Genomic DNA, 110847 nt, shown 5'->3' with positions numbered 1-110847 from the left:
GTGACACAGAGGTGTGAGCTCAGATCCAGAACGCCACGTGTGCTGCCAGGCAGCCGGGTAAACACGGACATGTGCTATTGTGTGAATAGGTCTGTACAGCTTCTATAGCCAAATTGGCTGATTTCCTTTCTGCTTGTGGGGAGTGGAGCCAGCTGTGTCCCCCCCAACACTTCAGCAGTCACGTTGGTGAGCAGCACATGCCCCACCCCGAGGCTGCTGCTGGCATCACCCCTGGGTGCTGAGCCGTGGCTTGCCACCCAGAGCCGTGCAGGTCAGAAAAAAAAAAAGTGCAACTCAAGTCAGGAGCAGGAACATCTCCAAATCCTTCCTTGCTCATGAGACAGTCAGCCCACAAAGTTATAATGTAAACAAGTCCTCTAACCTTCCACCAGCCTGGGCTGAACACCACCAGAGTAATGGGCCAGACACCTCACTTTACTTCCAGAGATCTGCACGTCTGCCTGGGGCTCACCTGGCCCTAACTTTTTTCTGCTTTTAATTACCGTTTTCTCATCAGCATTTTCAGAGCAGAACCTAAAATTCACAAATCATTCAAAAATATCTTTCACAAAGAATAGAAAAGTAATCTGAAAACAGCTTTGCCAAACTATTTCAGGAACCTGTATGCTCCCAACACCAACTATAAACCACCCTCTCACTATGTGCTTTATTCTTTATTCAGGTAAGGTTCTTCCCTGTTTCCCACAGTACACTTGGCTTTCAGCCCTAAATCCACTTTTATAAGCATAATGTGGTGGGTCTTAACCACCCACAAAATAATAGGATTAATTCACCTCTACCAACTTTAGCTGTCAAAATTTCTCAGTAGGATTACAGGATTAAGCAGGAATCCTTGATTTAGAGCCTGCTATTCCATACTGTTCTCATGAAAACACAATCCTATGATTGCTACTAATAGGATTTTACAATTGGCCTTACAGCAACTGAGCAGCCACCAAGGAGTCTTCAGCCTTACACCAATTCCAGACTTAGCTGTCTTTGTCTTATGCTTTCTAGAATTTTAACTCCTACCATAACTTTACTTTTAGCTAACAGATGACCTGTGTTGGCTTCAAAACTTGCTGGTAACATATATTTTCACCTTGTTTTGCAGAAAGCAGTACTAAAGCCAGCTTTCACTCCTGTTGCCTATAAAACACAATCCATCAGTTGCCACCCTCTAGGGAGCTGGTATATGCTAGGATCATGGCTGGTATGAGTAGGATAAAAGATGTCCAGCAAGTTCTGTGTGAATTTTGGGTTAGGGTAACCTTAATTCTCAAGTTTATCCCACACTCCTACTTTAATGACACTCTCACATCACCTATTGAGGAGTATCCATAAGTCATCATGATTCTTCCAGTGTCTGTGAGACTTAAGGGGTCTTAAAACTCTTAGGATCCATGCATTTTGTAGAGTCACAGAATGGGTTGTGTGGGAAGGGACCTTAAAGATCATCCATTTCCAATTTCCCTGCCATGGGGAGGGACATTTTCCAGTAGATCAGGTTGCTCACAGCCCCAGCCAACTTGGTCTGGAACACTTCCAGTCATGGGGCATCCGCAGCTTCTCTGGGAAACCCATTCCAGTGCCTCACCACCCTCACAGTAAAGAATGTTTTCCTAATATCTGATCTAAACCCACTGTCTTTCAGTTCAAAGCCATTTCCCTTTGTCCAATCACTACATGCCCTTGCAGAATGTCCCTCTCCAGCTTGTTCTCATTGTGTCCCATAGTCCTCTGTTTGCACCCTAAAGGCTCCAGTTTAGTTTTTGGCCCTCTTACAACCCCTCTTTTTTCAGTGTGCCCCCTCTGTTAGTGGTTGGAACCCACATCTTCAATCCATAGTCTGAAACATAAGCCTAACTCCTAACCTTTGTTAGAGCTGAATAATTAAGGAATGAATTTCAGCTAGAAGGTGGTAATCACTGAATGACCATCAGGAAAAACTTCACTTCCTGAAACTGCTACCAAAGCTCATCTCTGAGGGGTTTTGGTTATGGCTCATGTAAGAATAAAGTGGGAGACCTGACTCCTGGGTACACAGAGCCTTTTTATACACTGGCACCTGTACCAATCACATAAACCTCTCTAATCTGGTTTATAAATCCTGGGTTGTTGGGTTGTGTTTAATGAACAAATTGGAAGTTCTTTACAAGTTGCCTTATGCTTCCAGCAATTGGAGAGGAGAGAACATGAAATTATACAAAGACTAAGAAAAATGATAAAAGGTAACACTACTAGCTTCCTGCATACAGGATACTTGCAAATGTTACTCAATTCAGTTTGCATGCACTGCAAAACTGCTCTGTCCCACCAAGTTAGTGTCAGAGAGAAGGATTTTAAGATAAATTATCATTCATGTGACATCCTGCTGTATATTCAGTTTAGATAAAAATTAAAAGAGTTTCCATATTGCCCATCATGTCTTTACCGTCAGTACTAATTTATAGTCCCAAGATCAGTTCAATTTCTACATTGTGCTATTGTAGCCCCCTTGCTCACATCTGAATACTTAAACTGATTCAGAAATAGCTGCTCCAACTCTTGGCAGTATCTGATATAAAGACTGCTATTCAGCCTTCCTCTTACTCCCAAAATCACCAAGGATAAGGTGTGTTTGTGACCCATTCCCCTCAAGACCAGGTTCCACTCGTGTGCCTGAAGGAGGTCACACAAACCAACTGCCTCTTGGAGACTGGGAAGGCAGGGCATTTCCAACTTTGGATTGCAGTGGGCTGCAAACACATGTACCTGGTTAATCCTGACATGTTAACATATTCCTATAATGACTCCCTCATTTATTGTATGCATATTTCCTTTTTGGGGAAAGAAGCAGGTTGTTTCCTTTTTCAGAGGTAGCTTGAAATTTTTGGTCCCATAGGTGTTGAATGTAAGGTAGATTACAACTTAAGCCAACAAAAAACAGTTAGAAGTTGTTTTATTTCACTCTGTTCCTTTCCTAACTTTATTCTGACCCTCCCTTTGGGGTCATTTATTTCTCACATTAGTTAGTTGTTCTTCCCGTTTGGGGATTTGGTAGTTTTAGTGAAACATTTAAAGGAGTAGACCAAGCAAACTCTATCCTTATTTGGCTAAGAATGTTTGTTCTGCTAATATCTGAATATAAAAACAACCTAATACTTGGGACAAAAGCAGGGACCATCCTCAGGAGACTTTTCAAGCTCCTAGTTTTGTTCAAACTTTTCAGGAGAGACTGTTTAACTCTCTTGGAAAGATTTTTGTGATTGGTTGGGTTTTTTGTTTGATTTTTTTCTTTTTTTTTGGGTAGCATAATCTCAAGATATAGATTTCACCTAGAGGAATGGATGTATGAGACGAGCACAATGGGGTATTTCTTCCCTTCCCTTCCCTTCCCTTCCCTTCCCTTCCCTTCCCTTCCCTTCCCTTCCCTTCCCTTCCCTTCCCTTCCCTTCCCTTCCCTTCCCTTCCCTTCCCTTCCCTTCCCTTCCCTTCCCTTCCCTTCCCTTCCCTTCCCTTCCCTTCCCTTCCCTTCCCTTCCCTTCCCTTCCCTTCCCTTCCCTTCCCTTCCCTTCCCTTCCCTTCCCTTCCCTTCCCTTCCCTTCCCTTCCCTTCCCTTCCCTTCCCTTCCCTTCCTTTTCATGATCTTTTTGTCTTTCTCACTTTCTTGCTTTCTCATATCAAAAAATAGGAAACAAAATTGCAATTTGACTTTTTTTTTTTAAGATGGCACGTGGTGGCACATGAGATTTTTTTTCTTTGGATCTTAACATCCCCAAATAGATTTTCTACTCCCTTCATGTTTGTTTGTTCAAACTAGGTCTCTTGGTATTGTAGCAGCTCAGGACAACTTTCCATATACTGCCCTTCAGTTCCCACAAGAGTTAAATCCCAGGCTTTCAGCTAGATGAGTTGCCAACTACTGAGTGATGCCATTTGAAGCTAAGCCTCAGATGATGAGCCTGGGACCCTTTATTTGGCATGCCTCAGACCTTTGGAGCAATGGGAGGACTGCACACTTCTTTTTGAGTCATGGTCAGAGTCACTATTTGCTCCCTTTCTTACCAAAGGCAAATGGTTGGAGAAGGTAAACTTCTGCTTCTTCAAGAAAGTTCTTCAACAGCCTCAGGGAAATCTGAACAAACCATGGATGTATCTGGAAGAAGAGGATTCTTTCCATCCTCATCTCTGAATGCTGTCATGAGGGAATGACCTTAGTAAGTCGAGAATTTTTTTTCCTCTTTATTTTACTCTCCAGAGAGAAAACTCCTTTCCTACAGTGATACAAATCAAGAACTTGCTTGAACATATTCATACTCTGTCACTCTTCCATACTTGAGTCTTTTAATTCTCTTTTTCCTTTCCTATTTGTTTTAACTCTTTAAGAAAATAGCTTCTCCTCTCCTTTTTTTCTTCTTCCAACAGCACACTGTTTGAGCACCTTCCCTCTGCCGTTTTTGCAGAGCACTGCTTTTGGGAGGCTTGCCACTCGTTCTGGCCACTGCATTTACTTGTTGCATTCACTCTCCTCTACACATCTCCAGCTATGTTGTTTGTTGCCTTCAGCTGTCTCAGGTGGTGGCATGGTCAAGAACATCATTATTGTTTTGTGCACAGGTTTAAATGCCAGCAAGGCCTGAGGCTTCCTAGGCTCTTTACAGAATGCTCATTCTTAGGCTGTGATATCCTGTCTTAAGCAGCTGTTCTAAAACCAGGAAATGCAAGGCTCATGAGAGAAAAACTATGACTGGGGTGAATGGCTCTCTTTAAATAATCATTGAAGAAGTTGCCCCAGTAAAACTTCTTTACCTTGCATTTGATGTTCTTAACTACTTGACTGTACAGGTAAATTTTCATGTTAATGGACAAGGTAACTTATATGGATGAATCAAGTCAGCTAGATAAGCTTATTGTCAACCGTTAGTCCCTGTTAACATCAGTAAATCCAAAAGTGTCCTGAATGTGACTGTGTATCATCACAGGGCAGCTGGGAACTTAACAGGGAATGGTGTGTGAAATATTTATATGAAAATCAGCAGAAGCCAATGCTACCAACTCTTTGTTTTGAGATAAAAGAAGACTTACAAAAGGAGACGTTACCCCATAACTCAGCAAAACAGTTAAAACCATTATAACAATGGCAGGGGACCTGAACAGATTGTGGTGATGATGATGATGATGAACAGATGATGAACATGATGTGACAAACAACATCGCCTTGTGATGGGCTAGATTTATAATGTTTGCAAGATATCTGCAATCATGTTAAGTGTTTAGAGTGTGTGAACATGTTTAAATTATGTTATGCTGTGATAAATGGCACTTAAAGCAGGTAAGAAATTGCTTTCTCAAAACAGTGCCATTTTGCCTTTCCTCCACCTCTGTACTTGGAGGAAATACAATGTTGAATAACTACAAATTATTTTTACTTAATTAAATCCCTTTCTGGAAAACGGATGTTGGTATCAATGTTTTTTTTTAAACCAAAAAAACCTATGAGCCAAGTTCACTTGAAATGCATAAGTTTAACTTAAAATTAATGCCATTAACTTCAATAGGAACTGAAGAGACCTCTCTGGGAACAATTTAGGGCTCTAACAAGAGCTACCAATGCCATTTGTCACAACTATATAATGAAACTGTGCAATATGATGGGAACTATGATTGCTTGTCCAAGAGCTCTTTAAGAGAATCTCTTTAGCTGTGGTTTAGCACTAACAGGCTGAGCCCCTCAGAGAAGGCAGGTCAGGATTTCTGCTAGCATGATGGGCTCAGTGATCTTTAACATTGCCAAGAGCAGTTCCAATTGGATTTTAGCTAGCATCAGTATATCAAAGCTGGTATTCCTTTTTCCAAGGCCTTCATGTATGACCAGAAATTGAGGGTCCACAAAAACAGAAGGAAAAGGGGGAGGGGAGGAGCACACAATGCTCACAGTATATTTTTATACATATTTACAGAAGGAAGAGCTGTGCTATCCAAACTTGAGCTTTCCCCATGGATGAGTCAAACATAACGTTTCATCCCAGCGAAGGCACAGAGAACATCTCAATGCACAGAAACATTTCTACACAGGAAAGGGTCTGGGAGATATTGACCCCACTTTGGGTAATTATGATCATCTCCTTCCTGGGTTTTTGTGAAAATGGAATTGTCCTCTGGTGCCTCTGCTTCCAGATCAAAAGAAACCCATTCACTGCGTACATCACACACTTGTCCATTGCTGATATCTCCTTACTGTTTTGTACTTTTATTCTGTCAATTGAGTACATTGCTGGCTTTGGATTCGCATATGGTTTTTACTATTATGTAACCACCACACTATCTATTGTCTTCCTTCTTGGCTATAATACTGGTCTCTATCTCCTGACAGCCATCAGTATTGAGAGGTGTCTGTCTATTGTTTACCCCATCTGGTACCGATGCCACCGGTCACAGCACCAATCGGCAATTGTGTGTGCGATTCTGTGGACTCTGTCTTTTTTCATGACAGTGGCCGAATATTTAGCATGCAAAGATGATTCAACTAAGGAACAATTCGACAACGGCAACCATTGCCAAGCTCTGCTCATCTTCACATGGATCCTGACTTTCATGATCTTCATTCCTCTAATGATTTTGTCCAGCCTGATCTTGGTTATCAGGATTCACCGTAACTCTCTGAGACCTCATTCGTCAAAGCTCTACATCATCATTGTGGTCACAGTCATTGTCTTCCTCATCTTTGCCATGCCCATGAGGCTGTTGTATCTTCTGAATTACCACCACTGGTCATCGTTGCTCAGCCAGCAGAACCATGTCACCATTGTTCTCTCCACTGTTAACAGTAGCATCAACCCCCTGGTTTACTTCTTTGTAGGAAGCAGCAAGAAGAACAGGTTCAAGGAGAGCCTCAAAGTGGTTCTTAGCAGAGCTCTCACTGATGGATTGCGGCCAAGAAGCCAGGAAGTTGGCATGAGTTTGGATATAGCTGAAACAATTTTCTAAAGCTAAGGGGGGAAACTCTAGGGGCAAATAATGGATGTGGAACGTTTAATAAACCACTGCAAAACTAAAAGCATTTTCCATAGAATGTAAAAAGCAGAGGTGAAATAGTATTGTTTTCTTTGGTGGTTGAGCAGTGGAAAAACATGGACTAGAATAAAGATTACTTTTGTTTTTTTGTTTTTTTTTTTTTAATTTGTATTTTCTTAATTATTCAAACACATGCTACATCCTGATGTGACTATACCAATCAAAGATACCACACTGAAAAACAGATAGGCCAACAGAGAATATAAAAAAAGGACACAGGAATATGTTATAAATAGTGTGACATTTATAAAAGCACCGAGCACCCATAAATGCTATTGAAGTCATCAGGGCCTGTGTGCGTTCACATTTTTAAAAGTCAAACCCACTAAACACAGGATTCACATTACATACTGGGATTTAATTTCAACTGTTTCCAGCTTGCTTAAGTGCGCAAAAGAGCTGCTCCCTGGGGGAAACAGAGGAAGAAATCCATATATGACAGTAAGTCCCCATACATAGCCAAGTATATACGGCGTAACTTCAATCTAGCAAGACATTTAAGTATATGTTAAATGGCCTAATTAATCTGCTATTAAACTTAAGAATTTGTTTTCAAAGTATATGTTGCGTAATTTCCACTGACACCGAGATGTCTCTGGATCCTTGGATAATTCGGTACTTGACACATAGGAGTCTGGCAACACAGCGATGTTGCCAACTCACAGAGGGCTTTTGCCCTAATTATGAAGGGTGGGGCAGCCTTATCCCCAAAAATGTCAGCATTCCTGTAGGTTTAGGTATTCAAGGAGCCTATGAGAAAGCCAGTCCCAATATTTGCTGTCCCAGCCACGTATGTAGTATTTATCTCTTCTTTGGAGAATATATATTCTCTGTGTGGCCTCTCTGTTTTATATCAACCAGTTTGGAAAAGCAGAAAAAATATAGGTGCCTCACACAATGAATGACTGGAGCTACACACCAGTCACACTGTTCCAGCTGCCTGCTTCCCTCTGTTGTATGCCAGGGTACAGGGGCTGGTATTTCGTGGAGTTTAATTCCCAGGGTCACTTGCCCAGCTATAGCTAAGCTGCAGAGTGCAAAGGACAACAGGAAAGAAATTATGGGGCCAGATGAGCTTTACCACACAGAACATGGGAGGTCATGTAAGACAGAGCGCTGTGGCACTTTCAAAGAGACACACATTTGCTTCTGGCCCCCATGGAGTTCCAAATTCAGCAGGAACTGAGACTTCCCCTCACAAACAAAAGCAGCATCTTCATCTTCATCTTCCCGCCAAGTTTCCATTGCCACACTTAATAGCTAACTGGGGAAAGAAAAATACAACCCACCACTCCTTTGTTGAAAGATTGCCAGTCCTGGAACAAGGAAGATTGTAGGTTTAGACAAAGGATTGGATGGGAATTCATGTAGAAAAGAGATCTCAGAAAGATAAATGTTCTTTCTACATGTGTCCCTTCCTCCTTGCATTAAAGCATTGCAATGTGTCATTGTATAAGACTTGGGAGAAGGAAGAGATTACTCCTACATCTTCCTGAGTCCCTCACTCTATCAAAACCTTTATCTATGGCAGCCTCTCCCCCTGTCCCAATTTCTGTCTTTGAAACTCCAGTCCCAGGCTTGTCACCTCTGCTGGTTCAGGCAGTAGATGAGTGGGGTCTGCTTCTCTCTTAGGGCAGAGGTCTACTGTGCTGCTGGAATAACACATCAGCTGAGCTGCACCCCATTGTCAATGGGGAGTGCAGGAAAGGGTGTCTGTGGACACCTTGTGAGGGAGGGTGGGGGGAAAAGTGAGTGTGATATCCACAAACAAGTGTCGTGTATGCAGGCAGCTGCTGAGGGCTGGGGGACTGTTGGGAAATTTGTCAACACTGATGAATGCCATAAACTTAAATACGAGGGTAGATCTAGCCCTCGCTTAAAAAACCCCAGACTTTTCTTTAAAGCTGTTCCCTACCCTTACCTCAAAACCCTTTTCAATAATCACACAGAGAACCAGAGAGAGGGGCAACATTGTGTGAAGCATCTTCAACACATGCTTCTGCCGTAACCACGCATGTAACCCAGTTCTCTCAGAGTGATTCAGGTGAGGTAAGGCATATGGTTTACAGTGCATAAACATATCCAGATTATTACAACAGCCTTGGGTTAAGGATCACTATGCATGCAGCCAAGACAGTAGATGTGAAGAGGCAATAATATGCAGCAGGGCAATCAGGATGCTTGCGAGCTGAATAGGTGCTCTAGGACTTTTTGCTTCTTATTGCTTTTCATCTGGCCATGCCTCCAAATGCTTCAGATTTTGAACAACAATCGCTAGATCAGTTCACAGAGCAACATGAGCATGAAATGAACATCCAGGACAAAGAAAAATTAATATCTAATAGTAGAAAAATTATTCATATTTCCCAGTGGATAGATAAAAATAACTTAGGAATATTCTTTCTTCTTTATCATAGCACCTGGTGACTGTTCTCTGTGCAGACAGGCTGCAGTACAAGGGGAACTAATAAGCACATGATTCCATGATTTAAAAAAACCAAAGAAAAACAAACCCCAAGACGGGGAAAATGTGACGATGTTGCACAACAAGGATGTGATTCTCCAACAGCTGGCATCTTAAAAAATTATTTGCAACTGTGGTAGAGACTGAAATACCACTGTGCAGATCAGATGGTTTAGGCACTCTTTAGTGATCCAGAACAGAAAAGGTTTTTTTGGTAGCAGCTGTGGAGTTTAGAGATGAGAATTCTATTTTCATGCAGTATTGGCATCTAATTTTTCTGTGCCACTCTTTCCTACCTATAAAATGAAAGTTGTATTATTTTGCCTCCAGTGTAGTGCTTTCACATTTGCACTACAGGCATGTCAGAACAGTAACTATCTCGGTTGGCTCTATGTCTGGGGTAATAAGGATGTAATTTTGCTGTGCTGTCAAGACAAGGAATTACTCAGGAAAGTAATGTCCAGTATAGAACTTGCTTTTTTAAAACTCTTTTTACCAGTTTTCTGATCAGCTTGATACTAATGAATATGTAAAAGTGTGACTAGAAATACAAGGAGAGAAGTCACTTCCCTAGGTACAGAAGAGCTTTTGCTCTTGTAGCTACTCCTTGGGTGGAGAGGATGCTATGAGGCAAGCTGCTGTTTCAGGTCCAAAATGATGTGATGAATTTATGTAGCAGCTTTCCTCTATAAGTCACAAACTTTGTGAACAGTCCTTGTGACAACAAGGACAGAGAGGTGAGGAACACAATATTGCCCACTTTATTTCTAGCCTGGAGCATACTCTGGGAAATCCTCTAAGGGAAGCTGAAATGCTTCCCAGTTGTACTGGTTGCTGCAAACAACAAACCTCCCTTTCCCAGCATGAGAACAATCCACAAGTCCACAGCATTTCCTGGTAAAATTCCTCAGGTCACTTTGTGGAGTGAGAGTAGGAAGGACAGTTCCTTTGCAGGGTCCTCCAAAAACCCTAGATAGATTGTTTGGCTCCACATGCACCTCAGAGAGACTCCTTCTCAAGTCCTCCCACTGTGCCAGTCTCAGTGAGAGCATGATCCACACACTGGGTTTTATGAACAGACATTGCAGTGATGGCACTGGCCAGCAGAAGATACTCTCAGATGGCACCAGGTCAAGGGAAAGCAGAAAGTCAGAGTGAGCTTGTGTGTAGCTCACACCATACAATGCTGCCTGCCATTTGTGTGCCTGTTGCTTCTCTTCCCAACTCCATGCAGAAATAATTCATTAAAATTCACTATACAGGGTTTCTGGCAATCCATCCAATGGAAAGCTAGTTTGCTTTCTATTTGGTTGCCCAGGCACTTGTGTGATATCCATACGGAATTATTTTCTTTTCCAGGTGACTCACACAACTAGCCTAAAAGATGAGGCATCAGGATCCACATTCAAACAAAAGTATTATCGGTGCAAAACTTTGAATTCAAAGAAGAGGTGCTGAGATATCCTGCATGGTTCTAATACTTCTTCCTTGCATATAACATTCCATTTTTAATTATATGATTGCAACCTATTTTTTTCCTCCAAACTGGACTGTTGCCTCATTAAATACACAAGACTAGACCTGCTGCTGGTTTAGTTAAGTATTTCTTGAGTCCTTGCTTCAGTTGTTTCAGAAACATGAAGGGTAGGAAAGGGGAGGGAGTGGCTGTGGCTGTATCCATCTGGCCCCAAATCCTGTCTCCAGCAGCGTTCACAAGCAGATGCCAACAGAGGAGAAGGAACAGAGCAAACATGTATCATGCTTCTTTCTCATCCTCTCCAAGCCTTCAACAGTTATCAGCTCAGAAACACTGAGGTCTAGAAGTCTTTACACTTGGTAACTTTCAATGGATTTCTCTTCCACAAAGACATCTGACCTCCATGGAAGCCGTACAAGCTTTCTACATCTTCAACACCTTCACAGAAGTATTCCTGGTTATTCTGAAGGATTGTCTTCAGGAATAGGAGAATGAAATTCTTACCTTGGATTCCATCATTCTAACACCACCAAGCAAGATGCAATACAAAGCAACTAATTTTTTTCTTTTAGAGAGCACTTTTTTTTTCCGTCTGGACACAGAGCATCTCTGGAATTGAAGTAACTTTTAATTATTTATTTTTCCTGTTAAGAATTTGCTTTAGAAAAAATACGGCTCTTGAAAATTGGACATTGTAGCAAATAGATAGCAATTTTAATGATAAAAGTTAACAGATTTATGAGGTAAAGAATAAATTAAAATATTTATAGAATCAGTATTTTTAGGTATAGTCTACAAAGAGATGTAAAACTTAACAGCTACGTGCAGAAGATGGAGTGAACACTTTGGTGTCACTGTTGTATCTTAGAACAAAAACCCCATTTGCTTAAATGCATTAGAGGAGGGTGTTTGATATTTTATGTTGTCTTTGGTCTATCTGGATTTATTTTTTAACTCAAAGAGTGACATCTGTGTTTCAGATATAATTTTTTATATTATTTATAGGAAAAAAGTTCTCTTTGTTACAAGTCAAGTGTTTCAGATGAACACATATGTTAAGCTCAATGACTATACTCAGATGCTACGGCAAAATGTAATTATTTTGTGAAAATAAATATATCATACCAATAATTTTTGTTTTGGCTAATTTTGATTTTTTTTTTCTTTCCCTGGGCTTGGCCTGGAATCGACCTGCCCTTAGCCAGGGCACAGGCTGAGCCTGTCAGACCAGTGTCTGAACAGTAAACAATGTCTCTATTGCTAGCCTCAGCCTGGCTGAGGTCCTTTGTAAATATAGCTCTGCTCAATAATTATATTCTTAATATTATCATCACTCTTCTGGTTCATTTATCTGTTAGCATATATAGCATTTCAGGACAACACTGGCCTCCACTTCTTAGCAGCATTCAGTGTGGAGAAACTTTTCTCTGTACTTTTCTGTGTCTGGACTTGATGTCAACTCCCAAAGCGTCATTCAGCCACTGCATGCGCCAGCCTGTGGGTTCTCCCTTGTTTCATCCCTGTGGCAGGAGACCTCAAGCCTACAGCACAGCTATTTTAACTCCTTGGGCAGACGTGGTGAGATACGTGCCATGCATCTCTCAGCTTTCTATTCATCCTGAGTACTGTGTACTCCACTCAAACGTCCCTCCAGCTTCATCATTCACATAAGGCTTGTAAAATTCTGCAGAGATTTGATGCCTCTTACCCTGTCTACTCAGAGTCACTGCAGATATCACGTTCTTCTCTTGGCTGTGCTCATGACATCATGTCCCTCCTGTAGCACTGGGATAACAAAACACTGCCCAAAGAAGCTTTTAGCATCACTGCCCATCATCAATCAGTGTCAGTCTTTTCATTATTGCTTTTGTGGAGCAGCAAGAAGGAAAAGACACATAAAATTCCTCCAACTAATTTTATTGAAGGCTTCAAAGACAAATTACTCTTAGCTCATGAGAAAGCTCCAACACTTATTTCAGAGAGCAGGCACTGGGGCTCGAGCACACATTAGGACATTGAGAAGGGAAAGTTAAGGCAAATAATACACAGATAAAACTATTTTCTCTCTTGTGTGGGACAAACCTTCTATCCTATTTTGGATGAGAACACACATGGCATTTCCTAATATTACTTTATTTCAGCTGCTAGAAATTTTCCAATGTGGTGTTTATTCAATTCAGTAAGGGTGACCTGAAATATTTTCTTCCCCACTGTAACATCTATCATATCTCTAAATGTCATGTCAGTACACGAAAAAATGCCAGAAAATTCTTCAAGATAGTTGTCATTCTATGCCTTTCTGATGCATATTTCTTAGCACATTCACTATCATATTTGTACACTTTCTGTTAATTTTACTCTGGCTCTGACTGAAAAAAGAAAAGGAAAATCTGGATTACTGCACTGATTCAGATGGCAATATTACAGATTCAAAACTGTGGAGTATGGAGATCTCCTTGTCATGTGATCCACATGTGCAACAGGTTTTCTTGATCTACTGTGAATCTCTAATTGAACCATTTATTCAATGTAATGGTAATGTTTTGTAATGGTTTACCTGGGCCTTGTGTACACTGACACTTATTTTTCTCTATCCTATCTCCTTCAGCAACTTGCGAATATAAACACCCAGGGCAACATGGTATCTATTATTAAAAATACTAGATTATTACTTTTATTCTAAGTAAGTTAATATGTGCACTTCTTTCTTCTACTTCATATACCTTAAAATGTTTTACAGACAAATGTAATGGAAATAAAATGCATGCCTAGAAGAAGTTTATACTGGCCTAAACCTATTTATGAATATGGCTATAAAAACAAATATATATTCATGGACAGAATATATAAATGAATCATCAGAATATATCAATAAATTCTAGCAAGGCAGGGTGATAGAAGAATCACCTGAATAAAGTATACCACATATTTTAGTCCTCCATAAATATCACCTTATGCAAGAAATTTCTTGCTCAGTTCTTTTCCCCTGAGGCAACTAGGAAGAAAGAAAATGTAGGTTGAGCCTTGATGCTTTAAACAAAAGCAATTTGGTAATTTCTCTGTTGTGTATGAAGTTTGTTAATTTTTAAGTGTGATGTTGAAAATATAATTTTGATTTTGGTGCCATTTTGCTACATAGGAAAAAATAATTTCTTTTTCTTTGTAACTTCCCATTACAAAGAACCAGGAAAAATACAGTAAACCAGAAATTTATCAGCTACCTTGTAACAATCAAGAAGGAACAGATGACAACATGTTTCCTTACATAATACTACTGAATTAAGTGAAATAATTACTGAACTAAAAAAAGAAATTTTGGCTATTGGCTTTTAATAAAAATACAACATGACAAAGCAGTAAGACTTCCAGATGATTCATTTTTTTCACTTCAGCTCCGCATGAGATATTTGCAAGTTTTTGCCATGGTAAAAAAGTGGTCTTTACATATCTTGTACCAGCCTGCACTTCTTCCAGACAAGGATCCACAGCTGTTTCCAGCTTTAGACATCGCTCTAGGTTACTGCTGTGGTTTAGACCCAGCTGGCAACCAAGCCTCCTGAGTGATTTGCTCTGTCTTTCAGGTGAGAACTAGAAGGGTGAAAGTGAGAAAACTGAGATAAAGACAATTTAACAGGGAAAGCAGAAGCCATGCCACAAGCAAAGTAAACAAGGCAGGCAGGTGTTCAGCCATCCCCAGGAAAGCTGGGCTTCATCATGTGCAACAGTGACTTGGGAAGACAAACACTGTCACCTCAAACCTCCCCGCCTTCCTCCTTCTTCCCCCAGCTCTACCTGCCAGGATGGTGCTGTGTGGTGTGGGATATCCCTGTGGTCAGTTGGGGTTGGCTGTCCCAGCTGTGTCCCCTCCCAACACCCAGTGCACCCCCAGCCCTCTCGGTGGTGGTAATGGTGGGGGGAGGGATGAGAGAGGCAGAAAAGACCTTGATGCTGGTTATTGCTGCTCAGCAATAACCAAAACATCTCTATATTATCAACACTAACCTTCTAAGCCACAGCACAAAACTGTGCCCTTTTCAGTGCAAACACCGAGTACAGCACGTAAGGACTTTCCCAACAAAGATTTCATATAAAGTCAAAGTGTTCAGACAAAGCTGATGTTCTTTTACAGTATCATTGAACAGAGTAATCTAGATTAGGAAATATCATTAATTATCTCCCTAACTGCATTGGGAAGCCTAAACCTAAGTCTGCAAAACAAGGTCATCAGGGACTGTTTTCCTCAATTGTTATAAAGCAGGATAACTCATCACAACAAATCAGAAGGTACTTCTTATCGAGAGCTGGCCTATAAAAATGCTAAGGAGAATAGATGTAGAACAGAAAGAAGTAGAAAGCATTAGAAACAAGCAGCAAAAAGAATAAGGAGCATTCAGAAGTAATGGCAATGGGAGTAATATTAGGAAGACAGAAGTATAGAATAGCAAGCAAGAGAACAGGAAAGAAAAGGAAACTACCCAGTGAGTGGCAGATCTGTGCTTTCTGAAAAACTGCACAGCTCCGCAGAAAAGCCTTATGAAGTTTCCATGAACTATAAAAGTAATTACTTCAATATAAGCTTACAGAGAGATAGAAACTGTTCAGACCTCACAGGATAAGGAATTTTCCACAATCAAATGTAAAAACAGCTCTGGATGCTGAAATTTTTTTTGTTTCTATTACTGAAAAAAAATAGAGATCAGATGTGAGTGTTAAAGGGAACTGAGATGGTAACAGTAAAAGTGAGCTGCCTCTAAGCCAGCCTGACCTGCACAGCTGATGGTGGCCACATGAAGCAAGACTGTGAGACAGAAGAACAAAAACTGATGCGATATTTGACATCTGGCAAGATGAAAAGAAGAATCCTGGAGGACCTGTGTATCCATCAATCATTCATTACACTGTGCCTACTGAAACCCATCCATAACATGGAAATTGCAGCACGGCTTTCAGGTGTACTGGGATTTACTCCACATAACTAGCAGCCATTGTGCTGAACTTCTCCTGAGGGAAAGGAAAAGGTAAGATTAAGACAATTACATAATTTCAGAATATTTTAACACTTGGCCATGATACATGGCTAGCTGAGATGCCAGTATGATTAAGCACAGGAGGGAAATACTTTATAAATCATACTCAGAATGGCATACTGTTATGGCTACTTGCAAAACATAGTTTAGGATATAAAAATGACTAACACATAACTCCTGACAATCTCTATTGCATGTAGCTAGCTTTAAGCATGGCAGAAAGCCCATCAATCTTGAGGGAACTGCTGCATCCACCAGATTATAAAGGCTAAGGAAAATATGTAGTAAATGGAAACAGCCATATGATTGGAACTTGTAAGCTTTTACTTCATTTTATTTTGAAGATATTTGCACTTATGTTGTGTATTTCAGTATTTCTGCAGCACCCTTGCTGTGTTGCAGCATCGGTTTATTGTTAGGTTTATGCTTATGTATTAGCGCAGCAGATGAAAGAAGAATTCCTGGTTTGTTCCTTTCCTTTCTAATTGGTATTTTTCTTCCAGGTATTTCAATTTCTTTCCTTCTTGCTAGATAGCTGTTCACAAACTTTCCTCTGTATGCAAAGAAACTGCTCTGAAGTCTTGGGCAAATACAAAGGCCTAAGCATTCATAGCAGTACCAAAAGTGAAGAATGCCACTCTAAACTTCTGCATTCTTTTGTCAGTAAACAACTTTGAGTTATCTCTTACCAGACAACTTACATTAACTGTTTCTGCACTGCCAGGCCCTCACACTGCTATAATTATATGTATTCCTAATGTTACCAAGGTGAGCTGTCACATTGTCTTCAGTGGAGTCACTCAGGTACTTAAATCTACACAAAGAAAATTTCAGGGATAAAGTCCTATTTGCAGAAACCTGGGTAGATAATAAGATTAGCAGCTACAGAATGGCTTCCTGCTCTGCTGTGTGCAGTGAATTTCCTGGCTGATACATTTTTAATTGAAGAAGAGACAGGATTTCCACCAAGTCTTTTCTATTAGCACTGCTCTGTGTAAAGTAAGTGATGCCAGTGCTGCCAGCAAAGTTTAAGAAACATAACCATAGAAATAACAGATCTAGTATTCTTTTTGTCAACTGTCTTTGTCTTTTTGAGCCTTTGAGTTGGTGTCATCAAGCTTCTCTTTAAACTATACAGGCTGGAGTCTTAAAGGCAGACAACAGGGTCATCAGATTTGGAACTTTCAGGAATCCACTGAAGGCTAAAACAAAAGACAAAGAATTGACAGTAATCCATTATGTTGTAGTAGAAAAGTGTAGAGGACAATAGTATTTCCTCAGTCCCTTTTATTAATTCTTTTTTCTGAAGTTCCTCTGCCCCTTCTGGAGCTGGTGGTGCTGTTGTGCAGATATGCAGTGAGCCTGGTAAATCAGGTGACAGGTTCAGCTGCAAACTTGCAGGAAACAACCAGAATAGCATGCCAGCTTTCAGCCAGAGCAGCATCTTCAGCCAGCTGACTGCCCTGCTGCGGAGCTAATGCTACCAGAAAGGTGGGCTGTATCTGAGAGAAAAGAGAGGAGAGGAGGTCAGGGCAGCCTGGAATCACGCTGAACTGCCTGAGAGGCACATCTTCAGTAATGTCCTATCTCATGGATGCTAGGGAATGGAGCAAGAAAAACAATTTCCGTTTTAGGCCTTTTTTTGGGTGGTTTTTTTTTTTTTTGTGCAAATGGTTTTGGAAAGTATTCATAATTAGAGAACAGGATTTCTTCACACAAGACAGCTGTCTGTTTAATAAGTGTAACTTTTAGTTTTCTTTCTCTCTCCCACCTTTATGCCTCTTACTACTCTCAAAGGTGCTTTTCGTCTTAGCTGCACTTTCATAAAAATGTACTGCTAATTAATTCCCCCTTTTGAATCTTTATGTTGAAGTAAAAATTGCTAAATCCTGGACATAATTATGCAAGCTCCAGGCTGGATCACTTTTCTCTGTAGGCCAGAAGGCAGTGGAGGTAGGACAGTGTGTGTTTCACTTCCTGCTGTCAAGGCTGCTGCCTTGTGCAAGCCTCCCCTCCTGCCCTCTGTTTGAAATGAGGGTAATTTCTACACACCAGCCTCCCTGCTGCAGGAGTAATTCTTGCAACCAGACAATTAACCACTATAATTGCCTCCTCAGCCTTCATCCCTAATGGGTTTCATTTCCTGATCTCTCACAAGATTTCACTGTACATTTTGAATAACTTATTTAAAACCCCACTTAATGTTTTCCAAACAGCGTTTCTTTGATTCGACCACCAAGCCACAGAATCAGAGAATGGTTCAGGTCAGAAGGGACCACAGTGGGCCATGTGGTTCTAGCCTCCCTGCTCAAGTTGGGTCATGCCAGAGCACATAGCACAGGATTGTGTCCACATCATTCCAGTGAGGGAATCTCCAGTGACAGAGACTCCACACTCTCTCTGGGCAACCCCCTGCAGTGTGTGGCTTCCCACACAGTAAAGAAGTTCTTCCTTATGTTCAGATGGAACTTCCTGAGCATCAGCTTCTGCCCGTTGCCTCTTGTCCTATTGCTGGGCACCACCAAGGAGAGCCTGGAGGCATCCTCCTGACACTGCCCCTTAAGACACTTATCGGCAGTGACGAGGTCTCTTCTCCAGGTCCAGCTCGCTCAACCTGTCCTTGTTAAGAATTGCTCGGGTCCCTTAATTGCTGCCCTCCGCAGGACACTCCAACCCACCGGGAGTGTGCCCCACGGGCCGAGCCCGCCGCACCTCAGCGGCCGGACAGCAGGCACGGCCGCAGCCCCGGGGACAGGGCTGCCGGTGCGGTGGTGTCCCGGTGTGTCAGGGTCCCTGTGTGTCCTGGTGTGTCGGTGTCCCGGTGTGTCAGGGTCCCTGTGTTGGTCTCGGTGTGTCTGTGTCCCGGTGTCCCTGTGTGTCATGGTGTGTCTGTGTCCCAATGTGTCCGGTCTTGGTGTGTCGTTGTCCTGGTGTGTTGGGGTGCCGGTGTCCCTCTGTCCCCGTGTGTCAGTGTCCCTGTGTCCCTCTGTCCCTGTGTGTCTGTGTCCCAGTGTCCCTGTGTGTCTGTGTCCCGGTGTCCCTCTGTCCTAGCGTCCCTGTGTCCCGGTGTGTCTGTGTTCCGGCGTCCCTGTGTCCCGGTGTGTCTGTGTCCGGGTGTGTCGGTGTCCCTGTGTCCCTCTGTCCCTGTGTGTCTGTATCCCTCTGTCCCTGTGTCCCTCTGTCCCCGTGTCCCGGTGTCCCTGTGTCCCTCTGTCCCTGTGTGTCTGTATCCCTCTGTCCCTGTGTCCCTCTGTCCCTGTGTCCCGGTGTCCCTGTGTCCCGGTGTGTCGGTGTCCCTGTGTCCCGGTGTCCCTCTGTCCCTGTGTCCCGGTGTGTCGGTGTCCCTGTGTCCCTCTGTCCCAGTGTCCCTGTGTGTCTGTGTCCCTCTGTCCCAGTGTCCCTGTGTGTCTGTGTCCCTCTGTCCCTGTGTCCCGGTGTGTCGGTGTCCCTGTGTCCCTCTGTCCCTGTGTCCCTGTGTGTCTGTGTCCCTCTGTCCCTGTGTCCCGGTGTGTCGGTGTCCCTGTGTCCCTCTGTCCCTGTGCCCCTGTGTGTCTGTGTCCCTCTGTCCGTGTGTCCGTGTGTCCCTGTGTCCCTCTGTCCCTGTGTGTCTGTGTCCCTCTGTCCCTGTGTCCCGGTGTGTCGGTGTCCCTGTGTCCCTCTGTCCCTGTGTGTCTGTGTCCCTCTGTCCCTGTGTCCCGGTGTGTCGGTGTCCCTGTGTCCCGGTGTGTCTGTGTCCCTCTGTCCCTGTGTCCCTGTGTCCCTCTGTCCCTGTGTCCCGGTGTGTCTATGTCCCTCTGTCCCTGTGTCCCTGTGTCCCTGTGTCCCTGTGTCCCTCTGTCCCTGTGTCCCTCTGTCCCTGTGTGTCTGTGTCCCCCTGTCCCGCCGCCCCAGCGTCACGGCGCGGGCGCGCACCACGTGACGGCCGCGCGCGCGCCCGGCGGCGGTCAGGTGACGCGGCGGGGGCGCGCGGCGGTCACATGAGGGCCGGCGCCGCCGCCTGACGTGCCGGGCAGCCCGGCCCACGGCGCCCATGGCCGCGCTGCTGCTCCGCGCCCTCCTGGCGCTGCTCCCGCCCGCCGCCGCCGCCGCCGCGCTCCCCGCCTCCTACCAGGACCTGTGCAGGTGGGCGGCCGCTGGGCCGCGATGGGGCGGCTGCAGAAGGGGGGAGCGGGGGGTGTGTTGATGGCCGTGCCGCTCCTGCCCTCCGTGGGAGCGCAGCAGCGGGGCCCGGCCGCCCGGGCGGTCGGCCGCTCGTCCCGGGAAGGGCCGGGCCGGGGAGCTCCGGGGCAGCGGCGGCCGTGTCCCCGGGCTGCGGCCGCCGCTGGCCCACGGCGAAGGCGCAGCGGGGCTGGGAGCCTGGCGGGTGCCCTGCGAGATCCCTCTGCGTGGGTCCCCGCAGACACGGGCAAGGACGAGGGGACCTGCGCCATGCAGGGCGCCTGTGGTCCGTCTAGTCTGAAAAACACAAAGTGTTGTTCCTTTGGAAGGGGTGTCATTTGAGAGTTGGCTTCTTGCTAAGGATATCGCCGTGTGCCATTCGGTTACTTACGGATGAGTTAAGAAAGCTTTGGGGAACTTAGCACGTGGAGATGTCACCACTATTTCATGTCTTGACATTTTTTTACTCCAGTTTCAGCCGTGAATTTAATATAGCACCAATATCTTGCCAGTCTTAATTTCTTAATTACTCAGACAGAATATGCAGGTACATACAAGGACACATTATTTCAGTCAGTGTCGCTGTGAAGGCACTGGTGTAGCAGGGTGGGTGTAGCACTAAGGGCAGAGGTTGGATCACTCGAGGCAATGGGCTGTCCACCTTGCAGAATCTAGGATATGGTATTGTTAAATGGTGGAAAAAGGGGGACAAAAGGGTTGGCTTGTAAGAATACTCCATGAGGGTGGCAAAAACTGGTTTTGTGGTTTCGTCAGATGACCACCCTAATTGCAGAATTGAGACAGAAATGAGAAACTATCATGTAGCTTTTAGAGGGAGTTTAGCTACTTTGATGAATGATTTTTGTTGGTGGTGTTTTTTTTTTTTTTTTTTTTTCTTTTTTTCTTGGCTTTGTTGTGTGTCTGTGACTAGAGGAATATTTGAGAGTGCTATGCAGTCTCATTTTGGATGCAAATTACTTAAGCTGGTTTAATTTTGTTACTGGCAAATGGAAATAATTTGCATGTAGATAGCACAATCAGCAGGTTTCTTTTTAAGATGAAGATGGACTGCTTCAAAAATGTGTATTTGTTGTTGTGCCATGGTGGGGAAAAAACTACTTTGAAGGATTTATATCCAGTAATCCATAATGGGTAAAAGCAAAAATAAGAACTTGTGCTCTGATAGGTGGGAAGTCCCCATGGAGTTCAGCGGTGAAGTGTCTTCTTGGGTACAGCTGCCAAAAAACTTTACCAAGTTAGGAATGATATAGGCAATGCAAACACACTACTGGTGGATATTTCGGCCAAAAGTTGCAGTGTTGGTGTGCAGGACAAGTCCCTGATCTACCTGTTTTTGTACTGGCTTAAAGCAAGGTTTTTATTTGTTTTACACCTGTTAAGAAAACAGTGTCTGGGTTTTGTGTGCTGTAATAGAGCTGGTGAAACTGCAGCAGCTGTTGCGTCTGGTGTGTGAATGTCAGAAAGTGGGCAAAGAAAGAAATTGCTGGGGATTAGAAGAGACACTGGCTCTCCTTTAAGTAAGAGTAGGAAAGCTGTTTTGCAGGGAGGAGGAAAGGTGTCAGAACTGTTTTGCGCAATAACTGTGGCATGAGGCTACTTAAGCTTGAGTTGGAGGTTTTCATTGTTTTTTGTAGCCTTGCTGCTGCTATGCTTGGATGGTCTCGGGAAGGAAGACAAGCTTTCATTCTCTGAAACTTTGTCTAATGGCACGGCTTCAGTCACTGATTTTGTTATGCTTTCTCCTTTGTTCTTGTGTGCTCTGACAGCTGACTGTGGCTGTCATGTGACTTGCAGTTGGAATTCTTTTTTTATCTTCTGTGTAGAGGTTTCTCCAGGATTGCTGCAGTATGAATACCTGAGAAAGAGTACAGGGAACTGGGTGGATACAGGAAGTTACCGGCCAGTTTGGTCTGTCCCAGTTTTTCTTCTTCCCCTTATATCTTTCATGTTACAATGCAGGAAAAATTCTGGAATTAGAGTTAATTTTGTGACATGTTATTTAAGTCCATCCACTTAGAAAGAAATCTTGACAGTTTGGGTTCACCTACATAACCCTGCAAGAGTTGCTGTGTAATTTTCAATTTTTTTTTTTTTAATGCAGAATATGTTTTGCGTGTGGCAGTAGAACAACAAATACAAATTGCCTTCTCTGTGGGCTGTTTTGCCTGAAAATCTATACTGGATGAGAGGTGATTTAATGACTGCGGATGTTTTTGCCCCCTTACAAGGATAGGAGCTGGTGCATAACTTCAGTGATTTTTAGACTTATGGATGTAAGGGAATCTCAAACTTCTGTACAACACAAGATTGCTATTACACAGACTTCAAATTTTGGGGTTGTAAATCAATTCTATTTTATGTTAAATGTGTAGTTTTTAATAACAAAACTTTTACAATTGACTGTGCCTAAACTTCTGTTCATTCAAAAGACTGTATTTTTAGCCTTTGTTGTGAAACCACAACTGTGTTCATCTGTGCTGCTTGAAACTCTTGAAACTCCAAGCTTGGCCTTGGTGAAGAAGCACATGCTGAGTACAGAGAGGTGACCTTTGGGTGCATTCATTCAGCTCTATTAAGTGCTTTGACATATTTAAGTGGGAGATGTCATAAATAAGATATTACTAGACTTACATACTGATGTGAATGGTTGTGTTATGTGCCTGGGAAGCTGTCATTGTAACGTCTGAATGTGATTACTCAGCACATGAGCCATCTCCTATAGTCTTATGTACTTAAACTTCAGATTGCTACCCCTTTTCTTAAGCATTCTGTGAAATGGTGTAGTAGATGTGGTTTAGAGTGCAGCAGGAAAGACCAAATTTCTTCTGGCTGTGAAAAGCAGAAGAGCTTGTTGTGTAGCTGTAAGGCCGTCATGCATTATGCACAGGCAAGAAAACTTGTCTGAAGATACACAGTGTGCTTGGTAGCTGGAAGAGGGGATGGGTGAGCTAGAGCAGAATTATGCATGGGTAGGGATGCATTAAAAAGCTCTTGAGGCGTAGCGATGGCTGTACTTTGTGCCATTCAAGCTCTCATTTTCTGTAAGGAGAGCTTGCTTTGACACAGATTTTTTTACTGTACACATTGGAGTGAAAAGGGTAGTCACATCTAATAGTGAGTTATGTGGCAAGTGAGCTGCAAGCTTCAAATTAACAGTGGCCATTCTGGAAATTGTTCCTGATCTTGTCTGCTCGAGATTGTGCTGGTTGAAACTGCTTCTAAAGAGCTTTGGATACTCGTTTAATCTCTGCAGTATTGTGATAGCTCAGAAGCATCTGGGCACAAAATCGTGTGGATGCATAATCACATGTGGATGTGCTTTCCAGCTCTGTGGTCATAGTTTGCCTTGTCTCTCTGCCAGGTCGTCTGTGTGATACCCCCTCAGCAAAATGAACTATTTCGGTGCGTTCCCCTGAGAGGAAACACATGATTCTTTGCGACTGTGCTTTACAGCCATTTGGAGCAGGGTGCACTGTTCTTCCCAGCAGTCATCCCTTGGGTAACATTTTGAGAGCCAAGAAGCTTGAACTATTGTTGGAGATTGGTGGCAGTAGTCTCTCTGGTGCTCTGCTGATTTGAAGTGGTTCCCTAGCGCTCAGGCCTCAAAGTGGCTCTGGCATCGGGATGCACTTGCTGTGACAGGAGTTAGCCTTATGCACCTTGCTTGACTTCAGCACCTCAGCTTCTCATCACAAAGTAAACTAGGCTTGCATTTCCCTTTCTCGTGTTATTTTTTTCATATTGCTTCTTTGATTTGTTAAAAAAAGCAGAGCTCTCATTTGATGTTGCAGGTTGCTGAGAAGTAGATTAATTTTCTTTTTCATGTAATTGCTTCAGTGTCTCAAGAACAATGCTAGGTGGCTGAAAAGGCTGACCTGCAGGCAGCGTTATCCCCAGTAACTCATTTGGACCTTGCTTGCACAACTGCCTTAGACAGTGGTCTGAGCTGGCCCTGCCTCCCTCTGTGTCTCCTGCCCTTGGTGCATGGCCAGAAACCACTGTGAGCCAGACGGGGAACTGGCCAGGCTCAGTCCTCCCTCCACGCACATGCACCTGTTGTTTTTGCTCGAGTTAGTTTTGAGAGAGTACAGTCCCTGGGCCCAGCTTGTGTCAGGTGCTTGGGCCAGCAACACTGGCAGGAGACAGGAGAGCCTGCCCTGGGGGGATTGACATGGGTGTATGTTTCATCCCTTAATTGTGGGACAGTTTGAAATTGGGTTTATCAGAAAACAAGCCTCATGTTGTGGTTTCAGCAAAAAATAACTGTTTGACAGTTTTATTCAGGGCAGACAGCATGTTTGAACCCTGACCTTGAACTGTTCCAGAAATAGCTGTTTGAATGGTTTAATCTGTGAGATGGCATCTGTACTGAGCCCCCTGGATCAGAGGATACATCACGCCCCACCCCACAATCATGGCTGTTGCTTTTTAAAGGTGCTGATATAACAGCTCCCTAAACTAGCTCAACTGCATTGAAGCAGGATACCTTAAGCCCTTCAAACAAGATAACTTCGTCTGGCCCTGGCAAAGGCCTGATTACATCAGGCATCACTACTGGTGGAGGTGAGTGCTGAGGAGGCTGGAGGAAACCAGTCCATGTGACTCACATGGTCGGGATGGGCAGTGTGGTTCCCAACAGATTGTTTCCATTATGGATTGTAGTACAGAGGTCAGCTTGTATTTTACTGGAAAATAGAGCACATGCAACTTGAAACTATTCCCAGGTACTGATTTAATGCCTGGAGTTTTACTTGTGTGAGAAATAATTACTGCTTTTACTGTGAAGGTACTGTGCATCTCTGAGAACAGCTGCTTAGGCTACATCTGGGCTGCTGTTACTTGTAATGAATAAATCCCACCTTGCTCCTCCCACACATTAGAAAAAAACAGAATCTCTGTAACATCCATGAAAGTAATACTCTTCTGAAACTGCACTAGATTTTCACTTCTATGTGCCCCTGAAGTTGTGGTTTGGAATATGATTGAACATTGGACTTCATATTTCTTTTGTGCAGATTGTTTTGAAGGATTCCTCCACCTTCCCTGTCATGGGGCCTGTTACAGGGCAGAGGGAAGGTCTGGCTTCAGTGGCTGCTTTGCTTCTGTTCTGTAAGCTGCACATCTTGTTTCTGGCCTGTGGGTGAACTGACTCGAATTCCTATATTTCATAACATGGAATTCCTATATTTCATAACATGGAACTGGGAAAGCAAAACCTTAATCTCTCAGTGATAATTCTGTTGTGTGAAGGACTTAAATTCTTGTTCCATTCACAAATAGATTTTAACTTTCAAGGTCTCTATAAAAACCTACAATACACTGAAGAATGCCCCAGCTTGATCAAAAACGTTGTGCCTTAGTATTATATGTTACCTTTTTGTCATCTTCCAAAACCAGTCAAAGAAAAGAGTACTGGAGCCCTTAAGAAATTTTTGGCTCTCAATTTGAGAAATGCTAACTTTCTGGGTTTCACTGTGCAGAAATTTGGTTTGGATTGAAATGCATTTTCTCCTGGATGTAGAACCAGCTTTGGTTTTAATCTCTTGCTGTTTTCAGAGCCTTTGAAGATGGTCAGGTTCTTCTAACTTATTTTTTTTGTGTGTTGAGAAGCTTTATTCTGTTGCTGAACTTTGGTTATTCTGTACCATAGCTAAATTCTCATCATTTTCCTGCATTGATATTGCCTTTATCCACTTCAGAAATGCAACAGACTAGCTAAGAGAATGAATCAATATGATTGTAAAAGGTCAGATCTGCCTGCTTATGAGGAAAGAATAATGGCAAGTGTTTGTCTAGAATTGAGACACAGTCCTTGAATACATACTTTTATTGATGTTTTGGGTATGACTCAATACCTGGCAAGTTATTTTTGACCCTTATATTAGGATATAAAGTCTCAAATATAATATTATGCTAATATATAAAGATTTTCTTTGTTTTTTCAGTTCACAGGGAATGCTTTTGTATTTGTTCCTAACTTGTTCCAGCCAGCAGTCTGAATTCTGAATTAAACATGGCTGCTATAGTACAAGGAATCAAAGAGCCCCATAGTCAGTAATTAAAATGGAAAAGTATGTGCTATCTTACTACTTGCTCTTGGTTAGATATGGGATGCACTGGGTTCAAGAGGAATTCTCAGAGGATTTAAAATTTAAAATCAAGTAGCTGAACTGTTGTTGCCCCTTTCTCATCCAAGGGCTGTAGTTCAGAGCTGAGCAGGAATGGTTTCTTCTCCTGGGGGAACCTGGCGTGCAATAATGCTGAGTGGTGCAACACATATGACCTAGACATTAAGGCAAACAAACCTGATGGGTGAAGCTTCTTATCAGCTGAGATTTGTGCATTAAGACAAATGCTTCTGTGGGTCAGATAGGTGCACTAAATTTTATGTGAGTTCTAAATAACAGGAATACTTGAGTCACTGTGGTGTCCTCAGTTTTTTTATGTGTTGATGAATGGGTATTAATCCTACTGAAGCTTCCACTTGTAATAGAAAGGCAGCTGGAGAATCTGTTGCATTGCAAAAAACAAGTGTCCAGAAGATGCTGCCAGTGCCAGGAGAGGGATAGCTGAGCCAAGGTGGCAGCAAACCTTTATTGAGTTGTGCTTTTTTTAACAGAGCTTGACCAGAGGGCCCTGATGGTAAGCCAGGCTGTCTGAAGAGCTCCTGGCTCTAAACTAGATGACCTGGGCCTGCCTCAAAACTGAGCAGTGCTGTGTCATGCAGCTGACCACATTTCACTGCAGTCATACAGCCTGCTGTGAGGGAAGGAATCCTTGCCTCTGAACTGTGCTGCATTTGATTTTTTTCCTGCTGTTACTCGGATTTATTCCCAGTTGTATTTATTTAACCTAAGCTTTGTGTTCCTTACCCAGTTTTTAGATATCTGTTTTTCTGATAGGCCTGTAGCTAGGTAGTGTGATCTTTCACTGAGTGTCTTGAGTATAGCTCTGCTTGGTTTCCAGCTGTGACATATATGTAATGCCTAAAGGTGCAGCTGGGCCCTGATAAGCACTATTAGCATCTTTTGGTCTGAATACTGTAAGACTCTCAACCCTAATTTTGACCCTGAAGCTGGGGGACTTTACTGCTCTATTCCACTTAGACATAGCACTTCTGCCACTGTTGTTGGGCAGAACACTAAGGTGAAGTAGTGTCCAGCCTGCCAAAGTCATCTGAGAAATTTATTGGGCTGTCAAGCTAACATATTACAGGTGATGATCCTTAGTCAGGGTGACCTTCATAGAGATTTGAAGGATGGGGTAGGCGAAGAATGGGTAATTGGGTGTTCAAGGCAGGGAAACATGGACTCGATGTTATGTTCCACAAGTGGTTGAATCTGTTCTGCTCTTAGTCTCAACAAAATAGAAATTATTTCTGGCATTTACAAATATAGAACCTGAATAGGAATTTGAGTTAGTGATGTTCTTAGCCTTTAACTTGGTTATTTCAGGGAGTGGTATCTAGATGGGATGCAATTCAGACAACTTGAATACCAACTGACAGATGTTTTTGTCTTTTCAGTTACACTTGGGAAGCAATTGATGCAGACAAAGAAGTACTTTACAAAATAAATTTCTGTTCTGGTGTTGAAGAGTGTGGAAGAACAAGTGCAGTCTGTGCATATGACAAGAAGAAGAATGTCCATCTATCTGTAGGTAAGTAAATAAGTGTCTTGTAGGTAGTTCAGAGGCATGTTAATGGATGGTCTTATAACTATTGCAAAGTTTGATGTGTTAGGAAGGATTTCCCTCCACTGCCCCCTCCCCTTCCCCCCCAGAACCGTGTAAAACTTTGTTTTGTTGCAGATTTACTAGGGAGATTTGGTAAAACATGATCTGATTGTAGATAATGACTTTATGGGACAGTGAAATGTATCTTACGCTTTAGTTAACTGTAACCTAGTGTGAAAGTATGCAAGGCTACCTCTGGTACAGTAACTCCATCTACCTGTGGCAGGGTATGGACTATGCACAACGTTGTAAATACTGAACACAGGACAGAGATTGAGTTACAGCTCTAAATTATACTCAGCCTAGCCTGATGTAATGTCAGGTCTTTGTTCAGAGGCAGGTCTCTTTGTAATGCAGTCTTGAGAGTATTGCTAAGTGGCTGGGGTGTCATCTTCAAGCTGTTCTATGCAGAAAGGAAACTAACTACATGCAGTTCTCTGGTTGTGGTTACACTTGTGAAATCTGGTGTCAGCTTCAGTAGTTCACAGATGCCCTTGGTATTCTGAGGAGAGGCAGACTTGTGCATGCTGATCTAAATATGAAACTGGCATATTCCTGTACATGTACACGTGATTTCATCAGTCAGAAGCACCTTGTGCTCTGAACAGTATTTTTTCTTGAGTTCATGTGATTTATTTTCATGGATGTTTATCACTTTCAAGGTTGCTTTTGTGTTTTGGCTGATGAGACAATAATACATGGGTACTGTTCAAGAGGCTTTCTCATAGTTTACTGTACTTCTAATAGAATAAAATAATAGCATTCTGAAGAGCAGTATATCTTCAGAATGCTTCATAGTATCTGCAGCTCTGAAGTCTGATTTAACATGCTTGCCAATCTTGCCAGCCATTGGCAGACAGCTCTTAAGAGAAGCTATGATTCTTCATTGAATTGCTTGAGCTGCTAGAATGTGGTGAGGAGGAAAGTGCTTTTCATCTGTATGCACCAGCAGCTAGTCAGCTTCCGTTCTCCTCTCACCTCTCTATTAACAGTAGAGATACTTTGGTTTCAGTCTGTGGTTGATGAGTGCTTTTCAACAAACTGTTAATGTTGGGACTCAGGCTTACAGAATCACTGAATGCATGAATAAAGGTATATTCTTGCTCCAGAGTTCTCTAGGATGACTGGTTAGGTTGCCTTTGTATTCAAATGGCAACTGCATGTAGTGTAGCATCTTCTCTGAGGAGTATGGCATGTTAGAGCACTTGATGCTGTTATTCTTGTTGTACATTTTAGGAATGAAACACATTTTTATTTCCTGCTGAGAGGGGTCTCAGCTCATATGCTGTTGAGGCTTCAGTTACCTGTAGATTAGAAAACAAAACAGCATTTGAGTGTCTGTTTTAACATGCTGCTTTGGGTGAGACTGGAATGTGGCAGGTGGAGTGAGATTGAGGAAGTCTGTTCTCCGAAGGGAAGTGTGAGAACTAGAGGCTTGTGTAGGTTTTATTCCACACTTCTTGTGGAAAGTGGAAGGGCGAACAGAACTGGATGATGAGTGAGCAGTATCAAATATTCCTCTGTATGCAAACCTTGAGTTCATGAGTGCCTCTGTGCTTCTGAGTGGAAAAGCATTTAGTAACAGATGTACTGTGGTCTTGCCGAGGCAGTTTGAAATGACTTTCAGAGGTTAAACTGTGAATCTTGTTCAAGTGGGATATGTTTTTAACTACCCTGCAATCAAGTGCAAAAACAAGGTCAACAGTTAATGTTGTCATTGAATTTTGTTTTTTTCTATTGGTCAAATTGTCCAAGTTTTGTTCTTGCTCATGCCTCTAAATGCCTTGAAGCTTCATCACCATCACACTGAGTTTAGATCATGCTAATGGGTTATCAAACTTGTTTGTTAAAAAATTTAAAAAAAACCAGTCCTAGTGAGAAAAGAAGAAATTCTTTGATCCAGGTTTAGGCAGGTGTAGACTTCTGGTTACCTAAACCAGCTAAACCACATACTTGTCTTCAAGCAATCCAGCTGACATGAGGTTACCTGTATGCCAAAGCTGTGAGTCAATGAAGGACATTTATTTGGGGGAAGAAGGACAGTTTGTCAACTGATAAATTTGCTAAGTAGTAAGCTTTCTTCAAATATGGGCTTAATCAGTTCTCTTCTTCATTCTTTCAGAAAAAAAAAAAAATCAATGCAAACAATTGTTTTGTTTCTGAAATATTAGCTGTGCAAGGGATGACAGCTGTAGTACTGTTTGTTGCTCCCAGCTTTGAGGCGTGTCAAGGCCATATGCTCTGTGGCAGTAATCAGCCTGTATCCCAGGCAAGCCTTGTGGCTAATCTTAACTGTGTCAGTGATGTACCAGGGTTTGCATGGAGGCCCCAAAGGCCTCTCCTCTGCACTTTTATTGATTAATCCTAGATGTTTTCAAGGATAGGCAAATATTTAGTTGATGAACATCAGTGAAGACAGAGACTACATGGTAGTTATATTACTTTTCAGCTTACTATGATACCTAGTGACTCATGTACCATGTACTTGGACTGCTCTTAGAAAATGGAGATGTTACTTTAAGTGTGTGTTTAACCTGATGGTGGAATGTGCACTTTGTCCAGCTGCTGTAGGATGAGTGGACATGAAATGATAGCTGCCACCTAAATGCCCTTTCTTCTGGACAACTTATTAGATATCTTCTGTGATTGCCTTTTTCCTGCTAAGTAGCTAAGCAGATGGAGTCAATGAACAGAAGGTGTTGTGGACAGTGCCTTTGGTACTGATTTAGTACAGCTGTGTAATACGAAGTATTTGGTGCTAATTTTCATGAACAGTACTAGCTGATTTGTAGTGTGTTGCTTTGTGGAAGCAGCATATCTCTGAAGTAATGAAGAAACATGAGTGATGATTGTAGCGGGAGCTTGTTGCTACAGTAAAAGTGGTTGCAGCTGTGGAAGGAAGCTGATCATGTGAGGGGCTGATTTCCCTTGCCCTGTGGGAAAGGGTATGATGAGGCATGTGCCACTGAAGAGACTTACTAAAACTTTTAGCAAGTTCCCAAACTAATTGTAAGCATGCGAGGGGGAAGAGAACATATGTGTTGGCCTGTAGTAAACAAAGTAATATTCAAGAAAAAACAAGTTCAGCCAGTATATCTTAACTGAGAAAATTGGAATGAGCTCAGAAGTGCCTTTAATGCAATGTACTATTTAGCACAGAGAGAAGCTAGTGCTTACAGAGTATGAAATCCTCAGATGGTGCTGCCATAAGTTCCCTGCTAACTGGGGGCTTGTAGCTGTATACATTTATAACTGGAGAGGTTTTAAGTCTTGTGCATATTGTTACTGTATACATTTCTTGCCTAGAAAGTTGTGTTGGCTTCCTTCTGCTAATCTGTGGAAGAAAAGAGGACACCTTGACAGTATCTTCTAAGCAATCATGTGATAAGTAATAATCTTGCTCTCAAAGCAGTATGGAGCTCTTAGGTTTAAGACAGCTGCATGGCACTTTGGCTAGCACCAACGCTAGAAGCTGTAGAACCTGAAGATGGCCTTTTGATAACACAGGAAATAAAAAAGGCACAAACCACATGTATCATCTTTCTGCTCAGTTTTTTGACTTCTGTTCTCTAAGCTGCATTAACATGAGTGCAGTGTAGTTTTGCTTGCCTTAAGTGAGGAGGTAACAGGTTGGGCAAAGTTCCTACGAGTGTGTTTTTTAAAAAAACATTTGACCTAGGTGCAAAGCTGCTATCTGCAATGCTTACAGATTTGGCTTGCTTTCTCCCTACTGTAGACGTAAACTAAAATGGAAAAGGGGAAGCTGATCCATGCTCATATTTTACAGCATTTTCTGTAGTTCAAACCAAACTCATTGCAGAATTAAAATCTACTTTTCAAAAAGAAAAAAAAAAACAAAAAACAAAAAATCAAAAAAAAAAACCCAGGCTGGAGTTAGTATGTAAGGTCTAGAGTGGTCTGTGTTTAATATTAACCAAAATGGGCTTGAGCAGGAGCATTTCAGTGACCTGAGCTGGTGCTCATCATGACTTGAAATGTGCTCCACCTTTCCCTTTCACATCAAGTGCTGGGGAGGAGAACAGGGTGTGGTGACAAAGCACTGCCTCTACTCCTCATGCAGCGTGTGAGCTGTGCTAAAGGGGATGGAGGATGTGGAAGACTTGTACTGAGGCAGTGGATCTGTGCCAGATTTGTCTGCAGAGAGTGCCAGTGCATGGGCACCAGTGTGTTCTTCATTAAGTATATTAAAGATTAAGTGGAACCAGCAATGTGCACCTGCAGCTCAGAAAGCCAGCTGTATCAAAAGCAATGGGGCCAGCAGATCGAGGGAGGTGATTCTGCCCCTCCTTTCTGGTGAGACTGCACCTGGACTACTGCATCCAGTTTTGGGGTGCTCAGCTGAGGAAGGACAGGGACCTATTGGAGCAGGTCCAGAGGAGGGTCACAAAAATGTTCACAGAGCTGGAGCACCTCTCCTGTGAAGACAGAGTGAGAGTTGAGGTTGGTTAGCTTGGAGAAGACACCAGAGAGACCTTACTGCAGCATTCCAGTGCTTATAGGAGGCTTATAAGAAAAATAAGGACTTAGGAGGGCCTGTAGTTACAGGACAAGAGGTAATAATTTTAAACCAAAGGAGTGTAGATTCAGACTAGATATAAGGAATAAATTTATTTGATGATGGTGTTGAGGCAGTGGAACAAGTTGTCCAGAGAGGTTGCAGATGCCCCATCCTGAAAATGTTCAAGGTCAGGCTGAACAGGGTTCTGAGCAAGTGATGGAGTTGAAGATGTCCCTGCTTATTGCAGAGGGGGTCCCTTCTAAGCAAAAACTGTTCTATGATAGATTCTCTCTCATCTTGTGCTGATGTTATTATTATAAATGGTATAAAGGCTGAGAAACTGATAAATAGAAACTTGTAGGAGGAAGGAGTGAATTGTGATTGAAACTAGTTGGTAACAGCTTTCCTTGTTCCTAAGGAGTTGACTGGATTGTAGTAGCACCTATTTTTAAAAAGTGTTTGCTAAAGTCCTTTAGGAAAGTACAAGTGTGATTAGGGAGTCAAATACTATCTTAACTTGGATCTGATCTTCCAAATCAAAAATCCACAAAGATCTTCAGTTGTACTGTCTTCCAGTGAACTGGTATGTCTTGTGTGCTCAGTGGTTGAAACTAGATCCTGTCTTTTGAGTTTCTGTGTTGTATTATAACACCCATTTTTCCCCCACCTTCTCATTTTTTAAATCCTAGGTGATTTAGCCTTGCAAAAAGTTTCTGAAAGTCTTCTGGAGCTGAACACTACACGTAACTGCTTGCAGCAAGGCAGTGAACACCAAATTCAAAGTAATATTAACTTCCTCTGTGGGAAAACACTGGTAAGTCTAAATAATGTGCTGTTATATTCAATGGAAATGACAAGTAGTTCTGACTTGCTTTTTAAAGAGATTTGCTGTACTTTTGGATGTACTGATTATTGAGCTTAAAGAAGAGCCAGTTACATTTTACTGTTAAGTTAAAGTGATAATTTATTGTGGCTTTCAAAATTCAGTCCTTGTAGAAAATTGTTGCAGGTCTGCAGCTTAGCTCTGGTTATAGGGTCTTCTTTGTCTTTAATGTTTTTATATGGTTGGCACTGTAGTATTTTATTAGCTTAATATGGAGGAATGAGTCAACAGTGTGCAGAGTACCATAACAGTGAGAGCTGTTGTTTAATTGTTGGCTGTGCCTTAGCTGGGAATCTGGCAAGACTGTTTAATAGAACAGTATTGAAGAAAATGACTGACCTCTGTCATGGGGCAGCCTAGTTAACAGCAATAAGACTTAGGCTTGGTCCTATTTATACATTATACATTTCTACTTATACATTTATACTTGTATATTGTTGAACTATCAGTGCTTATACAGCCATCTGTGCTTCTGAGGAACTAGTTGTTTGGGAGAATGTGTTTCAAGTGTGATTGGAGATCCCTGAAAAGTTTCTAGTGGCCTGTGTGCATGCAGTTCACTTCAAAGTGCTTTTGGAGTTACACCCTCCACACACTTAACAGATACAGGAACTCAGTGCAGACTGTGATCAGCTCACGTATTTGTGTATGTGGGAGAGGTATTTATTGGTGCTGCTCTTGGCACTGACAATGCTATTCCACACCCCCATCTTGGAAAATCCAGCCAACTCAAACAAAGTGCCAGTGCAGCAGAGACTTAAATGCTTCTTGTTCTTTTTTAGCAGATGACTCTTGAAACTAAATTAAAAATTATTGCTCAACTTCAGCTGTAACACCAGATCATACTGATCATCAGGCTTCTTCTGGTTAGCTCAGTTCTAATACCTGTTCATCTCGTGACATAGTAAAAGGATTTTGTAATAGTGTCTGGAACAACTTGTTTTCTCCCCTTTTATGGCAGGGTTAAATGAGAGAGGTAATCAGTTTGTGTGCTAAACTGCTGAGGTGGTGGAGGGCAAAATGAAAAATTGTTGTTTTCACTGAGAGATGTTCAGTTGAACATCCAGTCCTGAACCATGGTAGAATCCCCATCCTGAAACATACACAAATGTATATAAACGTGAGCCTATAAAAATAGGCAGTGCAGGTCAGGGATATTCTTTCTGTGTAGCAGAAGAGACTGCTAATCAGTTGTTTCTGTAGATTAAAAGGGAACTGATAAACCATGCATTGCCTCACCATGTTAACCTATTTATACGCATTTCTATTGGTGTCTTCCTTTTTAGTAAGCAGATATCACTGGTGCTTCTGTCATTATCAGTTGGCATAGTGAGCACTTCTAAAACATGGAATACAGTTACTGCATATTAGGACTGGATATGTTGATTGTTGGTGCACATGCAAACTATGGATTTGGCATCCTGCGTCTTCCCAAGTTGCCCAACAAAGCTGTTATATAACAATCTTGTTGTTAACAAGTGCCATTAACAAACTGTATGCCCTTGTTCTTTGATGTGCTGTATTCTGTTTTTCTTAATCTCTTGAATAAACTTCATAGTATCTACAGATGTAAAATAAAATCAGTGTGTTTTTTAAAGCACTATTTTTTCTTACTTAAAATAGGGTACCCCTGAATTTGTAACAGCAACAGAGTGTGTGCACTATTTTGAATGGAGGACCTTTGTGGCTTGCAAGAAAGACTTGTTTAAACCTGTGAAAGAGGTAATCTATGTACTATTCATGCAAAAGCTACTCTTCACATACATGACAATTTTGCTCTAATTACCTGCTCCCCTCCCCAAATTAAGCTGAACAACCTCCAGAAACCTATGTTTTTCACAGGTTTGTAAAGCATAAATGTTGGAATTTGGTGGAATTGAGAATTTTCAAGAACTCTTGAACCTTTTCTGTTCATTGGGTGGTAGTTTATAGTAAAGCTTTTTTAAAAGCCGGAGTAAATGAGTCTAACTTTGGATGCCTCATTTTAATCAGCATGTCTAGCTTTGAACTTCCAGAAGTAAAAAACTTTAACACATCCTAACTGGGCTTCATATATGCCTGTTCATCACTTCCCCCTACTTAGGTAGCATGGTTTGAATGTATTTTTTTTGTTGTTGTTGTTCTAGGTCCCTTGCTATGTGTTTGAAGGTCTCAAGAAACATGACTTGAATCCTCTCATCCAAGTTTCAGGACATTACTTGGTGGATGATTCTGATGATGATTCCTTGTTCATAAATGTCTGCAGGGACATAGGTTTGAATGGTTGTTTGTCACCTGTCAGTGTGTAAATTTCTTTTAACATGGTTCTTCTCCAAAGTTGTCCTATGTCCAAAGATCAGTATTTCAAGACTTAGATAATTATTTCAAACTCCCTACTCTCCAAGTATTGATGTGTTCAGAGATCCCTTCTGGATGTGCAAGTGCTGTTAGTACAGTTTAAGTAAATTCTTCTAAGTGGGAGAGGGCAGCTTGTCTTGTATCTGTGTTTGCTGACAAATAGGATCAATATTGTTCACAGGGCTTCATAAGCTCCAAATTTATTCCTTTGGACTCCAGGTTGTTACCCAGTTCCTGATGAATGTCCTGAGGTGCATCTAAGCAATTTTTAGGTGCTTGCCTAAGTACTGGTGCATAGCTAGCACTTCCCTCTCAGTTGAGAGCTATATGTATAAGGAATTAAACCAGCAAAAACACATATTTGAAACTTGCTGAAAAGGTTAGTTTAGCTGTATACTCCCACTGCAGTTTTTACTTAACAGTTAAATATGTGTTTTGTGCCCCTGTTAAGGGTTTAATGCTTCTAGTTTTAGTAAGAGGTCTGTTCTTTTAAACATCTCACTAGTATGAAACTTTTTGCTAACAGCTTTGAATTAGATGGTTAATAAGAAACAAATAAGGGGATAAAACCTTCCCTGTAAGGAAGAGTTACTGCTGACTTGGTTGTGGGAAAAAAAAAAATACTTGTCACACTTTTGGAAGTTTTCAAAGCCCTGTGTATCCAGCAGCAGTACTAGCAATTAGCTGCAGCTATTTTGTCAGGAAGGATGAATTTGCTGTCCCCAACTAGGGCAGCACCAATTACCACAAGCACTGCAGGTTTTGTCTTGTCAGTTTTACATTCTAATGTAGCCTGTTTTTTGGAACTATTTTTAGAAGAACCCACAGATGAAATGGCAAGATACTTCAGGTAGAGCAGGGCTTAGAAACTGAGTCCTATAACGTCTTTTCTATGTGCTATAATCAGGAAGTTCAAGTGGAGAGGCCAGAAAGTGCCCTGCTGGCAGTGCTGCTTGTTTGGTACATGATGGTCTGGCATATGATGTTGGCCGTCCAAAGGAGCAGCTGAAGCTTCAAGACAAAGACAGGTATGCAATTTCTGTGGTAATACTTCTGTGGGCACTTCAGTCATCTGGCCTGGAAACAACACTCACGGTAACAGATGAGTCTTCTGAAACTTCACATTAATATCTCTTCAGTGTTGAAGCATTAGCAGAAAACTATTCAAAAATACTGTCAGAGCAGTCTGTCAGGCCATAGCAGATCAAATTTTCTACTTTGTTGTGACAGACTCCTTTTTACAGAATTGCAGAACTCTTAGAAGCTGGGGTGATTAGTGCTCTCAACCCACAAGCAGTAGGGTAAGATTTGGTCTGTTCTGCCTACTGTGTGAGGGCCCACAGGCTAAATGCATTTGCCTCACTCTACTCCCTAGGAGTACTTTAAAAATTGGGAATAGGACCAGATGTTGCCTTTCTGTGGTGTGGCTAATCTGAAGCCAGAATGTCACTGCTCTGGGAGCTGTTGCCTTCTGCCTGTTAAACTGCATAGAATAATAATGCATAGCTGGGAAGTTGTGGTGATTGTCCTGTTCTCTCATCCAAGTCATCTTGCTATTTGTCTCTCCCTGTCAGATAATTACTGTGTTTTATTCTCCTTCTCCTGCTTCACCTGATCTAACCCAGTTGCCTTCCTCCTGTCAATTTGCTGAGTTCATTTTGCTGTTAATTCTGAGGGCAGAATGGCAAGAGTTTATATGTAGAGAGGTGATGAAGTACAGGAATGTGGCAAAACCTGAGTGGGTACTGCTTTCAAAAATTGCAAGATTATTTGCCACATCTGCTCTCCAACAGTAGTTTTGAGAGCAAAACTGTGATTATTCTGTGTTCCTGTGATTATCAGCTAAATTCTTGCTACAATATGAATCATGAGGCATTCAGCATAGTCTTAACGTGTAGGGTACCAGTAGATACTATATAAGTAATTTTGCTGGGACTATTTTAATTTTTATTTTTAATTAACTCTTAAGATTAAATGAATGAGGATCTCCCTAGAAGTTGCTTTCAGGAGCAGGGCTACATTAGTATATTCTGTCAGAGTGTCTAGCAAAAATTGAGCATTTCAAGAATATCCCTCTTTTGTAGAGTGTGAAGTCTTAACTGTCTTTCTGGTTTGTTGTTTTCTATTTCTAGGCTTGTATTGAGTTATGAGAGACAATACAAGCATGATGAAGAAAGGCCAGGCTTCTGCCTAGGCCACAGTCCAGCAGTGACAATCACTTTTGTTTGCCCGTCAAAGAGGGGAGAAGAGGTAACTTCAGTGTTCTAGTTTTTGTTAACTGGTTGGTCTTTACATTTGTGTTTTATTATTTATTTTTATTCAGACCTTGGAGGACTTCTCTGAGGCAAACACAATCCAAACTTAGGCCATTTGGTTGCACATCTTTGCTTTTTCCAGCACATTAAGGGAAATTACTTTTAAAAGTGCTATTATTTCTGCTGTCCTTCTCTTAATGTCTGATGCTTTACTTCTGCTTAGACTTGTAATAGTTTGCCACATCAATTATAAGACTTATTTCTGAGAGGCCAAAAACAATGTTTGCACATCTTAAGTAATTTAGAGGTGAACTAGTTGTTCCTGATCTTACAGAAATGTGATACTGTTGCTTTAAAAATTATATTTGAAGTAATTCTATTTAAAATTTAATTTCTGTTTCAGAGTGCAGGTCCCAAACTTACAGCAAAAACAAATTGCCGGTATGAAATAGAGTGGGTTACTGAGTATGCCTGTCACAGGGATTACCTGGAGAGTAAGGACTGTCGTCTGACTAACGAGCAACATGATATCTCCATTGATTTAAGTCCACTTAATCAATTTTCAGGTAAGCTCAGTATTTTTCTTTTGTTTTTGTGTTTTTTTTACTAGCCAGTTTTGCATTTCCTTATTTAGGGACAGAAAGAATGTCCTGTATTGATATTTAGAGCTTTATGTCTGTCCTGATGTGTGTTAAAATACTTTTTTTTATTCATTCAGAGTATGTCACACCATATTCAGCCAAAGATGAGAAAGAGGAGTATTACTATTACTTGAATGTATGTGGGAAAACCACTGCAGGCAACTGCAAGGACAGTACAGGATATATTTCATCTTGCCAAGTAAAACTTTCAAATAACCAGCAAAAAGTGGCAGGAAGATTTGCGAACCAAACCCTAAGGTGTGTAAATGCTCTTTAACCCTGCTAACTGGTCTGATTGGTCTTTGTTTCCTGCTTTGATGCTTCCTTACTTGTCACGTAATCAACAGTTGATACAAAATGAAAGCATTTCTGGTCACTTTTTTTGTTAGAAAAACTGTAACAGTATAGCAGGATAGCATTAGCAAACAGAGCAGCCAGTGAGGTTGGCAGAGGCCCTTGTCTAGACAGGAAGACTTCCACTGACTTTGTTGTCCCAATTGGTGACTGTGCTTCACTGCCCGTTGTCCTCCTCTTTATATGTTTTACATGTAAAACAGTATCAGAAGCAGCTGATTCCCAAGCGGCCTATAGGGACAATAGTTTGCATGAGACTGTAAAGCAGAGATTAATTCATGTGGATATGATCTTCCATTTTGTCTGTGACGGGTTTGTTGCAGTTATCTTCCAGGAAGTATGACTTCCTCTTCTTACAGAAACACAATATACTAGTGGGAATAGATATCCCACCATACCTAGGGGAGCTTTAGAGCATTCTTTAATTTCTATAGAAATTAATGGAAAGTGATCAGAAAAATCAGTGGATGTAAGCCTTCGTTGCTGTAGAAATGTCATTTTTGATGTTGAACTAGCATTTGTTTTCCCTGAGAGTGAGACAATTAATAAATGAACAAGAATGTGACTTCTATTATGCGAAGACCACTGTGTGATTGTCTGACCCCACATTTCTATCTAAAACTGACTTCTTACTCAGATACTCTGATGGAGATCTCACTTTAATTTATCCGAATGGGGATGCATGTAGTTCCGGCTTTCAGAGAATGACTGTCATAAACTTCGAGTGCAATGAAACAGCAGGTGAGTTTAACAAGCTGTGACAGCTTTGCTCAGGGTTTGACTCCCATGCTAGTAGACCGTATGCTCAAATGAATGCTTGCTTTGAGCCACAGCTAAGACAAGAAATAAATATTGTTACATTAAGCAGCAATTTTGATGGCTGGTAGGATGTGCTGTGTAGTAGCGCTGCTAGTCTAAATTTACACTGATTGAGAAGATGGAAGTATAAAAGAGTCTTTTATTCTTTGCCAATGGTAAAAATACAGAAACACAAGTCCTCTGCAGCAAAAGGACTTTTTGTCTTCCTTGCTCATTGCTAGTCCTCAAGTCTCCTTGCCTTTTTCTCCTTCCCCTGCTAGAAACCTCATATTTGTTAATCTATTTCATGTTAAGGTAATGATGGTAGAGGAACTCCAGTATTCACTGGTGAAGTTGACTGCACCTATTTTTTTACTTGGGATACAAAATATGCATGTGTTAAAGAGAAAGAAGATCTCCTTTGCAGAGTTACTGATAAGAGAAAACACTATGATCTGTCACCTCTTATCCGCAGTTCAGGTATGGCAATAAAAACTAGCTTTCGGTTACTTCTACAGTTCTGAGTTTGCATGCCATCTCCAGTGCAATTCTTTAGCTGAACATTAATCAGCTTTTGTTGTTAGTGAATTTCTGGGATGCTGGTATTTTCTTGTCTTATTCCACACAGACTGAGCACCTTAGTGCCCATGTCCGTGATTGCCTTGGTTGCTGCCATCATAGGTTGTTTTAAGTCACAGAATTACAGTTTGGGTTGAGAGGGAACATTAAAGATCATTTAGCCTGACTCCACTGTCGTGGGCAGGCACGCCTTCCACTAGACCAGTTTGCTCAAAGCCCCATCCAGCCTGGCCTTGAACACTTCTAAGGTGGGGGCATCCACCATCTCTCTGGGCAACCTGCGCCAGTCAGGATCCACTGCAGTTCAGCAGCTTCCAACCAGTGGCTTGTGCAAAGGGGATGCCTTTGGGCACATCCAGAAATGGCAGGATTTGGCAGCTATGGCTTCAGGGAACAGATGCAGGTGGGAATCTCAGCTGGTGGGAGAATGGAGCTGAAATCGGGGCTTCTGTATGCTGTGGGATGCTCTGAAGGATAGGTCATCACTCAAATGTGGGGTATCCTATAATAAAAGGCGTTTTGGCATGGAGATTCTGAAACAATTTAGCCAGATGACTTGTTCTTAATGAATGACCCTCTGTATTTCAGAGTCAGCCCAGAACTGGGAAGCCGTGGACAGTAGCTTTTCAGAGGTAGGAAGGAAACATTACTACATCAATGTCTGCCATAAGGTGTTGAAGAGAGGAGGAGCTTTCAGCTGTTCAGACGGTGCTGCTGTTTGCTCTGTAGGTGAGTCAGGGGTTTTTGTTGGTGGTGTTTTTGGAGGTTTTTTTGTTTACTGTTTTTTTAAGCCTCTGAAGGCTTGGTACTTCCTGTGCAAATGGGGTTGGTTGTCCTGAGTGCCTTCATTTATTCGAGGACCCAGAACCATAGGCTTTGCAGCATGGTTTGGCAAGGTAAAATCAAACTCCTAATGATGTTTTCTTGGTAACTAGACAAATGGAAAGTCTTAGTATCTAACAGAAGCTTCACTTCTTTTCAGAGAAACAAAATTTCTGTATTTACTGTTTCTACAGATAAGCAAAACAACAGTAAGAATCTTGGAACATTTGTATCTCCTCCAAAAAAGGTTGGAGAAAATATTCAACTTATATATTCAAATGGAGACAGCTGTCCTTCTAATGAAAAAGAAAAAATCCAAACGGTCATCACTCTAATATGCAGACCAGGTGAGAACATCCACACCCTCCCTGTTCATTGATCTGGTTAAAAGCTGAAGGTCATCTAATAAGCCCAGATATGAGTGCTAAATATTAGCACATGCTATCTCTTTCTATGCCAAAGCTTGAAGCATCAGGGTTTGTTTACTAGGGTGATGGCAATGTAATTGCAGGTATTTTGTTCTGCTTACCTTTTATGCAAGTACTCTTTAAAAACTCCTGAAATAAGATTCTTCCAAACATGATTAAAGTATGCTTAAGTGTTTAAAACTCCACAAATACTTGGAAGCAATACTAAGCACTTTCTTTCTCTAGATTGTCTTCATGGGAAAGAGTAGTTCTGAACTGAGATCAAATACTTAAGCCTTCTTTCCCAATAAATATGGTTTGTATCTAAACTGCATAAGCTTCATAAACAAAATGAAATATTGTTCATATTGATTATAATAGTCTGCTAGTGAATGATCTCCCAGGAAAATAGAAAACCTGTGTTCCTCTACCTCAGCCTGAGGAACTTGAAACTTCCAAGTGTGCTGGCTGTTAAAGCTATTGCTTTGTAGTAAAACAACAGTTTTTTTTATATCGAAGTAGATATTTTTTCAAATATTGTGATAGTTCTCAGGAGCAGATTGAGCCCTGCAACTTTACTTCTGGGGTAAACTTTTACTTTTACTTTGGGGAGGAGGATGCAAAGACTGTGAAAAATATTTTTGGTTCTATTTTTAAAGAAGAGGTACTTTGACAGTCACCTTGGTCTGCTTTTGTGGAGAAATTAGTTTCTCAGGTGTAGAGTCCTAGTTCCTATTGGCAGCTTGGCTGTCTGTATGCATAACACGTTGCTCTTGTGATACCAGGTGACCTAGAAAGTGCTCCAATCTTGATGGCTGAGCGCGAGTGTTCATATGCATTTGAGTGGTATACTGCTGCTGCGTGTGTCCTGTCTAAAACTGAAGGAGATGACTGTCAGGTGTCGGATCCTCAGGCAGGTATGTGTGTCTGTTCAGCAAATCAAAAGGTCATTAGGGATAGAACTTAGGCCACAACAAGTCCTTATGATACCCAAGAGGAAGATGAGTTCAGCCTAATGCTAAACACCCACAGTTTTAAGTACATGCATGTGGAAGATCAGAACAGCATGAGCTTAGTACTCAGGAAAATAGATGTAATGTGTATTTTACTGAGCTCCATGTATAAGAAATCATGCTTTTACTTTGTCCACTTTGTTTCTGGAACAGTAATTACATAGAAGGAGACTTATTCAGGGGGAGTTGAACTAGCTGTGTGACTGACTGAATCAAAACCTAAGAGATACCAGGATAAAATCAAACTGATACTATTTATTCCTTCCTTATTAGGCTTCTCTTTTGATTTATCACCTCTGGCCAAGGCAAAAAGTTCCTATACAGTTACTACTAAGGAGTACTTGTTTTACATAAGTGTCTGTGGCAGTTTGCCTGATAACCTGTGTCACACAAAATCGGCAGCATGCCAAGTAACGCAAGGGTGAGTAACTACGTCTGTTGTCTGTAAGGAAGATCTCTTGTTGCATGATGTGTTGTCTATGTGCAACAATGAACAATTTGCATGTAAAGTAATTACTGGGCTACCTGTAATAGATTCAAGTAATTAGCATATAATTTGCAGTAATTACACTGCCAGCTGTTTCAAGCCAAATGCACATATATGTAATCTTGCTTACAGCTAACTTGTGAGATGGAATGTGCCCATTGCTCTCCCTTTTGTTATCCATAGGGACTGTAAACTCTAGATTAACTGCTGCAGCTGTATTGAGGCAACCCATAATCCAGAGACTGAGTCTCTATTCCAAGAGCTGGCCTAAAGAATGTGAGCTTGCCTGCCTGAGGTGAAGCCCAGAGCTTGGATGTTGTACCATATGGCCTCAGGTTGTGCCAGTGAAGGTTTACATTAGGTAGTAGGAAAAGTGTCTTCCTGGAAATGGTTGTTAAGCATTGAAGCAGGCTACCCAAGGAGGTGGTGGAATTGTCATCCCTGGAGGTGTTCAAAAATTGTGTGAATATGGACTTGAGCACATGGTTCAGTGGTAAAGATTTGGTGGTAGTGGTAAGTTAAAGGTTTGACTTGATCTGGGAGGTCTTTTCCAACCTTAAGAAGAATGTTCTTTAGAGGAAGATGATCAAGCTATGTCTGATAGAGTCAGTGCTAAGTCAGTGAAGAAACACTCCTGAACCAAAGATACCTAGCAGAGAGCTGTTGTACAGTGCTAGGTCGCTGTTGTCCATATGTAATCGGATGAGGCCAGTTTGACCCCAAGATGATGGTGTCTGCAGTTTGATTTCTGCTTTGGGGAACGTGAACTTGATGGTATTGTCACCCTTTTAGAGAAGGGAGTATTTAAGTTTTCTAGATATCTAAGCAATATGTAACTTCCTTTCCTTTTCAATGGAGGACATCTGTTCATGTTTTAAGTTTCCTTTTGGCAGCATTCCTTTTATCCCAGCTCACTGAAGTCTAATCAACCTTATTTATTACACCTTATTATGGTGACTTGTATAAACTTAGTTGGTTTCTGTTTTTAAGACTTCTCTTAGAGACAATTAATTTTGCATTCTGTTCACTCTCAAAACTCACTTTTTCTTTTCTAGTAATGATAAGTCTTGGAGTCTTGGACTGCCCAGTTCCAAACTTTCGTATTATGATGGCCTGATTCAGCTGACCTACAAAGATGGTGCAGCGTACAATAATGAGAATAAAACACAGCGCTCTACCCTTATAACTTTCCTGTGTGATCATGATGCTGGAATAGGTCAGCCTGAGTATCAGGTAAGAAGTTCTATATGAAGAAAGGCAGGATCTCCATCCTAAAATACTGACAATAGCTACTAGGTCAGTACAAGCAGAGTGTTGTGTGTAGAAATAACCAGTATCTACAAAGCAGGCTAAAATAAATAGTTATTTCTCTTGGTATATTTGATTCTTGTTGCAGCCATAAGGCTTTCCATGACCAGTGAACAACAGTAAGCTGTTTACCTGGATCCAGATTCTTACCTCACTCTCCTCTAGTCCCGGGGCCATGTAATTATTAGTGCTATTGATCATCGTGTATTTCTAGCTGGATAAAAAACTGGCTGAGAAGTAACAGATGGTAGCACTGTGTACATAGCAGACAGTGGTTTAACAGAACCAGAGCAGGTTTTTTTGGCAAGAGCATTTTTGGTGACACAGGGAATGACAGACCAACACAGATCAGTTTGAGAAGATATATACCAAAACCAAGGGGAGATACCAAGCTTGACATATAAAGCAGTAACTGTGAGTCACAAAGTTGTCAGTGTGGAAAGCCTCTCTTACCTGTTCTGCTCATTTGTAGAAAGAAGATAACTATACCTACAACTTCAAGTGGTACACTGAATATGCTTGTCCAGAAATTCCCCTGGAATGTGTTGTGACAGATCACAACACCATGGACCAATATGACTTGTCAAGGTAGGAGAGTGACATGTGCAGTGTAACTTAGCTATTCTAGTTTGGTGCTCTGGCAGATAGTTCTGGTTGAAGTTGGTTTCCTGTGTAGACAGTGCCAGAAGCCTCACCTGTTGTGATGGTCTTGATTGCAAGTTTGTTGAAATCCCTCTAGTATGTTGGCTTGCCTCCTAGGATGTAAACTGACTTCTTGGGATGGTTTTGCTTTTAAAAACATATTACCTTGTCAGCTGTGCTTTGTCCCAGGAGTGTTCTTTCTAATTGTAGCACTTAAAAATGAAGGGGAGAAGTTAGTTGGAAATGCCTTAGGGTTTGCTCTATTTCTTGAGATTGAGAAAGGTAGCGTGTACGAAGCATGTATGTTCTTAGAGCAGAACTTTCTCTTTCTGCTCAGATTAGCAAAATCTGAGAAGAGAGGTGAAAACTGGTATGCCATGGATAATTCAAGACCAAGTGAGCGCAAGAAGTACTACATAAATGTCTGTCGGCCCCTGATTGCTGTCCCAGGATGTGACCGGCGAGCGTCTGTCTGTCAGATGGAATATACGCATGTTTCTGTGAGTACCCTTTCCATCCCAACTCGGAGCTGGTTTGCCACATGAGTGAGACTGAAACAGACATGAGTGAAATTAAGACAGCCATGGGAATTCTGACTCCTTGTGCAAAGGGATATTTTGTGTACTATAATGATTGCATAACCATAGCAGAATGGTAGAGCTCCTGTCCACCTCTTCAAAGAACAAAGCTTTAATTTTTACAAGTGTACCAATGTCATGTTTGACATTCATGATTTTTTGCCCTATGTTTCAGAGGTAGACAAACTGCATGAATTGCTGGAGTCTCAGAGAACGCTAGAAATACACATTTCTTTAGGAACAGGTTGTCCTTCTGGATATTTTGTCATGCTTTTAGCTTGTTTTAGATTGAACTGTGGAAGAATTTTGTTTAAAGATACTTTTTTGCACCCCTACCCTCCCTGAGCTTGCTTTGGATCTGAAGAGTAGATGAGGCAGATGTTGCGAAGCAAATGAAAACAAAAAAGGCTGATGGTTGTTATGGGCTTCTACTTCTGTATTACCCTGAAGTATAGCAATTTATCATGGAAGTGATAAGTGATAGCAGCTGACAGGCTGAATTGACCCATTGCCCACTGCCTGACTTCATTGCTGCTCGGAGCTGTAGGGAAAGCTGAACTAGAGGCTCACCAAGCCATCCTAATTCCTTCTATCAAACAGAAGAAGCACCATCCCCCCTTACTGCTAAAGGGGATGTGTTAGTGACTGAAGCCAGTCATTGCCACTGGGGCACTTGAGAGATAATTTTTACTCATTCCCTGTGCTTGCTTGTTTCCAGTACTTGTTGTGCAAGGCTGCTTACTTGTAGAGACACTTTAGGGCTTCATTACTTCACTGCTTGAGATAGTGGAGTAAAAGGTGAGCACATTGGGACAATCTAAAGAGTTGTTAAAAAAATTTGAAAGGGTGGAAGTCTGTAGACAGCTGTTCTGGAGGTGTATTCTTCAGTTTGTTGCTGCAATTGACTTAAGGTCGTTTCTTAAAACTAGGAAACACCAGTTATATTGAAGTGACAATGACTTCAGACTTTGGTAGTAGCACCTACTGTCTTTCTAGTGCTCAGTTTCTGTCAGTGATTTTTAGCCTTAGCTAGGCATGGCAAATCCCTAAAGTCAATGTTGAGAACACCTGGAGGCTTCCATATATTATTGTAAAGAATTCTACAATAAATTCTACCTGCTGCAGAAGACATAGGCCTCCCTAAATTGCTAAGCTATGTAGCCTGGGAGATGCAGATGGGTGTTCTAAGGTACTACAAGCACTTTATTGTACTAAAAATAAAAACAAAAATGAAACCGTACTTGGTTGTGAAGGTTGTCTGTTAAATATGTGACACTTGAATACAGAATGGGTGAGAAATGTAGAGGTATATCTTATACCTTTGTTATCTTCAAAGCTCTCAACCTGTGTAGAAGAGTACTCTAATAGGTATCTTCTTTCTGGTTGTATCTATTTTTTAAAACATTGTTGACATGCTTTGCTTTATTTCTAGGCTTCTTATTCTGAAGTCACCTCTATTAGTAATCTTGGTGTTGCCAGCAAAGAACTAGTAATTGAAAGACCTGGACATGTTTCTCTAACCTATGGAAATGGCTCTGTGTGCATCAATGCTGATGGAAAGACAACTACTTATACCACCACCATCCACTTTGTCTGCTCCAGGGGCACTCTTGTAAGGACAAATGATCTTCCAGTTATTTTATCTTAGTAGGTTTCTTGTCCTATGACATGAAGCCACATGAAGATGTGTAGTGTATAGCAGATTTGTAGCAAGGGAGACTTCTTGAGGGTTTAAAATTGAGATGTAAAACCAAAACTGATTTAGATGCTAGAGAAGCATGAGTATTTTATCATAAACAAGAATTAGATAAAAACTAACAGCCTTGATGAACAATAGTATTTTGGACTAGTCTAATTAGCATGAAAAATACGCAAGTACTTAAAACTGCAAACATTGTGGACATTCTTAAGTGCAAAAATACTGTAACGTGTATCCTCAGCCTTAGGTTCTGCATTCTCCGTAGATTGTTGATTCTAGAATTCTTAAATCTATAGAGCTTTTGGGGCTACAACTCGACATACTGAAGTTTAGATTGAGGGGATCATTAGATTTAAGCTTGTGTAGACTTGTTGTTCCCAGTTTTGTGAATCTGCAGGTCTTACTCTTCACTTTACCCACATGATCTTTAGCCCAAGAGGTGTGGTGAGACATCTGTGGCATGGAGCAGTTAGAAAGTGCTTTGCTTTTGTCTGAAAACACTGACATGAAGTGTACATAATTAATATTTCTGCTATATTGTTACACCACCTAACAGGTTTCTGTTGCTTTACTTTTGCCTTTTTTTAAATTATGGGCTATGTATTATACCCTAAAACTCCTCAAAGCTTAGACTGAGACAGGATCTAGTCATACATGTCTAGATTAAATATTGACTTAAATCTGAGTATTTGCATGTCAGATTCAGTTCTTGGCTAATGCTTGGTCACATGGTAAATGTTTAACTAGACCAAATTTTCAGTGATGACCTTCAAAAAAAATTGGGGAGAGGAAAGTGGGGTGGGAACTGTGTGCCTTTGTAGTGAAGTCTTTTAGAAGAACCTGGCAGTTTCTTGTAAGGGGGAATCTCAAACATGACAAAGTCTTAGCTATTACACTTACTCTGATCTTCCTCTGCAATCTGTTTCCAGAGTAGCAGCCCACGGTTTATAGCTATTCTGGATTGTGTGGCCACTTTCTTGTGGGAAACTGAGGCTGCTTGCCCAATCAAGGAAACAAAAGATGATTCTCAGGTGAGAAAGCAGAATGTAAATTGTATTTGTAGTCTCAATGTACGATCTATTTTTCCTAGCGCTCTTGATTGCTCTGTTTAAATGGCTCTTGAAGAAAACTAGCTAAAGTGAAGTCTCAAGTTGGTCATGATGTAGTCTTGTGATATCTTACTGCTTTATTTTTGAAGTGTTTCTGAAACATCTAACTTCTGACCAAAATATTCATGTGCTTTTTCTTGAGAACAGTTTACATCCTCTTGAATGCTTCATTTAATGTTTCATTCCCTTGCTATGTTGCTAGTAAAACTGAGTTTATATGTACAGATATGTATTGTCCTTGTTTTCTGCAGATCATCAGATGAGACTTCTCTTTCTTCACACTAAACCCTGAGATTAGCTCAGCTGCTTGGAGCATGGTGCTAATAACACCAAGGTTGAGGGTTTGATCCCTGTTCGATCCCCATATGAACCATACATTAAACAGTTGGACTCAATGGTCCTTGTGGGTCTCTTCTAATACAAAATATTCATGTGGGATCTACTCAGTTGCTTATGCTTTACAGGTCTCAACATAAACACATTAGTGTGAAGATAGCGCTCAATTAAAATTTCCTTACTCTTAGCTAATATGATAGATGCCATCTGTTAAATTCCACTTTGATATATTGGTGTGGCTGATGTCAGTGGACAAAAAGAATTGAACAAATGTACAAAAGAATTGAATGAAGCTATTGCCAGAGCTGTGTTCTGGTTGCAGGGTAGGAATAAGTCTAAATCACTGCTTTGGTTCTTGAAACAAGTTAGAGGTAAAATATAAACAGAAGAAATACAAAAGGAGAAAATAATTTTGTTGTATTTTTTTTTTCAGTCCTGCTCTGTGCGAGATCCAAACACTGGCTTTCTGTTCAACCTGCAGCCTTTAGCTTCTGAGGAAGGGTATACTGTTACTGGCAATGGGAAAACATTCTCGGTAAGGATTTTGACTGTACATTATGTTGTTTATGAACACTCCTGCATTTTTTTTCTTGCACAGTGATCTAGTCCAGATTTCAGTCAGTTCTCTTAGGAAGTATGAGTTGGCAGGAAAGCACTGTGGTTGAGGGAAGGAATGAAAGTTAACTTCATTCATCTTAGATGGTCTTGAAAGCATTAAACTTCTGGTTCTTGGAGAACATAAAGTAGCCACACTTTTGAGGCTGCCTTTTTGAGGTGATTTTCCCCTTATGGACTGTGTTGTGTACTACAAATTTATCTGCTAATTCTGAAGAAATTGATGGAAAGCCTAGAAAGGGATTTAGTCTGTCCATATTGGTGTTTTTAATGTAATCTGCATGTGTCACTAATCCTAGGCTTTCACAGATAATACCATACTGGTATGTTTTGGCCAAGAATAAACTTGCTGAACCACATCCTTTACTTCTAGCGGGGAGAATTTGTGGACCCTGTAATCTGAAGATTGAGGATACTTTTACTGTATTATAGTTGAATTATAGTCTGTCATTTCTACACTGCAACTGCAAGACAATTGTGTTGTTTGAACTAGTTCTCTACAAGGGTTTTACTGATGTAGAAATGGCTATGGGGGCCTTGTTTTTCTGATGCAGTTAATACTATGTACATCTATGTGTTTTCAAAACTTCTAGCTAAGCATTTGTGGACAGTTGCCGTATTGTGGTAAAATCAATGGCAAAACAGCTGCTGGGTGTGAAAGAGAAAATCTGACACCTCTGAGGCCGCTGGAATTGGACAAAACCCTTTATCTATCCAGTGAAGGGTTTCTAACTCTTACCTACAGAGGTCCTCTTCGTGTGGAATCAGGTGAGTTCAGGAAATACACAATGTATTGTAAAAACTTAGTGTGAGTGGTCTTCATTCCTTCTTTTGTTCATGTACTGAAGTCTATTTGGCTTGGTATTAATTACTTGAACAAGCTGGCTCATATGGAAATTTTAGGAAGAAATGAAGTTACACAGAATGGTAATGGCTCAGTAATACATGTGCATTTTAAAACTCTAGGAAAGTAACTCAATACACTATAGGGTTTTCTTCTTAGCAGATGAAAAATACTGGTCCTTGCATGGAAAAATGGATAGTCAAATTGGGAAAACAGAATTAACTTGGGTTCTTTTTCTTAGTGAAGTAATAGCTTTTAGCTTCAGTTTCATGGATAATATTCTCTAAAGTTGTTTCATATCTTAAAGGTCAGCTTTCAGTAAGCTTATACTCTCCTGTATAGAATTTTTTGAATTCGTGCTCTAATATTTCATTTGCACCTACCGCATGAATTTAAGTCTCTTTGGAAGATAAAGTGAATGAAAAATATGTATCTAGTTTTTTGATATTAGATGCTCTCCAATTATATTGAAATTGAGCTTTGTAGAAAGGAATATGACATCTTAACAACGAAAGACCTTGGGAAAACTGGGTTTTGGATTCAGGAGCCTCAAATGCTTCGGTATGCTTAATTGCTGGGGTACTATCTCTTATTTTCTCAGTTGTGATGTTTTTGTACATAATATGTAACAGCGATTAAGCTCTTATGTATTTTACTTTGAGAGGTTCTACAATTTTTATTACACTACTAAGCATTTTGCTGACAAATACTACTCCCTGACATAATTCTGTCACTTCTTGAGGACTAAACAGAACTTAACATCTAGTGCTTTGATAAGCTCAATGTTAGTTGTTCTGCAGTCATTACACTGAACTTCTTACAAACAGAACCCCCAAACCCAAAACTTTGTGTGATTCAATTTAAAAGCTGCTGTTACCACTGGTGATATTTTAAAAGGTTTCTGTTTCTTCATATATGTCAAAGAACATAGAGAGCAGAAGTCAATGAAGGTAATTATGTTCTTGTAATGTATCAAGCTGTTTTGGTCTCTTATTAGTAGAGGCAATGGTGGCTGCTGGGCAATTTTTCATAGCTCTCTGATGAAGGCTTGCATATTTACAGCTAAAAGCCCATAAGTAGTGAGGGAGTGTTATACTTGAAGTAGTTATTAATAAGAAACTCTTAGAAAATGTTGAAGTCAAGTATTAGCTCAAACTTAAATTCAAAAACAGAACCATCAGTAGATAAATGTTTGTTTTATAGGAACATCAGACATGTTCAGAGTGACTTTCATTTGTAATGATTCATATCCTGGAGAGCTTAAATTTGTTCGTGAGGAGATAAACACCGTGTTGGACGTCCATGATACTTTTTTTGAGTTTCACACAGCTCTGGCTTGTGTTCCTGCTCCTGTAGATTGTCAAGTTACAGGTAAGTACCTGGAATTTAGATGGGATCTGTCCTGTGTTAGAAGGATTAACTGGACAGCAAACGTCTACTCAGGGGACGGTTTTAAGAATACCTATTGTGAAGACATTTGTGAGACTTAAAGTCTTTGAAGGAGTTGTCAGGTGGGAGAAGAGTTAAGTTGTTTGAAGGAGGCTTAACTTAGAAAAACAGGGGAAGAAGCTAATTTAGAACATTGTGGTATACACAAGAAAGCTGATAATTACTTTGAAAAAATTTAATCATTACTGTGGCTGATGCTGCTTCAGCCCAACTTCGAAGGAAATTAGTTAATTTAGTATTGACATCTGTAAAAATGCACCTGTGAATTGTGGAGAAGTTACATTTGGGAAGTAACTGTCAAGGGAACTATGTTCTGCATTTGGCATGGTGAGGTTTTTGTGGCAACAGTACATTCTCTTAATATATATCTAATGTGATTCTGAAAATTATTTTGAATTGCTTATTCGTCAGTGAAATCGGTATAATTTAAATCCAATTCTGCTGCAAGTATTGAGTTCTCTCAGCTTACTGCATTTCTTCCAGATGCTGCTGGCAATGAGTATGACTTAAGTGACTTGAGCAAAGAGGGTGAGCCATGGGTTGCTATAGACACTTCAAAGGAAGCAAAAAAGCGAACATTCTTCCTGAATGTCTGCAAGCCCTTGCCCTACGTGACTGGGTGTCCTGGTAAGCCAAGTGGCAAGCGCTTAACTTGTGTTTTGTGGTGCAAGACCTTATAGTCAGGATGATGTCCCTGGGTGTTTTGGTAAGATTTATTGACTCCTGTCCATTTAATCACAGAAATAGCATAGACTTATGTGACGTATATCAGAAGTATTAATAAACAGACTTTTGCAGACCGAGAGCAGTCTCTTAATGCTTATCAGGACTCTTGCATTGAGATGTATATTAATGCATTTGAGAAAATTGCATTGAGGGTAGTATTTGCCAGGATGTGTGAGTTTATTGTTATTTTTTAAAGAAGATAGGATATAAAGGGTCATAGTTTAACCCCAGCCAGTAATCGGCCTCATGCAGTTACTTGCTCACTTATCCACCAGCAGAATCGGGGTGAAAATCAGAAAGGTGAAGGTGAGAATTTGTGCTTTGCCCATTAAATTGTCGTTACCTGAAACCATATGCTGGACATACAAGCAAAGCAAAACAAGGCATTAATTCTCTGCTTCCCATGGGCAGGCAGGTGTTCAGCCATCTCCAGGAGGGCGGGGCTGCATCACGTGTAACAGTGACTTGGGAATACAAACACCATAATTGTAAATGTCCCTCCTTCCTCCTTCTCCCCACTTTATATACTGAGCATGATGTCATATGGTCTGAAATATCCCTATGGTCAGTTTGGCTCACCTGCCCCTGCTATGTTGCCTCCCAGTGTCCTGTGCATCCCCAGCTTCCCTTGCCATGTGAACTATCACAGGAGAAGCAGAAAAGGCCTTGGCTCTGTGTAAGCCCTGCTCAGCAATAACAAAAAATCTCTATATTATCAACCCTGTGTTCAGCACAAATCCAAAACACAGCCCCATACTCACCACTGTGAATAAAATTAACTCTACTCAGCTGAAACTAGTACAGAAAGTCAAATGTTGTTGAAGCCTCCTAACTGAATGAAGCCAGAATGAGAAGCTTATGCCATGTCTTACTCTATTTATAACCAGTTTAATGTATTTAACTGTACAGTAGTCTTTTATGAGTCTGTGGAATCAGATAAATTAGTGTAATTAAAAAGATTTGAGTATGGAGGAGTAACTTGTTTATTTCTCAAAGGCTTTAAGTACACAGTGTTTCTGTGTTGATGAATACGTATGTGTTGTGTTCTGCTTCAGGAGTTTGAGACAGTTTACTTCAAAGCTCTCTTAAAGCTACCCTGTTATGTTACTTTGCAATCAATTTAACCGAAGTTGTCAAAGAACCAAAACCCAGTTCTCTTCCTGTAGGTGGTGCCATAGGATCTTGTGTGAAATACACTGATAAAAGCAAAAACCTTGGAGTCATTCAGATAAACCCCCAGGCTGCTACTGATGGGTCGTTAAGTGTTATCTACTTGAATGGTGACACATGCAAAAATAATCAGCGCTATTCTACACGTATAATCTTCCAGTGTGATCAAACAACGGTAATTCTCTGTTCTACTTGCCATTAATGCGGATTTTAGTGCTTGTACCAAAACAGACCATGTTTGCTCCTCTTAAAAGGGAGAGGCTGGTTCTGCAAAGTAAAATCTTACATACTTTTTCCTTGTCTTTTTTCTTGAAAAAGCAGTCTGTTTTACTGAACCTGTAGAACACAATTGTGAGATATCATGGAATCCTACTAGCCACCAAAAGTAGCTCTTTGCTGAACATGAATATTGAAATTTGATAGTGGAGACTTTAAACTGTGCAACAGCAGTAAAAAAAAAAAAAAGCCATGTGTGTATGTTCTGAGACTTACAGTGTAATTACTAGTAAGCCTCCTTCATATGGCTCTTTTCTGTAGGGATCACCAGTGTTGGAGCAAGAGAATGACTGTGAGTTTGTCTTTGTTTGGAGGACTTTGGCAGCATGTCCTGTTCACAAAGCAGAAGGTAAGTAGTTGAGATTTAAAATATCAGTCAAATTGTACAAGCAATAAATACTTGAATGAAACTGTTGGTTTCTTGCCCTGTGAATCTTTATGTAAAAGCATTCACTTGTGGAGGAATGTCTGTTCTGAGCTTTTAGCATTAGATAGGATTTGTAGTTAGCTTAAAGTATGAGTTGGGATGACAGACAAATTTACTTGCCTATCTAGGGAAAGAAGATGTAGTATGATACTTTATCAAAACAGCATTATTACTCTCTTGTTAAATCACAGATAGACTTGCTAATAAATATTAAAGCATCAGGTTTCATGAGAACAGAGTTGATTCTGTGCCTGGCAAGTAATTCCCTGTCCCTCACTGAAGACTGGAAGCAAGACTAAACTTGACCCTAGTTAGACAATGGGGAAGAGGCTGGTGGGGGAGTCTCAGTTTGTATTTGACTCCAGGATGTGCAACAAGACATCACAAGTTCTATTTCTGGTATTTGATTGTCTCTTAGATGGAGGATTGTGTGTGTAGGCATCTTCTCTGCCTTTGCAGGCTTTGTTTTGCGGCTTGTAGATAATTCCTTATAAAATATTTGGACTTCCTGTAAAGGATCTATCGCAGCGGTCCTAGACATTATTGAAACTGCTGAGGATCTGACCTGGCATGAGGAATATTCACAAACTGCCCGTCTGTAACACATAGTTACTGTGCAGGACACTGGTGACTAAATTGTGGTTTTGAAGGAGTAAAACTGATATCTTTAGCTGGGTACCAACATGTATGATTAAGAAGAGCATAATGGTCAAGTGACACTATCTGATGATTTTTTAGAAAGCTTCAGAATATTGAGCAAAGGGTCACTTTAAAACTGAAGACTTGATCAACAGTAAAGTCACTATATCATCAGACATATATCAGCTAATGAGACTCATGAAACTAGAATTTTCCTAAACCTTCTTTTATATGCATCCTTGTAGATTTGTAAGCTGGAGTTAATATTTCCTATGACTGATTATTTTCTTAACTCAGCAAACTTCAGAGATGTTAAAAGAAGATAGAAGACTGACATCTAGGACACCTTTTGCTTTGATCTCATGACTTTGCTGTTCTTTTCAGATAATTAAACGAGTTCTGGACTTAGTAGCTCTGATTTTGTACTTAACCTCCAGCACAGCTGAAAAAAGAGCTTGAGACCACTCTTGAGGCAGTTTTTGAACTACAATGTGATTTTTTCATCTTGTTTTAGTGGCAGTTATAAAAGAAATGTGCCATTTGTACTAAGATGGTTCTTCAGTGTTACTGCCTTAAAGACACTAATCAAATTTGTGGCCTTAAGCCTTAATTGTTCCCAGTGTGTTTGGCAAGGCTAATAGATCTTAAGTTGTATTTTAAATTGTTAACTTCTCTTTAAAGGAAAAGATTGCCAGGTGAAAGATCCAAGGTCTGGTCATGTTTTTAACCTGAAGCCACTTTCTGAAAAAGACATCAGAGTGAGTACAGAGGAGTATGACTACTACTTCAGAGTTTGTGGAGAAATAACAGAACCTTGCAGTGTAGAGGGTCACAGTGTTGCAGCGTGTCAAATAAAGAAGATGGACCCTACTTTCAAAAAAGTAGCAGGTACTTACCTAAACAAATTTATCAAACAGGAAGATTAACCGGGGTGTAATAGAAGAAGGGTTCTTGCTAATCTAGTACATCTAATTAGATAAAATACCTCACTGCTTTTGCTCAACGTGCAGATAAAATGTCATACCTTTGGTTACCTCAACACTTAATTATGAATGAGCTCAGCCTTACGGTGCTGGAGTAGTAGTTCCTCAATAACTGGATTAAAAGTTTTAGAGGAAAGTTGAGGTCTGTCTCTGTATTCTTTAATTGTGCATTTTATTGCTGTTTATGTGATCCTATTGTCAGAGGCATTACTGCAGTTGTATGTACTGTAGCTGTTGACTTTTCTCAACTCTTTGCTTCTAGGCTTGCGTACAGACAAACTGACTTTCAAAAATGGTCTAATAATGATTAATTACACCAGTGGAGAAAAATGTCATAAAATATATGAACGATCAACTGCTATATTATTCTATTGTGACAAGACTACATCTGAGGTTAGTTTCAAAACATGTTTCCTGTACATACTGTTTTCCAGAGTTGCCCTCATTTTTAAAGCATGGAAGGTTAGGGTGAAGGCCATGTACATGCCTAATTATTTACAGATTAGACACATGATTCAAAGGTCCTGTGAGGGGACAAAAAAAATGAAGAATGTTTTGAATCTCCAGTTTATGGATGGTACTTTTATTGTTGCCCAGGAAGATCAGTGCATCTTGTTCCTTTAAGGGACGTCTGTCATTACCAAAGCTCTTGGAGAAGTTGGGAAGGGACATTCTTCCATAAATAACAACTGTTTCTTTGTAAGAAATAAAATGTAGAAGGTTGAATGTGCAGGAAAACAGGCATTACATAGCCAGACTAAAATAAGCTGGTTACTTTCTTTTAGTATCTGATTTGTGCTTCCCTTGCTGTTCTTAATCAATGGTGTCTAGAATTACTTTTGCTCCTCTTATTTCATTGGAGAGGCAGCAATTCCTAATGGCTGCCCTTTTATCAGAAGTGTGCATTTGGATAAACTCAGGTTTGGGAGAAGCCATGCTTAGCTGGTTAGAAGCATAGTGTGGCTCTACGATAATATGTGTGTTCTTGGATCTTCCTGAAGCATGACTGAGACATTTCATTGTTTCAATGGGTCTTAATGAGAAAGCAAATTAATTTTGTATTGTGTTATTTCAGCCTGTATTTTTGAAGGAAACTCCAGACTGCACCTACATGTTTGAATGGCATACTAAGTATGCTTGCCCACCTGTTAAATCTACTGAGTGCTCCTACAAGTAAGTTGTTTCTACAAAATTAAAATGGAGTTGTATGTTGAGAGAGATAAATACAGCCTTCTTGCAAAGCAGTGCTACACTACCCCTTTAACTATTATGTTTTGACCAGCTAATGTAGCATTCAATGCCAGTGCATGATATTTTAAATAACGTTTGCAATTTGTGCTTCTGAAAAGTAATTTCACTGGGGGAAAAAAACAACTTTGAGATTCTTCTGGGAAATAATAAAAGGGAACTGTTGGATATAGATTTATTGATGGTTGAATGCTGAGTATGCTAGGTTGTTGCAAGTGTCTAGTTACTTAACAACAGCTAATTTAAATAAGGCTGCAGCTGTCTGTTTGGAACTTCCACCAAGCACTGCTTCAGGAAAAATGTCATCTTTATCTGTCACAACCAAGTATTAGCTCATTGAGATTGGATGTGGGGTCAAGTGTGGCTAATATTTGGCCCAGAATTTGGACATCTGGCCTCATTATAGGTCTCTACCTTAAGGTAAAACAGTGGACTGTAACTGTGTGCATACTTGCTGTGCACTGAAAGCCAACATGCTTGAATTGAAAGTTTTTAATCACTGTTGCATTGGCCGAGAGCTGTGTGCATGTGGGGAGAGCTGGTGCAGTGATATTATCCCTCTGTTGAATTTGAGGTTTCTAGGGGAGCAATGCATCTGATGCAGACTTCTTTTCCAGTGTAATACTCTGCTTAGATTTCAGGTTAAAATTACTTAGTAACTTAAGAATTGTGACTTTAAAGTGCTTAATTATTTTACATGCTTTTAATCTTTTGTACAGGGATGACGAAGGAAATTTCTATGACTTTTCATCCCTGACACGACACAGAGAGAACTGGGAGGCCATTGCTATATCTGCTACTACCCAGAAATACTATATTAATGTCTGCAGGCCCTTAGTGCCATATAGTGCTACACGTAAGTGCAAAATATAAATACATTGTTCCTATAGCTAGGGAAGGCAAGTGGTAGGACAGTACTGCTGGTGGCGGTTCTGAGTGAAACAAATCACAAAGCAAAGAATGCAGAGACAGTGGCGTGATTTTAGCACCAGAGCCCGATTTCCATCTGCTTGGTGGGTGAGATTCACTAGCAGCTCTTCTCTTGATAACTTTGGCACTCTAGTTCTTTCAGTCCTTATCCAAAGTCTACTATAGCTCTTAAAGATTAAAATAATCAGTTCAGAATTTCCCTATGGCATCTTCTGACTGACTTGATGTTTTGTGCAGACTTGTAGCTTTCCACTCTATAGTAGTCTACTTCCCCTGTGGTAGTTGTTACTGCTTTTTGCATGTTCTTAAGTGAAGTGAGACAGTTGCTGCTAGTTATGATTTTTGGGGAAAATGCACCCCAATTAATATGGTTTGGACAATGGCTTGGAGATAGATTGGCCGTGACATACCTGAAAGTAGAGTAGTGGACTTTTATTCCAGGAAAGTACACCTTACTAACATTTGGAGTAATAATGCAGTTTTTGTTTATCTGTATAGGTTCCTGCCCTTCTGATGCTGCTGCCTCCCTCATTGAAGGTACAAAATGTACCAGTCTTGGGGAAGTGGCTGATGGTCCTCATTGGGAAAATGTCACATTTATCCTGAAATATGTTAATGGAGATCAGTGTCCAGATAAAATTCGGAAGAAAACAACAATATTGCGCCTCAAGTGTGATGAAAACAGAATTGTAAGTGCGTTCCTTATGCTGCTATTTTGTGTTCATGCAAGCAGAAGGACTTGTAAGTACTTGAATTTTAGATTCTGAGCAATTTTTAAGGCAACGTTTTGTACACACTGTATACAATGATAAATGATTACAGATGATAAATTTTGTCATCTGTAACGGCTTCAGATCATCTGCTTACATCTTGAAGATGAATGTAGTGCAGGTTGGGAAGTGTTTTGAGTAGTAAATAATGCTATTGGTTGTGTAGCTCTTAACTCTTGCATGTCTGTATGCCTTGCCATTAAGTACTCTTTAATTTGAGATTTTAATTGCCTTTTGGATTTTCTATTGCCCTAGGCTACCTTTAGCTCTCCTTTCATTAATTTTATTTCTCCTGATAATGGTTCTGTATTGTTTTGTATTTGAAATAATCACAGTTAAATACTCTGTCCTTGGATTAATTCACTGGACCATGATGATCTGTCAGGTTTTAGAACTGGTGTTTGAGCTGAGCTCAGCTACAGGCTGCAGGGATAAACCTGTTGGCATGGAATCTTACACTGTCACTCTATAGAGATGTTACTCTCTCCACTGTTTTGTGTTTAGGAATCAAAGCCAGAACTTATAACTGCCATTGAAGATTGTGAATATACCTTCCTATGGTTCACTGCTGCTGCATGTCCTCTTAAAAGCAATGTCCAAAATGACTGTCGGGTAACCAATCCTGCGACAGGTAAGGAGGATGCCTCTGGATTTTGTATGTGGAAGAGGCTGCTGGAAGCAGCACTGCTGTGTTTGTGTTCTTGAGGGACTTTGTTAGTAAAGGGCAGTATGACACATCCCCTCTGGATAGTGACTAACAAGTTTACTGATGGAAGAAATCTCTTGTACTGCAATGTCACTTGGAACATAAATAGCTGATAGTTCAAAACTAGTTTTTCCTCTGTTAATGTGAATAAGTAACTGCCTTTCTAAGCTAGCAGGCAAATAGGGTCTGGTTAACCTTACTACTAAATTAAGTTACTGAAAGCTTATAATACAAAGAAATATCTTGATTTTGAATTAGAAAAAGAGATTAAATTGTTCCCTGATCTCTCTGTAGGCCACCTCTTCGATTTGACATCATTAAAGCGAGAGTCTGGCTATACCATCAGTGATCCACACAACAGAATAATTGAGTTGAATGTTTGTGCTGAAGTTAAAAGTTCATGTGCTAATGGAGCTGGTAAGCAACTTATCCTCTCTGGTACTGTAATCATTGACTATAGGGTAACCAAAAGAAATGCTTATGCTCAAGTTTACTGTAAAATGTGATGTTTTACTGCAAATGCAGAAGGAGTGAAGGGAGCAGCTGGTGGCTGTCCTGATTAGGAAAAGAACCTAAAACTGCTTTAGGAAATGAGGCCATATATTTTTACCCAACACCATTCACATGATCTCACTTCAGTCCCAGTCCCTTTAGTTCCTAGTGAATGGATATGAGGTCAGGAATGTAGTTTGCTACTACTGCATGTCTTTAACACTGTGAAAATGGAGACAGTACAATCTTCCAGCTGGAGTGAATTTTATAGTGATGCATTGCTGCAATACATCTGTACTGTGCTTTGTGTCTGAACTTCAAACACCTTTGCCAATCCTCTTTCTAGCTTTCTGTTCTGGATGCTTCTGAAACATCAGTAGAAGTTAACTTTCTGCTTAATTAATTGGTTTTATAGCTGCCTAATTGCAGGTTGAATTACTAGCTCTTCTGTCAAATTGAATATGAAATAATACTTAAGCATCTTAGATGCTAAAATAGGAATATTTCTTGTCATTAAAGTTATTTTTCTGGAGGTGGAAGAAAATACTGGATTGATTTGGTTTTTAAGAGACATCTTAATAAAATTATATATAATCTGTCTGATATTTTGTGTAATTGCTTGGTTTTCAGAGTAGTAATAACCAAACACTACTCTGTGTCTGCTTAAGCATGTATAGGTGCAGTACATTCAGCTGGCTGATGAAGTAATAAAGGCAATATTTGGTCTTTGTATCAGTGCAGTTCAGCTCAGTTTAATGGCAACTCAGGATGGCGTGGCAAAGCCATTCTTTCTTGGGAAAATTAAAGTGATGCTAAAATCTTAAGGTTCCTGGTATTTGTTGTATGGTGCAATTTTTGTGGGTAGTTGCATCAGACTTGATCTGTTTTCTTAATTTTTCTTTTTTCCACTTCAGCTGTCTGTATCACAGGTGGCCACAAACCAGTTAATGCTGGAAAACAGAGTAAAACTTTAAGTTATGAAGATCAAGTGTTAAAGCTTGTCTATGAAGATGGAGATCCTTGCCCTGCAGACCTTGCACTGAAGCATAAAAGCTATTTTAGCTTTGTGTGCAAGTCTGATGCTGGATATGAGAGCCAGCCTGTTTTTGTGTCATTTGACGAACAGACGTGCACTAGTTACTTCTCTTGGCATACTTCCTTGGCTTGTGAAGAAGAGGTAAGAATTACTTTTGCAGAAAACACTCATGGGACTTAAAATTTCTGACAGGGGTAAGATGTTATAGCAGTATATTTTAAATTCCTTGAGGGAAAGATTTCTTCTGATCCCATTTTTCACAGTGACCCTAAGCTATTTCAGTGTGATGATATCTAGGTTGCAGCAATGATTATTTGTCCTGAAATGTAATGGTTATTTTGTTAGTTGCTTCTTTTCCAATATCTAAAGAAAAATAGATTTCTCAAATTCCTCATAAACTCTTGGTAGGTTTATGCATGTTAAGAGTGTGTGAAATTGGTCTGAGGAGAGGTAGTACTCAGGCCATCAGCTTGCAGTACACTAACTTTACTTTGTTATAGTGTTGTTATAACCAGGTTTGTTTGTTGGAGGTCCTGGAGATGAGGAGAGGAAGGCATGGGGCCTGAAGTCATAGTGACTATGTATGCTGGAGTATGTGTGGCAGAGCCGTGTCTGGGTATTGTTCTGATAGGGACTTCATTCCATAAGAATGCTTAAATGATCAAGGCTTTTCATATGCTGCTTGTAGGTGCTTAGTATCTATAGACAAACAAAAATTATAACAAATGCTGCTTTACTTACATTTGAAACTTTTAAATGTAGCCATGCTTCTTATGCCGAGAAGGATGTTTGTCAATTAATCAAAGCAAATAATAAAAGAAGAGCAATAAATGTACCTTCTTGTAGGTGAAGTGCTCCGTAATGAATGACAGTTCCATTATTGACTTGTCTCCTCTGATCCATCGCACTGGGTATTATGAGGCATTTGTAGATGAAGATATTACAGATGTTTCTCCAGATTTCTACATCAACATTTGTGAGCCTCTCAATCCTATCAAAGATGTCAATTGCCCGCCTGGAGCAGCTGTTTGCATGGTTCCTGTTAATGCATCACCAATAGTAAGTATTTTGCCAAGAATCATTTAAATGTGCATTTCCTTAATAGTTCAATATAGTGTCCCTGCCTAGAGACCTGATTTGAACCAGAGGCTTGACAAGGGGATTAAAGAAATGGATTGCAGAATCAAAATCTCCTCTGCAAAGTTCCCTTTTACTGCTTTCCCCATGAAGAAGTATTTTCCTGTACTGAGCCCCAGTGGTCTTTTTTGGATGTCAGAAGATTAAATACAGTGACAAATCTAAAAATTGCTGTGGAGAATTTTTTTTCATGTAGTGGAAAAGAATGTGCGTGCCAAAGTGCTGAGTGCCAAATACAGACACTGGGAAGCAGAATGTCTTAGCCACTCTGTGGCTTAATTGATCTTGATAATCTGTTGCAATTGGAAGCAGTCTAGATGTTGGTATGCTTCAAAATGCATTTAGGTCTTTCATGTAAGAACTTCACAGCTACACAAATAGCAAGCCTGTTACAGAGGATTGACTAACTTGTCTGTGTCATTACCTGGAGAGAGCTAGGCTTTTTCTTTTGAGGACATGTTTGCAAGCCCTAGAAGATAGACATAAAAAGCTGTGATTGTTTTCCACAAATTTCCATAGTCATCTAGGGATCTTATTCCATTCTTAATGCTATTTTTAAGTGATGTGTTAGTAATTTGGCACATTGATGTAAAGAAGATTCTACCTCTAAGAGGTAGAAACTCCTTGGCTTTTGTCAAGCTCAGAGAAAAACTGTTTTGAGTTGCTCAACTTAAATTTTATTAGGGTTGAAATGTAATAGCTGTTCTTTGACTACAGAATGCAAGTTTTCAAAAGAACAGTAGTTGTGCTCCCTTGTAAACCAAATAGATGAATCTGAATTGATCTGAATCTCTGGGCTGATCTGGAATCTAGGTGTGTTCTGTAATTCTATTAACACATATTTTCGCTTGTGTAGGATATTGGTCACGTTACTGAACCTCCCCAGTTCAATAAGGCAGCAAATGAAGTTTACATCACTTACAACAGCACTACTCCTTGTCAGATAAACAATGGATTGAACTATACTTCTGTTATTCTATTTCACTGCAGCCAAGGAACTAGTCTGGTAAGACGTCTATTAAACCTACGTTGATAATGGAGTGCAATGGAAAGTGCGTAGTAACCAGTGTTAGCTTTGCTTAAATCTGAGTCACGGATTTGTTTCTGTAGTGTATGAACAGACTCTCTTCAAGAAGTATCATATTTGTTTTCTTGACTGGCCAAAATTTTACTGAGTTCATGAACTTTAAGCTTGAGAGTAGCAGGTTCTGATGATTTCAAGCATCAGTTTCCACACAAACAATGTAATGATAACTCATTGCTGACATTATATTTAATGCTGTATTGCACCTTGTTTAGATTCTAAAGATTGTACTTGTAGCTCCAGCTAACACGAGAACCAGTTTAACTGTACAGGTATTACGGTGAAATGTTCCCCCTATGCTGTAACCTTTTCTATAATCACACACAACTTTAAAAATTTGCATTTAGTTACTGATGTTTTTATTTTGTGTCTACACCAGAACACTAAATTGAATTTGTGTGGTGATGTGAAACTAACACTTGTTGAATTTTCTTAATGCTTCAATGAACTGTAGAAAAGCACTTAGATATGTTTGTCAAACTAGAGCATGCTGAAGATCATGAAACAATTTTCCATCAACATAGGGCATGAGTTGAAACTTGAGGCAGCTCTGAATTAATTATGCATACTAATACTTTAGAACATGATAGGGTAAACAGTATTCTCTCTAAACCTTAACTCAGTGAAATTTCTTAATACTCTCCACCATCAAGAAGCACATCTCTCACTCTTCTGCTGCTTGCAACTGAGCTGACCATCAAAATTTCAACCCTAATTAAGAAGAAGGCTTGGGTATCTTGAATGCTTTCTGGAGATAAGTAGAATGCACTTCCCTTTAAAGCTTTTTTTTTTTTTTTGGTACTGGTTACAATAATGTGTTTGTTCTGGAATCAATGAACTCTAGGCATGGTAGTAACTGAGAATTAACTATTGGGGAAAGGAGAAAATGCAGAAACAGCAACAAACTCTCCAAAAATTAAGTATTGTCTTCCTGTGTTCTTTGGTAACAGGGTAAGCCAAAGATGATAAGGAAAGTTGACTGCACATTTGTGTTTGAGTGGGAAACTCCGCTTGTGTGTCCTGATAAAGTGAAAACTTTGGGCTGCTCTGTGATTGATGAACAACTACACTATACATTTAACCTGACCAGCCTTTCTGGAAGATCATTTGAGGTAATGCCTTCTTGTGGTGTGACATTTATTTATTTATTTTATTTAATAATTGCCTATTGCTGTCAACATTTTGAAACTGTAGGAAGGATTTCTTTTAAGCATTCTGTGTGAGAAAAGGCTGAAATGTGTTGTGGTCAGTATTGATAATTGTTTGGCTTCTGACAGAGGGGATAATATTAGAGAGTATAACATTTTAATGTTTTTGAAGTGAAGTTAATGGACATAGTGATGGGTAAAGCAATAGGTAATCTTCACCTTTGACAGAATCTTGAATGGGAGAGCAGGTCTGCTGAATTTGTTTTATCTGTGGTCCTGTGTGCTTTATCTGCAGTTTTGTCATATTAAGGAAGCTTAGACTTGAAAAATTAGTTATCTTTTCCTCCTGCATTATGCAAGTGCTGCCTGAGACTTGGTTTTATGAAGCAGTTGTGATTTTTTAAGTATTGATTCTAGACTTGCTGTGATTCTTCTGATTGTCTACACAGGTATTTTCTGGATCCAACAATTACCATGTTGGTGTGTGCAGTGTAGGCTTGCCCCAGGGAAAATGCAGAGATGGGGCAGTGTGTCTGACATCTAAAAGTGGTGTGTCATCTTTCGGAAACATAAAGGAAATGAGAATGGATTATAGCCACCAAGATGAAACAGTCATCTTGCAATATACAGGAGGTGATCGGTGCCCTCCAGGTGAGATCAAAGCAGGCCCATTCTTTATGTTAAAAGTTTGTCAGGATATTTTTCCCTTAAAATAGGAGGTTTTGTTGTGACAGGAGGAAGCAACATAGATTTTACATGCAGCAATAGAAACACGCAGCTTTGCTAAATCACAAGCATCATGCTAATCTGCAACATTAACATGTATCTCCTTGGAAGAGACAGTGCAACCTTTCTGTAGGGATGATTGTAGCTAATTGTATGCTACATCTGGTTTTTTAATTTGGTTTAAATTCAATGTTTCAGTATTTCTGTTGTCTGCCACTGACCTTTCTTTAGTAGCACAATCTTTCTTTTTGAAGTACAGGCTTTGAATAAAGTTCTGAATATGGAAATGCCTCTGTTCTACTGTGTGTAGTTATGAGATTATTCCTTTCCTTCTCAGTGACTGAAAAGGGAGAGCTCTGTGTGTTCCCCTTCAAGTACCAAGGGAAGACCTATGAGGAATGTATTACAGAAGGGAAGAATAGGCCATGGTGTGCTACAACTGAAAACTACCAGGGAGATGAAAAATGGGGATTCTGTAGTAGCAGTAAGTACTTCCTATGCTTTATGTACAAGGGTGTTAGCTAACACACAGATTTATCTGCACTAAAAATCCGTACATGCCTGCAAGCCTCCTGTAAAATACACGTCTTCTTTTTTTCCAACCTTTCCGCTTATAGCAACTGCAAGAAGGGAATCTACCATTATCTTCACATGTGATGAAAATGCTGGAGTTGGAAGCCCATACCTTCTCAGTGAGACTCTTGGTTGTGCTGTGACATTTGAATGGAAGACTCAAGCTGTTTGTCCTCCCAAGAAAATGGAGTGCAAATTTGTCCAAAAACACAGAACATATGACTTGAGAATGCTGTCTTCCCTGACAGGATCATGGATCTTTTTCCACAATGGGAACTCGTGAGTAATGAGCAACTCACAAGGAAGAGCTTGCGTATTAGTACAAGTTCTAATGTGGCATAGCATTTCTGTTTGGTCCCTGCTCAGAGTCTTAAAACTGTCAGTGCTTAACACTTCATATAATCAAAAAAATACTGAGAAAGGAACCTGTTTTATCTAAAGGGACTGACTAATCATATTTTTCATTCTCACCCTTTCCCTTTATTGGTGACCCTTTTTAAAGGATGAATAAATCTAAACTAAAACCTATTTTAAAACATTGTATTTAAACTGCTGTCTTAAAAAAGTAATTTTGTTGTTTAAAGCTATTTTTTTATTGTTGAAGAAAAGTCTTAATTGCTTAGTTGATTTATTTTGATTCAAATGTATAACTTATTTTCTGATATTTTACTGGGGCTTTTTACCCATATTCTTCGATGTATTAGCATAGCAGAAACTCTGGATGTCAGGAAGTCATCAGCCTCTCCAACCTTCCTCCTCCAGTTAGGAAACAGACATGAACTGGCAAGGGTGACAGCATCTAATTCGAAACTTAGGGTAAACTGTGGGGTAGCAAAATGCTTCATTCACCATCTTGCTAGCAGTCGCTGCTCTAATGTATCTGAGCTGGTATAACTCTGAGGAGATGCTGAAGTTAGGGTAGTACTATAACTTTTATAAATGAAAAATTTCAGGATATTTCTTGACTCTCTTCCAGTTTCTAATCTGGACCTAGGTCAAAATTAACTAGTGACCTAATCTGGTAAATGAGAATTTTTTTTGCCCCATCTTTTACTTGAACATGATAATTAGAAGTAATCTGCCAAACCTTAGTACATGTTTTAGTCTGTCAGCTAATTTGAGATTTAGTTTCTTGCAACCTGTATAGTTTCCCATTAAGATTTTAAAATTTGTATATCACTTCTTCAGTTTAGCCTAAATGAATTTTAAAGAATTTTGTCTTCCACGTTCTGTATAGGTACTATGTGAACCTCTGTCAGAGAGTACACGAGGGACCTACAGGCTGTCCTGAAAGAGCCAGTATTTGCAGGAAAAGCTACAATGGAGATGTTCAAGTTCTTGGACTTGTTCATACACAGAAACTGAATGTGACAGGTAGAGTTACTTTTTCTTTCTGTGAAGAGCTAGAGATTAAAGGTTTAAATCTCACAGCCTGGCTGTAGTAGTTTTTAAATTATGCTGAAGCCTTTATTTTGAAATATTTTTATCAGTGAATCTTCTGTTTAATAATGGAAACAATATGATGTTTAAGGCATGAGAAAACATTGAAGCAAATAAACAGTGTTGTCATTAAAGCTTTAAGTAATAAGTTATCTATCTGAATATCAAGAAACCCTTTTGTTACAGTCAGAATACCCAAACACTGACACAGGTTGTCTAAGGAGGTTGTGGAATTTCCTGCCTTGGAGGTATTCAAAGGCTTTCTGGACATATTCCTTGACAGCTGGCCCCAAGTGACCCCACTTGAGCAAGGGGTTTGGACCAGATAACCTCCAAGGGTCCCTTCCAACCTCAGCTAATCTGTGTTTCTATAGTTGTGAGTGGGCAGAGGAGCAAAGGAGATTTCTGACAGCTGCTTATGAAAACCTTTTGTCACCTTTTGTTCTTTTCTAGGTGATACATTGTATATTAGTTATTCCAGTGGGCAAGAATGTAGGAAAAATAAGAAAGTAACAACAATTATAGAACTGAAATGTGCAAAAACAGTTGGCATGCCCATGCTGCAGAGGTGAGTAATGAGTTTACATACCACTGATCTTCATGGCTGATTCTTTTGTACCTCTCTAGTAAACCCTTAAATCTTAGGACAGGAACTCTCTGCTCTGTTGGACAGTCTCAAAAATAATCCATGGTCTGTACTTGCAAGGCATAGGGTCTTCTGGAGTTTGTGCAATTATTCATTTTCATAAACATCATATTTTGTATTTATCCTAAAATTTCTGGGAAAAAATTTAAGCATTCTGCTTCTGAAGGAGCTGACAATGGCTCAGATGGTGTTGTTTTCAGTGTCAGTAGCCAATGTCATTGTACAACCACTCTTAACTCAGTTCAAAATCTGTATATTAAATAACATTTTTTGCAGGTTGAGCTAATTAAGCATGGTTTATTTTTGCCTCAATACAGTGTATTTAACCAGAAACTCTCTAAAATCAGGTATATATGTATGATCACAAATAGTAAGAAAGCTTGAGGACTTTTTGCTTCATGTTGATATTATTAACACTATAGTACTTGCAGAACTGGAAATCTGAACAAAATGCTGCGAGTCAAAGAACTGGGCAGCACAGTCTGACTAACAGTCATGGTTTAGGAATTCTGTTCTCTAATTCAGTGCTCCCACTGAAAGTATGCACTGCTTGTTTCCCCCCTTTCCCCTTCTGAGGACTGGAGAGGGGACATGGAGGCACAAAAGGCACAGATCTTGGGTTGAGATAACAACTGTTATTACTGGAAACAAATGAGAAGAAAAGAAACAGTACCAGCAGCAATACCAATGACACAGGGTACAGGAAGGAGCTGAATGACTCAAACAAGACAATGCTACATGACTGGGGTTCCTCTGCCATGCTATGCTGGCCCAGGAGGGACCCCTTCTCCCTAGAAAAGATGTCCTTCCCCATGTCCCAAGCAATGATGTGAGCTGGTAGAGAATAACCTCTGAGTCCTGGCAATGGTCCTTTCTGGCTACTGCAAAAATATTACCCTGTTCTGGCCAGAACCAGGACACTAGCTTATACCTCTTGTCCTGCTTAAATAAAAGGCAGGTTTAACATGCTGCAGAAAAGCAGCCTGATATGTTTGCTAGCTAAAATATATCAATAAAACCTTTTGATACACTGTGGGAATTCTGGAATTTTCAGTAGGAAGTTCAGGTGCAGCCAAGTCTTCTAAAATCATGAAACTGTAAAAAAATCCAATGTAATCCAATTTTTTTTGAATGCTGCTTGACTATTTTAGCTTACTCTAGGTGTGATACTTAGGCAGGACATTGTCACATGTGAGTTAGCAGTTGTCTTTTAATTTCTCAAGATGGTAAAAACTTGTTACTCTTTCCTGGAATCATCAGCTCTATCTTTTATTTGGTAGGTTTGATGAAGAAAACTGTGCTTACTACATCACATGGGACACACGTGCAGCTTGTGCTGTGAAGCAGCAGGAGGTAGAGGTGGTGAATGGAACAGTCATTAATCCTGCAACTGGGAAAAACTTTTCTTTAGGGGATGTTTATTCCAAGTGAGTAAAAAAAACCCAAACAATCCCCAAAACAACAGAATGGTAGAACTAGTTACCTTTATGGAGAAGATTGCTAGCTTGTGCCATTTATCGCAGCTGCAGAGCACACCATGTGGTTCTCACAGTCAAGCCACTGAATCACTTTTTTGTCTTCATACTATCTTAAACCTTTGAATGTGTTTACATGTTTATTCATACGTTGAGGGCAGTATAGGTGGAAAAATCTGCTTTCTGTGCTTGCAAAGAATTATATTGATGCTAAATATAATCCTTACTTCTACTTCAAGGAGGAAGCCATCATCCTGCATCTTTTGTGGTTGCTGAATCACTCAGCATGCACTGGAATCAACCAGTGATATCATCTACCATTGTTACCAGTCTTGGAAATAGCCCCAACCTGTGAGTTTAGACGTAAGAACAGATTTTTTTTTTCTGTTTCCTCAGGTTGTACACAGCTTCTGGTGATGTACGGGCAAATGGTGATCAATATGTGTATCAAATTCAACTTTCTGGTATAACAAACTCAAGTTCCCCAGAATGCTTTGGAGCAAACATCTGCCAGGTGAAAACCAATGAACAGCGTGTTCGAAGAGTTGGTTCTGCCAGAAATGCCAAATACTACGTTGATGGTAAGTATGTGCTCACCAGACAGAATTACTTGATCAGAAAGTGGTTCTTGGTTGACAACATCTATGCTAATCCATTTTTCTAAAGCTATCCATAGTCTGTCTAACATAATTTATGTTTTGTTTTTTTTTTTCCTATGTAAGCTCAATTGCAAATATAGCTTTAATAGGGGTTAGGACTTGACACTTGAAGACTGAAAGACTTGAAGTTGGAAGACTTGGTAAAAACAGTGCAAGATAGAAGACTTTAATCTCCTGTTTTCGCCTGTGCTCATACAGCATAATAATGATTTCCTGTAGCTAGCTACTTTTTTTTTTCCAGGGTCTAGTGCTTACAGACTGTTGTCAAGGAAGTAAACTATTTTTTCTTCTCATTGTAGATGATGATTTGGATGTCATATTTTCATCTGACTCCAGATGTGGTAAAGATAAATCAAAGTTTGTGTCTTCAACCATTTTCTTCCACTGCAATCCAGACGTAAAGGAAGGCATCCCCGAATTCCTTCATGAGACAGCAGATTGCCAGTATTTATTTACCTGGTACACATCTGCTGTGTGCCCATTAATGTGAGTAGACAACTGTTTGCTGAAAACAGCTTTTGTCAGCACTTTTTAGTGAAAGCCTTTTTTGTATTTGTCACAGTGATTGGGAAAAGAGGAAAAGCTAAAAAAAACAGTAGGCTTATAGATTAATTGATGATCATGTGTGCAGTGTTTGGCACATGACTACTAAATTAAAGCTTGCCGAACTGATCTGGACTTAAAGCTGGAGAGGCACAATGGAATTGATATAGTCGTTTTCACTAAGTGAAAGTTACTGTAGCTGACAGAACGTGCTGTTTCATGTTACTGAGAAGAGCAAACAGTTTGTGGGTGAGGTGGTCCCCTTTGCCTGGAAGGGGGAAAACTTTGAAGCTGTGACAAAGACTGCTCTCCCCCTCTATCTCTCCACTTCTTTAGCCTGGAAGAGAAAATCATTACAGGCCTTCAAGGGACAATGAAGTATTTCTGCAGTTAAATACCAGCTAATCTACTCATTAGTGAGGGGACAGTGTTAAAAGGAGAGTGTCTGTGTCTAGGTGCTGACAATGTTCTTGGCAGGTAGGCAACCTCACTGTGAAAAATGGAGTGACTACTTCTGGGAGTGTTTACTTTCTAGCTGCTAGCTTGAAAGCACAGGCAAACTCTTGATTCTGATTTAAACCTATTGAGGGAGTTTGGGGCCAAAGTCAGATGAGAGGTAGATAATTTTCATAGCTGTTGCAGCTTGCTCATGTGCAGATTTGGTTCTAAAACAGCAGCTTTGTGTGGATACCTGCTGCTGTATAAGCTCTGGAGTGCTTAATTGTGCACTGCAGTCTTGACATGAAGCATGTAGTTTCATGCACTATTTCATAGCATACTGGGATGGAGGCACAGTACATATATTTGTGTTTTTCAGGTTGTTTTTTACTTAGGTAAAATCCCCTAATTACAGTTCATGCAGCTGTTAGGTTGGAATGACAGGATGGTGTGGCATGTCTTCTTTTAGCCTGCTGTTTCTAATCCAGTTTAACAAAACTTATTAATAGATCTTATCTTTTCAATTTACATTGCTAGATCAACTAATGATCCAGGAAACAATCAGCACCAGACAGATGAGGAGACCCAAATACATAAAGGTCTTTCAAGGAGAAGCCAGGCTGTTGGTGCTGTGCTTAGTGTCCTCCTGGTTGTTCTCACTGCGTGTCTCATAATTTTGCTGTTCTACAAAAAAGAGAGGAGGTAAGAAATTAAGAGGCTTTAGAATTTTCTTTGTCAGGACTTGTTTTTCTGCCTGAAATGAAAGGGAAATGGTGAACTTCAGAGATTTGTGTTCTGTTTTTCAGTTTGTAGCATCAGCTGTCAAATTGCTGGTTCCTTCAAATTCTCCTTTACTATCTGAAGGCCCATGTAAAGAGGGCTGGGGTGTACAACTGAGTTGGTCTAGCATCTCTTGTGGGCAACTGCTAATTAATGAGCATAAAACAGTATGACAATATTGTTAGTGTTTGATATCCCTCCACTTTCATGGAGTCAAACTGGATCCATGCAACAGTGTCAGGGAAACAGTGCAAGTCCTGCTGTTCCTCTGCTTTCCAGATGACTTTTGTGGTGTTTTTCCCTTAGATATGAAGGCCAGAGGAGTTTCAGAACAGTCAGCCTGAAGCTGTAGAAGGGGGAAGATGTACATCATTCCAGACTGGAGTTTGATAGAGTGGTTCAGAGTCCTTGTGATAGTTTTTAGCTCATTTGTTGACATGCTTTATATTGATGGTAAAATTCCAGTGGAGAAAAGTGAGGGCTAATAAGTGGATATAGTGTTCCTAATGTAATATTGTTTCCTTTGTTTAGGGAAATTGTAATAAACAAGATAACAAACTGCTGCAGAAGATCATCTGGTGTTTCCTACAAATACACAAAGGTAATACAGTGACAAAATCAAATTTGTTTCTTGTCAGGTTTTCTTAATATGAAGCTTTTGTTAATAAATAAATAACTCCCTTAATTCCTAATTCCTTTAGTGCATAGAAACCATATGGTGTGGCATTGGGAAAACCTAGCTGATATATATATATATATATATATATAGTGAAATGAGAAAGGAAGTTAGAGTTGAGGAAATTAAGAGCAGTCCATAAATCACCAAATAACATGTAAACGTACAAGAAGAGAAAAAAGTCTGTTTCAGCACAGTGAAAAGTGATGCTCTGGCAGTGTTTACTCTCTCACAGCTACCTTAAACCAAGGTTGTACATGCTGTGGAGTCTGATGACTGGGGAGATCAGAGTGTGTGTCAGTCTAGAGTGGCAGATGCAGTCTCCTCTTTTCTTTTCTTGCAGATAAACAGTGAAGAAGAAGCTAATGAGAATGAGACAGAGTGGCTTATGGAGGAAGTTGCAGCACCAAATCCAAGAACAGCAAAAGGAGGGCAGGAGAATGGTCACATTGCTACCAAGTCTGTTACATCTGAAGCCCTTACCTCTCTCCATGTGGATGACCTGGACAGTGAGGATGAAGTATTAACCATTCCAGATGTAAAGATTCAAACAGGAAGAGGACTGAGCAAGCACCCACAAAAGAAGCCACACAGTTTTGGCAGTGATAATAAATCTTATTTACTGAATGGAGGAAAAGAAACTAAAGCAATAGCAAAGCCAGGCCAGCATCAGGCACAGAACTCTATAAATACAGCATCATTTCATGATGATAGCGATGAGGACTTGTTGAATATTTAATAACCCTTCTTGTGCCTAATCAAATATATATAGAGAGATTATATATAACAGGACATTTCCAACCAAATATGAGGACTTCAGCCTGAAAGATTTTTCTGAATTTTGCCTTTAACAAGAAACCATTGAAAAGGGAAGAAGAGAAAGATTTCTTGGTTGTTTACAATGATCTGTTCAGTAATGACTGGATTTTTGACATCCAGTTGGCTGAGTTAGTTGACTCTCTCTAGCCAGGACACTTTTTTTTTAAAGTCTCAGCATAGATGTTAAATGCTTGCTTAAAGAGAAACCTTTGAAAGGAAAAGATTAAGGCTCAATGAAGCCCCTGGCTTCTGAGACTCAAGTTATCCGACTACTATTGTTTTAACTCCTTGTATTTATTGATCGTCACTACTCAGGTTTGCTTAATAGTAACATGTTCTTCCTGCCGGCAGGGTATTCTATGGGCTCACCCACTGTGAGACACGGAACTTTGTGTGTTGGGATGATTTGATGTAAATTTTGGAACTGGTCTAATTTATCCTGTAAATTTGAATATCCATTCTAATTTAAACAGATCATTGGTTCAAAGGTCTGGACTGAAAGGTACAATTCTGTATAGCTTTAGCCTGAAATGGTTGCTGTTCTTCGCATGGTATATTTTTTTTTTTTTTGGTACTGGTCATATGAATGACTTCATCAATATTTGCCTAAACAGCTGACAAGTACCCAAAGATTTTTTTTTTTTTTTCCTTGATTATGGCTGGACTAGGCCAACTGCACAGAGAACCAGATGTTTCAAGGACACAGAGGCAGAATTCCTATAATACAGTCTGCACTACCCAATTTGTTATCACCAAGAAAAACCCAAGGACTAGAGGAGCCCTAGTCTGCATAATTCCTCTCTCTGGTATTAATTTCAAGGAAATAAATTTGGGCCAATATTTTCTGATAGCCTAATTCCTAGTCCGTATGCTATGTTCCTGGCCATGGTCATTGATTTGAAATGTTGCTGGTAATAAATGCAAGTCAGTTTTTCTGTAGCAGTCTTGCTCCTCTCCAGGTGTTTCCTAAATAAAATTATGGACAATGTTAGGGTTTCAAAGCATTGTACAAGAACATGCATTGGTCAGAATTTTTTGAAACTTTTTTGTTGTTCCTTTTGGCTGGCTTATTCAGTTTCAACAATGGTTTCTTTTTATAAAAACTCCATTTTGAATCAAAATAGTGTAATATAAAGTATTCAGCAATTTCAATAAAAGATATGGAGTGGGTATTCCAAATCCCACATCTCAAGTCTGGAATCTTTCTTACACTATTCTGTATGCTGCTTACCAGTCTGGTGTGACCCTTTTCTGCTGTGATGGTTAATACCTCAGTCATGTCACTCAAAATGAGAACCAGTGTTTGATGACAAAGATCAGAATATATAGGTAGGTCCTGGTGGTGTATTCTTTCTTTAATCAGACTTGGGTGTTCTTCCTCTGATATTGTTACTAGTGGAGGTGTAAGTCAGTTTGGCTTAAGCTGCATCTTTTCAAACTTCAATCAACATTTTTCATATTTATAATTAGAAGAGCTTGGAGAAGCGAGAGGCTTGCTGGTCTGTTTTTAATACTAGCTGTTATCATTACAACAGTTCTCTGAATGTATGTTGGAGGGTTCTGCTTCCCTTGCCCACATCATCAGGGCTGATGTTTTGGAGTTGTTTGATCCATGAACCAACTGCATGAAATGAATTCTCCTGTATCTGACAGCAGTGAGTGACTTCAATGTCTGGTTTTGGAACTATTGCCCACTTTTTACCCAGGCATTTGTAAGTAGCCTGGTTGAATCTTACCTTATGCTGGGTGCATACATAACCAGCTTCACCAGACTATTTTTCCCAGAAGAATATTCTGCTTAACTGTATGGAGTGAAGGGTTATGAGAATAGCAGGGCCCAGATGAGTCTGTACAAATGGCTGGGCCTATGCCTTAGCTTCACCCACTTCCCAGGCAAGGTTTGACTTCAGTTCCCTTGTCTCCAGCTGACTGCACGCATCCTCCTGCTGAGGAGGGTTGCAGGGCCTGGCTCTGAGCGTGGTGACTGCTGTGCACGTTTGTGTCCCTGTTCCCCTCCCCAGCTCCACATGGAACTCCTGCAGCTGGAGAGGCGGAGGTTTGGTGTGGGGTGGTGCTGTGCTTGGCCGAGGGTGACACAGCCCTGAGTGGCCAGGAGAGGAGTCCTTGTTAACTTGTAGATGTTCCTGACAGAGAAGAGGATGAAGCAGGAGAGGAGAAAGCATGATCTTGAACTGTTGGTTTGCAAAGCAGCTTTCACAGCTGCTCAGGCCACTCCTGGTCTGTAGTTGATGAGCAGTGTGCTCTATTTCAATGCCTGAGCCAGAATGGCCTTCTAAGGTGGTTTATCTTTTTGGAGCGTATTGTGTCTTTAATTTTTTTTCCTTGTTGTCTAAGCTATTCCAATTAGTTTCCAGACAATTTTTCACTTTTTTAATATCTTTTAAATGTTACCTCCACTTAGGCTTTTCTTTCTGGTGGAAAGCTGCTGTTGTCAGCAAAAGATATGAGAGTAGCTGTCCATAGGAAGGACAATGTACCACTGGAGCCTACTACAACTGCATTTATTTGAGGTGCCTGCAATGAAGTCTACCTAAAGTCCTATAGGTCTTCTGTGGTTTAAAAAAAAAAAAAAAAAGCTGTTTTGACCATGGATACTGTATTGTATGGCTTTCCACAGCTATTCCCAGTGCATAATTCTGTAATAAATGCTTTTTCTGTTTTGGATCACTGCAAAAATGTGCTCAGGTGAATCCCTGATACAGGTGGGAAGAGATTTTCCTTGGGAATGGAAGAGTGTGGAGGGTGAGAAGTGTGACACATGATAGAAGTTTTCAGGAAAGCTGTTCTTTACTGCTCTATGGCTCAATGTGTAAACACTTTTTTCAGCATGTACCCACCTGTTTTTTACAGATCCTGGTTAAGAAGTTTTGCTTACATGTGGTGCCCAGCCATTCTTCACTAAACCCATGTGTTGCTTGTATGCTGGTAGAAACATTTTATATGTTTGCTGCTTAAAAATATCTATTGTGAGGAGCTGACTTGCCTAACTAAAAAAATAACCCCCAAACCCCCAACAAAAACTGAAAGGCTGTATCCCGTAGGGGGCTTTTCCATAGGACAGGAATGTATAAATGCACTGATTAGAGGTTAAAGGCAAATTCTCCCTGGGTGAATTAAGGTCTGATTTCAAATGAAACCTAAAAAATAGAGCTTGCAACATGTAGTTTAATAATTTATAGAGTTAGTCTTGACTTTTGGTTAAATATCTTTGTTACTAACTTTGCTGCCAACTAAATATATCAGTGCTGCAGAGAGGACCTAGTTGAGTTTTTTGAGGTGGTTTTAGTGCCAAAATGCCAACCTTAGATGACATTTTAGAGCATGTTGGAGAATTTGACAGGTTCCAGAAGCAAACTTTTTTTGTCCTATGTTTGTTATCTGCTTCCTTCACCCCAGTGTACGTGGGGGTCTTCTTCTTTGGGTTCACCCCTGAGCATCGCTGCTCCAGCCCCGGCGTGGCTGAGTTGAGCCAGCGCTGTGGCTGGAGCCTGGAGGAGCAGCTGAATCACACAGTTCCTGAGTGGGATGGCCACGGGGGCAGCTTCAGCAGCCGCTGCAGGAGGTACGAGGTGGACTGGAACACAACAGGCATCAGCTGCACTGACCCCCTCGGCAGCCTGGTGGGCAGCGGGAGCACCGTCCCCCTCGGTCCCTGCCGGGATGGCTGGGTCTACGACTTCCCAGGGAGCTCTATCGTGACAGAGGTAAAAACAGCTCCCTTTGTTCTGTCCCCTCTGTTACAGACAAGGCGAGGGCGGGGGGAGAGGGCTGGTGGAGCCTTGGATGTGTTAAAATATCCCCTGCTTACCTGGAGAAGGGATTGTCTCTTACTGTGAACTTGCGCTTGGGGGTTTACAAGTTATCTTCCCTCTGTCCTTGCTGTGAAGTGTTTCCTTGGCTGCTCAGGAGGTTTATATCTCCAGCTGGGGAGCAAAGCATATTTCAGCAAATAAATCCCCAGGTAGATAAAGTCCAGTTCTGAATGAAATTCCTGTCACATGAGAGGTCCAATTGGTGAAGGTGTGTAAGTGTGTAAACAGTGTAGCTAGCAATGCTGCAAACAAAATGAACCAATGCAATGGTCTTGATTTCTTCCCCACACCCCCTTCTTTTTTTATCTTTTTTTTTTTTTTAATGAATAAAGTCTTTTAAAGTTGGTTTTAAATAAAAATTAATTACAGTCAGTGTGGGGAAAGGTATTGCCTCCCACAATTAAAGAGCTCAACTCTGGAATAAACTGTAGAATCTGTTCTCAGAATGAGTGTGAATAAACTGAAAATGGTACTTAAGCTGCTTGCTGTACTTTAGCAGTTTAGGTGCTTTAAGTTTAAGAATAAACCAATAACTGGGATGACAAGCTTGATCTCATAATAGAAATTTCCACCAAATGTTTAGAGGGGTCAGGACTCTTTCCCCCATATGTCTAACACAGGAGCAGTTAAAATCTGTGCTCTAGCAACTTCAGCATTCATAGTTTGCTAAGAGATTGGTTGGTCCTAGATATAAGGGGGTGCACTCTAAGTTTACTTCTTTCAGCAAGTTATGGGCTGTGAGATATGCAAGTGAGGAAGTGAGGCACCTCAAATGCAGGGTGAGCCAGGCCATCTATGCAGCAGCAGCTCAGCAGGCACATCTCACTGGAAAAGGCTCTAGCAGATCCCATGGTCCAGATGCCACCATCATCTCCTGAGGCTGTGGGAAGCTGAGCACTTGCAGTCTCTGTGGGCTCATGCAGTCATGCTCTTGCATCAGCTGTGTCCCCTTTCCTGCTGAAGGGGGTGCAAGGCCAGCCCCATGGGCTGCTTCCTTCATAGAATAACCAGATATGTCACATAACTCTGCATTTTGTCAATGACTTCCTGGTTGTGATTGTTTCTGTGAAACTTCTCAGGCTCTGATATGTTGTCCCTTGCTCTGATTGCTTAGAAAAGGAAAGGATAGTGCAGTGTAAATCATATTATTTCAAAGGAAAATTTGTATATGGAAGAACGTCCTCATGGGGAGTCCCACAGAGCATCAGAAGAAATATTTGGTTTTGTTTTAATTATGGATGCATAGATTCAATTAAACCCAGCTACCAGGAGAAAGGGAAGGGATTCTCAGTCATATTAAGAGAAAAGGCAATAACCTTTTCTTCAGTAGCTTTTATGTATTTCTACAAGTAAAACAGGACAAGACTAGATGGCAAGTATATATGGGTATCCATGTGGTATAAAGTTTGGTCCTGGATAAAAAATATCTGCTCTCCAGACGCATACAACAGCGTAGTTGAGCTAAAGACCAGAGCAGAGAGAAAATGCTGTGGCCTCAGGGCAGATGCAGATACTTCCACCCTCCTTCTGAAAGGCAGTGCTCCATGGGACCTGAGACAAGGCAGGCTCCTGAACGCATCTGAGATACTTCCAGTAAAGGCATCACACTTAGTCCTGAATGGTCTGTGGGGACTACTCTGCCATGCCAGGGTATAAGGTAACAAGAACTGCCCAGAAATGTTCACTATCAGCCACACAAAAAAGCTGTTTGAAAAACTCAGGGTGATCATCAGATCCATGCTGATTTGATCAATGAGGGCCAACGCAGGTTTGGAAGTGCTAGTTTTGACAGATAATAACTCACTTATGCACTTTCCAGAAAAGAGAGATGAGACATGAATGGGAGACACCAGCTCAAGGGCTTTTTCCAGTCTTTAATGTTGGACAATTAGTTAAGTTAGCAGGATTTCTGTGTGCTGGCAAAACAGGCATTGACCCAGAAAGAAGTTTAAATCTTTAACTGAAGTGAAGGAGAGTTGTGGGTGTGAGCCAGCTCCTCATTTCACTCTTTTGTCTCTGACTGGTTGCTCCTTTAGTTTGACCTGGTGTGTGAGGACTCCTGGAAGTTGGATCTCTTTCAGTCTTCTGTGAACGCTGGGTTTTTTATTGGCTCCTTAAACATTGGCTACATTGCAGACAGGTACGTGTGGGCTGACAGCAAAACCCTCTGACCTCCCTTATCAATGTTCAGCAGCCAAACTCAGATAAAGGTTGTGCAACTGATATAATCTCTGCGCTTCTGAAAATAAGGTCATTCCCCTGGACCTTCAGTCACTGCATGAGCCAGTATCCTGCCTTTTAGGTTGTGCTTGGTGGTTAGGACAGATCTGCTCAGGAAGCCTGCAGAGCCCATGAAGACTATTTTAGCATTGTACACACCAAACTTCCTCCTGTGCCACACCAGAGCCCTCAGGTGTTAACCAAAGCCAGGAAATGCATGGTTTGGATCTCTCAATCTGTCACACTGTGTGGCTGCAGTTTGGAAACATTTTGCTTCTTTTGGAGAAGCTTAGAAATAGATTGCCAGATGTGTACAGCAGCAGTCACTGAGAAAAAAAGCAGATAATCCCTCTAGCTCCCTGTTCAGAGCCAACTGAATCAGACTCCCTGGCTCAGGCATCTGGGCTTGAAGAGAAACAAATGTCAGTATTTTCCCCCTTGCCTCCTCTTCTGCCTAGGACTGGTAGTACAGCAGGCTCTGAGTTCCTCCAGCTGAGAAATGCAGCACACTCACAAGTAGATCCATACATTACATGTGTTTTAAGGGTTGAGGTTGTGGTGAATAAATCCCTTATAAATCCGGTGCATGTGGAACTATCAGAGTCATAATATTAACCCATGCTTATTTTTCAGTCCAAGTGTAATATATGTAAACATGGTACTGTTCTTTGTTTCCCTGAAAGTTTTTGTGGAATTGCTGAGCAACTGGCACAGTAGCTTTTCATGGCATAGAAAAGAAGATCAGTGAGTAATAGGCAAAGAAAAAAAGCATGTCTCTATATTGCATAACAAAATTGATTTTTTTTTTTCCTTCTGAAAATACACAAAGCTCTTACTAGTTTAAAATTCTTCCATGACTAGTGGTTTACTTCATGCTTATCATTTTCCAATCCAGGTTTGGCCGTAAATTTTGCCTTTTAACAACAATTTTTGCAAATATTGTGTGTGGAATCCTTCTGGTCTTCGTGCCCAACTACGTGTGGATAGTCATCATCCGCTTCTTGCAAGGGCTGGTCAGCAAGGGCTGCTGGACTGCAGCCTACATCCTGGGTGAGTTCAGGACCTTCTCCCAGGGGCAAGACTAGCAGCAGAAGATGAAGGAACAAAACTCAACTCCAAAAACTTAAAAAATAAGCCATCTAAAAAATGCCTGCCATGGTGTTTTATTAAGGTGTTTTCTCCCCCTTTGACTTTCCCAGTATGTTTTCAAGCAATGTCATTAGGAAGAAACAACAATAGCCTTCAAAGCTCAAGCAAGTGGTGGTGGGTTAGGGCTCTTACCTCGAGATAGGCTTTCCCCTGTGGTGCAGCTCACCTTTGCAGATCTGTCTGGGCCCCATGGCTCTTCTTCCTTCCATCAGGCTGTGGCTAGGGAAGGTGACCAGGCAGACACAGCCTCTCTGGCCTGGGTGCAGACAGGATGGTGACAGAGGAGGCCATTAAAGGAGCAGGCAGGGGGTGGGGAAAACTTGAGACATTTTTATGACTCAAAGTGCATTAAAGGGTAAACAGAGGCTTTGGAACATAAAAATAACTGAAGAACAACATTTACTTGTTGATAAAAAGATGAAGTGTTTGTGTATCTGTGTGTATCCACTGGGCTGAGCAGAGGCCAAGCCATGGAGGAGCCACCCTGTGGAGGTACCTCTTCCAGTGCCCTGCACCAGCTGTGTCTGCTGGTGAGGCACAGCTGGGTGGCCAGGCTGGGTCTGGGACCATCTCAGGACCTCTTTCTGGTTCAGGGTGGAGCTGCCTGGGATTTCTCTGATTTTTCTGGAGTGGAGTTCAGTCTTTTGTCCAAAATAACCAACCGCAAGCAATCACTGAAGCAGCAGATTAACTAATTTGAAAGCTGACCTTTAGAATATTAACTGGGTTAGGGTGGCAGGTGGCTCTACCAAATACCTCTGAGAGATACACAGTTCATTGTGACAGTGTTTGGTGAAAATGTAAAAGTCAGTGCCCTAAACTTCCATGAAGTTTTCAGTGTGGGCATCTTGCTAATTCAGTTATCCAGATGTCTGATAGAAATAAAAGCATCTATCCCACTGTCCAGACTGTCTGCTAAGACATGATTATTCCTGTCTGTGCATTTCTGGATGCTTGTTTAGCCTCTTAAATCTTTTCCTGGCACAAATGAAATCTCCATCCGCTCTTCTGGGGAACTTCAAGCTGTTTTAGAGCATGAAGTCCTTTTCAGGACAATGATTTGCCTCATCTTGATATTTTATCTCTATTATATCTTGTTACTCCTGGAGTCTCTTGAAACTCTCTTATGCAAAAAGATCCTGAACTAGCCCCAAAGCTCCTTTAAATTTTTATCTTCTCCCTAAGAATGGCCAATACTGAATATCCAGGGAAGGATACAAGGACAGAAAAGCCTTGTTATCCTGCTCTGCTGGGGCACTTTTCTACCCTTCAGCTGCTTCTGGCTCAGTGCTGCTGAGCCTATGGAAATGTCTTGGTGCATCGAATCTGTGGTTCCAAAACTCAGCAGCTCATTTGGCTGCTAATTATTTGCTTACTCTTCTTTTTCTAGTGAGTTTTCTTTCTTGAAGTCACAACTGGATGCAAAATGTTGCGTGTGCTTGTGCCTGCCTGCTGGAGTAGTTACTTTTAATTCTGTATCAACAAGACTGAATGTGTGGGTCTATGCTCTGGTGTGGAGTTGCAAAGTGCAGATGAACAGTGATCCCACTCTGGCCTGGGAGCTCTGTGCCATCCTGTGATACAGGCTTTCCTTATGTAGTTGGAGTGAGATGCAGGCTGAAAGCCTGTGTTTTGGAAACAAAATATTCAGCTTTGTTGTTGGGTTGGAGATCCGACATGTGTTAGCATTAGATTTCACAAAAAAATTAATCTGTGCATGTTGATAAATGTTTGATCTACTCTGAGATTTCTGCAGCAGAGGGCATTCCTGGATGTCTTAGGCCAGTGCACAGCCAGCAGCAGCATTTTCTTCTCTGCTGGAATTCAGGTGTTAGGAAAGCGAAGCAGGGGGTTTTGTCTGGAGGCATTACACCGGGAAGTCCATGATTGCCAAGGTTTCCCCAGGGTGTTACTGTAGCATTGGTGCTCCAGCGTCTCCCCTAGCTGGTTTCTGCTGCGTGGGGCAGCCGTGGCGCTCAGCTGTCCCTGTGTGCATCTGCAGTGACAGAAGTGGTGGGCCCGCAGTATCGGAGGATGGTGGGGATCCTCTACCAGGCGGCTTTCTCCGTCGGGCTCCTGGTCTTCGACGGCATCGCTTACGCCCTCCCTCACTGGCGGTGGCTGCAGCTCACTGTCACCCTGCCCACCTGCTTCCTCCTGCTCTACTACTGGTAAGTGCCCTTCTGTCGTTCCTCTGCCCGCCACCCAAAAACCCGGCTTCTCCTGCTTCCCAAGGCTTGATACCGAGAGAGACCGGGCGCTGCTTGCTGGCTTCCACACCTCTTGGTGCAAAGGGGAGGTTCACAACAAAAAGGAGAGGGAAATAGGATGCCTCAGCAACTGAGATCTTGTTGAATCCTAGCCTGTGCACCTTGTATTTAAAAAACTGACCACTTGGAAAACACTGGAGGAAAATTGGATTAGTATAATTTACTATTTTCTTTAAGCAATTAATAAATGAAAATAAGTGCCTTGGCATAACTTGGTTGGTCTTACACTGAAAATTATTGACTGTTTGTCTAACGGTAACATAACTGTTAGCATTTTCTTTTAAGGCAGAAAAGCTGCAGTGTTTGTGGTTCAACCAAAAAGAAAAGCACTTTAAGGGTACTCCTTAATTTTAGTTTCTCTCCTCTCTTTTTAATTAATATTTCTTGTTTGAGTGCTTTAGATTTGAGAAATTGTCTGGATGGGTCAAAAGGTTAGGAATAGTAGAAGGAAATTTGTTGCCTTCCTTCTTCCATATTTTTGAATTGGTGAGCCAGTTCTAACTTAATTAGTACTTCTTAACCTGTATTGGCAGAAGTGAGATATGGCTCCCTAAGAGGAGCTGGTTGGTGGTGAATGGGCTGGACAAGACGAGAGCACTACTCTCACTCAATGGTCCTCCCTGATTTATCTTCAGTAAACTCCTCTTTGACTAAAGCCACTACCTCACGTGTTGCTCTTCCAGTCTTAGGCATGGATACACTACTTTTCCTGACCGGGGGAATGGGAAATAGCACATGAAACTCACACAACTAAAAAAAAAAAAAAAAAAACCTCTCTCCAAAGTCTCTACTCATGGCAGAATAGGTAGGCTTTATGTTTTGTTGTATAATGGCATCCACTCTCATTGTAGGTGCCTCCCAGAGTCTCCCAGGTGGCTGATATCTCAAGGAAAAAATGACAAAGCTATGAAAATTATCAGCAATATGGCTAAAATAAATCAGAAAAAGATGCCTTCCCATTTTAAGGTGAGCTCAGGGTTTGCTTGTACATTTAAGTAAGCATCATGACAGTACCTTGCACCAGTTCCTCCCAGAGAAATTTAATTTACTATGTACTGGCTCTTCCATAGGATATTAAATTTGAAGAGGAAGATTGTGGAAAGCAGAATCCTTCACTGATGGACCTTTTCAGGACACCCCAGATAAGAAAAAACACACTCATTTTGATGTACAACTGGTAAGAATATAACACTAGAGAGCTGGTTTTGGAGCTCTGGATTTGAAATCTCCATCAGGACACGGATGTCTGTTCTCCTACTATCTAACGAATCCAGGATGCTCTTCTCTGCCCAGGTTCACAAGCTCCGTCCTGTACCAGGGGCTCATCATGCACATGGGAATGGCTTCTGAGAACATGTATCTGGATTTCCTCTATTCTGCACTTGTTGAGTTCCCAGCTGCCTTCATCATCATCATCACTATTGACCGTGTTGGGCGGCGCTACCCCTGGGCTGTGTCAAACCTGGTGGCCGGGGCTGCCTGCCTTGCCACAGCCCTCGTCCCAGAGGGTAAGTCACCTGAATGAACCCCCATGGAGGCTTCCCACGGGGTTCCTCTGGAACCTCCATGCTGCTTTGGGAGGGTCCCTTTGCCACTACTCATGCGGTCCTCACTGTTCCTGTTCCCTCACTCACACGAGTGAAGCAAAAGAAACAAACATCCCTCAAAAATATCGACTGACATGGGATCAGAGGTCCCACAGAATAACACTGTTGTATTAATTGACACCTGCTAAATCACTGGGATGCTTTTAAATGTGTTGAATGTATTTTCTCTGCAGACATACATTGGTTAAAAGTGATTACTGCTTGCATTGGGAGAATGGGAATTACAATGGCTTTTGAAATGGTTTGCTTTGTAAACACAGAACTGTATCCAACTTATATCAGGTAAATGCATCCTCTACCCACTTGGCATTTGGCCTGGAAACAAATAATTGAGGCTGATGTGTATGTTATGTTTTTTGCTAAATGAAGTTATCCTCAAATGTGTCAGAACTATGCAGGTACTATTGAGCATAAAGTAGGTGAAGCAAAATTAAAATGCTTAAAAAAGGTAGCTTAATAAATAAATGAAATGTACTTTTAGACAAGGGGAAAATCACATGACTGAAGTAAAGGGAAAATCTGGGAGAACTGGGGTGGGTGAGGGATCTGAAGTTCCACACAGTGCCTGGATCTGTCCTGTGTGAGCGCGAGAGTTGTGATCCATCCCCTTCCAACTGCAGTACTCTGACACTAACATGATCCCTTTGCTGCCAAACCAGGAATCTCGGGGTGATGGTTTGCTCCTCTTTGTGTGATATTGGTGGAGTCATCGCCCCATTCGTTGTCTACAGACTGGTGGAGATCTGGCACGATCTGCCACTGATTGTCTTCAGTAAGTGCCACCTTACCTCCTTGCTGGTCCTTTCCAGAGTGCAGTGGGGGACCCAAGTTCCAAAGGGAGAGAAAAGCCACTAATGCAGCTGCTTTAAGTTCAGCAGAAGCCCCCTGCTCTCTACAAGGCCTTAGCCTTCAGTTTATTACAAGCTGGAACTTATTTATGCACTCATATCTCCCTTGCCCCTATGATTTCTCCATGCATTTGAAAGGAAGTTTGAGTTGAATGAAGGTTTGGCAGATGGCAAAGAACTCATAAAAATTTGATGAGCTTAATATTTGATGGATTTAAAGCAGATTTACTGCTCTTCTGTGAGTTATATTGTCTCTGTCCAGCAGTCAAACCTTAGAATTTCATGTAGTTGCCTGTTTAATGGAGTACTAGTATGGCTGTTATGCTTCAGCTTTTCTGACACTTGGTTAACTGGCTCCCCTCCACTTATTTGGAAAGTGGCTGCTAAAGAAATGCAAGATAAGTTTTGCAGACTAGTGACCTGAACTTTCAGGTCAGGGCCTGAAACACTTCTATGAATCTTTAGGTCAGGACATTATTTATAGAAAAATACCTTGAATGGCAATATGCAGATTTTAACAGACGGGACATCTAGAAAGGTGCTTAATAGATTTAAAATACATGCCAAAAATGCACAAACTGAATAAAAGGAATTATCAGAGGAGGATTTGATTGTGTTGCTTAGAAGATAATACATTGTGTGTACATTTTCTAATCTTATGTGAATAGCATAAAGATGGAATGTGTTTCCTGGCATTCTCTAGCACTAAAAAGAGTTCTTTCCCCTACAAAGGAAGGATATGTCCAGTTTGAGGTGTCCTAGTTCATGCCTAACTCACAAGAGAACTTAGCTTGGTGCTGTCTCCACAGGGCAGCCACATCCTCCTCCATTTTTACACCAGCACGTGAGACTTGAGGTGCACATCTTGTATAAAGAACAAAATAAAATGCCATTGACTATTCTGTTCAGTCTGACAGTAGCAAGTGGCTGATAAATGCTTACAAGCTCTTTGTGCCTCTGTTTTGAAGCTGTGCTTGGTCTGATTGCGGGTGGATTGGTGCTGCTTCTGCCTGAAACTAAAGGAAGAGTTTTGCCTGAGACTATGGAGGATGTTGAAAACTTTCACAGGTGAGTCATACGGATGAACATGTGGCAGTTTTCACTTGAAATTGGGCAAAATCCCTGTCCAGAGGGAATCTTGGCTGCCTTGTTTGTTTCCAGGAAATTGTTGGGTAATTTTCAGACTCTCACTGGACAGATTCTGGGCTCCTTTTACACCATGTCTACCTAGGCACCTTGAGAACAATTAGCCTAGGCCTTTACTGGCCTTGAATAGATGCACTAGGCTCTCAAAAGTGCTGGAACACCATTGTAAATGGTATTTGTGTTTAAAAAAATGCCTTAAGAATTGAAGAGGAAAAGGGCAGTCTTGGTAGCACCAGTATCTGCTGAGGAGCCAGAGCAAACCTAAAGGAATATATGTGGTCAAAGGAATATATGTGGTCATTTTATTGGGCCAAGGCAGAGCAGGGGAAGAACTTGAAGTTAGATGCTCCCTGAACAACTTCCTTCCTGGCTAATGTTCATGTCTTATTATTCTTGCAGGCAAAGTGCTCCAAAGGCCAAAAAAATCTATCTCCGTGTCCAAGGATCAGAAGTAGCACATGGCTGAAGAAGGTGTAACTCTTGCTGGGTAGTCTGCTTTAGGGCAGTAGCACAGAAATACCACTTAGAATAAATACCCTCTCAAAAGCCTCTCTTATTTCAATTTCTATGCACATCGTTTATTTACAGGGTTTAGGGTTTTCTGATGGGATTGTCCCTATTGCTGCATAGCTGCTTCCCCCTCTGTACACTAAGACAAACATATTTTAGGGCTGGGAAATTTTTGTACCAGCTGTGTGGACTTCAATGTGGACTTCAAGAAGTCTAAACTTGAGCATGGTAGGATCCATAACCAACAAAACTTTGTAAGTCTCCATAAAGTCTGACTTTTTTGGCTTCTCTTAAGAATAGGCAGCATAATATGATATTTATCTCCATTGTAGAATCAGGGTAACTACAAACCTGGTTCAATTGTGTGACAACTTGCACAGAGTTTTAAAAAAAAATATTTTATTTTCTCTTATTTTACTGGCTACTCATAAGGATATAAACTCACAAGGATGGGCATGTGGCAACTCCAGAGCATGAAAAAGCATGCACAGGAGAAACACTGATAATCCTTTACGAGGTAATAGCATTTTATATGTGTCCTGCAGGGCATTCCTTTGGACTGAGCTGGGATCAGAACTTGCAGGACCCTGACCAAGGGTCCTGTGTATCAAGGAGAATCAGGAACAGCACTGGCTCTTCCAGGAAATATCCAGCACCTTCAAAAATTTCCCAGTCCATCCTGCTGAGTGACTGTAACAGACTGGTGGTTGCAGGGCAACAATGGTCCTGTGGCTTCCCTTGCCTGTTTGTGTTGCTGGTCCTTTTCTGCTGGAAAACACTGGTTTTCCATAAGGATACTGTGAGCAGGGTACAAGATACCTCTGCCCATTGATAATCAGCTGCAGGGAGAGAACTCCCAGTTGAGCAAGACACTGCTGGACTCTAGCAGGCAGGGTGAAATTCCCCCAGGATTGCATCCCAGTGACCTTGCACCTACTTTCAACTGGCCTGAACCTCAGTTAATGTTCAGTGTTGCTGTGAGGGCCCCCAAGGCAGGCAAGGGTGCTGTCCAGCAAGGCAAGGCCACGGCAAGGCTGCCCTGAGAAGAGTAGGGACAGATCAGGAATGACATGACCTTGGCCTGGGCAGTTGCAAAACTAGTATTTGCTTCAGGATCAGAGAGGAATAAGCTTGTCCTGAGAGGGCAAGAGGAACAGAGGGGGTGTAATTGTGTCTGGTAGAGCTGATGTCCTGCTCTGGTTGCAGACCTGTCTCTGCTCCGCACTAAAAGAAATGTCAGAACTTCTGACTTACAGTTCTTGGATATAAAACCTGCTGAAAACTCTGCAGGTAGAAAATGGGGATGGTAGCAACAAGTGAAGCAAAGCGAAGACTGAGATGAATAAATAAATAACTACAAAAGCTGAGTGCAAATACCCTTACCTATCACACTGATATCTATTCCCATAAGCATTGCTACTGCCACAGCAGGAGCTACAGAGTCCAAGGCATGCCTTTGCTTTACATCATCTACATGTGATAGTGGCATCTGCTTCTGGTGGCAACTTAATAAACACAAGGGCAAATGTCCTTCATTTGTTTCTTTGCTGGTGACCTTTGCCCATTCAGGGATTGCTTCCTGGAGCTGGGAAGTGAGAGGGATGTAAAAGCTGGTCCAGCTGCACATGGCTGCTCCAAGTGGGGAGCAGCAGCCCTGTGTCCTGGGGGGTGGCAGGAGGGTGTCACCCTCAGGCTGTGGGTGCAGCTCACATCCTGCCTCAGGTAACACAGTCTGACAGCTTCCCTTCCCCTAAAGAGAAGCTGAAGCTGGTCTGCTCCTGAGGATGCTGGAGCATAACCAGTGCTGTCCATGGAGCCTGGGAAGGAGCACTTCGGATCCAAGCACCATCTGACTCTGGCAAGGAGCCTGGGAGCAAGTAAACAGGGCCAGATTAATCAAAGTGGGACTGACCCCTGAAGAAGACCCTGCCCCTCACCTATTACTTAAACCTGGAACTTATATCAGAGGCGCCTGAAGAGAACATAAAAACTCCATGTTTTGGGACACCCACCAGCCTTCACCAACTGGGTTTCGGCCAACCAACTCTACTTTTACAAATTTTCTGGTGTTCTCCATGGCATCATCTGATGGGCAGATAATCTTGTGGCCAAGGGGCTGCACCTTTCCAAGCACTGTTCTTCTTATCTGCTGTTGCTGTCAGCATCTAAATCCAAGTGCCAAAAATGCAGGTATTACTGTTGTTTGGACGCTTCTGTGTTCCTTCCCATCCCTAATCTATATCATTGTGTTCATCCTACATCCTTAATATTTTAAAATGTTAAGAAATCGGGCCTTCTTCCACAACTAGAACTGGTCAGGAGGCAAACTCAAATCCAGAGAATAAATATAAGTTGATGAATATGATGTGAATCACAGATTCTTAAGAGCTGTGGAGAGGACTCTTCAAACTCCAAAGGCACTACAGCAGTGTTTTTCCACCATGCATGGAGGGAAAACTACTTTAAAAAACATATCCTTTTTTGGCTTATCTTTCCCCCCTGCCTCAGTACTTATTTCTGACAGATGTTTGGGAGTTTGGCCATGTAAACAATCAAGCTCGAGGCGTTAGGAAAACACTCATGCATAAACACAAATTTTAATGTGCTTTAATATGTAGGGCAGAGTGTCCTGTTATTGTTTGGGTTGGTCCCAGGGGGTATCTGTGATGGGGCTTTCTGCCCCTGTCACTGATCCCAAATGTTGATGCAATTGTAAGTGGCCCAACACGTCCTGAGGATTCACTGCCTCCAACTCCTCATTACTTTTTTTTTAAATTTTCCAGCTTGCCTAATATCTAGTCAACTTCTGGAATGCCAGATCTTGAAAGCCAGCCTGGGCTTAGAAGTGCTTATGTTTTGTACTTATTTCTCAGGAAGAAAAGGAGCAGAATTAGGAAGGAAAAGGGGCTTGTGGATGCCCCAGGTACCCACACTGGGCTCTACAGTGGCAGTGCTCACTGCTGGGTGGCAGGAGCTGAATTATAGACCAACCAACAGCACCAAGACTTTAAGGGAGGTAGAGGGAATTGTGACAGTAAATCAGACACTGCCTCTATGTTAGTTTTGTGCAGTCAAGTAGCTTGGAGGAAGTGAGCTGGGCTCGTGACTGCACTCCTGCTTGCTACAGAAGTGAGCAGCCCAAAGAGGTTTTTAGTTTTATAAGAAGCAAAAGAAAGTGTTCATTCATGAATTTCCCACTTATGCCACATGAGTTGCTGCTGGCAGATGCTCTGGGACACCTGAAACATGTGAAAGTGTTCAGGAGGCAAACAGAAAATATATGCAGGATGGCCCATGAGGAAGTGAAGCAAAAATGCTTCTGTTAGGAAGTCTGCTCTTGTTAGACAGTGCTTTGAAAATCAGATGGCGTCAGTGGGGGTCAGGCCTGCTGATAATCAGGGGTGCCTGCCCAGAAGATGCCATTGCAAAGTGGGTGACTGAGGACAGAGCCGATGAGCCAGCCTCCCTTGCTGACCAGTCCCTGGATCAGGCTGAACGTCACTGTCCAGCTCAGTGCAAAGGCCATCAGAGCTGCTGAAACCACATTGATGAGGACAGTGACCAGAAGGCAGAGTTTGTGCCCCCAAACCTGTAGAGGGAAAAAAAAGAGAAGAAAGAGGCTCAGCTCCTGGAAGGGCAGGGGGCAAACCAGAGGGTTTGAAGAGGTTGGAGAGGATGCCTGTTAATTTTGAATAGGAGCCTATATCTGCTCTTCCCTTTGCAACATTAACCACATCTATGCAATTTCAGGGAACTCCCTGCCTTGTGTTTTCAGGTCATTGCTCACTTTTGGTTAAGGACTTCACCAGTGAATTCAAGATTGCTTTGATGTGGCTTCCCAACCCATCTTTCAAAGCTCCATAGTTTTTTCATGGAGATTTGTTTGCTATCTGTGATCTTTCCATATTTTCTTATCAACCCTGGCTGACTATTGAGCTCTTCTTGAGTAGGGTTTTGTACATCACTGTCATTTGTCATTCCCTTTATCACTGTGACTCACTGGTAGTCAGAAATAGATAGTTTCTAAAACAAGCAAGCTGACTGGAAGACTGGAAAGGCATTTGATTTCTAGCTGACAGAGATTCATATTCAGTTAGAAGTATGAATTATAAAAGCCATTAAGTTAGTCAGCATCCACTGACAAAAATAGCATGATAATAAGTACCAGCCAAAAATAAGTCTTTTGTTTTTCACATTAACATCAGCAGATCCCATCACTCAAACTTAATCCTCTCATGAGCCCAACACACAAACATTTTTGACTTGCCTTAAAGTTTAGCCCATGAGAGGCTCATCAGACCACATTTGAAACTTCTGGTTTTGTTTTTGCCCTGAGCACAATACATCCTGGTTATGGTATTTTGTGTTGCTCTTGGGTGCTCTCAGTGCAGGAACAGCAGAGAGAAGACTCCTTAATGTGTTTTATCTTAGGAGAAATTATATCCTACTCCCTTATGTCATTTCATACTCCTTCACAAAAAGCCTTTGCAAAAAGATCCTTCAGTATTTTGACAGGGAGAGAAACAGAAGAGCATTTCAGCTATACATGGCTATGAATTTGGAAGCTCTGGTTTCTGTTGGCTCTCACCATCATGAGGTGGCAAGAAATGCCTTTACTAGGGAACATGATTGCTTGTTAAGGTGATCTGAAAAGTGGTGCTTCTGACAACCATGGAATCTACTCTCTGCTGTTTCACGTCCTGTTATGCCTGGGTCTGGGTGCATCACCATCCAAGCCTCAGTTCTGGGAAAAAAAAGATGGACTGCTTTCAAGTTTACTAGGAGATTAGTCAGAAAACAAGAACTTGGATTTAAGAGAATGAGAGGATGAGGGAGGCTGCAAATGTTTCTGATTAAAACAAAAACCAAAACAAAGACCTTCCAAAATATATGTGAAGAAAAGCTGAAATTGTTGTAAATCTGTCCACTTTTGTCCTTGGAATTGGACAGAGGACTCCATCTCAAGATGGAAGACTTGATGTAGAATTTTTGTGGTACTGCTATAGCCATTTGAAGTCTTTCACCTGAGAATCCTTTTGCCAAAGGTGTAGCCACACACAAGATGTGGCCACAAAGAGTTACTTCAATAAATCACTATCTACTGATGAAAAATCCATTTAAGCAGAAAACTTATAAAAAAGCTGGTCTGGTTCACTGGCAGTATGGTGAAGATTTAATGAGGATGGGAAAACAATCTGTCCAATCTATGCATAGATGAGCTTCTTCACAAGCAGGTTCATCTGCACAACCTAACTGATGGTGTGTTTGCCTGCACTGAAACCAGGGAGCAGGGACCAATGAGACAAACACAGTCTCATCCTAATTTTGTGACATTGCAGAAGTGCTACAGGGGATGGCTATGCCTCTTCCCATAGATCCTCCCCCTTGGAGGAGTGGGACAGTGAAAAGAAGGGAAAGATAGCAGTATCTATTCAACAGAGATAATATTGGGGCAGTCTTGGGGGGAAAAGGCTATCAGGAATACAAAGTTAAAAAAATCAAGACAGACTGGATCTCCAGAAGGATTGTTTCTCCCTGTTACCTCCATTTCTTCAAATTCCAGTCTCATCCTCCCTTGTTATTTTTGGTAAATATGCAGAGACAGATCAGCTACAAAGCATTGAATTTCTTCAGAGTCTAACCTAAAAAAACCTATCCACTATGGCACAATGATAATTGTGATGGAAAGAGGAAATGAAGGACAATAATATCTAGAACTGGCTAAATACAGACTCAGCTGAAAAAAAGGAGGATCAAATAAAGTTTAGGAAGAAACTACTGCTTCTATTTATATGTTTGAGAAAAACTCTCCTAGTTTAAAACTGATTTATGGCCATCTGGATACTGTTAAAATTAATGTGAAACAAATTTATCGCAAAGATGAGCAAATAGTTCTTGGTGCAAGAGTTAAAATTTTATCTTGGACTCTGAACTTGTGTTGTGGCTTGCACCTGTGAGAGAAGACACTTTCGTTAATTCCTCAGGGCTGTAAAAGTGGAGTCATACATTGACATTTTTGTGGATTTTTGGGTCACAACAGCCTTTGAAAGTAGGATCTTAGAAACCACCACCCATCTCCCTTTTAAGTGACACACAGACCTTTTCAATCAAGTTTTGGTTGCATCTACTTTCTTTATGAATTGTGAATTTTGTTCAACAACATCAGAAAGCAAATAACCAGAGGAAAGAGCTCATCCCATACCTGTCTGCTATGGAGCCAATAAAATCCCAGCATTCACACACCACTGGAAGAGGTCCAGCTTCCAGGAGTCCTCGCACACCAGATTAAACTGTAAGGGCAAACACATCTAGAAGCTCAGGGGCATTCTCCACAAACCACAGCTGTTTGAGAAGGAAGGAAACCAATGGCATCAACTAGAAAGCAGAGGGAAAGAAGCCCTCTATCCTCTTAAGCTGACATCTGCAATACATTTTGACTGGCTTTTCCCCAACCTTGTGAAAGTTACACCCTGGGAATGGTTGCATAATGGCACATAAGGAGAATGAAAAAGGGAGGAAAATTCTGAAAGAACAAATAAAAAGTTCAGAAAAATCTCATCCCCTTGTCATCACCTATCTGCTTGAACTTTGGAGAACACTTGGAGCATCTGTTTCTTAAATGTTGTTTCTAAACACACTTTGACTCTTCTTTTTGGCTTCTGTTGTTAATTTGTTTTATTGACATATTTGAAATGCAAGATCTGGAGTCTTAGCTTATGGCCATTTCAATCCATCACTGACAATCTGCCCATGCACAGGATGGGGCAGGTGGTAATTACTCTATCCAGTGTTTTCAGAGGCCATAAATACTATTAAAGCAATACGATCCTTTTCCTCATGTGCATATACAAATGGAGAATTACAGTGGACATAGATAATTGTTTGTATGCTCTTTTGAGGGAATAGGAGAATACAATAGAGCAAAAATACAACAGGACAACTTTCTTTTAGATACTTAGTGGTTAAAGAATAATGTTGTGCCTCAAATGGGAAGCAGACCAGTCACTTGCAGTATGAGCTGGGGCCTCTGAGTCAAAGGTGACCAAAATGAACTTGCAGGGGTTCACATGCAGCTGACACACAGTCAGGGAACTGAGAGTGGCCCTGAGAATGGTCACCAGCCCTTGCATGCCCATCCTGCCCTCTGCCTCCTGCCCTGCCCTGCACCCTGGGGAGACAGAGGGCAGAGGCTGCTGCAAGATATAGCCTCATCTCACAAACAGTTTGCAGCTGTTTAATGAGAATTTTTTAGACAATGCTAATGTGTAAATGTGTGATTAAGCAATGGAGACATCCTTAGCCTCCTTTACTTGACCAGGAGATTAATGTCATGTTCCCACGACCATGATTGCATAAGGTCCTTTCATGTTGTTCCCCATTTCCACCAATGATGGGGGATTGGAAGAGGTTCAGCTGAACATCAAAAGTGTGGATTTGGACAAAAATGATTTATGGGCAATGATATATGCCTGAAAAATTTCTGCCATCTTTCTGTCTGCAAATCTTTCTAAGCCAGACAAAGACTCTGTAGCTTGGTTAGTGCTCCTGAACAGAGCCTCTGAGCAGGCTGCTGTCCCTAGGTTAATTTTCCCCTGAGGAGCACTCAGTGCCCTCTCTGAGTTTCATGAAGCACAAAACTAAGTAATGAGGAAAACAGAGGTGATAAGTAATATAATATTTAAAAGAGCTGTCACAAACAAGCACTCTTGAGTTACAATGACCAACATTCCTAGGAAATGTCACAAATCACAAACGGGACCGCTCCTCTGCAATAAACATCTTTTGCAGCAAAGAGAAGACCAGCCCTTTGACTGTGTACAACTGCAGAGTTTGCCTTTCTCTGTTCAGTCTGGTTTCATTAGAAGCAGAGAAAGGACTATTCCCCTGTTAATGCTCAAGGAGCTCACTGCACCAGCAGCCTTTTAAACCTTGCACCCTCCTGCACACAGACTACTCAGCAGTGCACATATTCGATGCAGTGGTTAACAGCTAAAGCCTATCCCAGCCAAAACTGAACTAAGTGCAACGGGAAGTGCATAAACTCTAGAAATCAGCTTTAGTCCCTTTCCTGATTCTGCTTACTGTAGTTTTATGCTGGAGACAGCAAGAAGAGAGCTGCCAGTGTGGTGTTCACATGGCAGAAGGTTGTATCTCTGATTATGATTAATGTTATTTCTTCTGGAAAACCTATACTTTCACTTGAGTATTCTCTTTTATTGCCAGGAAGCAAAGTGTTGTCCTACAGTGAGAGTGACCATGAGTACATATTTGCAGGATGTCCAGAGGTTTTGGCTACAGTCATCCAAGCTGCCCTTGAATAATCCTGGCCAGACTCTCTCCTGTGTACGGTCTCACCAGTCTTGAGGGAACTGAGTGGTCCATCCCATCAATATAAAGGCAGGTGACTCTTGTCACCTGGATATCCCCGAGTAAGATGTCTTTAAGATGTTTTTATTGTGATTTTTTCCACTTTGCTGAGGCCAGAGCAGGCAGTGAGCATGCATGCAGTTCTGCTGGTGTATCTGAGTGCATGTGAAAGGAGGCAGCATGAGAGCTTGCCAGCCTGGCATCTGTACTGAAAAACTAAACATGACTACATGGGCTCAAGCACTTTCCCTTAGCCACTGTGCTTCATCTTTACCACCCTCCCCAGTACTGTTTTGCCTAATTCCTGTTAGCACCTCACAGCACCCAGGCAAGTCTGGGGAGGTGATGTCAGGCAGGCTGTTTTTTGGTAGTCAGGAGGAAAAAGATCACCCTGACTGGGGTGGGTGTGTACAGAGGTGAGCCATTGCCTCCAGCCTTCCTATTTATTAGCACAGATGCAGCACAGCACCAATCAGCATACAGCAAGTAATTCAGCCAGATGAGAAAAGGGAAGAAAGCCAGAGCAGCTCTGTTAGCAGAGGGTATCTGTGTCCCTGACAGAAGACTCATGTCACTCTGCAGTGGCAGGTTCATGAAACACTGTCAAGTGTGACAGGTTTGCTGGGTATAATCAGTAATCCCTTCAGTCTGCTGTAGTGAAGCATTACCATGACTGCTTTAAAACAAGTCAGCCTTCAAAATCTGGGGTAAATGTTCCTGTACTCTGACCTTCCTCAGCTTTAGATGTAGATCGACAAGTTGGTGAATTGTGAACAAAGCCAAGCCTACCAAGCTCCTGTAAAAAAAATTACAGATGAAAGACATACTGATAATGATTGTATAAATAGATGTTGGCTACCAAACAATAACCCCAGTTCAAAGATCTGAAAGTACCTTCTCATGAAATCACTCATGAAGGCTGAGAAACTGAGGCAGAGAGATCTAGCAGGTTAGCTTTTCAGAGAAACTGGTTTTCAGATCTTTGAGAATTTAGGCTAAAAGTTTGCTAGAGGTGCCTTAGATACACTTTCTCATCCAGACTTTCCCACCAGGAGCATGCTGACATGTTGGCCTACAAATCTTGCATGAGTAAACACTTCTGCATTGATGTCCTCCTAGTTAGTAATTCTTTCATCCTTGCCACTTAGTGATGCTTTTGGTTCAGTACTTCCCTGTGTATTTGGATCTTATCATAGCTCTGGTTCCTGTGAATACATCAAGAACATAGGCTTTTAACAGGGAGCTCTGAGTATGCTGTCTGTCATAATCACATGTACCTGAGTAGGACATTTATAATTCAGAGGAATGTGATGGAGAATCACTGGAAACATGCAAGGAAGTTTATAATGCCCCCACTGAGATGCACTGCCTGTGCATTGGGGTGCAGGTACTTCAACCAGGCTAAGCCAGTTTGGTTTCTTGGTGCAAAGCCCCATCCCCTTTCCTACAGCCTGTTGTGGCACTTGTTGATCCTGTACACCATAAATTGGCTCAACTTGCTAAGAGGACAGAGGCAAATCCTATTTGCAGTAGTAGATTGTAGGGCTCAGTGAAGGGATGAGGAAAATTCAGCACAAAGGAAGGCTCAGGTTCACATGGCTCAACCTGCTGGGAGAAGGAAGCTGGAAAGAAGAGGGAAGAAGCAGGATGTCCCTGTGGTGATGGAAAAAATATCCATCTTGTAGTTTTTGGTAAGGTTTCACCTGTGCTAATGTCAGCCATGCAAAAACTGAAGAGTAGCATGTAGTTACCTCTGGATGTGTATCCACATGTGAAGGAGGAGCCTGCAGTGATGCTAAATGGCAGATCTGTGCACCCAGAGCTGCTAATAACAGCTGGAACTTGGCTCATAATCAGCTCTTCAGGTCAGCGCTGAGAGCTGGATATCCAAGAACTGACTGTAGAGGGAGCCTATGCACCTTGTTTTTAGGCTGCTCAAGTTATTTCAAAAGGCTCATGTTTGCACTTGGTATTTATTTGCACCATGAGAACTTATTTTATAACTCAAAGAAACAAAGTGTACTTTATGGTTGGCTCATATATTACTAACACATTTTTATTAGATGATAATCACACTAAATTTGGCAAAACTCTCTAGTTCAAGATTATTTGCATCTAGATCCAAAAGTCACAGCTTGAGCTCATTTCTTCCTTGCACATTAATTACCACTTATTATTGTGCAACCTAGGAATATCTCCCTTGGTGACAAAGACAGCTCAGTGCTCAGTCCTTACTCCTCAGCTTTTGCTGAGACACAGAGCACAACGTGTTAATGGAGTTTGTCCTCTGAAGATTTCATTTCTGCAGTCATGAGGTGGCATGGCTTTTGCCAAGACCAGGAGCATTCTGAGCTGCTGTACCACTGGCATTTGGCCTTGTGGGCTACTGGAGTGCTGTGTGAGCACTCTTTGGATAAGATGAGGATGCTTGTGCTACTCAGGGAGAGGGAATTGACTCTGGGACAGCTTGGCTTATTGTGAACCTGTCCCATGGTCCCTAGAGTCCTGTTGCTTTGTTCTGACTTCCCAAGGAGATGGCAAGGTCACCCCACAGCTCGCTTGGGGTTTGTAGAGCCGCTCTTATCAAAGCGTGCACTGATAACAGGTTACCAAAGTGAGCAGAGGAGCCCAGGCAGCCCTGTAACTCCTGGCACAGAGCCTGGAGAGCGTGCTAGGCACTTCAGGAGAAACACACAGGTTTTTTTAAATGCTTGTCACAGAATTTTCCTGAGCCCACCCACCCATCCACTTTACAAAGCTCCTCCAAGAGCTGTCTGGAAGGGGTAACTACATCTATCAGCAGAGTCAAGGGTGGAGCTGGGCAGACCAGCCTTCCCAGCTCTGGGATGTCACAGCACAAGTACAGCACACGCCATCCATGGTTATCCCTGTGTCTCTACCCAGCCTGACATCACAGCCACTGGGACTGGGAAGCCCATGGCTCCTGTTGAGCTTCCTTTTGAGCAGCCCAGTGTGACCGCAAGGAACAAGCCTCATCCCCAAAGGGCTTGCAGTCTAAGTCTTAGGTTTGTTATTCCTTTTGCACAGTTGAACTGCTGATACCTGCTGTAAAGGTAGCAGGACCTACCTGAGACAAGCAGTGCAAACAGTATGGGCATTGCAAGGCTAGATGCTGCTCAGAGGACTTGAGCCTGGGGTGAACCGAGGCTGGGGTGAGCTGGGGACTGAGGCTGCATTATAACATACATTTCTGCTGGTGATGAAGGCAGGCTTGCTTCATGGCACACTGGTAACTGCACCCAAAGGGGCTGTCAGGGGCTGAGGTGATGGTGCCCATTTCACTGTTCTCTGCCTGGACACAGTCACTCCTGAGTTGGTTTAAGCACAGTGAATCCTTCTGTCCCATGCGTAGAAGCTTCTTTTGGACCACCAGCTCTGCAGGAATGGGAAATGCTTCATATCCAGATAAGAAGGAAGAGGCAAGTTAAGTAGGTGTCATGTGAAGCAAAGCTCAAAGAAAGCTTGCAAATTCAAAAGGGAAGAAAGGAAAAAAAATAGGAGAAAGCAAACTGGCAAGTAGCAAGCAGGTTTGCAGTTTGGAACTGGCCCTGACTTTAAAATGTAGTTAATAATTTTGCAGTAAGGTTTTGGGAGTGTGATTGCTTAATAGGTTCCTAGATTACATCTATCAGTCATGACTTACTGCTGTGCATCACAGCTCCAGGTGAGGCATGGGGCCATCCCTGGCACCTCACCAGGCTCAGAGCAGGATCAAAAGTGGTGGCAGGGGTTGAGGCTGTCCTGCTGGGATCAGAGTAGGGGTGTTCTGTTCCCACCTCTGCAGGTCTGCTCCCCGTGCTGCTGCTCTGAGCAGCCTAGGAGGGAAGGTGACAAGGGAGCAGCACATCTTGTCACTGTTTCCATCATCAGGGGGCTCCAGATCCCTGCTTTCTGGATCTTTGTCCTGGACCACGCCTTTCCCCACCTCCTCAGTGGGAATGGCAGCTATGCAGAGGTGTCCCGCTGGCAGGGGGAGACAGGGGTGCTGCTCTGAGGGGTGGGTGGCTGTCTGAAGAAGATGGTGACCCTCTGTCTCATCAGACAAGACTGCTCTGGAGCAGTGTCCTGGCCATTGGAAGATGGACAGGGGCAAGGGTGCCTGAGGAGAGATTGCTTCTGTCCTTTGAGACCAATTTCTCCCTGTTGAAGTTCCCTAACTCAGCTCTGTGCCCTGCCTCAATCTCTGACAATCCCCTCCGACTCCTCCTGCCGTCCCTGCTTTTGGCCCAACCCATTCAGAAATCCCATTTGATCCTTGAGGCAGCAAAATGCCATCAACCAGAGGACTGGATTGTCTAAACCCAGCCCTAATAGAATAAAAGGTGGTATAATATTATGAGAATTGATTTTTCTGAATTTCTGACAGCCTTGCTCCTTGCATATCACCATGCAGCTGTTAGGATCACTGGTGTGAATGTGGTCTAATGAGTGATAGGCAATTACAGAATCCCCCCAACTACACCATGCCAGAACTTCAGAGTCATTATGAACAATATTCTTGGAGTTTCCATATGGTCCTCAGCTATATCATTGTTCTAGTACTTTTGTGAAATAAGTGAACACACCTATATCTCTTGGCATCATAAATTACTCTTTAAATTACAGAAAACTTGGAGTAAAACACAAAACACTTATTAAAAAGAACAATAAAGCAGTTAATACCGACCTAGGAAAATTGTAATTGGGGATCAATCCTAATTAAGCAAGAGATTTAAGGAAAGGCTTCTTAACTCTGGGTTTGAATATTTTTTTCTGACTGCAAATGGAGTTCAAATATATTTTGCAAGCTTGAATCTTTGGGGAGTTAAATATCATAAGCACACAGCTGTGATGCAGTTTGTCAGTGTTTGTTTACACAATTGTTATTAGACTGGACATTTATGTTTCTAAAAGAGCTTTCTGCTCAGCAGGAAATGAAGCTATTTCTTCTGCTCGAATTGCTTTAAAAAACAGTCCTTTTGTAGTTGAGAAATGGCACATTGGTCTGTGAGGTTTTGTTTTCAAGCCTGATGCCTCTGACATCCAAGGTGCTTGGAAGTGATGTGCTGCCCCAGTAGAGGAGGAGGTATCCAACACTACTTGTCATGTCAGGTGCTTCAAAGTCTTCCCTTCAGGATAGGCTAAGAGTTCTTGCTCTCAACTTTTATTTCCATTTCTTAGCTTGTGTTGTAAATGTTTGGGTTTTGATATATTGTAATTTGTTTTTTGAACATTTGGGCATCTGTCTACACATCCGAGAGCTAATGAAACATACTGATGAGACAAATCTACTTGCAGCTACAAGTGAGGTAATACAAACACAATAAACACAGTTTCTCAGGGTCTTCAAGGGTAGAGAAAACCATCAAGGAGCAATGGCAAGACGGTGTCATAGTTTAAACCCAAAGGGAACAGAAAGACCCAACATTCGTAGACAGACAGTCAACCTCTGCTAGGGAATTGGGACTGAACTCTACCAACCTACCATGAATGCAGACAGCCCTGCTTCACTTTAGCCGCAGGACTGCTGGAATTTCAGTGGGACTAGCTAGAAGTACACTAAAAGAGGCTCGTCAGGGAAGTGGGGGAGTCAAGCATAAGGACACTAACTAGCAGGCAAGTTTGAAGTCAAACACATACCACATGAAATAAGAAACAGAGAGCAATGTTTTCTGGTTGAGTCTTCCCATGCTAATTGCCTGTCTGTGCCACCCAGTGGGCTTTGGTGCTCCTTCCCTGATGCAATAAGTGCCTTCATAATGGTCTCCAGGGTAAGAAATGAGACAGTGGGTGGACCTTGGTGGAAAAAGCAGCGAGACAGTGATAGTCTCCACCAGATATCCTGTTTGGAGCAGTGGTAATTTGCCCACGTGCCTCAGTGAGACGTGACTCTTGAGCACCATAGAGTTGGTCGGCTCTTCAGCAAGCATCTTTTGAAGTGAAATATCCATGGGAAAACGGAGCCACTTTACAGCCAAGGGAGTGGGTGGAACGAGATCATTGCACTTGGCCCTTTGTATGGATGAAATATAAACCCAGAACAGGGACACTGCTGAGCCAGAGCAGGTCCACTTTTGACTTGGGAGGAATTGGCTAAGTGAAGGGAGGGGAGCTCCCTGTGTAGAAACCATTCTCAGTGGACTGAAGCTAAGGCATGAATTCAAGCCAGTTAAGCGATTGAAGCTCAGCCTGTTAATCAGATCTAGGTAAAAATAAGGACAAAGTGTGGGCAGCATTCACAGAAGGAGCCACACTGGAACAGCAGCATGTCCCTGTGTGTGTGTCTATGGGGGCAGTGTGTGTGCAGGGCAGGTCTTGCATTTCCCTGCAGGTGATGAACAAACAGACTCCCTGTGACCTGCATGGCCAGCCATGCCCACAGCACTGGTCCCACTCTGCTTTCCCGAGACTGAGGCTGCAGAGCTGGCAACACAGGCAGTTTTACAATGCACAGGCTGTTCTCAAGGGAGGTATGTCCTGACTGTCCTATGGAGCAAGCTGCCCACTCAGTTAAGAGATTACTGATAACTTCTGAATTATTGGGCTGCTCCCATAAATACGAAAGTAAGTGGACTATGACTGTAATGAGAAATTCTGAGCCTAAATTGTCATTCAGTTATTTCTCTGAGTCCCTAAGGTTGAAAGTGTGTGGCCAGAGTGGTTAGTCATATCTGTGGAGACCACCCAGGTGAATGTCTATTCCTAGACACACATGCAACAAAGTATGTAAAACACAATGTATGTAATAAATGCACATGGCACACAATATACGTAATATTCTTGGGTCAGGTAACAGCTCTATCACAGCAATGTTAATATTTAACTGCATCTGCCCCTTGGTTATAGCAGAAGATTCTGTGATCTCAGCTTTCCCTCCTAATTTCAGGGTGTGTTTCCTCTGTGATCTGCAGCAGAATTGTCCCATACCAGTGACACCAGTGCTGGTTCCCTGTTCAGACAACATTCAAAACTGGCCTGGAGCCGTCTCACATCTCTATTGAATGAGTGCACATGACATAGGATCTATGCCAGCTCTGCCTTTACATCAGTTTTAAGGCCAGCATGACAAGTCATAGCCAGCCTGCAGATAAAGAAGGACCTCAGCCAGCACAGATACTATTTGGTCCCTTCAATACTCTTACCCAGCACTAGAAGCCTTACAGCCATGCTGACCAGAGTCTCTCTGCCTGATATTGCTGCTGGTGGTGCATGGACAATCCTGTGCATCAGGCACTTCTGGCATGTGGGATATGTGTAGCTTCACTTCTTGTTTTCTTGAATGCCACAGGCCAAAGGGAGTAGCAGATAGAAATACAATTGTCAGGGACAATACCCAGCAGGAGTTTCAGTGAGTTTGGGATGGTAGAGCTCAGCAGAGACTCCTTTCCCAGGGTGGATGTACTTTGTGGTAGTTCACACACAGGTGCTCTGCTGGGCTGATCTGTGTTCCATCAGACAGCCGAGGCATGCCCAATGCAAAATAAATCTGACAGCTACTGAGCAGGGAGAAACACACTGCAGACTCCCAGACTGACCTCATCAAGAACATCCTGTAACACTTGTGTGTGCTCTGAGATAATTTAAGGTGGTAATGGTTAAGAGGAAAGCTTTCGAGTAAGTCATATGATAGCATGTAACAACTTTGTTTAAACTTCTGTTTGCACTGTAGTTTTCTTTGGACTTCCCAGGAATAGTGAAATCTATGGAAAAATAATTGTAAGAAATAGCCCCTAGGTCTGCTAAATGAAACTGCTGCATAGCAAGTGAGAAGCTGAAAGGTGTCTGAAAATTTTCAGAAGTTCCAAAGTAATGAGCCAAGGGTTTCTAAGCAGGCACCAGGAGTGATCAGAGACAGAGGCTGAATGAGAGGGTGCAGGAATGCCATGTCCCTATAGATGACATATGGAGGTGGTGGCAGTATTAATTTTGGTGTAACAGCCAATAATGCTGAGTTTCAATGTAATTTATTTGTACTTGAAAGTGACAGCCACTGGATGAGCAATCATGCTCACTTCTCACTTCTGTGACCTCCTTAGTCCTCTCCTGCTATTTGGCAGTCCTGTACTGTTTTTTTGCACACACAGAATATTTTCTGACAAAAGCATAAGAAAGCAGAGGTGAGGTCAGAGAAACCCAGCTTGCCTTTCCAGTGTAATGGCTTAGCACAGGTAACATAGACTGCAGTTGCTTGGAGCTTTGCAAGGATAAAGAAACACAGAATAACCACAGATTTGTTGAGATTGAAAGGCAGTTGTGAAGATCACCTGCTCCAGTCCCCCACTGCTCAAGCAGGGCTACCTAGAATAGGTTGCCCAGGATCACTCCCAGATGGCTTTTGAGTATCTCCAAGGATGGAGACTCCACAACCTCTCTGGGCCATTTGTTCTAGTGCTCAGTCACCCTCACACTAGAAAGAGATATCCTGGTGTTCAAAGGGAACAGTTCAGCCTGTTCCTATTGCCTCTTAAAACATACTCCTTAAGAATGTGCTTTATCTTCTCCTGGCAAAAATTCTGCAGTCTCTGTTTACAAAAGTCTGGATATAGCCTGAGTCAATGAATCTCCAGAAAATCTTGGCACAATATAAACTATCAGGGATCCCACCACTGGGACTGTGGTTGAAAGGCCTGAGGACTCCTTATGTTGGTCACAGAGCTGGAATTTCCTTCTGGGTTGTTTGCTTCATGGAACAGGAGAGCAATGGGAGGAGGGATTTCTCATATCGTACACAGAGGTTTTCAAGTTTCTGGTTTTGTCAAGAACACAGAACTTTCTTGAAAGGTTCATTCTCAGAGGAAGGAAAATTGAAGTGGAGCAGAATAATATAAGAACAAAATATTATGTGATGGGAAAACCAGAAGAGAAACTTCCTTGGATATAGAAAAATCAATGAATGACTGGCTTCAGAATTCCAGAAAATAAAGAAGGATCTTCCTTGTTGAAAGCTGGCAAATTGTTTAGCAGTGCCACCTGTCTGAGCAAAAGCTGTTACCAGGAGGAATGTGAATGAGGCATTCCTGGTACTTTAGTATAAATTGCCATTTTAAGCATGCTGCTGAAAGGAAGGAAGAAGAATGATTTTGAAGCAGAAGGAGGTTGGTGAAATTGCCTTTAAACCTCCCCCATGCTGGGATGAAGGCTGGGAGAGTGACAGCCAGGGCTTGCCAAGCATGAGGTGTGTGGGAGACAGCCTTCCTCAGCTGCACAAACTGCTCCAACTTGTGTATCACCCTGTATCCCTGCTCTGCCACCCTTTGCTGGATGGGCAGTGAGTCTGGGATGGGCTCTGCCCCTTCTCACCCCATGGAAGGTGGTGAGGTCTGCAGTCACGCTGCAGATGAGGAGAGGATGAGGTCCATGCTGGTGCCTGCTTGCTATGCAGGAACATAAACATCTCCTTGGCTCTGCTGGCCCAGGAGCAGTTTGCTGTTGTAACAGAGGACTGGAGGAGAACAGTAATGTGAGGGGTCAGGAGGGTGTCAGCTGGTGTACTGATGCATATATGGAAATTATACAGTAACATTTCTCTTTTCATTTATTAAACAAACCCAAATCAAATCCTTTTTGCTTGTCTTCAGCTATTATTTTGCTAAAAATACCATATGAACTAATCCTCTAAATAATATTTTCCTAAAGTTCGTCTCTGAATCAGTCTTCTAAATCTAAGTTTCAAGGAGCTGGCAGTTAGTCCAGGAACTTCTTGTTTACTGAAATTGGTCCATTCCCCATCTCCTCATCTCAGTGCAGAGGAGCAGAAATGAGGGACTGGGAACACTGGCTCCCCTGAAGGATGAATGGTGGGCCTGCATCCAAGGAATGCTACCCACCCTGGCAGCAAACTTTCCCCTTTCCACTGCAGCTGGCCAGCATGGAGCGGGGGGAGCAGCGGTGCCGTCCCTTGTTTGTGGTTGGTAATGTCCCTTCACCATCCAGCAGTCTCAGCTCTTGGCTACCGCGTGTCTGCGAGGGCTGAGCCAAGGGTTGTACTCCTGCTGACACCAGCTGCCAGTGGGAGCAACCTTGCAGCAGGAAGAGCATCTTTTGCAGATGATGCCTTCCAGCTCCCGGTGCCCAGGACTTTCTGCCTGCTGCATCATGGTGACGCTGCCAGGGACCAACTCTCCAAGTGTCCTGGTCGCTGCACGCCCTCACTCAGGCTCCTCTGTCAAGGCCTGGGTTTGGTGACTGAAAGCTCAGCCTAGAAATACAGAATTCATCTCGGAGGCTTCCTTTGCCAGCTACATTGCTTTACCTGTTCCAGCTCCACAGGATACAGGTGTTACACTTTCAAATGGGAAAATGGATACAACTACTGAATTCTTTTCAGATACACTCAGCTTGAACAGCCTTTGTTTCAGCTCATCTGTTTACTCAAGATTTGGGCATCTTAGACCAATGTAAACAATTTCTTCACTTTTAAATTTGTTGAATCATTCTTGCTTTGCATCTTCACATCAGATATGCACATCTTCATGTTTTCTTCTTCAATACACTCAGATACACTCAGGAACATTTGCTAGGGAAAGGAAAATAAAATAAATCCTGTGTAATAAATACACTGACATTTAAAATCAAATAAATGTTAAAACAATTGAGTAACTGAAGTACCCTGTGGTAGGGCCACATACCCAAAAATGTCCATTTTAAGTAGTGTGCTAAGAGCTGGATCGTGAGCAGAGAGCATTTTCATCCAGCCAAGCGGCCTGATGAGAGTAGTCTCATCCCTCTTCCTATTAATAAAGCATACTAATAAAGCAGGAGATGAGAACCCAGCTGTGAAGAATTCCTTTGGGTTGATATTGTGCAGTCAGGACAAAGGACACGATGTTATAGCAGAGATAAACTACAAAAACAGAGTGAACTATAAATAGATTGCAACCACTACAGGTTTCCAAAAACAGTGGCAGGGAGAATAGAGAAAGTCACTGAGAAATTACCAGTCCTCATCCATCCTTCCAGGATGACTTGAACTTTCGCTGGTCCATTTGAAGTGTGCTGGATCTCTGCTGCTGCTCTGAACTCACCCCAATCCTGCAGTTTTTTGTTTCTGCAGAGCTGTTTCCTGTTTCTTTTTCAGTGGCATTAAAAATAATTTGCTATTGTCTTGGAAAGACAGAAACAAGAAATCTGTTGAGATTAGGTAATGTTTCACATAAATATGAAATATATTTATTCTCCCATGTGGACTTTGATCAACTAGATGTTGAGGCTTGGGGATATTTTAAACCTTAATTCTCTTCTACATCAGATCATACTGCTTCTATCCAAAGCTGCCCATAAAATGGGCAGCAGCAGTCTCGGAGAATTTCTCTTTCACTTTCTTCTCATGTATATAAATGGTGGCATTTTTGTTATGCTGGCCACCTTAGTGGTCTTTTACATTCCTGAGAGTTCCCAGACAAAAAAGAAAAAAAAAATAGCAATAGAAAGGCCAAAAAAAAAACAAAAAGGAGAAAAAAGAGGGTTGTTTGGAATACTGAATATAAAACTGAGACACTGTATGAAAGTAAATAATAGAGTCCAATGTTAAAAACCTTGCAAGGGGTTTCATGTGGGGTTTTTTTCTTTCTACTTCTTCTTTTTTTTTTTTTTTTTAATGGAATTTCCCCTTCAGAAATAGCTAGGGAAGTATATGGGTAGAGAGGGACCACTCTCAGAACTCTTCATTGCACTGACACCATCATTGATAAGACTTAAAAGTTTCATCTTTATTCTCATAAAATGGATTTATAAACTTCAAAGTAAAGTCCTTTTATTATTATTTAGAAATGTAGGCTTCCAAGCTTAATGGAAACTGAGTCATAGGGGAGGGATGTGCAACAATGAGGAAATCACAAACAGAGCCAATGTGATTTTTTTATCACTTTCCAAACAGAACTTGAGGCATGTACAGCTGAGAGAGGAAGCAACCTTGTGATTTACACCTGTCTGATAATGTGAGAGGGAGCATTTTCATTTTATTAAGCCTTTACACCCATCTCTGGAAATATACCTTGTTTGTTCCATTGTGTAAAATACCCTCTGGTGAACTTGGCTTGTCTTATCTTATGGCTGAAATGCTTGCTTATTCTGAGTCATTAGCAAGGATCCTGATAAACATGCTGTGGAATTATGGCATATTTATCTGAACAGCAAGGTAGAGCCTGGTGTAACCTGTTCATTGGCCTCTAGGGCGACTGAGTGAAAAGAAAAATGGTGAGGGAAGCCACATATAGACTGTGAAAATAGGTATAGAGGAATCCTCTTTCCTCTGGCTGCCTTTCCTTCAGCTGGCCTTGAGGAAACTGGTAAGCCCTTTTGGTCCCTGAACCTGTCACAGATCCTGAGCTGAAATCCTGGCAAGCAGGTGTTCCCACACCTGTGTGCAGAGACGTATTTCTGCTGCTTTCTCTCAGTGTGCTGAGAGTCAGGCTATCATCTGCAAATGTGTGGTACCGGATATTATCCAACAGGCAAAGATGAGTGGTATGCAAGCCCCATGGAGGTGAAACAGCTCTGGGTTTGGGCAATAAAGCACAGGCCAGCAGGATCCCATTGGCCTTGAGCAGAGACTGCTACACATGTGCAAGGAAAGGTGTGGGGTGTCAGGGAGGGAGACCTGGTGGCTGCAGAAGGGATGAGCCTGGGGGAGCCCCAGGAGCTGTTGGCATCCAAACCCATGTGATCCCCACCTTCTGCACCTTGGCAGTGGGAGGAAAAGCTGAGGGTGTGAGAATGAGCACACGCTGCAGATTTAGGATTCCTCAAAATGACAGATACAGGTTGTCTTCAAAATGGTAACTACTGGTCTGATTTTTCCTGTCCTGTGAGGAGAGAAACAGGAATCTCTTTGCTACTGTTTTGCTTCTCCTTTCACTCTCTATGTTTTTTCCCCCCTCATTTTGATTTTCCTTTTTTCCCCATGTCTTTATTTTCCTCTGCTGTTCCAGCTGCTGTCTTAACAATGAGTACAGATTCCCGTTTCCTGTGTTCTACAGTTCCAAGTACTACATTTATTTATATTTTCTCCTGGGATCAAGATGCTAAAAATAGCTTACAGTCCATGGAAATACCGAGAGAGGGAAGTTAAATGTATTGTGTATTGCTTTAATGAATTGCCAAAAGGTGGAAACCCTGTTGATTGGAATTGACTTTTCCCATATCTCAAATTCAGCCCACAGCTCACTAAGTTGATCTGGAGGTCTGGGAAAGGACACATTTTGTTGTGTATATTTGCCACCTTTTAGAAAGAAAATGAGGAAAGCTGGAAGAGGAAGAGTGGGGTGAAAGAAGAAGATGAAAGTGGGTGTGGGAGGAAGAAGAAAGATTCATAAAGTGAAGGAAAAAAGAGCCAACAGCAACAAAAGATAAAATACAGGAACTGTCAGAGGCAAAACTACATGTAATTTAGTGTCCTGACCTGGAATGTAATTGTACCATGTGTGGGAGAGGGGAGCCTCAGCAACTCTGCCCCATAAAGTGGTCTCCCTCTGATCTTAAAAAACCCACTATTTATTTAATCTCCAAAACTGAGCTCTCTAAAACTGATCCTTTCTAATTCCTGCCATCTTCTGCTGTGAACCAAGCCCTGCCATTAACATCTGTGCAATGTGCTTTGAGCTGCCACTGCCTGGGTCCCTGTTGCAGTCTCTGCTGTAGGGTCTCCAGTGAGCAGAGGCTCAAGTAGTCCCCAAATGCAGGGCTGTGGAGATCCCCACCCCTTCTCCTGGTATGGACAGTGGAAGAAAAGGCTGGTGTAGGCAGTCTCCTGGCCCTGGGTGTGAAGCTGACTGATTTGCACCCTTGCTGCTTAGGGCTATCTAGTCTTCGCAGTTTTGTTTGGGAGACAAATATTTGGTACAATATGATGCTGCATCAAGTGAGATAGCAAGCAGGGTGGATGATTGTTGCCCAAGCTTGTTCACAGGCACTCTTTTATTCAGCAAGAGGCATGTGTCTGTACAGATCTTAAACCTAGGTTGTGTTTTTCTGCATAACTTTATCACGCAACTGCATAACTTTATCAGTGCTGTTATGTAGGATGGTGCCCTCAAGTGTCTGCAAACTGGGTGATGTCACTGCCCCACTGCTGACATTGTTCCAAGAAGGACTTTGAGGTTTATAAGAGATTATCTGATGCGCTGGCAGAGGTTATCCAGGGTGTTGCAGTAAAGTTTTAACTGTCCAGGATTCAGTCAGAGTAGGTATTCAGCAAAATGTCCCACGCTGTCATCCAGGCATGGAGAAATGGTAGTCTAGTGCCACATATGTACAGGGAGTGAATGTGCTTTCCTCTCTAGACTATATGGTTTTCACTCCATATCCAAAACAACTGTGATATTTGAGCTGCTAAACAGAGCTCCAAATGAAGATGCCTGTGATTGTAATTTAGTTGTACTTCTCTACTTCTATTTTCTATGCTCCCCTTTCATCACCACTTTTGCATCTACTCTTTCCCTGGCTTGCTCTCTTTACACTTTTCTGTTCTCTGAATCTACTTTTACTGTTTCTGCTCTTCTCATCAGTCAACATCTTCCTTGGTTTTTCCCAGTAACAAAGAGCATAATTTTTACTGTATACATAGGATAGAATGTTTAAAATTATGACCCAGAGATCTGTTCTCAAAAATTTAAAGGCATTCTTTCATGAGGTTACAGTTACAGGTTTTATATACAAACCCATCATCTTCCTGTACTTAGATGTGCTCCTCTCTCACAGCACATGAAGCTGAAGTTCTAGGGAAAGAATGCAGAAACCAGGAATTTCTTGCTGTAGAATAAATGCAGTAATGCACACTGTCATGCATCTGTCACTGTGATATTTTACATTTCTTTGACAAACTGGGGTCTTACAGTACACTGGGCTGTTTTTGGACAGAGAACTTAAAATACAGGTTGACAATGAGAAACCAAGGTTACCATGACATCATGTATGCCAGGTGGTGGAAATTATTTTACTGAATGGATCCTTGCCTCTATGACCAGCAGTGTAGCTGCAGGGAATATCTGGGAGAATCTCAGATGTCTTCTGCCCTGATCTTAGTGCTGGTCTCTTTCAGGCTTTCTGGCTTCTGGCCTGACACGCTGTCCAAGACCAGAGCATAATGGACTGGGATGTGTGAAATTTTGACAGTGGGCTACTAGACCATTCTTTCTTTTTGGGAAGAAAGTAACTCCAGAAGCAAGGTTGCAATAGTGGACTGAATTCTCCTTCAACTGAATCTGGCTCCACTGATTAGCAAAGAGGTGACCAAGTAATTACACCAGTGAGTTTCTGAAACAGGAGGAATGCTGGGCACAGCTATGTTGGTGTGTGGCATTCAGGGTGCTAACCCCCATGACTCTGAGTTGAGCTAATATTCTGTAGTGTAATAGTGGAAGGTGTCCCTGCCCATGGCAGCAGGGATGGAACAAGATGATCTCCAAGGTCCCTTCCAACCCAAACCTTTCTATGATTCTATGATAATATTCAACAGGACATAAACAATATTTTTTAATTGGGGTAAGGCTTGGAGAGCAGTGGGTGTTTAATACACCCTTGGGCTGATCTGGGAGAGCAGCACACAGTCATATTATCAGGGTCTGTCCCTATTTCTTGTCTTTATGGTATTCCTTACAAGACAATCTCCTCCCCATGCACTGGAAGCTGTTGGAATAAACATCACCTTTGACAACTCAGCATGACTGACTTCCCAGTTAGCCCTGCTGGGAAAAAAGAACTTCTCTTGTTTGAAACCAGCCATCAGAGTGTTCCTCATCT

General features: G+C 41.6%; 4 protein-coding genes across 4 annotated transcripts; all 4 read left to right on the top strand.

Annotated features, from left to right (window-relative positions):
* The first annotated feature begins 5841 nt into the window (after nucleotides 1-5841).
* Nucleotides 5842-7097, top strand: MAS1 (MAS1 proto-oncogene, G protein-coupled receptor). Its single transcript, XM_031504536.2, has one exon. The coding sequence runs from the start codon at nucleotides 5980-5982 to the stop codon at nucleotides 6967-6969; it is 990 nt and encodes a 329-aa protein (XP_031360396.1). The 5' UTR covers nucleotides 5842-5979; the 3' UTR covers nucleotides 6970-7097.
* An 11712-nt stretch (nucleotides 7098-18809) lies between these two features.
* On the top strand, nucleotides 18810-20027 carry LOC146767908 (uncharacterized). Its single transcript, XM_085575241.1, has one exon. It carries the CDS (start codon nucleotides 18924-18926, stop codon nucleotides 19941-19943), a length of 1020 nt encoding a protein of 339 aa, XP_085431367.1. The 5' UTR covers nucleotides 18810-18923; the 3' UTR covers nucleotides 19944-20027.
* Nucleotides 19977-74351, top strand: IGF2R (insulin like growth factor 2 receptor). Its single transcript, XM_021540643.4, has 48 exons — nucleotides 19977-20146; nucleotides 27729-27862; nucleotides 33146-33270; nucleotides 34963-35061; nucleotides 35466-35592; nucleotides 36584-36704; nucleotides 37809-37926; nucleotides 38335-38497; nucleotides 38650-38830; nucleotides 39564-39667; nucleotides 40040-40204; nucleotides 40892-41032; nucleotides 41320-41472; nucleotides 42318-42449; nucleotides 42819-42966; nucleotides 44088-44265; nucleotides 44813-44928; nucleotides 45320-45482; nucleotides 46993-47172; nucleotides 48189-48290; nucleotides 49138-49239; nucleotides 49913-50087; nucleotides 51367-51534; nucleotides 52096-52239; nucleotides 53505-53683; nucleotides 54046-54133; nucleotides 55532-55738; nucleotides 56096-56226; nucleotides 56909-57006; nucleotides 57801-57937; nucleotides 58510-58700; nucleotides 59286-59412; nucleotides 59782-59904; nucleotides 60894-61156; nucleotides 61862-62074; nucleotides 63009-63158; nucleotides 64187-64348; nucleotides 64834-65035; nucleotides 65448-65594; nucleotides 65728-65962; nucleotides 66921-67057; nucleotides 67577-67691; nucleotides 69050-69196; nucleotides 69641-69825; nucleotides 70203-70389; nucleotides 71422-71586; nucleotides 72196-72265; nucleotides 72684-74351. Exons 1-48 carry the CDS (start codon nucleotides 20055-20057, stop codon nucleotides 73077-73079), a joined length of 7386 nt encoding a protein of 2461 aa, XP_021396318.2. The 5' UTR covers nucleotides 19977-20054; the 3' UTR covers nucleotides 73080-74351.
* Nucleotides 74352-76341: 1990 nt separating this feature from the next.
* LOC110476047 (solute carrier family 22 member 2) lies at nucleotides 76342-86781 on the top strand. The gene is made up of 11 exons (XM_021540644.4): nucleotides 76342-76884; nucleotides 79029-79132; nucleotides 80108-80262; nucleotides 82364-82532; nucleotides 83483-83597; nucleotides 83702-83808; nucleotides 83925-84139; nucleotides 84412-84520; nucleotides 84898-85010; nucleotides 86055-86154; nucleotides 86632-86781. Exons 1-11 carry the CDS (start codon nucleotides 76474-76476, stop codon nucleotides 86696-86698), a joined length of 1665 nt encoding a protein of 554 aa, XP_021396319.2. The 5' UTR covers nucleotides 76342-76473; the 3' UTR covers nucleotides 86699-86781.
* The last annotated feature ends 24066 nt before the right edge of the window (nucleotides 86782-110847 follow it).

Source organism: Lonchura striata, chromosome 3, assembly GCF_050655825.1.
Source record: "Lonchura striata isolate lonStrDom1 chromosome 3, ASM5065582v1, whole genome shotgun sequence".
Taxonomy (NCBI): Eukaryota; Metazoa; Chordata; class Aves; order Passeriformes; family Estrildidae; genus Lonchura; species Lonchura striata.
This window is presented reverse-complemented; position numbering and strand designations above follow the sequence as displayed.

Excerpts from the sequence above, each read along its gene's own strand:
- MAS1 (XM_031504536.2), top strand. The coding sequence starts at position 5,980 with ATGGATGAGTCAAACATAACGTTTCATCCCAGCGAAGGCACAGAGAAC.
- LOC146767908 (XM_085575241.1), top strand. The coding sequence starts at position 18,924 with ATGTGTCCGGTCTTGGTGTGTCGTTGTCCTGGTGTGTTGGGGTGCCGG.
- IGF2R (XM_021540643.4), top strand. The coding sequence starts at position 20,055 with ATGGCCGCGCTGCTGCTCCGCGCCCTCCTGGCGCTGCTCCCGCCCGCC. Across the intron at positions 35,593-36,583 it reads AAATGTCTGCAGGGACATAG|GAAGTTCAAGTGGAGAGGCC; the intron begins GTTTGAATGGTT and ends TGCTATAATCAG. Across the intron at positions 53,684-54,045 it reads TCCAGTGTGATCAAACAACG|GGATCACCAGTGTTGGAGCA; the intron begins GTAATTCTCTGT and ends TCTTTTCTGTAG.
- LOC110476047 (XM_021540644.4), top strand. The coding sequence starts at position 76,474 with ATGCCAACCTTAGATGACATTTTAGAGCATGTTGGAGAATTTGACAGG. Across the intron at positions 80,263-82,363 it reads GACTGCAGCCTACATCCTGG|TGACAGAAGTGGTGGGCCCG; the intron begins GTGAGTTCAGGA and ends GTGCATCTGCAG. Across the intron at positions 84,521-84,897 it reads CTGTATCCAACTTATATCAG|GAATCTCGGGGTGATGGTTT; the intron begins GTAAATGCATCC and ends CTGCCAAACCAG.